This window comes from Pseudophryne corroboree, chromosome 4 (genome assembly GCF_028390025.1).
Source record: "Pseudophryne corroboree isolate aPseCor3 chromosome 4, aPseCor3.hap2, whole genome shotgun sequence".
Taxonomy (NCBI): domain Eukaryota; kingdom Metazoa; phylum Chordata; class Amphibia; order Anura; family Myobatrachidae; genus Pseudophryne; species Pseudophryne corroboree.
In genome coordinates, this window is record NC_086447.1 from 708,853,739 (window position 1) to 708,975,009 (window position 121,271).

Sequence of the window (121,271 nt, forward strand, 5' to 3'; positions counted from 1 at the left end):
TGGTAAGTAAATCTTCACCTTCACAAGCTACACATGATGATTCATCGGATGATGAAAGCTCTATTTACTCTACTTCAGTATACGAAGAGGAGGAAAAAGGTCTCAGCTCAGTAGGTATAGCTGAATTAATTAGAGCGATGAAGGTCATTCTATCCTTAGAAGATTCAGCAGAGCCTGTGTTAAAAACCAAGACACCTGTGTTTAAACGTACCTAGACAGTTAAGACTGAGTTTCCAGGGTCAGACCAGCTGACGGAAATTATGGAAGAGACAAACACACAAAAAAATATAGAATTCCCTAAAAATGGGACTCTAATTATACTTTTCCAGCCGGGGACTGTTTAAAAAGGGAGGTAGCTGCTAAGGTAGATAAGTTAAGGGGTCAGCTTGCTGGGGGTAGCTTGCGTGGAATTGAATAAGTGTGGAATTAAGAAGTGTGTTATCCGAACAGTTAAAAAAACTGTTATTTTTCTTGGGACTGGAATAATCATCTTTTTTTGTCATCTCTCAGGTATGTGAAATCATTGCTATTAAGCTACCAGGCTCAGATTGACACACATGCTGCTTGCAATCCACATCATATGTTTGAATGTATGTGAAATCTTTGCTATTACGCTACCAGGCTCAGATTGACACACATGCTGCTTGCAATCCACATCATATGTTTGAATGTATGTGAAGTTTTTCTTGTCATTTCCTATGTATGTGATTAAATTTATTGTGGATAGAGTAGTTTTTGTCTGTTTACCCTAGAGATGTGCACTTGAAATTTTTCGGGTTTTGTGTTTTGGTTTTGGGTTCGGTTCCGCGGCTGTGTTTTGGGTTCGACCGCGTTTTGGCAAAACCTCACCGAATTTTTTTTGTCGGATTCGGGTGTGTTTTGGATTCGGGTGTTTTTTTCAAAAAACACTAAAAAACAGCTTAAATCATAGAATTTGGGGGTCATTTTGATCCCAAAGTATTATTAACCTCAAAAACCATAATTTATACTCATTTTCAGTCTATTCTGAATACCTCACACCTCACAATATTATTTTTAGTCCTAAAATTTGCACCGAGGTCGCTGGATGACTAAGCTAAGCGACCCTAGTGGCCGACACAAACACCTGGCCCATCTAGGAGTGGCACTGCAGTGTCACGCAGGATGTCCCTTCCAAAAAACCCTCCCCAAACAGCACATGACGCAAAGAAAAAAAGAGGCGCAATGAGGTAGCTGTGTGAGTAAGATAAGCGACCCTAGTGGCCGACACAAACACCTGGCCCATCTAGGAGTGGCACTGCAGTGTCACGCAGGATGGCCCTTCCAAAAAACCCTCCCCAAACAGCACATGACGCAAAGAAAAAAAGAGGCGCAATGAGGTAGCTGTGTGAGTAAGATAAGCGACCCTAGTGGCCGACACAAACACCGGGCCCATCTAGGAGTGGCACTGCAGTGTCACGCAGGATGTCCCTTCCAAAAAACCCTCCCCAAACAGCACATGACACAAAGAAAAAAAGAGGCGCAATGAGGTAGCTGTGTGAGTAAGATAAGCGACCCTAGTGGCCGACACAAACACCGGGCCCATCTAGGAGTGGCACTGCAGTGTCTCACGCAGGATGTCCCTTCCAAAAAACCCTCCCCAAACAGCACATGACACAAAGAAAAAAAGAGGCGCAATGAGGTAGCTGTGTGAGTAAGATAAGCGACCCTAGTGGCCGACACAAACACCGGGCCCATCTAGGAGTGGCACTGCAGTGTCACGCAGGATGTCCCTTCCAAAAAACCCTCCCCAAACAGCACATGACGCAAAGAAAAAAAGAGGCGCAATGAGGTAGCTGTGTGAGTAAGATAAGCGACCCTAGTGGCCGACACAAACACCGGGCCCATCTAGGAGTGGCACTGCAGTGTCACGCAGGATGTCCCTTCCAAAAAACCCTCCCCAAACCGCACATGACGCAAAGAAAAAAAGAGGCGCAATGAGGTAGCTGTGTGAGTAAGATAAGCGACCCTAGTGGCCGACACAAACACCGGGCCCATCTAGGAGTGGCACTGCAGTGTCACGCAGGATGTCCCTTCCAAAAAACCCTCCCCAAACAGCACATGATGCAAAGAAAAAAAGAGGCGCAATGAGGTAGCTGTGTGAGTAAGATAAGCGACCCTAGTGGCCGACACAAACACCTGGCCCATCTAGGAGTGGCACTGCAGTGTCACGCAGGATGGCCCTTCCAAAAAACCCTCCCCAAACAGCACATGACGCAAAGAAAAAAAGAGGCGCAATGAGGTAGCTGTGTGAGTAAGATAAGCGACCCTAGTGGCCGACACAAACACCGGGCCCATCTAGCAGTGGCACTGCAGTGTCACGCAGGATGTCCCTTCCAAAAAACCCTCCCCAAACAGCACATGACGCAGAGAAAAAAAGAGGCGCAATGAGGTAGCTGTGTGAGTAAGATAAGCGACCCTAGTGGCCGACACAAACACCGGGCCCATCTAGGAGTGGCACTGCAGTGTCACGCAGGATGTCCCTTCCAAAAAACCCTCCCCAAACCGCACATGACGCAAAGAAAAAAAGAGGCGCAATGAGGTAGCTGTGTGAGTAAGATAAGTGACCCTAGTGGCCGACACAAACACCGGGCCCATCTAGGAGTGGCACTGCAGTGTCACGCAGGATGTCCCTTCCAAAAAACCCTCCGCAAACAGCACATGACGCAAAGAAAAAAAGAGGCGCAATGAGGTAGCTGTGTGAGTAAGATAAGCGACCCTAGTGGCCGACACAAACACCTGGCCCATCTAGGAGTGGCACTGCAGTGTCACGCAGGATGGCCCTTCCAAAAAACCCTCCCCAAACAGCACATGACGCAAAGAAAAAAAGAGGCGCAATGAGGTAGCTGTGTGAGTAAGATAAGCGACCCTAGTGGCCGACACAAACACCGGGCCCATCTAGGAGTGGCACTGCAGTGTCACGCAGGATGTCCCTTCCAAAAAATCCTCCCCAAACAGCACATGACGCAAAGAAAAAAAGAGGCGCAATGAGGTAGCTGTGTGAGTAAGATAAGCGACCCTAGTGGCCGACACAAACACCGGGCCCATCTAGGAGTGGCACTGCAGTGTCTCACGCAGGATGTCCCTTCCAAAAAACCCTCCCCAAACAGCACATGACACAAAGAAAAAAAGAGGCGCAATGAGGTAGCTGTGTGAGTAAGATAAGCGACCCTAGTGGCCGACACAAACACCGGGCCCATCTAGGAGTGGCACTGCAGTGTCACGCAGGATGTCCCTTCCAAAAAACCCTCCCCAAACAGCACATGACGCAAAGAAAAAAAGAGGCGCAATGAGGTAGCTGTGTGAGTAAGATAAGCGACCCTAGTGGCCGACACAAACACCGGGCCCATCTAGGAGTGGCACTGCAGTGTCACGCAGGATGTCCCTTCCAAAAAACCCTCCCCAAACCGCACATGACGCAAAGAAAAAAAGAGGCGCAATGAGGTAGCTGTGTGAGTAAGATAAGCGACCCTAGTGGCCGACACAAACACCGGGCCCATCTAGGAGTGGCACTGCAGTGTCTCACGCAGGATGTCCCTTCCAAAAAACCCTCCCCAAACAGCACATGACGCAAAGAAAAAAAGAGGCGCAATGAGGTAGCTGTGTGACTAAGCTTAGCGACCCTAGTGGCCGACACAAACACCGGGCCCATCTAGGAGTGGCACTGCAGTGTCACGCAGGATGGCCCTTCCAAAAAACACTCCCCAAACAGCACATGACGCAAAGAAGAAAAAAAGAGGCGCAATGAGGTAGCTGTGTGAGTAAGCTAAGCGACCCTAGTGGCCGACACAAACACCTGGCCCATCTAGGAGTGGCACTGCAGTGTCACGCAGGATGTCCCTTCCAAAAAACCCTCCCCAAACAGCACATGACGCAAAGAAAAAAAGAGGCGCAATGAGGTAGCTGTGTGAGTAAGATAAGCGACCCTAGTGGCCGACACAAACACCGGGCCCATCTAGGAGTGGCACTGCAGTGTCTCACGCAGGATGTCCCTTCCAAAAAACCCTCCCCAAACAGCACATGACGCAAAGAAAAAAAGAGGCGCAATGAGGTACTGTAGCTGTGTGACTAAGCTTAGCGACCCTAGTGGCCGACACAAACACCGGGCCCATCTAGGAGTGGCACTGCAGTGTCACGCAGGATGGCCCTTCCAAAAAACACTCCCCAAACAGCACATGACGCAAAGAAGAAAAAAAGAGGCGCAATGAGGTAGCTGTGTGAGAAAGCTAAGCGACCCTAGTGGCCGACACAAACACCTGGCCCATCTAGGAGTGGCACTGCAGTGTCACGCAGGATGTCCCTTCCAAAAAACCCTCCCCAAACAGCACATGACGCAAAGAAAAAAAGAGGCGCAATGAGGTAGCTGTGTGAGTAAGATAAGCGACCCTAGTGGCCGACACAAACACCGGGCCCATCTAGGAGTGGCACTGCAGTGTCTCACGCAGGATGTCCCTTCCAAAAAACCCTCCCCAAACAGCACATGACGCAAAGAAAAAAAGAGGCGCAATGAGGTAGCTGTGTGACTAAGCTTAGCGACCCTAGTGGCCGACACAAACACCGGGCCCATCTAGGAGTGGCACTGCAGTGTCACGCAGGATGGCCCTTCCAAAAAACACTCCCCAAACAGCACATGACGCAAAGAAGAAAAAAAGAGGCGCAATGAGGTAGCTGTGTGAGTAAGCTAAGCGACCCTAGTGGCCGACACAAACACCTGGCCCATCTAGGAGTGGCACTGCAGTGTCACGCAGGATGTCCCTTCCAAAAAACCCTCCCCAATCAGCACATGATGCAAAGAAAAAGAAAAGAAAAAAGAGGTGCAAGATGGAATTGTCCTTGGGCCCTCCCACCCACCCTTATGTTGTATAAACAGGACATGCACACTTTAACCAACCCATCATTTCAGTGACAGGGTCTGCCACACGACTGTGACTGAAATGACGGGTTGGTTTGGACCCCCACCTAAAAAGAAGCAATTAATCTCTCCTTGCACAAACTGGCTCTACAGAGGCAAGATGTCCACCTCATCTTCATCCTCCGATATATCACCGTGTACATCCCCCTCCTCACAGATTATCAATTCGTCCCCACTGGAATCCACCATCTCAGCTCCCTGTGTACTTTGTGGAGGCAATTGCTGCTGGTCAATGTCTCCACGGAGGAATTGATTATAATTCATTTTAATGAACATCATCTTCTCCACATTTTCTGGATGTAACCTCGTACGCCGATTGCTGACAAGGTGAGCGGCGGCACTAAACACTCTTTCGGAGTACACACTTGTGGGGGGGCAACTTAGGTAGAATAAAGCCAGTTTGTGCAAGGGCCTCCAAATTGCCTCTTTTTCCTGCCAGTATAAGTACGGACTGTGTGACGTGCCTACTTGGATGCGGTCACTCATATAATCCTCCACCATTCTTTCAATGGTGAGAGAATCATATGCAGTGACAGTAGACGACATGTCCGTAATCGTCGTCAGGTCCTTCAGTCCGGACCAGATGTCAGCATCAGCAGTCGCTCCAGACTGCCCTGCATCACCGCCAGCGGGTGGGCTCGGAATTCTGAGTTGCGGGAGAATGTGAAGGAGGAGATGTTGACAGGTCGCGTTCCGCTTGACTTGACAATTTTCTCACCAGCAGGTCTTTGAACCCCAGCAGACTTGTGTCTGCCAGAAAGAGAGATCCAAGGTAGGCATTAAATCTAGGATCGAGCATGGTGGCCAAAATGTAGTGCTCTGATTTCAACAGATTGACCACCCGTGAATCCTTGTTAAGCGAATTAAGGGCTCCATCCACAAGTCCCACATGCCTAGCGGAATCGCTCTGTGTTAGCTCCTCCTTCAATGTCTCCAGCTTCTTCTGCAAAAGCCTGATGAGGGGAATGACCTGACTCAGGCTGGCAGTGTCTGAACTGACTTCACGTGTGGCAAGTTCAAAGGGCATCAGAACCTTGCACAATGTTGAAATCATTCTCCACTGCGCTTGAGACAGGTGCATTCCACCTCCTATATCGTGCTGAATTGTATAGGCTTGAATGGCCTTTTGCTGCTCCTCCAACCTCTGAAGCATATAGAGGGTTGAATTCCACCTCGTTACCACTTCTTGCTTCAGATGATGGCAGGGCAGGTTCAGGCGTTTTTGGTGGTGCTCCAGTCTTCTGTACGTGGTGCCTGTACGCCGAAAGTGTCCCGCAATTCTTCTGGCCACCGACAGCATCTCTTGCACACCCCTGTCGTTTTTTAAAAAATTCTGCACCACCAAATTCAAGGTATGTGCAAAACATGGGACGTGCTGGAATTTGCCCATATTTAATGCACACACAATATTGCTGGCGTTGTCCGATGCCACAAATCCACAGGAGAGTCCAATTGGGGTAAGCCATTCCGCGATGATCTTCCTCAGTTGCCGTAAGAGGTTTTCAGCTGTGTGCGTATTCTGGAAAGCGGTGATACAAAGCGTAGCCTGCCTAGGAAAGAGTTGGCGTTTGCGAGATGCTGCTACTGGTGCCGCCGCTGCTGTTCTTGCGGCGGGAGTCCATACATCTACCCAGTGGGCTGTCACAGTCATATAGTCCTGACCCTGCCCTGCTCCACTTGTCCACATGTCCGTGGTTAAGTGGACATTGGGTACAACTGCATTTTTTAGGACACTGGTGAGTCTTTTTCTGATGTCCGTGTACATTCTCGGTATCGCCTGCCTAGAGAAGTGGAACCTAGATGGTATTTGGTAACGGGGGCACACTGCCTCAATAAATTGTCTAGTTCCCTGTGAACTAACGGCGGATACCGGACGCACGTCTAACACCAACATAGTTGTCAAGGCCTCAGTTATCCGCTTTGCAGCAGGATGACTGCTGTGATATTTCATCTTCCTCGCAAAGGACTGTTGGACAGTCAATTGCTTACTGGAAGTAGTACAAGTGGGCTTACGACTTCCCCTCTGGGATGACCATCGACTCCCAGCAGCAACAACAGCAGCGCCAGCAGCAGTAGGCATTACACTCAAGGATGCATCAGAGGAATCCCAGGCAGGAGAGGACTCGTCAGAATTGCCAGTGACATGGCCTGCAGGACTATTGGCATTCCTGGGTAAGGAGGAAATTGACACTGAGGGAGTTGGTGGGGTGGTTTGCGTGAGCTTGGTTACAAGAGGAAGGGATTTACTGGTCAGTGGACTGCTTCCGCTGTCACCCAAAGTTTTTGAACTTGTCACTGACTTATTATGAATGCGCTGCAGGTGACGTATAAGGGAGGATGTTCCGAGGTGGTTAACGTCCTTACCCCTACTTATAACAGCTTGACAAAGGCAACACACGGCTTGACACCTGTTGTCCGCATTTCTATTGAAATACTTCCACACCGAAGAGCTGATTTTTTTGGTATTTTCACCAGGCATGTCAATGGCCATATTCCTCCCATGGACAACAGGTGTCTCCCCGGGTGCCTGACTTAAACAAACCACCTCACCATCAGAATCCTCCTGGTCAATTTCCTCCCCAGCGCCAGCAACACCCATATCCTCCTCATCCTGGTGTACTTCAACACTGACATCTTCAATCTGACTATCAGGAACTGGACTGCGGGTGCTCCTTCCAGCACTTGCAGGGGGCGTGCAAATGGTGGAAGGCGCATGCTCTTCACGTCCAGTGTTGGTAAGGTCAGGCATCGCAACCGACACAATTGGACTCTCCTTGTGGATTTGGGATTTCGAAGAACGCACAGTTCTTTGCGGTGCTTTTGCCAGCTTGAGTCTTTTCATTTTTCTAGCGAGAGGCTGAGTGCTTCCATCCTCATGTGAAGCTGAACCACTAGCCATGAACATAGGCCAGGGCCTCAGCCGTTCCTTGCCACTCCGTGTGGTAAATGGCATATTGGCAAGTTTACGCTTCTCCTCCGACAATTTTATTTTAGGTTTTGGAGTCCTTTTTTTACTGATATTTGGTGTTTTGGATTTTACATGCTCTGTACTATGACATTGGGCATCGGCCTTGGCAGACGACGTTGCTGGCATTTCATCGTCTCGGCCATGACTAGTGGCAGCAGCTTCAGCACGAGGTGGAAGTGGATCTTGATCTTTCCCTAATTTTGGAACCTCAACATTTTTGTTCTCCATATTTTAATAGGGACAACTAAAAGGCACCTCAGGTAAACAATGGAGATGGATGGATACTAGTATACTTATGGATGGACTGCCGAGTGCCGACACAGAGTAGCTACAGCCGTGGACTACCGTACTGTGTCTGCTGCTAATATAGACTGGATGATAATGAGATGAAATCAATATATATGTATATATAATATCACTAGTACTGCAGCCGGACAGGTATATATTATATATTTATTATGTAATGACTGATGACGGACCTGCTGGACACTGTCAGCTCAGCAGCACCGCAGACTGCTACAGTAAGCTACTATAGTAGTATGTATAAAGAAGAAAGAAAAAAAAAACACGGGTAGGTGCTAGGTGGTATACAATATTATATATATATTATATACAATTATATATATATATATATAATATATATTAAACTCATTAACTGGTGGTGATTTATTAAACTGGTGGTCAGGTCACTGGTCACACTATCAGCAACTTGCAAGTAGTACTCCTGAGTCCTAAGCAGACAATCACAATATATATTATACTGGTGGTCAGTGTGGTCACAAACAATGGCAGTGTGGCTGGCACTCTGGCAGCAAAAGTGTGCACTGTACGTTATATGTACTCCTGAGTCCTGAGTCCTGCTCTCAGACTCTAACTGCTCCCCACTGTCAGTGTCTCCCCCACAAGTCAGATAATACAGTCACACTATCTCTCTCTATCACTTCAGCAAGTACTAGTAGTAGTAGTACTCCTCCCAATGCTCCCCAAATTACTACTGTCTCTCTCTGTCTCACTCTCTTCTCGAATCTCTATAAACGGAGAGGACGCCAGACACGTCCTCTCCCTATGAATCTCAATGCACGTGTGAAAAATGGCGGCGACGCGCGGCTCCTTATATAGAATCCGAGTCTCGCGATAGAATCCGAGCCTCGCGAGAATCCGACAGCGTGATGATGACGTTCGGGCGCGCTCGGGTTAACCGAGCAAGACGGGAAGATCCGAGTCGCTCGGACCCGTGTAAAAAAACATGAGGTTCGGGCGGGTTCGGATTCCGAGGAAACGAACCCGCTCATCTCTAGTTTACCCACCCTGTGCAATTTGTTCTTTCATCAATTAGCATTTCAACCAGGTCACCAAATGTTCAGAGGTAGGCCTCTTCTTAATCAGAGAAAGTATTTCTTTAGATTCAGTTAAGGGGTCAGCTTGCTGGGGGTAGCTTGCGTGGAATTGAATAAGTGTGGAATTAAGAAGTGTGTTATCCGAACAGTTAAAAAAAAGTTGAACAAACATTGAAAAACATCAAGGAAAGGTAACTTACTTTAACAACTTACTCCTACTCCACTTAACCCAAAAAAACACAAACAACCACAGCATGTTCATCAAACTGCTGTTTCCTATTTCAATTCATGGAATTCTCACCAAATTTAACACATTCTACACTCACCCTGAAACTCACCCCTCTGTACACATTACAGCTTCTATTCTCCACTCCCCTCTTCTAAACACTCATTAGCTTTATACACTGCTCAAAAAAATAAAGGGAACACTAAAATAACACATCCTAGATCTGAATGAATGAAATATTCTTATTAAATACTTTGTTCTTTACATAGTTGAATGTGCTGACAACAAAACCACACAAAAATATCAATGTAAATCAAATTTATTAACCCATGGAGGTCTGGATTTGGAGTCACACTCAAAATTAAAGTGGAAAAACACACTACAGGCTGATCCAACTTTGATGTAATGTCCTTTAAAACAAGTCAAAATGATGCTCAGTAGTGTGTGTGGCCTCCGCGTGCCTGTATGACCTCCCTACAATGCTGCCTGGGCATGCTCCTGATGAGGTGGCGGATGGTCTCCTGAGGGATCTCCTCCCAGACCTGGACTAAAGCATCCGCCAACTCCTGGACAGTCTGTGGTGCAACGTCTGTTGGTGGATGGAGCGAGACATGATGTCCCAGATGGCTCAATTGGATTCAGGTCTGGGGAACGGGTGGGCCAGTCCATAGCATCAATGCCTTCATCTTGCAGGAACTGCTGACACACTCCAGCCACATGAGGTCTAGCATTGTCTTGCATTAGGAGGAACCCAGGGCCAACCGCACCAGCATATGGTCTCACAAGGGGTCTGAGGATCTCATCTCGGTACCTAATGGCAGTCAGGCTACCTCTGGCGAGCACATGGAGGGCTGTGCGGCCCCCCAAAGAAATGCCACCCCACATCATTACTGACCCACTGCCAAACCGGTCATGCTGGAGGATGTTGCAGGCAGCAGAATGTTCTCCTTGGTGTCTCCAGACTGTCACGTCTGTCACATGTGCTCAGTGCGAACCTGCTTTCATCTGTGAAGCGCACAGGGCGCCAGTGGCGAATTTGCCAATCTTGGTGTTATCTGGCAAATGCCAAACGTCCTACACGGTGTTGGGCTGTAAGCACAACCCCCACCTGTGTACGTCGGGCTCTCATGTCACCCTCATGGAGTCTGTTTCTGATCGTTTGAGTAGACACATGCACATTTGTGGCTTGCTGTAGGTCATTTTGCAGGGCTCTGGCAGTGCTCCTCCTGTTCCTCCTTGCACAAAGGCGAAGGTAGCGGTGCTGCCGCTGGGTTGTTGCCCTCCTAAGGCCTCCTCCACGTCTCCTGATGTACTGGCCTGTCTTCTGGTAGCACCTCCATGCTCTGGACACTACGTTGACAGACACAGCAAACCTTCTTGCCACAGCTCGCATTGATGTGCCATCCTGGATGAGCTGCACTACCTGAGAAACTTGTGTGGGTTGTAGACTCTGTCTCATGCTACCGCTAGAGTGAAAGCACCGACAGCTTTCAAAAGTGACCAAAACATCAGCCAGAAAGCATAGGAGCTGAGAAGTGGTCTGTGGTCACCACCTGCAGAACAACTCTTTTATTGGGGGTGTCTTGTTAATTGCCTATAATTTCCACCTGTTGTCTATTCCATTTGCAAAACAGCATGTGAAATTGATTGTCAATCAGTGTTGCTTCCTAAGTGGACAGTTTGATTTCACAGAAATGTGATTGACTTGGAGTTACATTGTGTTTAAGTGTTCCCTTTATTTCTTTGAGCAGTGTACTTACTTCTCTGCAAGTACTTTGACAACCACAATTGGTCACCAGAATAAACACTCGCAAACATCAACCAATATTTATCTCACTCTTCTGCTTTTATTAGCTGGTGACATATCACCAAATCCAGGCCCCAACCACCTTTCCCTCTCACACTCAGCTGTCTCAAAACAACATAGAAATCCATCTAACCTCATAAATATCACGTGTCTCCACCCCCTCCAAGTGACTAAAATGTGCCTTATTGAATGCACGCTCTGTTTGTAACAAATTAACATCCATCCATGACCTCTTCATATCTCACAACTTTAATCTGCTGGCTATAACAGAAACATGGCTTACACAATCAGACATGGCCTCCCCTGCAGCACTGTCACATGGTGGTTTCCACTTCACACACACATCTAGGCCTAATAATAGTAAAGGTGGTGGGGTTGGAATCTTACGGTCACAGTTTTTCACATACACTGTTCTACCTCAGGTTCCATCACTTCCCTGCCAGGGGAAGTTCACTCTATCAGGATTTTCACCCCCTTCTCTCTGCGTGTTGCAGCTATCTATCGCAACCTAAACAACAGTTTCTAGAAGATTTTTCTGCCTGGCTCCCACACTTCTTATCCTCTGACATCTCCACCATCATTATGGGCGATTTCAATATAGCTCTTGACAGTCCACATTCTGTTCATGCATCCAAACTCCTCTCTCTAACCTCCTCTCTTGGCCTAACCCAATGGTCCGACTCCTCTACTAACCAGGAGGGCCACTGCCTTGATCTTGTGTTCACCAGGCTCTGCTCAGTTTCTGAATTCATTAACACTCCTTTCCCTCTCTCTGATCACAACCTGATCACCTTCACAATCTCTTCTATTACTTTAAATTCTAGGACACAAAAACCAAGCAAGCCTCCTCTAACCCGCATAAATACTAACAATATAAATTTTCAACAACTTTCCACTTCTCTGCAACAACTTCTCTCACCAATCTCTACATTCACCACACCTGACACTGCTGTATCCCACCTGCACCAAACCCTACAGAGTGCCCTTGATGAAGTGGCTCCAGCAACCCATCACACTCCACGTAGGCTTAGATGCCAACCATGGCACTCTAAATCAACAAGACACCTACAAAAACTGTCACGTAAAGTAGAACGTCAGTGGCGGAAATCTCAGAATCCAAGTGACATTCTCACATATAAGACTACCTAGCACTCCTATTGTCAGGCCCTGGACACTGCCAAACAAACATATTTTCAAACTCTCATCTCTTATCATGCCACTAACCCCAAGTGACTTTTTAATACATTTAAATCACTTCTTTAACCTCCCTCACCTCCCCCACTAGCTACTATCAGTGCACAAGAACTTGCTTCCTACTTCAAGGATAAGATTGATAATATCCGAGATGAAATGGTATGCTCTAACTCAGCCAGTGACCTGCTCAATTCCCTATATGAACCCTCTGGTACTTTCTCTTCATTTGATCCCACAAGTGAAGATGAAGTATCAACACTCTTTTCATCCTCCTACTCCTCTACCTCTCCTCTTGATCCTTTACCCTCAAAAGTCAGTAAAACTTTGTCTCCTGTGCTTATCCCAACCTTAACTAAAATCTGTAATCTCTCTCTCTCTCTCTCTCCCTCTCTCCCTCTCTGTTTAAACATGCAGTGATTACGCCCATTCTAAAAAAACACACAACTCTGACCCAAACACACTCTCTAACTACCGTCCCATTTCTCAGCTACCCAGTCCCTCCAAGCTACTTGAGAGACTTGCCTACATTCGCCTTACACACTTTCTCAACTCCCACAACTTATTGGACCCACTTCAGTCAGGCTTTCGTGCCCAACACTCCACAGAGATGGCACTGACCAAAGTAGTGAATGATCTAGTCGCTGCTAGGTCAAAAGGCCATTACACACTACTTATTCTTCTAGATCTCTCTGCTGCTTTTGACACTGTTGACCACTCTCTTCTCATACAAACACTACAATCCCTAGGTTTTCAGGACACAGCCCTTACTTGGTTCTCATCCTACCTATGTAATCGCTCTTTCAGTGTTCACGTCTCTGATTCTACCTCCTCTTCTCTACCTCTATCAGTTGGAGTACCGCAAGGCTCAGTCTTAGGTCCTCTGCTTTTCTCAATCTGTACTTCCTCTCTTGGTAAACTAATCAGCTCCTTCGGATTTCAGTATCATTTGTACGCTGATGATACTCAAATCTACCTATCCTCCCCAGATTTATCACCATCTGTATTGGCTCGTGTCACTGGATGCCTGTCTGCCATTTAATCTTGGATGTCATCTCGCCACCTCAAACTCAACATTTCCAAAACAGAATTAGTTATTTTCCCACCAGCTAAGAGTAGTTACCAACCTGATATCTCCATAACTGTTCACAATGCAACTATCCACCCTACCCCACAAGCTCGCTACCTAGGTGTCATCCTTGACTCTGAACTGTCCTTTGTTCCACACATTCAATCTGTCTCTAATTCATGTTACATGCACCTTAAAAACATATCCAAAATACGCCCTTATCTTACACAAGACACTGCAAAAACTCTAATCCATGCACTCATCATCTCCCGCAGTGATTATTGTAATAGTCTCCTTACTGGTCTTCCCAAACATAGGCTCTCACGACTTCAATCCATTTTAAATGCAGCTGCAAGGCTAATCTTCCTCGCCAGATGTTCTTCATCTGCTGATCCGCTCTGTCAGTACCGGTATTCTACAGTGTCAAATATAAAATACTTTTACTTACATACAAGGCTATTAACCAAACTGTACCATCATACATCTCCTCACTCATCTCAAAATATCTCCCTACCAGATTTTCCGCTCTGCACAAGATCTGCGACTCTCATCCACATGTATTACCTGTTCCCACTCAAAATTACAGGACTTTACCCGGGCATCACCCACTCTGTGGAATGCCCTCCCATGCACAATAAGACTCTCCTCTAGTCTCAAAACCTTTAAACATTCCCTGAAATCTCATCTCTTCAGACAAGCCTACCAAATTCCTGACCCACACACATAACCTTCAGTGCTTCCCTATCTAGTTACATACCCTCTTTACAGTCCATAACCTCACATTTTGTCTTCCAACATTGCTGGGTAATCATATCATACAATCCACTAAGAACCTAGCAATCTGGGGAACCATTATGTAACGGGTAGCATCTATCCTTGTGTATCAATGCCTATTTCCCTATAGATTGTAAGCTTGCGAGCAGGGCCTTCCTACCTCTGTCTGTTTTTGCCCAGTTTTGTTCTATAACTGTTGTCCTAATTGTAAAGTGCAACAGAATATGCTGTGCTATATAAGAAACTGCTAATAAATAAATAAGTAGATATGCACGTGATTCGATTAGTGTGAAAATCTATATTGCCTTTGCCATCAACATCTTTAAATGATGTCACAGATAGGAGAGTGGATGGTTTTCTAAAAAACATATTTTCCCTATCTGGAGAAGTCATATGGCCAGCTTGGCTTCAGCTTGGATAGCAAAAGCAGTGGCAGCCTGGGCTGATGCATTGGAAAGTGATTTTTCATCAGCTTCTAGAAAGCAAAAAACTTATATAGGCCATATTAAACAAGCAGCAGTATTCTTGAAAGAAGCTGCATTAGATATGGGTACTATTGCTTCTAGGGCATCAGCCTCAACAATAGCTGCTCGCACAGCAGTTTGGTTACGTACATGGAAAGTTGATTCAGAATCCAAGAAAGTTTTGGAATCTTTGCCTTTTTTTGGGAAATATTCTGTTTGGTAAAGAATTGACAGATATTCTGGAGTCAGAAGCAGACTCCAAGAAGGTCAAGTTTCCTTCCACATATAACCCCAAACCTAGGGGTCTGATTTTCCAGCCCTTTCTGGCTCAAGGAAAACGAAAGGGAAAAAGTAATTGTAAACAGCCCCAATACAATAAGTTTGGTAAGTCTAAAAAGCATTGGGCTACCAGAGGGCCAGCTTCCAAACCAGATGATAAGCCATCAGCCTGATTGTACTGGCCTCCATCTGGGACATCCCAGGGTGGGGGGGCCGACTTCTTCAGTTTGCACACATCTGGCGACAATCTACAACAGATGCCTGGGTGCAAGAAGTGGTATCTCCAGGTTATGTTTTTCCCTTCAAGAATCATCCTCCTCAAAGGTTCTTCTGCACCAGCCCTTCTCGGGTAGAGACAAAGGCCAGGGCTTTGCAATAAGTAGTTCAGAAATTACTTCAGTCAGGAGTAGTCATTCCAGTACCCCCGGCACAACAGGACAGGGTTTTTATTCCAACCTATTTTTGGTCCAGATGCCAAATGGGTCTCTTCGGCCCATTCTCAATCTCAAAATGCTAAACAAGTATATTTGGGTGCCGAAGTTCCACATTGAGACATTATGCTCCATAGTTTTGGCCATGGAGCCAGGGATTATATAGTATCCCTGGATATTCAGGATGTTTACCTACATGTTCCTATAGCACTGTCCCATCAGTGTTTATCTCAGGTTCGCTATCCTCCAGCAGCATTTTACGTTCCAGGCCCTACCCTTTGGGTTAGCCACAGCCCCCAGAGTATTTACCAAGATTATGGTGATTATGGCAGCTTATCTCTGCAAGCAGGGGATAAGAATTTTTCCATACCTCGACGACCTTATAATCCTGGCACAAGCACAGGAATTGCTCCTGTACCATCTCCAACTGACAATGACATGTCTGCAGAGGCACAAGTGGCTCATAAATTGGGCAAAATCATCTTTGGTGCCGTCACAATGGATGACTCACTTGGGGGCTGTACTGGATTCAGGTCTGCAGAAAGTATTTTTACCTCGGAACAAGATATCCAAGGTACAGTCAGGAATTCAGGACTTGTTATACAGTCAGAGGGTATCCATTCATGCAGCCATGTGAGTGATGGGGTTGATGGTGTCAATATTCGACATGATGGAGTATGCACAATTCCACTCGAGACCTCTGCAGCGTCTGATTCTGGTCAGATGGAATGGAGTACATCAGACAAAGAAACAGACGATGGTACTTCCAGTAAAGGTAAGAAAGTCATTAGCCTGGTGGCTACAGACATCCCATCTGGACAAGGGTAGGCCCTTTTGGATATCAGATTGGGAGATCCTGACCACAGATGCCAGTCTACAGGGCTGGGGAGCAGTGTCCGGAAAATGATGGTTCCAGGGACAATGGACAAGAGAAGAAAGTTACCTGCCAATAAACTTATTAGAATTTTGGGCCATATACATGGCTCTCATTCAGGCAAAGGACATTCTTCAGGGAAAACCAGTCCAGATCTGCTCGGTCAATGCAACGGCAGTAGCGTACCTCAACCATCAGAGAGGAACTCACAGCCAAAAAGCAATGAAGGATGTATGTCACATACTAAAGTGGGCAGAACTCCATCTTCCAGCCTTGTCCGCAGTATTCAATCCTAAACTGGGAAGCGGACTTTCTCAGTCGATGCACCATTCAAGCAAGCGAATGGGCTCTACACCCGGAGATATTTCAGACTCTAGTAGACAAATGGGGGTTGCCAGAGATAGATCTCATGGCATCCCATCTGAACAACAAAGTGCCCGCATACGGGTCAAGAACAAAGGATCCCGGAGCAATCTTTGTGGATGCCTTGTCGATGAAATGGGACTTTCATCAGGCTTATCTGTTTCCTCCGATCACCCTGTTACCCAGGGTGGTGAGGAAAATAAAGCAAGCAAAGGGTGGCGTGCTTCTAATAGCTCCAGTTTGGCCCCGAAGGCATTGGTACACAGATATGCAGATAATGTTGATGGATGCTCCATTCCTGCTCCCTCAACATCCAGATCTACTGATGCAGGGTCCCTGTTATCACAGACATCTGGATCGACGGTCTTTGACAGCGTGGCTCTTGAAACTGCTATCCTAAAGTCAAGAGGATTCTCTAAACAGGTAATTCAAACAATGCTCAGAGCAAGGAAACCTTCCTCAGCTTGTATTTATCACCGAATATGGCAGGCCTATATTCATTGGTGCAGTGAAGGAGGTATGGACCCGAAATATTTTAGTTTCCAGAGTCCTAGCATTCCTTCAGGCAGGAATGGATAAAGGTTTGAAGGTAGCTTCCTTGAGAGAGCAGGTATCAGCACTGACTGTCTGGTTCCAAAAGAAAATTGCCAATTTACAGGCTGTGCATACTTTTTTCCAAAGAATGCTGCGCATTCAACCTCCCTTTGTTTTACCTACAGCACCATGGGACTTAGGTTTAATCCTGAAAGCTCTTCAATTTGTCCCATTTGAACCACTTAACAAGGTGGATCTTAAATGGTTGACATCAAAAGTACTCTTTCTACTCGCTATGGCATCAGCTAGAAGAGTATCAGATTTAGGAGCGCTGTCATGTCATTCCCCTTTTCTAACTTTTTATCCAGATAATGCAGTTCTCAGAACTAGGTCGGGGTATCTTCCGAAGGTGGTGTCTAAATTCCACCTTAATAAAGAAATTGTAGTCCCAGCTTTTCAGGTATCGGGACTTTCTGTGGGAGATGCATTGCTGGATGTAGTCCGGGCATTAAGGATCTACATGGATCATACCAGTGCCATCAGAAAGACAGGTTCTCTCTTCATTCTGTACGGATTTTATAAGAGAAGATGGCCTGCTACTAAACAGATGCTGGCAAGATGGCTTCAAATTATGATTTCAGAAGCATACTCTCAAGCTGATCTCCCTGTTCCAGCTAATGTCTGGCTCACTCTACTCGTAAGGTAGGTCCTTCATGGGCAGCACAACATGGTGCTTCAGCAGAACAGATATGTAAGGCAGCCACATGGACTTTCATTAACACATTCATTAGACATTATGCTTTGGATACTTTTGGCTCTTATGACACTGAGTTCGGCCGTAAGGTTCTCCTGTCCAATCAGGAGCGTCCCAACCACTAAATTGCTTTGGGAAATCCCATTGCTATCCTGTGGATAACCTGTGAACCCTGCCAGAGAAATATACATTATGGTAAGAACTTACTGTGGATAACGGTATTTCTCCTAAGTCCACAGGTTCCACAGGGATCCCACCCTGATGCACCTGATTTGAGAATCCTTCTACTCACTAACCTCTTATTTCTTGTATGGAAGGGTGTGCATGTGTGTTCTTCTCGCATGATTAGGGCTCTACATGATGCTCCTGCCTTGTGCTTTGGAATACAACTGATTTGCCTGAGCCAGTGGGTGGGATATATCCTGAGCCAGTGGGTGGGATATATGGACGGGCCCGTTGCATCCTGGGAGGCCAGAAAGCTTTGATCATTTGGTGCCAATCCGCTGTCGCTCCATCATATCCCATTGTTATCCTGTGGAACCTGTGCATTTAGGAGAAATACCATTATCCACAGTAAGTTCTTACCATAACATATATATATATATATATATATATATATATATATACCTGCTACAGAGTTGTGCCTTTTTCTTCTTGCAGTTGATATTAGATTCTAGGATTAATTTGCTCTTGTATTGCTATAATCCAGTGACCAAGAAAATATAACTATTTTTTTTTCTGGACAGCAATTAAATCCTGTAATTTAACACCTTAAAGAACAGACGTAACAAGAGTAGTGATGATTGCAATACATATCACAACATTTCTAGTTGATGATTTTATGAGGTATACCTTTCTAAGAGTGACAGAAGCCATTTTTTATGCCTGGATGGAAATGAAACCCCAATGTTGGATCATTTCGCACTGGAAAATAGGGTTTAAGAGATTATTAGTGAGGTCTATTGGGTGGTTCCCTGAGTTACATGATGTTAGTCAAGGAACTTTGTGGGTGAGTTGTTTCTTTTTACTGGACAGGAAGTCTCTGTAAACTTCTGGTTGTCTTCTTCATTTGGCATTCCTGCCTTCCCCTTCTTGGTTGTGTGTCAACTTGACAGTGGGTGCAAAGAAAGTTAACAATGGCTGTCTTGTTCTGGCAATGCCCCTGCTCCCCACCAATACACAAGTTAAACTGATTTCTAATCTACTCGGTCAGCGGCACCACTCTCCCAGTGGGATCTAGTAAGGATCCCGGCGTTCGGGATCCTGGCAGTTGAAATAAAGTGGCCGGAATCCTGACACTGCTCAGAATGCCAGCACCGGGATCTCAAAATGGATTGCAATACCGGTGCTGGCATCCCGAACACTGGGATCCTGAACAAATGTTTCGTTATTTTATTTATGATAAGTAGGAGTGTGCATAGCTGTTTTGTTGGAAATTATATCAGCCATTACAGGATTTACTAATTTATGTACTTAAGTTATACAATTTGCTTTTTTAGAACAGCCACAACCTTCATTTCATAGCATATCTAAACATGTCATTCTTTATTTAATTTGGAATAAATATGGGAAAAATGAACTACAGTAAAGAGTAAAAATTAATTTGGCCATGGAGCTGCTCTTTAAACATGAAGTGCAAGTCCACACATTTACCACTAAATGTACTTTAATATAATATATTAAATTATATCTAACTCAGGTTGCAAAACATTAATTCAAGCAGTAACATTTTTGCATAAAATTTAAAATGGTTCTTTGCTGTGTGCTGGAACTTGTTAAAGTGTTTCTACAGTATGGAAAATGCAGAGATCATTGAATCTACAGCCTGCAGAATCAGTCCGATGCTTCTTTATTTTGCCATCCCAGAGGGGTTAAACTGCAATTGCATTACATGCAGGATACAATTATCTGTAAAATAAGTAGAAATATCAACTTTAAGAATAGTTTTTTTTTTTTTTTTTGCTTCTACGGTGAACAGAAAATGTGCCTTAACAGTTTAAGAGTTAATTTATGAGCTAGATGAAAAACTCCAGAACTTTCTTAACAGTTATATTGTCATATTTTTCAGGTCTTCTTTGAATAAAGCTATTGAACTGAAAAGTCCCAGTAGAGTTATAAATAAACTCTAAATCAAAGCAATGAGACACACAATATCTGAAATCTTAGTTCTGAGATATTCATGCAGTTCAACCTCTTATCTCATAGACATTCAATTTCAACTGTTATCTCCACACAATGCTGCTATAATTACAGGACGGCAAATCTTGAAATACAGATCAAAATGCAATTAAATTTCTTTGTTAAGTTGCTGTTATAGTTTCTGATATGTCATAAGGTATCACATTGATCTTGCCACTGGGGTCTTGTTTAAGTTTTATGTAATGTATTGCTGCTCTAAGCAGCATATTACACTGGGAGCAATTATTGTGATTTTAGATAAGCCATTTATAGATAATTTTTGTATTTCAATACAATACTTTTTTCCACCAACAAACATAAATCCAATTTATGAGAATAAGATACAACAATATGTAAATATTCTATAGTGTATAATTTAGAACCTAAAGCAGAATAAAAGAAAAATAGCTTGCACATGTATTGAATTAGCATGAAAGCTATTATACTTTAAAAGCACAATATAAACATCTGCATACATACTAATAGCAACCTCCATTTCAGTGTCAACATTGTTGACTAACGGTCCTAAGCACTTGAAAACAGATGAAAACTGACAATCAGGCAAATTGGTTAAATCAGTGGTTCCCAAACATGGACCTCAAGGTACCCCAACAGTACAGGTTTTAGGGATATCCCTGCTTGTCCACAGATGGTATAATAATACTGCCTGAGGTACTTATTAAGTCACCTGTGCCTAAGAATACATTTAGGTTAAAATGTGGAATGTTGGGGTGCCTTGAGGACTACGTTTGGGAACAACTGATGGTTAACTCCATTTAATTTTTCAGCCATTTTTATATATTTTGACAGCAAATGATTAATTATCATTTGCCTACAAACATGAACAGATTTCCAATATAACAGGACAAATAGTTGAATGGGTGAAAAATAGTTGAATGGTTGGAAAGATATTCCCAACCTCTGTCTTCAAGCCACACTAATAGTAGAGATGAGCGCCTGAAATTTTTCGGGTTTTGTGTTTTGGTTTCGGGTTCGGTTCCGCGGCCGTGTTTTGGGTTCGACCGCGTTTTGGCAAAACCTCACCGAATTTTTTTTGTCGGATTCGGGTGTGTTTTGGATTCGGGTGTTTTTTTCAAAAAACACTAAAAAACAGCTTAAATCATAGAATTTGGGGGTCATTTTGATCCCAAAGTATTATTAACCTCAAAAACCATAATTTACACTCATTTTCAGTCTATTCTGAATACCTCACACCTCACAATATTATTTTTAGTCCTAAAATTTGCACCGAGGTCGCTGTGTGAGTAAGATAAGCGACCCTAGTGGCCGACACAAACACCGGGCCCATCTAGGAGTGGCACTGCAGTGTCACGCAGGATGTCCCTTCCAAAAAACCCTCCCCAAACAGCACATGATGCAAAGAAAAAAAGAGGCGCAATGAGGTAGCTGTGTGAGTAAGATTAGCGACCCTAGTGGCCGACACAAACACCGGGCCCATCTAGGAGTGGCACTGCAGTGTCACGCAGGATGGCCCTTCCAAAAAACCCTCCCCAAACAGCACATGACGCAAAGAAAAAAAGAGGCGCAATGAGGTAGCTGTGTGAGTAAGATTAGCGACCCTAGTGGCCGACACAAACACCGGGCCCATCTAGGAGTGGCACTGCAGTGTCACGCAGGATGGCCCTTCCAAAAAAACCTCCCCAAACAGCACATGACGCAAAGAAAAAAAGAGGCGCAATGAGGTAGCTGTGTGAGTAAGATTAGCGACCCTAGTGGCCGACACAAACACCGGGCCCATCTAGGAGTGGCACTGCAGTGTCACGCAGGAAGTCCCTTCCAAAAAACCCTCCCCAAACAGCACATGACGCAAAGAAAAAAAGAGGCGCAATGAGGTAGCTGTGTGAGTAAGATTAGCGACCCTAGTGGCCGACACAAACACCGGGCCCATCTAGGAGTGGCACTGCAGTGTCACGCAGGATGTCCCTTCCAAAAAACCCTCCCCAAACAGCACATGACGCAAAGAAAAAAAGAGGCGCAATGAGGTAGCTGACTGTGTGAGTAAGATTAGCGACCCTAGTGGCCGACACAAACACCGGGCCCATCTAGGAGTGGCACTGCAGTGTCACGCAGGATGTCCCTTCCAAAAAACCCTCCCCAAACAGCACATGACGCAAAGAAAAAAAGAGGCGCAATGAGGTAGCTGACTGTGTGAGTAAGATTAGCGACCCTAGTGGCCGACACAAACACCGGGCCCATCTAGGAGTGGCACTGCAGTGTCACGCAGGATGTCCCTTCCAAAAAACCCTCCCCAATCAGCACATGATGCAAAGAAAAAGAAAAGAAAAAAGAGGTGCAAGATGGAATTGTCCTTGGGCCCTCCCACCCACCCTTATGTTGTGTAAACAAAACAGGACATGCACACTTTAACCAACCCATCATTTCAGTGACAGGGTCTGCCACACGACTGTGACTGATATGACGGGTTGGTTTGGACCCCCCCCAAAAAAGAAGCAATTAATCTCTCCTTGCACAAACTGGCTCTACAGAGGCAAGATGTCCACCTCATCTTCACCCTCCGATATATCACCGTGTACATCCCCCTCCTCACAGATTATCAATTCGTCCCCACTGGAATCCACCATCTCAGCTCCCTGTGTACTTTGTGGAGGCAATTGCTGCTGGTCAATGTCTCCGCGGAGGAATTGATTATAATTCATTTTAATGAACATCATCTTCTCCACATTTTCTGGATGTAACCTCGTACGCCGATTGCTGACAAGGTGAGCGGCGGCACTAAACACTCTTTCGGAGTACACACTTGTGGGAGGGCAACTTAGGTAGAATAAAGCCAGTTTGTGCAAGGGCCTCCAAATTGCCTCTTTTTCCTGCCAGTATAAGTACGGACTGTGTGACGTGCCTACTTGGATGCGGTCACTCATATAATCCTCCACCATTCTATCAATGTTGAGAGAATCATATGCAGTGACAGTAGACGACATGTCCGTAATCGTTGTCAGGTCCTTCAGTCCGGACCAGATGTCAGCATCAGCAGTCGCTCCAGACTGCCCTGCATCACCGCCAGCGGGTGGGCTCGGAATTCTGAGCCTTTTCCTCGCACCCCCAGTTGCGGGAGAATGTGAAGGAGGAGATGTTGACAGGTCGCGTTCCGCTTGACTTGACAATTTTGTAACCAGCAGGTCTTTCAACCCCAGCAGACCTGTGTCTGCCGGAAAGAGAGATCCAAGGTAGGCTTTAAATCTAGGATCGAGCACGGTGGCCAAAATGTAGTGCTCTGATTTCAACAGATTGACCACCCGTGAATCCTTGTTAAGCGAATTAAGGGCTGCATCCACAAGTCCCACATGCCTAGCGGAATCGCTCCCTTTTAGCTCCTTCTTCAATGCCTCCAGCTTCTTCTGCAAAAGCCTGATGAGGGGAATGACCTGACTCAGGCTGGCAGTGTCTGAACTGACTTCACGTGTGGCAAGTTCAAAGGGCATCAGAACCTTGCACAACGTTGAAATCATTCTCCACTGCACTTGAGACAGGTGCATTCCACCTACTATATCGTGCTCAATTGTATAGGCTTGAATGGCCTTTTGCTGCTCCTCCAACCTCTGAAGCATATAGAGGGTTGAATTCCACCTCGTTACCACTTCTTGCTTCAGATGATGGCAGGGCAGGTTCAGTAGTTTTTGGTGGTGCTCCAGTCTTCTGTACGTGGTGCCTGTACGCCGAAAGTGTCCCGCAATTCTTCTGGCCACCGACAGCATCTCTTGCACGCCCCTGTCGTTTTTTAAAAAATTCTGCACCACCAAATTCAAGGTATGTGCAAAACATGGGACGTGCTGGAATTTGCCCATATTTAATGCACACACAATATTGCTGGCGTTGTCCGATGCCACAAATCCACAGGAGAGTCCAATTGGGGTAAGCCATTCCGCGATGATCTTCCTCAGTTGCCGTAAGAGGTTTTCAGCTGTGTGCGTATTCTGGAAAGCGGTGATACAAAGCGTAGCCTGCCTAGGAAAGAGTTGGCGTTTGCGAGATGCTGCTACTGGTGCCGCCGCTGCTGTTCTTGCGGCGGGAGTCCATACATCTACCCAGTGGGCTGTCACAGTCATATAGTCCTGACCCTGCCCTGCTCCACTTGTCCACATGTCCGTGGTTAAGTGGACATTGGGTACAACTGCATTTTTTAGGACACTGGTGAGTCTTTTTCTGACGTCCGTGTACATTCTCGGTATCGCCTGCCTAGAGAAGTGGAACCTAGATGGTATTTGGTAACGGGGGCACACTGCCTCAATAAATTGTCTAGTTCCCTGTGAACTAACGGCGGATACCGGACGCACGTCTAACACCAACATAGTTGTCAAGGACTCAGTTATCCGCTTTGCAGTAGGATGACTGCTGTGATATTTCATCTTCCTCGCAAAGGACTGTTGAACAGTCAATTGCTTACTGGAAGTAGTACAAGTGGGCTTACGACTTCCCCTCTGGGATGACCATCGACTCCCAGCGGCAACAACAGCAGCGCCAGCAGCAGTAGGCGTTACACGCAAGGATGCATCGGAGGAATCCCAGGCAGGAGAGGACTCATCAGAATTGCCAGTGACATGGCCTGCAGGACTATTGGCATTCCTGGGGAAGGAGGAAATTGACACTGAGGGAGTTGGTGGGGTGGTTTGCGTGAGCTTGGTTACAAGAGGAAGGGATTTACTGGTCAGTGGACTGCTTCCGCTGTCACCCAAAGTTTTTGAACTTGTCACTGACTTATTATGAATGCGCTGCAGGTGACGTATAAGGGAGGATGTTCCGAGGTGGTTAACGTCCTTACCCCTACTTATTACAGCTTGACAAAGGGAACACACGGCTTGACACCTGTTGTCCGCATTTCTGGTGAAATACCTCCACACCGAAGAGCTGATTTTTTTGGTATTTTCACCTGGCATGTCAACGGCCATATTCCTCCCACGGACAACAGGTGTCTCCCCGGGTGCCTGACTTAAACAAACCACCTCACCATCAGAATCCTCCTGGTCAATTTCCTCCCCAGCGCCAGCAACACCCATATCCTCCTCATCCTGGTGTACTTCAACACTGACATCTTCAATCTGACTATCAGGAACTGGACTGCGGGTGCTCCTTCCAGCACTTGCAGGGGGCGTGCAAATGGTGGAAGGCGCATGCTCTTCACGTCCAGTGTTGGGAAGGTCAGGCATCGCAACCGACACAATTGGACTCTCCTTGTGGATTTGGGATTTCAAAGAACGCACAGTTCTTTGCGGTGCTTTTGCCAGCTTGAGTCTTTTCAGTTTTCTAGCGAGAGGCTGAGTGCTTCCATCCTCATGTGAAGCTGAACCACTAGCCATGAACATAGGCCAGGGCCTCAGCCGTTCCTTGCCACTCCGTGTGGTAAATGGCATATTGGCAAGTTTACGCTTCTCCTCCGACAATTTTATTTTAGGTTTTGGAGTCCTTTTTTTACTGATATTTGGTGTTTTGGTTTTGACATGCTCTGTACTATGCCATTGGGCATCGGCCTTGGCAGACGACGTTGCTGGCATTTCATCGTCTCGGCCATGACTAGTGGCAGCAGCTTCAGCACGAGGTGGAAGTGGATCTTGATCTTTCCCTAATTTTGGAACCTCAACATTTTTGTTCTCCATATTTTAATAGGCACAACTAAAAGGCACCTCAGGTAAACAATGGAGATGGATGGATTGGATACTAGTATACAATTATGGACGGGCTGCCGAGTGCCGACACAGAGGTAGCCACAGCCGTGAACTACCGCACTGTACTGTGTCTGCTGCTAATATATAGACTGGTTGATAAAGAGATAGTATACTCGTAACTAGTATGTATGTATAAAGAAAGAAAAAAAAACCACGGTTAGGTGGTATATACAATTATGGATGGGCTGCCGAGTGCCGACACAGAGGTAGCCACAGCCGTGAACTACCGCACTGTACTGTGTCTGCTGCTAATATAGACTGGTTGATAAAGAGATAGTATACTCGTAACTAGTATGTATGTATAAAGAAAGAAAAAAAAACCACGGTTAGGTGGTATATACAATTATGGACGGGCTGCCGAGTGCCGACACAGAGGTAGCCACAGCCGTGAACTACCGCACTGTACTGTGTCTGCTGCTAATATATAGACTGGTTGATAAAGAGATAGTATACTCGTAACTAGTATGTATGTATAAAGAAAGAAAAAAAAACCACGGTTAGGTGGTATATACAATTATGGACGGGCTGCCGAGTGCCGACACAGAGGTAGCCACAGCCGTGAACTACCGCACTGTACTGTGTCTGCTGCTAATATATAGACTGGTTGATAAAGAGATAGTATACTCGTAACTAGTATGTATGTATAAAGAAAGAAAAAAAAACCACGGTTAGGTGGTATATACAATTATGGACGGGCTGCCGAGTGCCGACACAGAGGTAGCCACAGCCGTGAACTACCGCACTGTACTGTGTCTGCTGCTAATATAGACTGGTTGATAAAGAGATAGTATACTCGTAACTAGTATGTATGTATAAAGAAAGAAAAAAAAACCACGGTTAGGTGGTATATACAATTATGGACGGGCTGCCGAGTGCCGACACAGAGGTAGCCACAGCCGTGAACTACCGCACTGTACTGTGTCTGCTGCTAATATATAGACTGGTTGATAAAGAGATAGTATACTCGTAACTAGTATGTATGTATAAAGAAAGAAAAAAAAACCACGGTTAGGTGGTATATACAATTATGGACGGGCTGCCGAGTGCCGACACAGAGGTAGCCACAGCCGTGAACTACCGCACTGTACTGTGTCTGCTGCTAATATATAGACTGGTTGATAAAGAGATAGTATACTCGTAACTAGTATGTATGTATAAAGAAAGAAAAAAAAACCACGGTTAGGTGGTATATACAATTATGGACGGGCTGCCGAGTGCCGACACAGAGGTAGCCACAGCCGTGAACTACCGCACTGTACTGTGTCTGCTGCTAATATATAGACTGGTTGATAAAGAGATAGTATACTCGTAACTAGTATGTATGTATAAAGAAAGAAAAAAAAACCACGGTTAGGTGGTATATACAATTATGGACGGGCTGCCGAGTGCCGACACAGAGGTAGCCACAGCCGTGAACTACCGCACTGTACTGTGTCTGCTGCTAATATATAGACTGGTTGATAAAGAGATAGTATACTCGTAACTAGTATGTATGTATAAAGAAAGAAAAAAAAACCACGGTTAGGTGGTATATACAATTATGGACGGGCTGCCGAGTGCCGACACAGAGGTAGCCACAGCCGTGAACTACCGCACTGTACTGTGTCTGCTGCTAATATAGACTGGTTGATAAAGAGATAGTATACTACTAATATTATATATACTGGTGGTCAGGTCACTGGTCACTAGTCACACTGGCAGTGGCACTCCTGCAGCAAAAGTGTGCACTGTTTAATTTTAATATAATATTATGTACTCCTGGCTCCTGCTATAACCTATAACTGGCACTGCAGTAGTGCTCCCCAGTCTCCCCCACAATTATAAGCTGTGTGAGCTGAGCAGTCAGACAGATATATAATATATATAGATGATGCAGCACACTGGCCTGAGCCTGAGCAGTGCACACAGATATGGTATGTGACTGACTGAGTCACTGTGTGTATCGCTTTTTTCAGGCAGAGAACGGATATATTAAATAAACTGCACTGTGTGTCTGGTGGTCACTCACTATATAATATATTATGTACTCCTGGCTCCTGCTATAACCTATAACTGGCACTGCAGTAGTGCTCCCCAGTCTCCCCCACAATTATAAGCTGTGTGAGCTGAGCAGTCAGACAGATATATATAATATTATATATAGATAATAGATGATGCAGCACACTGGCCTGAGCCTGAGCAGTGCACACAGATATGGTATGTGACTGAGTCACTGTGTGCTGTGTATCGCTTTTTTCAGGCAGAGAACGGATTATAAATAAAACTGGTGGTCACTGGTCACTATCAGCAAAACTCTGCACTGTACACTACTGAGTACTCCTAATGCTCCCCAAAATTAGTAAATCAAGTGTCTCTCTAATCTATTCTAAACGGAGAGGACGCCAGCCACGTCCTCTCCCTATCAATCTCAATGCACGTGTGAAAATGGCGGCGACGCGCGGCTCCTTATATAGAATCCGAGTCTCGCGATAGAATCCGAGCCTCGCGAGAATCCGACAGCGTCATGATGACGTTCGGGCGCGCTCGGGTTAACCGAGCAAGGCGGGAAGATCCGAGTCGCTCGGACCCGTGAAAAAAAACATGAAGTTCTGGCGGGTTCGGATTCAGAGAAACCGAACCCGCTCATCTCTAACTAATAGTCCATGTTTTTGTGATATACATACTTGAGCACAGAAGGTTAAATCAAAATAACTGAGCTATTTATTAAGGTACCTGTGCTTAAGTATGGCTATTATTGAAAACTGTACTGTTAGTGCTTTAAGTACTGTGGATGGAAAAGCACTGCTTTAGGTGACTGAGTGCCATTATTTAGAAAAGCTTGGGGGTAAGCTCATCTGCATAGAAAGTGCCATTGTATTTAGTGTGGGCACTTGCTTTTTCTACTTTGTGTGGCACTACAAGTATCAGCATTGTAGCATTTTTTCTTATGTTTTGAATTAAGGTCCCCCTCCTATATATTTTATATTATGTACATGTGTGTACACTTGAAGATGGAAAGTCCTTTAACTTGGACTAACACCCCATCACCTGCCCTATGTTGTTTATAATAAGTATAGGGTCCAAGCATTATCAGAATACATATTAAAACAGGTACTATTAATGGTAAGTCCTAGACATTTTTTTTATAATATGTCAGTATAAGGCACATGCAATTAGCATGGTCAAGAAAATTCTGTTTGAAAATAAACAGACATTTACTGTCATTGCTATGCAAATGAGCTTACATTAAAGCTAGTAAGAAAGCACACTTGTTCTGTTTTTTAACTGATAAAAGCAACACCATTAAGCTGGGGCATACAAATATTGAAAAAACACTAAGATTAGCTCTACTCCAAAGAAATCTTTAGTAAAAAAATAATAATTACTTCATTCTGAAGTCAAACCAGAGCATGACCAAAATTCCACCTGTCACATGAGTGCAATTCTGGCAGTCCTCATTCAGCTCAATGTGAGCACCCAATTTAAAAGACAGAACAAATATCTCAACAGGCTTCCCCTTGCTATAAGCATGGTTTGCATCCTTTTTGCATATGCTCCCAAATCTTTTAAGCAATTAGCATGGTCAAGAAAGTTCTGTTTGAAAAGAAACAGGCATTTACTGTCATTGCTATGCAAATAAGCTTACATTAAAGCTACGAAGAAAGCACATTAGTTCTGTTTTTGTGCCAATAAAAGAAACCCCAATAAGATGGGGCATGCAAAAATTGAGATAAAACTCAGTTTTACTCCTCTCCACGGAAATCTTTAGTAAAAGGCGAAAGATTTGTTCATTCTGAAGAGAAACCAGAGCATGACCAAGATTCCACCTGTCGCCTGAGTGCCGTGCTGGCAGTCCTCATTCAGCTCAAAGTGAGAAACCAATTTGAAAGAAAGAAAGCAGATATCTCACCAAGCATGGTTTGTACTCTTTTCCATGTGCTCCCAGATCTTACAAGCAATTAGCATGGTCAAGAAAGTTCTGTTTGAAAAGAAACAGACATTTACTGTCATTGCTATGCAAATGATCTTGGGGGTAAGCTCATCTGCATAGAAAGTGCCATTGTATTTAGTATTTAGAGTGGGCACTTGCTATTTCTACTTTGTGTGGCACTAAAAGAATCAGCATGGTAGCATTTTTTCTTATGTTTTGAATTATGGTCCCCCTCCTATATATTTTATATTATGTACATGTGTGTACACTTGAAGATGGAAAGTCCTTTAACTTGGACTAACACCCCATCACCTGCCCTATGTTGTTTATAATAAGTATAGGGTCAAAGCATTTCCAGAATACATATTAAAACAGGTACTATTAATGGTAAGTCCTGGACATTTTTTTTAATAATATGTTAGTATAAGGCACATGCAATTAGCATGGTCAAGAAAATTCTGTTTGAAAATAAACAGACATTTACTGTCATTGCTATGCAAATGAGCTTACATTAAAGCTAGTAAGAAAGCACACTTGTTGAAAATAAACAGACATTTACTGTCATTGCTATGCAAATGAGCTTACGTTAAAGCTACCAATAAAGCACACTTGTTCTGTCTTTAAACTGATAAAAGAAAGCCCAATAAGATGGGGCATGCAGAAATTCATATAAAACTCAGTTTTGCTCCTCTCCACAGAAATCTTTAATAAAAGGCGAAAGATTTGTTCATTCTGAAGAAAAACCAAAGCATGACGAAGATTCCACCTGTTGCCTGAGTGCAGTGCCGGCAGTCCTCATCCAGCTCAAAGTGAGCACCCAATTTGAAAGAAAGAAAGCAGATTTCTCACCAGGCTTCACCTTGCTATAAGCATGGTTTGTACTCTTTTCCATGTGCTCCCAGATCTTTCAAGCAATTAGCATGGTCAAGAAAGTTCTGTTTGAAAAGAAACAGACATTTACTGTCATTGTTATGCAAATTAACTTACATTAAAGCTACCAAGAAAGCACACTCGTTCTGTCTTTAAACCGAAAAAAGAAACCCCAATAAGATAGGACATGCAAAAATAGAGATAAAACTCAGTTTTGCTCCTCTCCACGGAAATCTTTAGTAAAAGGCAAAATATTTTTTTTTTCTGAAGACAAACCACAGCATGGCCAAAATTCTACATGTTGCCTGAGGGCCGTGCTGGCAGTCCTCATTCAGCTCAAAGTGAGAAACCAATTTAAAAGAAAGAAAGCAGACATCTCACCAAGCATGGTTTGTACTCTTTTCCATGTGCTCCCAGATCTTTCAAGCAATTAGCAAGGTAAAGAAAGCTCTGTTTGAAAAGAAACAGACATTTACTGTCATTGCTATGCAACTGAGCTTACATTAAAGCTACCAAGAATGCACACTCGTTCTGTCTTTAAACCAATAAAAGAAACCCCAATAAGATGGTGCATTCAGAAATTCAAATAAAACTCAGTTATGCTCCTCTCCACGGAAATCTTTAGTAAAAGGCGAAAGATTTGCTTGTTCTGAAGAGAAACCAGAGCATGACCAAGATTCCATCTGTCGCCTGAGTGCCGTGCCAGCAGTCCTCATTCAGCTCAAAGTGAGCACCCAATTTGCAAGAAAGAAAGAAAGAACGAACGCAGATTTCTCACCAGGCTTCACCTTGCTATAAGCATGGTATGTACACTATTCCATGTGCTCCCAAATCTTTCAAGCAATTAGCATGGTCAAGAAAGTTCTGTTTGAAAAGAAACAGACATTTACTGTCATTGCTATGCAAATGAGCTTACATTAAAGCACACTCATTCTGTCTTTAAACTGATAAAAGAAAGCCCAATAAGATGGGGCATGCAGAAATTCATATAAAACTCAGTTTTGCTCCTCTCCACAGAAATCTTTAATAAAAGGCGAAAGATTTGTTCATTCTGAAGAAAAACCAAAGCATGACGAAGATTCCACCTGTTGCCTGAGTGCAGTGCCGGCAGTCCTCATCCAGCTCAAAGTGAGCACCCAATTTGAAAGAAAGAAAGCAGATTTCTCACCAGGCTTCACCTTGCTATAAGCATGGTTTGTACTCTTTTCCATGTGCTCCCAGATCTTTCAAGCAATTAGCATGGTCAAGAAAGTTCTGTTTGAAAAGAAACAGACATTTACTGTCATTGTTATGCAAATTAACTTACATTAAAGCTACCAAGAAAGCACACTCGTTCTGTCTTTAAACCGAAAAAAGAAACCCCAATAAGATAGGACATGCAAAAATAGAGATAAAACTCAGTTTTGCTCCTCTCCACGGAAATCTTTAGTAAAAGGCAAAATATTTTTTTTTTCTGAAGACAAACCACAGCATGGCCAAAATTCTACATGTTGCCTGAGGGCCGTGCTGGCAGTCCTCATTCAGCTCAAAGTGAGAAACCAATTTAAAAGAAAGAAAGCAGACATCTCACCAAGCATGGTTTGTACTCTTTTCCATGTGCTCCCAGATCTTTCAAGCAATTAGCAAGGTAAAGAAAGCTCTGTTTGAAAAGAAACAGACATTTACTGTCATTGCTATGCAACTGAGCTTACATTAAAGCTACCAAGAATGCACACTCGTTCTGTCTTTAAACCAATAAAAGAAACCCCAATAAGAGGGGGCATTCAGAAATTCAAATAAAACTCAGTTATGCTCCTCTCCACGGAAATCTTTAGTAAAAGGCGAAAGATTTGCTTGTTCTGAAGAGAAACCAGAGCATGACCAAGATTCCATCTGTCGCCTGAGTGCCGTGCCAGCAGTCCTCATTCAGCTCAAAGTGAGCACCCAATTTGCAAGAAAGAAAGAAAGAACGAACGCAGATTTCTCACCAGGCTTCACCTTGCTATAAGCATGGTATGTACACTATTCCATGTGCTCCCAAATCTTTCAAGCAATTAGCATGGTCAAGAAAGTTCTGTTTGAAAAGAAACAGACATTTACTGTCATTGCTATGCAAATGAGCTAACATTAAAGCACAATCGTTCTATCATTAAACCGATAAAAGAAACCCCAATAAGATGGAGCATGCAAAAATTGAGATAAAACTCAGTTTTGCTCCTTTCTACTGAAATCTTTAGTAAAAGGCAAAAGATTTGTTCGTTCTGAAGAGAAACCAGAGCATGACCAAGATTTCACCTGTCACCTGAGTGCATGCCAGAAGTCCTCATTCAGCTCAAAGTGAGCACCCAATTTGAAAGAAAGAAAGCAGATTTCTCACCAAGCTTCCCCTTGCTATAAGCATGGTTTGTACTCTTTTCCATGTGCTCCCAGATCTTTCAAGCAATTAGCATGGACAAGAAAGTTCTGTTTGAAAAGAAACAGACATTTACTGTCAATGCTATGCAAATGAGCTTACATTAAAGCACACTCGTTCTATCTTTAAACCGATAAAAGAAACCCCAATAAGATAGGGCATGCAAAAATTGAGATAAAACTCAGTTTTGCTCCTCTCCACGGAAATCTTTAGTAAAAGGCGAAAGATTTGTTCATTCTGAAGAGAAACCAGAGCATGACAAAGATTCCACCTGTCGCCTGAGTGCCGTGCCAGCAGTCCTCATTCAGCTCAAAGTGAGCACCCATTTTGAAAGAAAGAAAGAAAGCAGGTTTCTCACCAGGCTTCCCCTTGCTATAAGCATGGCTTGTACTCTTTTCCATGTGCTCCCAGATTTTCAAGCAATTAGCAAGGTCAAGAAAGTTCTGTTTGAAAAAAAACAGACATTTACTGTCATTGTTATGCAAATGAGCTTACATTAAAGCACACTCGTTCTATCTTTAAACCGGTAAAAGAAACCCCAATAAGATGGGGCATGCAACAATTGAGATAAAACTCAGTTTTGCTTCTCTCCACGGAAGTCTTTAATAAAAGGCGAAAGATTTGTTCGTTCTGAAGAGAAACCAGAGCATGACCAAGATTCCACCTGTCGCCTGAGTGCCGTGCCAGCAGTCCTCATTCAGCTCAAAGTGTGGCCCAATTTGAAAGAAAGCAGATTTCTCACCAGGCTTCCCCTTGCTATAAGCATGGTTTGTACTCTTTTCCATGTACTCCCAGATCTTTCAAGCAATTATTATGGTCAAGAAAGTTCTGTTTGAAAAGAAACAGACATTTACTGTCATTGCTATGCAAATGAGCTTATATTAATGCACACTCGTTCTATCTTTAAACCAATAAAAGAAAACCCAATAAGATGGGGCATGCAACAATTGAGATAAAACTCAGTTTTGCTCCTTTCCACTGAAATCTTTAGTAAAAGGTGAAAGATTTGTTCGTTCTGAAGAGAAACTAGAGCATGACCAAGATTCCAACTGTCGCCTGAGTGTGTGCCAGAAGTCCTCATTCAGCTCAAAGTGAGCACCCAATATGAAAGAAAGAAAGCAGATTTCTCACGAGGCTTCCCCTTGCTATAAGCATGGTTTGTACTCTTTTCCATGTGCTCCCAGATCTTTCAAGCAATTAGTATGGTCAAGAAAGTTCTGTTTGAAAAGAAACAGACATTTACTGTCATTGTTATGCAAATAAACTTACATTAAAGCTACCAAGAAAGCACACTTGTTCTGTCTTTAAACTTATAAAAGAAACCCCAATAAAAATGGGGCATGCAAAAATTGAGATAAAACTCAGTTTTGCTCCTCTCCACGAAAATCTGTAGTAAAAGGGAAAAGATTTGTTCGTTCTGAAGAGAAACCAGAGCATGACCAAGATTCCACCTGTCGCCTGAGTGCCGTGCCAGCAGTCCTCATTCAGCTCAAAGTGAGCGCCCAATTTGAAAGAAAGAAAGCAGAATTCTCACCAGGCTTCCCCTTGCTATAAGCATGGTTTGTACTCTTTTCCATGTGCTCCCAGATATTTCAAGCAATTAGCATGGACAAGAAAATTCTGTTTGAAAAGTAACAGACATTTACTGTTATTGCTATGCAAATGAGCTTACATTAAAGCACACTCGTTCTATCTTTAAACCGATAAAAGAAACCCCAATAAGATGGGGCATGCAACAATTGAGATAAAACTCAGTTTTGCTCCTCTCCATGGAAATCTTTAGTAAAAGGCGAAAGATTTGCTCATTCTGAAAAGAAACCAGAGCATGACAAAGATTCCACCTGTCGCCTGAGTGCCGTGCCAGCAGTCCTCATTCAGCTCAAAGTGAGCGCCCAATTTGAAAGAAAGCACATTTCTCACCATGCTTCCCCTTGCTATAAGCATGGTTTGTACTCTTTTCCATGTGCTCCCAGATTTTTCAAGCAATTAGCATGGACAAGAAAGTTCTGTTTGAAAAGAAACAGACATTTACTGTCATTGCTATGCAAATGAGCTTACATTAAAGCACACTCATTCTATCTTTAAACCGATAAAAGAAAACCCAATAAGATGGAGCATGCAACAATTGAGATAAAACTCAGTTTTGCTCCTCTCCATGGAAATCTTTAGTAAAAAGCAAAAGATTTGTTCATTCTGAAGAGAAACCAGAGCATGACAAAGATTCCACCTGTCGCCTGAGTGCCGTGCCAGCAGTCCTCATTCAGCTCAAAGTGAGCGCCCAATTTGAAAGAAAGCACATTTCTCACCATGCTTCCCCTTGCTATAAGCATGGTTTGTACTCTTTTCCATGTGCTCCCAGATTTTTCAAGCAATTAGCATGGACAAGAAAGTTCTGTTTGAAAAGAAACAGACATTTACTGTCATTGCTATGCAAATGAGCTTACATTAAAGCACACTCATTCTGTCTTTAAACTGATAAAAGAAACCCCAATAAGATGGGGCATGCAAAAATTGAGATAAAACTCAGTTTTGCTCCTCTCCACGGAAATCTTTAGTAAAAGGCAAAAGATTTGTTCATTCTGAAGAGAAACCAGAGCATGACAAAGATTCCACCTGTCGCCTGAGTGCCGTGCCAGCAGTCCTCATTCAGCTCAAAGTGAGCGCCCAATTTGAAAGAAAGCACATTTCTCACCATGCTTCCCCTTGCTATAAGCATGGTTTGTACTCTTTTCCATGTGCTCCCAGATTTTTCAAGCAATTAGCATGGACAAGAAAGTTCTGTTTGAAAAGAAACAGACATTTACTGTCATTGCTATGCAAATGAACTTACATTAAAGCACACTCATTCTGTCTTTAAACTGATAAAAGAAACCCCAATAAGATGGGGCATGCAAAAAATTGAGATAAAACTCAGTTTTGCTCCTCTCCACGGTAATCTTTAGTAAAAGGCGAAAGATTTGTTCATTTTGAAGAGAAACCAGAGCATGACCAAGATTCCACCTGTCGCCTGAGTGCATGCCAGAAGTCCTCATTCAGCTCAAAGTGAGCACCCAATATGAAAGAAAGCAGATTTCTCACCAGACTTCCCCTTGCTATAAGCATGGTTTGTACTGTTTTCCATGTGCACCCAGATCTTTCAAGCAATTATTATGGTCAAGAAAGTTCTGTTTGAAAAGAAACAGACATTTACTGTCATTGCTATGCAAATGAGCTTATATTAATTCACACTCGTTCTATCTTTAAACCAATAAAAGAAAACCCAATAATATGGGGCATGCAAAAATTGAGATAAAACTCAGTTTTGCTCCTTTCCACTGAAATCTTTAGTAAAAGGCAAAAGATTTGTTCGTTCTGAAGAGAAACCAGAGCATGACCAAGATTTCACCTGTCACCTGAGTGCATGCCAGAAGTCCTCATTCAGCTCAAAGTGAGCACCCAATTTGAAAGAAAGAAAGCAGATTTCTCACCAAGCTTCCCCTTGCTATAAGCATGGTTTGTACTCTTTTCCATGTGCTCCCAGATCTTTCAAGCAATTAGCATGGACAAGAAAGTTCTGTTTGAAAAGAAACAGACATTTACTGTCAATGCTATGCAAATGAGCTTACATAAAAGCACACTTGTTCTATCTTTAAACCGACAAAAGAAACCCCAATAAGATAGGGCATGCAAAAATTGAGATAAAACTCAGTTTTGCTCCTCTCCACGGAAATCTTTAGTAAAAGGCAAAATATTTTTTTTTTCTGAAGACAAACCACAGCATGGCCAAAATTCTACATGTTGCCTGAGGGCCGTGCTGGCAGTCCTCATTCAGCTCAAAGTGAGAAACCAATTTAAAAGAAAGAAAGCAGACATCTCACCAAGCATGGTTTGTACTCTTTTCCATGTGCTCCCAGATCTTTCAAGCAATTAGCAAGGTAAAGAAAGCTCTGTTTGAAAAGAAACAGACATTTACTGTCATTGCTATGCAACTGAGCTTACATTAAAGCTACCAAGAATGCACACTCGTTCTGTCTTTAAACCAATAAAAGAAACCCCAATAAGAGGGGGCATTCAGAAATTCAAATAAAACTCAGTTATGCTCCTCTCCACGGAAATCTTTAGTAAAAGGCGAAAGATTTGCTTGTTCTGAAGAGAAACCAGAGCATGACCAAGATTCCATCTGTCGCCTGAGTGCCGTGCCAGCAGTCCTCATTCAGCTCAAAGTGAGCACCCAATTTGCAAGAAAGAAAGAAAGAACGAACGCAGATTTCTCACCAGGCTTCACCTTGCTATAAGCATGGTATGTACACTATTCCATGTGCTCCCAAATCTTTCAAGCAATTAGCATGGTCAAGAAAGTTCTGTTTGAAAAGAAACAGACATTTACTGTCATTGCTATGCAAATGAGCAAACATTAAAGCACAATCGTTCTATCATTAAACCGATAAAAGAAACCCCAATAAGATGGAGCATGCAAAAATTGAGATAAAACTTAGTTTTGCTCCTTTCCACTGAAATCTTTCGTAAAAGGCAAAAGATTTGTTCGTTCTGAAGAGAAACCAGAGCATGACCAAGATTTCACCTGTCACCTGAGTGCATGCCAGAAGTCCTCATTCAGCTCAAAGTGAGCACCCAATTTGAAAGAAAGAAAGCAGATTTCTCACCAGGCTTCCCCTTGCTATAAGCATGGTTTGTACACTTTTCCATGTGCTCCCAGATCTTTCAAGCAATTAGCATGGACAAGAAAGTTCTGTTTGAAAAGAAACAGACATTTACTGTCAATGCTATGCAAATGAGCTTACATTAAAGCACACTCGTTCTATCTTTAAACCGATAAAAGAAACCCCAATAAGATAGGGCATGCAAAAATTGAGATAAAACTCAGTTTTGCTCCTCTCCACGGAAATCTTTAGTAAAAGGCGAAAAATTTGTTCATTCTGAAGAGAAACCAGAGCATGACAAAGATTCTACCTGTCGCCTGAGTGCCGTGCCAGCAGTCCTCATTCAGCTCAAAGTGAGCACCCATTTTGAAAGAAAGAAAGAAAGCAGGTTTCTCACCAGGCTTCCCCTTGCTATAAGCATGGCTTGTACTCTTTTCCATGTGCTCCCAGATTTTCAAGCAATTAGCATGGTCAAGAAAGTTCTGTTTGAAAAAAAACAGACATTTACTGTCATTGTTATGCAAATGAGCTTACATTAAAGCACACTCGTTCTATCTTTAAACCGGTAAAAGAAACCCCAATAAGATGGGGCATGCAACAATTGAGATAAAACTCAGTTTTGCTCCTCTCCACAGAAGTCTTTAATAAAAGGCGAAAGATTTGTTCGTTCTGAAGAGAAACCAGAGCATGACCAAGATTCCACCTGTCGCCTGAGTGCCGTGCCAGCAGTCCTCATTCAGCTCAAAGTGTGGCCCAATTTGAAAGAAAGCAGATTTCTCACCAGGCTTCCCCTTGCTATAAGCATGGTTTGTACTCTTTTCCATGTGCTCCCAGATCTTTCAAGCAATTATTATGGTCAAGAAAGTTCTGTTTGAAAAGAAACAGACATTTACTGTCATTGCTATGCAAATGAGCTTATATTAATGCACACTCGTTCTATCTTTAAACCAATAAAAGAAAACCCAATAAGATGGGGCATGCAACAATTGAGATAAAACTCAGTTTTGCTCCTTTCCACTGAAATCTTTAGTAAAAGGTGAAAGATTTGTTCGTTCTGAAGAGAAACTAGAGCATGACCAAGATTCCAACTGTCGCCTGAGTGCGTGCCAGAAGTCCTCATTCAGCTCAAAGTGAGCACCCAATATGAAAGAAAGAAAGCAGATTTCTCACGAGGCTTCCCCTTGCTATAAGCATGGTTTGTACTCTTTTCCATGTGCTCCCAGATCTTTCAAGCAATTAGTATGGTCAAGAAAGTTCTGTTTGAAAAGAAACAGACATTTACTGTCATTGTTATGCAAATAAACTTACATTAAAGCTACCAAGAAAGCACACTTGTTCTGTCTTTAAACTTATAAAAGAAACCCCAATAAAAATGGGGCATGCAAAAATTGAGATAAAACTCAGTTTTGCTCCTCTCCACGAAAATCTGTAGTAAAAGGGAAAAGATTTGTTCGTTCTGAAGAGAAACCAGAGCATGACCAAGATTCCACCTGTCGCCTGAGTGCCGTGCCAGCAGTCCTCATTCAGCTCAAAGTGAGCGCCCAATTTGAAAGAAAGAAAGCAGAATTCTCACCAGGCTTCCCCTTGCTATAAACATGGTTTGTACTCTTTTCCATGTGCTCCCAGATATTTCAAGCAATTAGCATGGACAAGAAAATTCTGTTTGAAAAGTAACAGACATTTACTGTTATTGCTATGCAAATAAGTTTACATTAAAGCACACTTGTGCTATCTTTAAACCGATAAAAGAAACCCCAATAAGATGGGGCATGCAACAATTGAGATAAAACTCAGTTTTGCTCCTCTCCATGGAAATCTTTAGTAAAAGGCGAAAGATTTGCTCATTCTGAAAAGAAACCAGAGCATGACAAAGATTCCACCTGTCACCTGAGTGCCGTGCCAGCAGTCCTCATTCAGCTCAAAGTGAGCGCCCAATTTGAAAGAAAGCACATTTCTCACCATGCTTCCCCTTGCTATAAGCATGGTTTGTACTCTTTTCCATGTGCTCCCAGATTTTTCAAGCAATTAGCATGGACAAGAAAGTTCTGTTTGAAAAGAAACAGACATTTACTGTCATTGCTATGCAAATGAGCTTACATTAAAGCACACTCATTCTGTCTTTAAACTGATAAAAGAAACCCCAATAAGATGGGGCATGCAAAAATTGAGATAAAACTCAGTTTTGCTCCTCTCCACGGAAATCTTTAGTAAAAGGCGAAAGATTTGTTCGTTCTGAAGAGAAACCAGAGCATGACCAAGATTCCACCTGTTGCCTGAGTGCAGTGCCAGCAGTCCTCATTCAGCTCAAAATGAGCGCCAAATTTGAAAGAAAGCACATTTCTCACCATGCTTCCCCTTGCTATAAGCATGGTTTGTACTCTTTTCCATGTGCTCCCAGATATTTCAAGCAATTAGCATGGACAAGAAAATTCTGTTTGAAAAGTAACAGACATTTACTGTTATTGCTATGCAAATGAGCTTACATTAAAGCACACTCGTTCTATCTTTAAACCGATAAAAGAAAACCCAATAAGATGGAGCATGCAACAATTGAGATAAAACTCAGTTTTGCTCCTCTCCATGGAAATCTTTAGTAAAAAGCAAAAGATTTGTTCATTCTGAAGAGAAACCAGAGCATGACAAAGATTCCACCTGTCGCCTGAGTGCCGTGCCAGCAGTCCTCATTCAGCTCAAAGTGAGCGCCCAATTTGAAAGAAAGCACATTTCTCACCATGCTTCCCCTTGCTATAAGCATGGTTTGTACTCTTTTCCATGTGCTCCCAGATTTTTCAAGCAATTAGCATGGACAAGAAAGTTCTGTTTGAAAAGAAACAGACATTTACTGTCATTGCTATGCAAATGAACTTACATTAAAGCACACTCATTCTGTCTTTAAACTGATAAAAGAAACCCCAATAAGATGGGGCATGCAAAAATTGAGATAAAACTCAGTTTTGCTCCTCTCCACGGAAATCTTTAGTAAAAGGCGAAAGATTTGTTTGTTTTGAAGAGAAACCAGAGCATGACCAAGATTCCACCTGTCGCCTGAGTGCATGCCAGAAGTCCTCATTCAGCTCAAAGTGAGCACCCAATATGAAAGAAAGCAGATTTCTCACCAGACTTCCACTTGCTATAAGCATGGTTTGTACTGTTTTCCATGTGCACCCAGATCTTTCAAGCAATTATTATGGTCAAGAAAGTTCTGTTTGAAAAGAAACAGACATTTACTGTCATTGCTATGCAAATGAGCTTATATTAATTCACACTCGTTCTATCTTTAAACCAATAAAAGAAAACCCAATAATATGGGGCATGCAAAAATTGAGATAAAACTCAGTTTTGCTCCTCTCCACGGAGATCTTTAGTAAAAGGCGAAAGATTTGTTCGTTCTGAAGAGAGTCCAGAGCATGACCAAGATTCCACCTGTTGCCTGAGTGCCGTGCCAGCAGTCCTCATTCAGCTCAAAATGAGCGCCAAATTTGAAAGAAAGCACATTTCTCACCATGCTTCCCCTTGCTATAAGCATGGTTTGTACTCTTTTCCATGTGCTCCCAGATATTTCAAGCAATTAGCATGGACAAGAAAATTCTGTTTGAAAAGTAACAGACATTTACTGTTATTGCTATGCAAATGAGCTTACATTAAAGCACACTCGTTCTATCTTTAAACCGATAAAAGAAAACCCAATAAGATGGAGCATGCAACAATTGAGATAAAACTCAGTTTTGCTCCTCTCCATGGAAATCTTTAGTAAAAAGCAAAAGATTTGTTCATTCTGAAGAGAAACCAGAGCATGACAAAGATTCCACCTGTCGCCTGAGTGCCGTGCCAGCAGTCCTCATTCAGCTCAAAGTGAGCGCCCAATTTGAAAGAAAGCACATTTCTCACCATGCTTCCCCTTGCTATAAGCATGGTTTGTACTCTTTTCCATGTGCTCCCAGATTTTTCAAGCAATTAGCATGGACAAGAAAGTTCTGTTTGAAAAGAAACAGACATTTACTGTCATTGCTATGCAAATGAACTTACATTAAAGCACACTCATTCTGTCTTTAAACTGATAAAAGAAACCTCAATAAGATGGGGCATGCAAAAATTGAGATAAAACTCAGTTTTGCTCCTCTCCACGGAAATCTTTAGTAAAAGGCGAAAGATTTGTTCGTTCTGAAGAGAAACCAGAGCATGACCAAGATTCCACCTGTCGCCTGAGTGCATGCCAGAAGTCCTCATTCAGCTCAAAGTGAGCACCCAATATGAAAGAAAGCAGATTTCTCACCAGACTTCCCCTTGCTATAAGCATGGTTTGTACTCTTTTCCATGTGCTCCCAGATCTTTCAAGCAATTAGTATGGTCAAGAAAGTTATGTTTGAAAAGAAACAGACATTTACTGTCATTGTTATGCAAATAAACTTACATTAAAGCTACCAAGAAAGCACACTTGTTCTGTCTTTAAACTTATAAAAGAAACCCCAATAAAAATGGGGCATGCAAAAATTGAGATAAAACTCAGTTTTGCTCCTCTCCACGAAAATCTTTAGTAAAAGGGAAAAGATTTGTTCGTTCTGAAGAGAAACCAGAGCATGACCAAGATTCCACCTGTCGCCTGAGTGCCGTGCCAGCAGTCCTCATTCAGCTCAAAGTGAGCGCCCAATTTGAAAGAAAGAAAGCAGAATTCTCACCAGGCTTCCCCTTGCTATAAGCATGGTTTGTACTCTTTTCCATGTGCTCCCAGATCTTTCAAGCAATTATTATGGTCAAGAAAGTTCTGTTTGAAAAGAAACAGACATTTACTGTCATTGCTATGCAAATGAGCTTATATTAATGCACACTCGTTCTATCTTTAAACCAATAAAAGAAAACCCAATAAGATGGGGCATGCAACAATTGAGATAAAACTCAGTTTTGCTCCTTTCCACTGAAATCTTTAGTAAAAGGCGAAAGATTTGTTCGTTCTGAAGAGAAACTAGAGCATGACCAAGATTCCAACTGTCGCCTGAGTGTGTGCCAGAAGTCCTCATTCAGCTCAAAGTGAGCACCCAATATGAAAGAAAGAAAGCAGATTTCTCACGAGGCTTCCCCTTGCTATAAGCATGGTTTGTACTCTTTTCCATGTGCTCCCAGATCTTTCAAGCAATTAGTATGGTCAAGAAAGTTCTGTTTGAAAAGAAACAGACATTTACTGTCATTGTTATGCAAATAAACTTACATTAAAGCTACCAAGAAAGCACACTTGTTCTGTCTGAAAACTTATAAAAGAAACCCCAATAAAAATGGGGCATGCAAAAATTGAGATAAAACTCAGTTTTGCTCCTCTCCACGAAAATCTGTAGTAAAAGGGAAAAGATTTGTTAGTTCTGAAGAGAAACCAGAGCATGACCAAGATTCCACCTGTCGCCTGAGTGCCGTGCCAGCAGTCCTCATTCAGCTCAAAGTGAGCGCCCAATTTGAAAGAAAGAAAGCAGAATTCTCACCAGGCTTCCCCTTGCTATAAGCATGGTTTGTACTCTTTTCCATGTGCTCCAAGATATTTCAAGCAATTAGCATGGACAAGAAAATTCTGTTTGAAAAGTAACAGACATTTACTGTTATTGCTATGCAAATGAGCTTACATTAAAGCACACTCGTTCTATCTTTAAACCAATAAAAGAAACCCCAATAAGATAGAGCATGCAAAAATTGAGATAAAACTCAGTTTTGCTCCTCTTCACGGAAATCTTTAGTAAATGGCGAAAGATTTGTTCATTCTGAAGAGAAACCAGAGCATGACAAAGATTCCACCTGTCGCCTGAGTGCCGTGCCAGCAGTCCTCATTCAGCTCAAAGTGAGCACCCATTTTGAAAGAAAGAAAGCAGGTTTCTCACCAGGCTTCCCCTTGCTATAAGCATGGCTTGTACTCTTTTCCATGTGCTCCCAGATTTTCAAGCAATTAGCATGGTCAAGAAAGTTCTGTTTGAAAAAAAACAGACATTTACTGTCATTGTTATGCAAATGAGCTTACATTAAAGCACACTCGTTCTATCTTTAAACCGGTAAAAGAAACCCCAATAAGATGGGGCATGCAACAATTGAGATAAAACTCAGTTTTGCTCCTCTCCACGGAAATCTTTAATAAAAGGCGAAAGATTTGTTCGTTCTGAAGAGAAACCAGAGCATGACCAAGATTCCACCTGTCGCCTGAGTGCCGTGCCAGCAGTCCTCATTCAGCTCAAAGTGTGGCCCAATTTGAAAGAAAGAAAGCAGAATTCTCACCAGGCTTCCCCTTGCTATAAGCATGGTTTGTACTCTTTTCCATGTGCTCCCAGATATTTCAAGCAATTAGCATGGACAAGAAAATTCTGTTTGAAAAGTAACAGACATTTACTGTTATTGCTATGCAAATGAGCTTACATTAAAGCACACTCGTTCTATCTTTAAACCGATAAAAGAAAACCCAATAAGATGGAGCATGCAACAATTGAGATAAAACTCAGTTTTGCTCCTCTCCATGGAAATCATTAATAAAAAACAAAAGATTTGTTCATTCTGAAGAGAAACCAGAGCATGACAAAGATTCCACCTGTCGCCTGAGTGCCGTGCCAGCAGTCCTCATTCAGCTCAAAGTGAGCGCCCAATTTGAAAGAAAGCACATTTCTCACCATGCTTCCCCTTGCTATAAGCATGGTTTGTACTCTTTTCCATGTGCTCCCAGATTTTTCAAGCAATTAGCATGGACAAGAAAGTTCTGTTTGAAAAGAAACAGACATTTACTGTCATTGCTATGCAAATGAGCTTACATTAAAGCACACTCATTCTGTCTTTAAACTGATAAAAGAAACCCCAATAAGATGGGGCATGCAAAAATTGAGATAAAACTCAGTTTTGCTCCTCTCCACGGAAATCTTTAGTAAAAGGCGAAAGATTTGTTCGTTCTGAAGAGAAACCAGAGCATGACCAAGATTCCACCTGTCGCCTGAGTGCCGTGCCAGCAGTCCTCATTCAGCTCAAAATGAGCGCCCAATTTGAAAGAAAGCACATTACTCACCATGCTTCCCCTTGCTATAAGCATGGTTTGTACTCTTTTCCATGTGCTCCCAGATATTTCAAGCAATTAGCATGGACAAGAAAGTTCTGTTTGAAAAGAAACAGACATTTACTGTCATTGCTATGCAAATAAGCTTACATTAAAGCACACTCATTCTGTCTTTAAACTGATAAGAGAAACCCCAATAAGATGGGGCATGCAACAATTGAGATAAAACTCAGTTTTGCTCCTCTCCACGGAAATCTTTAGTAAAAGGCGAATGATTTGTTCGTTCTGAAGAGAAACCAGAGCAGAACCAAGATTCCACCTGTCGCCTGAGTGCCGTGCCAGCAGTCCTCATTCAGCTCAAAGTGTGCGCCCAATTTGAAAGAAAGCAGATTTCTCACCATGCTTCCCCTTGCTATAAGCATGGTTTGTACTGTTTTCCATGTGCACCCAGATCTTTCAAGCAATTAGCATGGTCAAGAAAGTTCTGTTTGAAAAGAAACAGACATTTACTGTCATTGCTATGCAAATGAGCTTATATTAATTCACACTCGTTCTATCTTTAAACCAATAAAAGAAAACCCAATAATATGGGGCATGCAAAAATTGAGATAAAACTCAGTTTTGCTCCTCTCCACGGAAATCTTTAGTAAAAGGCAAAAGATTTGTTCATTCTGAAGAGAAACCAGAGCATGACAAAGATTCCACCTGTCGCCTGAGTAAAGTGCCAGCAGTCCTCATTCAGCTCAAAGTGAGCACCCAATATGAAAGAAAGCAGATTTCTCACCAGACTTCCCATTGCTATAAGTATGGTTTGTACTCTTTTCCATGTGCTCCCAGATCTTTCAAGCAATTATTATGGTCAAGAAAGTTCTGTTTGAAAAGAAACAGACATTTACTGTCATTGCTATGCAAATGAGCTTATATTAAAGCACACTCGTTCTATCTTTAAACCAATAAAAGAAAACCCAATAAGATGGGGCATGCAACAATTGAGATAAAACTCAGTTTTGCTCCTTTCCACTGAAATCTTTAGTAAAAGGCGAAAGATTTGTTCGTTCTGAAGAGAAACTAGAGCATGACCAAGATTCCAACTGTCGCCTGAGTGCGTGCCAGAAGTCCTCATTCAGCTCAAAGTGAGCACCCAATATGAAAGAAAGAAAGCAGATTTCTCACGAGGCTTCCCTTTGCTATAAGCATGGTTTGTACTCTTTTCCATGTGCTCCCAGATCTTTCAAGCAATTAGTATGGTCAAGAAAGTTCTGTTTGAAAAGAAACAGACATTTACTGTCATTGTTATGCAAATAAACTTACATTAAAGCTACCAAGAAAGCACACTTGTTCTGTCTTTAAACTTATAAAAGAAACCCCAATAAAAATGGGGCATGCAAAAATTGAGATAAAACTCAGTTTTGCTCCTCTCCACGAAAATCTGTAGTAAAAGGGAAAAGATTTGTTCGTTCTGAAGAGAAACCAGAGCATGACCAAGATTCCACCTGTCGCCTGAGTGCCGTGCCAGCAGTCCTCATTCAGCTCAAAGTGAGCGCCCAATTTGAAAGAAAGAAAGCAGAATTCTCACCAGGCTTCCCCTTGCTATAAGCATGGTTTGTACTCTTTTCCATGTGCTCCCAGATATTTCAAGCAATTAGCATGGACAAGAAAATTCTGTTTGAAAAGTAACAGACATTTACTGTTATTGCTATGAAAATGAGCTTACATTAAAGCACACTCGTTCTATCTTTAAACCGATAAAAGAAACCCCAATAAGATGGGGCATGCAACAATTGAGATAAAACTCAGTTTTGCTCCTCTCCATGGAAATCTTTAGTAAAAGGCGAAAGATTTGCTCATTCTGAAAAGAAACCAGAGCATGACAAAGATTCCACCTGTCGCCTGAGTGCCGTGCCAGCAGTCCTCATTCAGCTCAAAGTGAGCGCCCAATTTGAAAGAAAGCACATATCTCACCATGCTTCCCCTTGCTATAAGCATGGTTTGTACTCTTTTCCATGTGCTCCCAGATATTTCAAGCAATTAGCATGGACAAGAAAATTCTGTTTGAAAAGTAACAGACATTTACTGTTATTGCTATGCAAATGAGCTTACATTAAAGCACACTCGTTCTATCTTTAAACCGATAAAAGAAACCCCAATAAGATAGAGCATGCAAAAATTGAGATAAAACTCAGTTTTGCTCCTCTCCACGGAAATCTTTAGTAAATGGCGAAAGATTTGTTCATTCTGAAGAGAAACCAGAGCATGACAAAGATTCCACCTGTCGCCTGAGTGCCGTGCCAGCAGTCCTCATTCAGCTCAAAGTGAGCACCCATTTTGAAAGAAAGAAAGAAAGCAGGTTTCTCACCAGGCTTCCCCTTGCTATAAGCATGGCTTGTACTCTTTTCCATGTGCTCCCAGATTTTCAAGCAATTAGCATGGTCAAGAAAGTTCTGTTTGAAAAAAAACAGACATTTACTGTCATTGTTATGCAAATGAGCTTACATTAAAGCACACTCGTTCTATCTTTAAACCGGTAAAAGAAACCCCAATAAGATGGGGCATGCAACAATTGAGATAAAACTCAGTTTTGCTCCTCTCCACGGAAATCTTTAATAAAAGGCGAAAGATTTGTTCGTTCTGAAGAGAAACCAGAGCATGACCAAGATTCCACCTGTCGCCTGAGTGCCGTGCCAGCAGTCCTCATTCAGCTCAAAGTGTGGCCCAATTTGAAAGAAAGAAAGCAGAATTCTCACCAGGCTTCCCCTTGCTATAAGCATGGTTTGTACTCTTTTCCATGTGCTCCCAGATATTTCAAGCAATTAGCATGGACAAGAAAATTCTGTTTGAAAAGTAACAGACATTTACTGTTATTGCTATGCAAATGAGCTTACATTAAAGCACACTCGTTCTATCTTTAAACCGGTAAAAGAAACCCCAATAAGATGTGGCATACAACAATTGAGATAAAACTCAGTTTTGCTCCTCTCCACGGAAATCTTTAGTAAAAGGCGAAAGATTTGTTCGTTCTGAAGAGAAACCAGAGCATGACCAAGATTCCACCTGTCGCCTGAGTGCCGTGCCAGCAGTCCTCATTCAGCTCAAAGTGAGCGCCCAATTTGAAAGAAAGAAAGCAGAATTCTCACCAGGCTTCCCCTTGCTATAAGCATGGTTTGTTCTCTTTTCCATGTGCTCCCAGATATTTCAAGCAATTAGCATGGACAAGAAAATTCTGTTTGAAAAGTAACAGACATTTACTGTTATTGCTATGAAAATGAGCTTACATTAAAGCACACTCGTTCTATCTTTAAACCGATAAAAGAAACCCCAATAAGATGGGGCATGCAACAATTGAGATAAAACTCAGTTTTGCTCCTCTCCATGGAAATCTTTAGTAAAAGGCGAAAGATTTGCTCATTCTGAAAAGAAACCAGAGCATGACAAAGATTCCACCTGTCGCCTGAGTGCCGTGCCAGCAGTCCTCATTCAGCTCAAAGTGAGCGCCCAATTTGAAAGAAAGCACATTTCTCACCATGCTTCCCCTTGCTATAAGCATGGTTTGTACTCTTTTCCATGTGCTCCAAGATATTTCAAGCAATTAGCATGGACAAGAAAATTCTGTTTGAAAAGTAACAGACATTTACTGTTATTGCTATGCAAATGAGCTTACATTAAAGCACACTCGTTCTATCTTTAAACCGATAAAAGAAAACCCAATAAGATGGAGCATGCAACAATTGAGATAAAACTCAGTTTTACTCCTCTCCATGGAAATCATTAATAAAAAACAAAATATTTGTTCATTCTGAAAAGAAACCAGAGCATGACAAAGATTCCACCTGTCGCCTGAGTGCCGTGCCAGCAGTCCTCATTCAGCTCAAAGTGAGCGCCCAATTTGAAAGAAAGCACATTTCTCACCATGCTTCCCCTTGCTATAAGCATGGTTTGTACTCTTTTCCATGTGCTCCCAGATTTTTCAAGCAATTAGCATGGACAAGAAAGTTCTGTTTGAAAAGAAACAGACATTTACTGTCATTGCTATGCAAATGAGCTTACATTAAAGCACACTCATTCTGTCTTTAAACTGATAAAAGAAACCCCAATAAGATGGGGCATGCAAAAATTGAGATAAAACTCAGTTTTGCTCCTCTCCACGGAAATCTTTAGTAAAAGGCGAAAGATTTGTTCGTTCTGAAGAGAAACCAGAGCATGACCAAGATTCCACCTGTCGCCTGAGTGCCGTGCCAGCAGTCCTCATTCAGCTCAAAATGAGCGCCCAATTTGAAAGAAAGCACATTACTCACCATGCTTCCCCTTGCTATAAGCATGGTTTGTACTCTTTTCCATGTGCTCCCAGATATTTCAAGCAATTAGCATGGACAAGAAAGTTCTGTTTGAAAAGAAACAGACATTTACTGTCATTGCTATGCAAATAAGCTTACATTAAAGCACACTCATTCTGTCTTTAAACTGATAAGAGAAACCCCAATAAGATGGGGCATGCAACAATTGAGATAAAACTCAGTTTTGCTCCTCTCCACGGAAATCTTTAGTAAAAGGCGAATGATTTGTTCGTTCTGAAGAGAAACCAGAGCAGGACCAAGATTCCACCTGTCGCCTGAGTGCCGTGCCAGCAGTCCTCATTCAGCTCAAAGTGTGCGCCCAATTTGAAAGAAAGCAGATTTCTCACCATGCTTCCCCTTGCTATAAGCATGGTTTGTACTCTTTTCCATGTGCACCCAGATCTTTCAAGCAATTAGCATGGTCAAGAAAGTTCTGTTTGAAAAGAAACAGACATTTACTGTCATTGCTATGCAAATGAGCTTATATTAATTCACACTCGTTCTATCTTTAAACCAATAAAAGAAAACCCAATAATATGGGGCATGCAAAAATTGAGATAAAACTCAGTTTTGCTCCTCTCCACGGAAATCTTTAGTAAAAGGCAAAAGATTTGTTCATTCTGAAGAGAAACCAGAGCATGACAAAGATTCCACCTGTCGCCTGAGTGAAGTGCCAGCAGTCCTCATTCAGCTCAAAGTGAGCGTCCAATTTGAAAGAAAGCACATTTCTCACCATGCTTCCCCTTGCTATAAGCATGGTTTGTACTCTTTTCCATGTGCTCCCAGATTTTTCAAGCAATAAGCATGGACAAGAAAGTTCTGTTTGAAAAGAAACAGACATTTACTGTCATTGCTATGCAAATGAACTTACATTAAAGCACACTCATTCTGTCTTTAAACTGATAAAAGAAACCCCAATAAGATGGGGCATGCAAAAATTGAGATAAAACTCAGTTTTGCTCCTCTCCACGGAAATCTTTCGTAAAAGGCGAAAGATTTGTTTGTTCTGAAGAGAAACCAGAGCATGACCAAGATTCCACCTGTCGCCTGAGTGCATGCCAGAAGTCCTCATTCAGCTCAAAGTGAGCACCCAATATGAAAGAAAGCAGATTTCTCACCAGACTTCCCATTGCTATAAGTATGGTTTGTACTCTTTTCCATGTGCTCCCAGATCTTTCAAGCAATTAGTATGGTCAAGAAAGTTCTGTTTGAAAAGAAACAGACATTTACTGTCATTGTTATGCAAATAAACTTACATTAAAGCTACCAAGAAAGCACACTTGTTCTGTCTTTAAACTTATAAAAGAAACCCCAATAAAAATGGGGCATGCAAAAATTGAGATAAAACTCAGTTTTGCTCCTCTCCACGAAAATCTTTAGTAAAAGGGAAAAGATTTGTTCGTTCTGAAGAGAAACCAGAGCATGACCAAGATTCCACCTGTCGCCTGAGTGCCGTGCCAGCAGTCCTCATTCAGCTCAAAGTGAGCGCCCAATTTGAAAGAAAGAAAGCAGAATTCTCACCAGGCTTCCCCTTGCTATAAGCATGGTTTGTACTCTTTTCCATGTGCTCCCAGATATTTCAAGCAATTAGCATGGACAAGAAAATTCTGTTTGAAAAGTAACAGACATTTACTGTTATTGCTATGAAAATGAGCTTACATTAAAGCACACTCGTTCTATCTTTAAACCGATAAAAGAAACCCCAATAAGATGGGGCATGCAACAATTGAGATAAAACTCAGTTTTGCTCCTCTCCATGGAAATCTTTAGTAAAAGGCGAAAGATTTGCTCATTCTGAAAAGAAACCAGAGCATGACAAAGATTCCACCTGTCGCCTGAGTGCCGTGCCAGCAGTCCTCATTCAGCTCAAAGTGAGCGCCCAATTTGAAAGAAAGCACATTTCTCACCATGCTTCCCCTTGCTATAAGCATGGTTTGTACTCTTTTCCATGTGCTCCCAGATATTTCAAGCAATTAGCATGGACAAGAAAATTCTGTTTGAAAAGTAACAGACATTTACTGTTATTGCTATGCAAATGAGCTTACATTAAAGCACACTCGTTCTATCTTTAAACCGATAAAAGAAACCCCAATAAGATAGAGCATGCAAAAATTGAGATAAAACTCAGTTTTGCTCCTCTCCACGGAAATCTTTAGTAAATGGCGAAATATTTGTTCATTCTGAAGAGAAACCAGAGCATGACAAAGATTCCACCTGTCGCCTGAGTGCCGTGCCAGCAGTCCTCATTCAGCTCAAAGTGAGCACCCATTTTGAAAGAAAGAAAGAAAGAAAGCAGGTTTCTCACCAGGCTTCCCCTTGCTATAAGCATGGCTTGTACTCTTTTCCATGTGCTCCCAGATTTTCAAGCACTTAGCATGGTCAAGAAAGTTCTGTTTGAAAAAAAACAGACATTTACTGTCATTGTTATGCAAATGAGCTTACATTAAAGCACACTCGTTCTATCTTTAAACCGGTAAAAGAAACCCCAATAAGATGGGGCATGCAACAATTGAGATAAAACTCAGTTTTGCTCCTCTCCACGGAAATCTTTAATAAAAGGCGAAAGATTTGTTCGTTCTGAAGAGAAACCAGAGCATGACCAAGATTCCACCTGTCGCCTGAGTGGCGTGCCAGCAGTCCTCATTCAGCTCAAAGTGTGGCCCAATTTGAAAGAAAGAAAGCAGAATTCTCACCAGGCTTCCCCTTGCTATAAGCATGGTTTGTACTCTTTTCCATGTGCTCCCAGATATTTCAAGCAATTAGCATGGACAAGAAAATTCTGTTTGAAAAGTAACAGACATTTACTGTTATTGCTATGCAAATGAGCTTACATTAAAGCACACTCGTTCTATCTTTAAACCGGTAAAAGAAACCCCAATAAGATGGGGCATACAACAATTGAGATAAAACTCAGTTTTGCTCCTCTCCATGGAAATCTTTAGTAAAAGGCGAAAGATTTGCTCATTCTGAAAAGAAACCAGAGCATGACAAAGATTCCACCTGTCGCCTGAGTGCCGTGCCAGCAGTCCTCATTCAGCTCAAAGTGAGCGCCCAATTTGAAAGAAAGCACATTTCTCACCATGCTTCCCCTTGCTATAAGCATGGTTTGTACTCTTTTCCATGTGCTCCCAGATTTTTCAAGCAATTAGCATGGACAAGAAAGTTCTGTTTGAAAAGAAACAGACATTTACTGTCATTGCTATGCAAATGAGCTTACATTAAAGCACACTCATTCTGTCTTTAAACTGATAAAAGAAACCCCAATAAGATGGGGCATGCAAAAATTGAGATAAAACTCAGTTTTGCTCCTCTCCACGGAAATCTTTAGTAAAAGGCGAAAGATTTGTTCGTTCTGAAGAGAAACCAGAGCATGACCAAGATTCCACCTGTCGCCTGAGTGCCGTGCCAGCAGTCCTCATTCAGCTCAAAGTGAGTGCCCAATTTGAAAGAAAGAAAGCAGAATTCTCACCAGGCTTCCCCTTGCTATAAGCATGGTTTGTACTCTTTTCCATGTGCTCCCAGATATTTCAAGCAATTAGCATGGACAAGAAAATTCTGTTTGAAAAGTAACAGACATTTACTGTTATTGCTATGAAAATGAGCTTACATTAAAGCACACTCGTTCTATCTTTAAACCGATAAAAGAAACCCCAATAAGATGGGGCATGCAACAATTGAGATAAAACTCAGTTTTGCTCCTCTCCATGGAAATCTTTAGTAAAAGGCGAAAGATTTGCTCATTCTGAAAAGAAACCAGAGCATGACAAAGATTCCACCTGTCGCCTGAGTGCCGTGCCAGCAGTCCTCATTCAGCTCAAAGTGAGCGCCCAATTTGAAAGAAAGCACATTTCTCACCATGCTTCCCCTTGCTATAAGCATGGTTTGTACTCTTTTCCATGTGCTCCAAGATATTTCAAGCAATTAGCATGGACAAGAAAATTCTGTTTGAAAAGTAACAGACATTTACTGTTATTGCTATGCAAATGAGCTTACATTAAAGCACACTCGTTCTATCTTTAAACCGATAAAAGAAAACCCAATAAGATGGAGCATGCAACAATTGAGATAAAACTCAGTTTTACTCCTCTCCATGGAAATCATTAATAAAAAACAAAAGATTTGTTCATTCTGAAGAGAAACCAGAGCATGACAAAGATTCCACCTGTCGCCTGAGTGCCGTGCCAGCAGTCCTCATTCAGCTCAAAGTGAGCGCCCAATTTGAAAGAAAGCACATTTCTCACCATGCTTCCCCTTGCTATAAGCATGGTTTGTACTCTTTTCCATGTGCTCCCAGATTTTTCAAGCAATTAGCATGGACAAGAAAGTTCTGTTTGAAAAGAAACAGACATTTACTGTCATTGCTATGCAACTGAGCTTACATTAAAGCACACTCATTCTGTCTTTAAACTGATAAAAGAAACCCCAATAAGATGGGGCATGCAAAAATTGAGATAAAACTCAGTTTTGCTCCTCTCCACGGAAATCTTTAGTAAAAGGCGAAAGATTTGTTCGTTCTGAAGAGAAACCAGAGCATGACCAAGATTCCACCTGTCGCCTGAGTGCCGTGCCAGCAGTCCTCATTCAGCTCAAAGTGAGCGCCCAATTTGAAAGAAAGAAAGCAGAATTCTCACCAGGCTTCCCCTTGCTATAAGCATGGTTTGTACTCTTTTCCATGTGCTCCCAGATATTTCAAGCAATTAGCATGGACAAGAAAATTCTGTTTGAAAAGTAACAGACATTTACTGTTATTGCTATGAAAATGAGCTTACATTAAAGCACACTCGTTCTATCTTTAAACCGATAAAAGAAACCCCAATAAGATGGGGCATGCAACAATTGAGATAAAACTCAGTTTTGCTCCTCTCCATGGAAATCTTTAGTAAAAGGCGAAAGATTTGCTCATTCTGAAAAGAAACCAGAGCATGACAAAGATTCCACCTGTCGCCTGAGTGCCGTGCCAGCAGTCCTCATTCAGCTCAAAGTGAGCGCCCAATTTGAAAGAAAGCACATTTCTCACCATGCTTCCCCTTGCTATAAGCATGGTTTGTACTCTTTTCCATGTGCTCCAAGATATTTCAAGCAATTAGCATGGACAAGAAAATTCTGTTTGAAAAGTAACAGACATTTACTGTTATTGCTATGCAAATGAGCTTACATTAAAGCACACTCGTTCTATCTTTAAACCGATAAAAGAAAACCCAATAAGATGGAGCATGCAACAATTGAGATAAAACTCAGTTTTACTCCTCTCCATGGAAATCATTAATAAAAAACAAAAGATTTGTTCATTCTGAAGAGAAACCAGAGCATGACAAAGATTCCACCTGTCGCCTGAGTGCCGTGCCAGCAGTCCTCATTCAGCTCAAAGTGAGCGCCCAATTTGAAAGAAAGCACATTTCTCACCATGCTTCCCCTTGCTATAAGCATGGTTTGTACTCTTTTCCATGTGCTCCCAGATTTTTCAAGCAATTAGCATGGACAAGAAAGTTCTGTTTGAAAAGAAACAGACATTTACTGTCATTGCTATGCAAATGAGCTTACATTAAAGCACACTCATTCTGTCTTTAAACTGATAAAAGAAACCCCAATAAGATGGGGCATGCAAAAATTGAGATAAAACTCAGTTTTGCTCCTCTCCACGGAAATCTTTAGTAAAAGGCGAAAGATTTGTTCGTTCTGAAGAGAAACCAGAGCATGACCAAGATTCCACCTGTCACCTGAGTGCCGTGCCAGCAGTCCTCATTCAGCTCAAAATGAGCGCCCAATTTGAAAGAAAGCACATTACTCACCATGCTTCCCCTTGCTATAAGCATGGTTTGTACTCTTTTCCATGTGCTCCCAGATATTTCAAGCAATTAGCATGGACAAGAAAGTTCTGTTTGAAAAGAAACAGACATTTACTGTCATTGCTATGCAAATAAGCTTACATTAAAGCACACTCATTCTGTCTTTAAACTGATAAGAGAAACCCCAATAAGATGGGGCATGCAACAATTGAGATAAAACTCAGTTTTGCTCCTCTCCACGGAAATCTTTAGTAAAAGGCGAATGATTTGTTCGTTCTGAAGAGAAACCAGAGCAGGACCAAGATTCCACCTGTCGCCTGAGTGCCGTGCCAGCAGTCCTCATTCAGCTCAAAGTGTGCGCCCAATTTGAAAGAAAGCAGATTTCTCACCATGCTTCCCCTTGCTATAAGCATGGTTTGTACTGTTTTCCATGTGCACCCAGATCTTTCAAGCAATTAGCATGGACAAGAAAGTTCTGTTTGAAAAGAAACAGACATTTACTGTCATTGCTATGCAAATGAGCTTATATTAATTCACACTCGTTCTATCTTTAAACCAATAAAAGAAAACCCAATAATATGGGGCATGCAAAAATTGAGATAAAACTCAGTTTTGCTCCTCTCCACGGAAATCTTTAGTAAAAGGCAAAAGATTTGTTCATTCTGAAGAGAAACCAGAGCATGACAAAGATTCCACCTGTCGCCTGAGTGAAGTGCCAGCAGTCCTCATTCAGCTCAAAGTGAGCGTCCAATTTGAAAGAAAGCACATTTCTCACCATGCTTCCCCTTGCTATAAGCATGGTTTGTACTCTTTTCCATGTGCTCCCAGATTTTTCAAGCAATAAGCATGGACAAGAAAGTTCTGTTTGAAAAGAAACAGACATTTACTGTCATTGCTATGCAAATGAACTTACATTAAAGCACACTCATTCTGTCTTTAAACTGATAAAAGAAACCCCAATAAGATGGGGCATGCAAAAATTGAGATAAAACTCAGTTTTGCTCCTCTCCACGGAAATCTTTAGTAAAAGGCGAAAGATTTGTTTGTTCTGAAGAGAAACCAGAGCATGACCAAGATTCCACCTGTCGCCTGAGTGCATGCCAGAAGTCCTCATTCAGCTCAAAGTGAGCACCCAATATGAAAGAAAGCAGATTTCTCACCAGACTTCCCATTGCTATAAGTATGGTTTGTACTCTTTTCCATGTGCTCCCAGATCTTTCAAGCAATTAGTATGGTCAAGAAAGTTCTGTTTGAAAAGAAACAGACATTTACTGTCATTGTTATGCAAATAAACTTACATTAAAGCTACCAAGAAAGCACACTTGTTCTGTCTTTAAACTTATAAAAGAAACCCCAATAAAAATGGGGCATGCAAAAATTGAGATAAAACTCAGTTTTGCTCCTCTCCACGAAAATCTTTAGTAAAAGGGAAAAGATTTGTTCGTTCTGAAGAGAAACCAGAGCATGACCAAGATTCCACCTGTCGCCTGAGTGCCGTGCCAGCAGTCCTCATTCAGCTCAAAGTGAGCGCCCAATTTGAAAGAAAGAAAGCAGAATTCTCACCAGGCTTCCCCTTGCTATAAGCATGGTTTGTACTCTTTTCCATGTGCTCCCAGATCTTTCAAGCAATTATTATGGTCAAGAAAGTTCTGTTTGAAAAGAAACAGACATTTACTGTCATTGCTATGCAAATGAGCTTATATTAAAGCACACTCGTTCTATCTTTAAACCAATAAAAGAAAACCCAATAAGATGGGGCATGCAACAATTGAGATAAAACTCAGTTTTGCTCTTTTCCACTGAAATCTTTAGTAAAAGGCGAAAGATTTGTTCGTTCTGAAGAGAAACTAGAGCATGACCAAGATTCCAACTGTCGCCTGAGTGCGTGCCAGAAGTCCTCATTCAGCTCAAAGTGAGCACCCAATATGAAAGAAAGAAAGCAGATTTCTCACGAGGCTTCCCTTTGCTATAAGCATGGTTTGTACTCTTTTCCATGTGCTCCCAGATCTTTCAAGCAATTAGTATGGTCAAGAAAGTTCTGTTTGAAAAGAAACAGACATTTACTGTCATTGTTATGCAAATAAACTTACATTAAAGCTACCAAGAAAGCACACTTGTTCTGTCTTTAAACTTATAAAAGAAACCCCAATAAAAATGGGGCATGCAAAAATTGAGATAAAACTCAGTTTTGCTCCTCTCCACGAAAATCTGTAGTAAAAGGGAAAAGATTTGTTCGTTCTGAAGAGAAACCAGAGCATGACCAAGATTCCACCTGTCGCCTGAGTGCCGTGCCAGCAGTCCTCATTCAGCTCAAAGTGAGCGCCCAATTTGAAAGAAAGAAAGCAGATTTCTCACCAGGCTTCCCCTTGCTATAAGCATGGTTTGTACTCTTTTCCATGTGCTCCCAGATATTTCAAGCAATTAGCATGGACAAGAAAATTCTGTTTGAAAAGTAACAGACATTTACTGTTATTGCTATGAAAATGAGCTTACATTAAAGCACACTCGTTCTATCTTTAAACCGATAAAAGAAACCCCAATAAGATGGGGCATGCAACAATTGAGATAAAACTCAGTTTTGCTCCTCTCCATGGAAATCTTTAATAAAAGGCGAAAGATTTGCTCATTCTGAAAAGAAACCAGAGCATGACACAGATTCCACCTGTCGCCTGAGTGCCGTGCCAGCAGTCCTCATTCAGCTCAAAGTGAGCGCCCAATTTGAAAGAAAGCACATATCTCACCATGCTTCCCCTTGCTATAAGCATGGTTTGTACTCTTTTCCATGTGCTCCCAGATTTTTCAAGCAATTAGCATGGACAAGAAAATTCTGTTTGAAAAGTAACAGACATTTACTGTTATTGCTATGAAAATGAGCTTACATTAAAGCACACTCGTTCTATCTTTAAACCGATAAAAGAAACCCCAATAAGATGGGGCATGCAACAATTGAGATAAAACTCAGTTTTGCTCCTCTCCATGGAAATCTTTAGTAAAAGGCGAAAGATTTGCTCATTCTGAAAAGAAACCAGAGCATGACAAAGATTCCACCTGTCGCCTGAGTGCCGTGCCAGCAGTCCTCATTCAGCTCAAAGTGAGCGCCCAATTTGAAAGAAAGCACATTTCTCACCATGCTTCCCCTTGCTATAAGCATGGTTTGTACTCTTTTCCATGTGCTCCAAGATATTTCAAGCAATTAGCATGGACAAGAAAATTCTGTTTGAAAAGTAACAGACATTTACTGTTATTGCTATGCAAATGAGCTTACATTAAAGCACACTCGTTCTATCTTTAAACCGATAAAAGAAAACCCAATAAGATGGAGCATGCAACAATTGAGATAAAACTCAGTTTTACTCCTCTCCATGGAAATCATTAATAAAAAACAAAATATTTGTTCATTCTGAAAAGAAACCAGAGCATGACAAAGATTCCACCTGTCGCCTGAGTGCCGTGCCAGCAGTCCTCATTCAGCTCAAAGTGAGCGCCCAATTTGAAAGAAAGCACATTTCTCACCATGCTTCCCCTTGCTATAAGCATGGTTTGTACTCTTTTCCATGTGCTCCCAGATTTTTCAAGCAATTAGCATGGACAAGAAAGTTCTGTTTGAAAAGAAACAGACATTTACTGTCATTGCTATGCAAATGAGCTTACATTAAAGCACACTCATTCTGTCTTTAAACTGATAAAAGAAACCCCAATAAGATGGGGCATGCAAAAATTGAGATAAAACTCAGTTTTGCTCCTCTCCACGGAAATCTTTAGTAAAAGGCGAAAGATTTGTTCGTTCTGAAGAGAAACCAGAGCATGACCAAGATTCCACCTGTCGCCTGAGTGCCGTGCCAGCAGTCCTCATTCAGCTCAAAATGAGCGCCCAATTTGAAAGAAAGCACATTACTCACCATGCTTCCCCTTGCTATAAGCATGGTTTGTACTCTTTTCCATGTGCTCCCAGATATTTCAAGCAATTAGCATGGACAAGAAAGTTCTGTTTGAAAAGAAACAGACATTTACTGTCATTGCTATGCAAATAAGCTTACATTAAAGCACACTCATTCTGTCTTTAAACTGATAAGAGAAACCCCAATAAGATGGGGCATGCAACAATTGAGATAAAACTCAGTTTTGCTCCTCTCCACGGAAATCTTTAGTAAAAGGCGAATGATTTGTTCGTTCTGAAGAGAAACCAGAGCAGGACCAAGATTCCACCTGTCGCCTGAGTGCCGTGCCAGCAGTCCTCATTCAGCTCAAAGTGTGCGCCCAATTTGAAAGAAAGCAGATTTCTCACCATGCTTCCCCTTGCTATAAGCATGGTTTGTACTCTTTTCCATGTGCACCCAGATCTTTCAAGCAATTAGCATGGTCAAGAAAGTTCTGTTTGAAAAGAAACAGACATTTACTGTCATTGCTATGCAAATGAGCTTATATTAATTCACACTCGTTCTATCTTTAAACCAATAAAAGAAAACCCAATAATATGGGGCATGCAAAAATTGAGATAAAACTCAGTTTTGCTCCTCTCCACGGAAATCTTTAGTAAAAGGCAAAAGATTTGTTCATTCTGAAGAGAAACCAGAGCATGACAAAGATTCCACCTGTCGCCTGAGTGAAGTGCCAGCAGTCCTCATTCAGCTCAAAGTGAGCGTCCAATTTGAAAGAAAGCACATTTCTCACCATGCTTCCCCTTGCTATAAGCATGGTTTGTACTCTTTTCCATGTGCTCCCAGATTTTTCAAGCAATAAGCATGGACAAGAAAGTTCTGTTTGAAAAGAAACAGACATTTACTGTCATTGCTATGCAAATGAACTTACATTAAAGCACACTCATTCTGTCTTTAAACTGATAAGAGAAACCCCAATAAGATGGGGCATGCAACAATTGAGATAAAACTCAGTTTTGCTCCTCTCCATGGAAATCTTTAGTAAAAGGCGAAAGATTTGCTCATTCTGAAAAGAAACCAGAGCATGACAAAGATTCCACCTGTCGCCTGAGTGCCGTGCCAGCAGTCCTCATTCAGCTCAAAGTGAGCGCCCAATTTGAAAGAAAGCACATATCTCACCATGCTTCCCCTTGCTATAAGCATGGTTTGTACTCTTTTCCATGTGCTCCCAGATATTTCAAGCAATTAGCATGGACAAGAAAATTCTGTTTGAAAAGTAACAGACATTTACTGTTATTGCTATGCAAATGAGCTTACATTAAAGCACACTCGTTCTATCTTTAAACCGATAAAAGAAACCCCAATAAGATAGAGCATGCAAAAATTGAGATAAAACTCAGTTTTGCTCCTCTCCACGGAAATCTTTAGTAAATGGCGAAATATTTGTTCATTCTGAAGAGAAACCAGAGCATGACAAAGATTCCACCTGTCGCCTGAGTGCCGTGCCAGCAGTCCTCATTCAGCTCAAAGTGAGCACCCATTTTGAAAGAAAGAAAGAAAGAAAGCAGGTTTCTCACCAGGCTTCCCCTTGCTATAAGCATGGCTTGTACTCTTTTCCATGTGCTCCCAGATTTTCAAGCACTTAGCATGGTCAAGAAAGTTCTGTTTGAAAAAAAACAGACATTTACTGTCATTGTTATGCAAATGAGCTTACATTAAAGCACACTCGTTCTATCTTTAAACCGGTAAAAGAAACCCCAATAAGATGGGGCATGCAACAATTGAGATAAAACTCAGTTTTGCTCCTCTCCACGGAAATCTTTAATAAAAGGCGAAAGATTTGTTCGTTCTGAAGAGAAACCAGAGCATGACCAAGATTCCACCTGTCGCCTGAGTGGCGTGCCAGCAGTCCTCATTCAGCTCAAAGTGTGGCCCAATTTGAAAGAAAGAAAGCAGAATTCTCACCAGGCTTCCCCTTGCTATAAGCATGGTTTGTACTCTTTTCCATGTGCTCCCAGATATTTCAAGCAATTAGCATGGACAAGAAAATTCTGTTTGAAAAGTAACAGACATTTACTGTTATTGCTATGCAAATGAGCTTACATTAAAGCACACTCGTTCTATCTTTAAACCGGTAAAAGAAACCCCAATAAGATGGGGCATACAACAATTGAGATAAAACTCAGTTTTGCTCCTCTCCATGGAAATCTTTAGTAAAAGGCGAAAGATTTGCTCATTCTGAAAAGAAACCAGAGCATGACAAAGATTCCACCTGTCGCCTGAGTGCCGTGCCAGCAGTCCTCATTCAGCTCAAAGTGAGCGCCCAATTTGAAAGAAAGCACATTTCTCACCATGCTTCCCCTTGCTATAAGCATGGTTTGTACTCTTTTCCATGTGCTCCCAGATTTTTCAAGCAATTAGCATGGACAAGAAAGTTCTGTTTGAAAAGAAACAGACATTTACTGTCATTGCTATGCAAATGAGCTTACATTAAAGCACACTCATTCTGTCTTTAAACTGATAAAAGAAACCCCAATAAGATGGGGCATGCAAAAATTGAGATAAAACTCAGTTTTGCTCCTCTCCACGGAAATCTTTAGTAAAAGGCGAAAGATTTGTTCGTTCTGAAGAGAAACCAGAGCATGACCAAGATTCCACCTGTCGCCTGAGTGCCGTGCCAGCAGTCCTCATTCAGCTCAAAGTGAGCGCCCAATTTGAAAGAAAGAAAGCAGAATTCTCACCAGGCTTCCCCTTGCTATAAGCATGGTTTGTACTCTTTTCCATGTGCTCCCAGATATTTCAAGCAATTAGCATGGACAAGAAAATTCTGTTTGAAAAGTAACAGACATTTACTGTTATTGCTATGAAAATGAGCTTACATTAAAGCACACTCGTTCTATCTTTAAACCGATAAAAGAAACCCCAATAAGATGGGGCATGCAACAATTGAGATAAAACTCAGTTTTGCTCCTCTCCATGGAAATCTTTAGTAAAAGGCGAAAGATTTGCTCATTCTGAAAAGAAACCAGAGCATGACAAAGATTCCACCTGTCGCCTGAGTGCCGTGCCAGCAGTCCTCATTCAGCTCAAAGTGAGCGCCCAATTTGAAAGAAAGCACATTTCTCACCATGCTTCCCCTTGCTATAAGCATGGTTTGTACTCTTTTCCATGTGCTCCAAGATATTTCAAGCAATTAGCATGGACAAGAAAATTCTGTTTGAAAAGTAACAGACATTTACTGTTATTGCTATGCAAATGAGCTTACATTAAAGCACACTCGTTCTATCTTTAAACCGATAAAAGAAAACCCAATAAGATGGAGCATGCAACAATTGAGATAAAACTCAGTTTTACTCCTCTCCATGGAAATCATTAATAAAAAACAAAAGATTTGTTCATTCTGAAGAGAAACCAGAGCATGACAAAGATTCCACCTGTCGCCTGAGTGCCGTGCCAGCAGTCCTCATTCAGCTCAAAGTGAGCGCCCAATTTGAAAGAAAGCACATTTCTCACCATGCTTCCCCTTGCTATAAGCATGGTTTGTACTCTTTTCCATGTGCTCCCAGATTTTTCAAGCAATTAGCATGGACAAGAAAGTTCTGTTTGAAAAGAAACAGACATTTACTGTCATTGCTATGCAACTGAGCTTACATTAAAGCACACTCATTCTGTCTTTAAACTGATAAAAGAAACCCCAATAAGATGGGGCATGCAAAAATTGAGATAAAACTCAGTTTTGCTCCTCTCCACGGAAATCTTTAGTAAAAGGCGAAAGATTTGTTCGTTCTGAAGAGAAACCAGAGCATGACCAAGATTCCACCTGTCGCCTGAGTGCCGTGCCAGCAGTCCTCATTCAGCTCAAAGTGAGCGCCCAATTTGAAAGAAAGAAAGCAGAATTCTCACCAGGCTTCCCCTTGCTATAAGCATGGTTTGTACTCTTTTCCATGTGCTCCCAGATATTTCAAGCAATTAGCATGGACAAGAAAATTCTGTTTGAAAAGTAACAGACATTTACTGTTATTGCTATGAAAATGAGCTTACATTAAAGCACACTCGTTCTATCTTTAAACCGATAAAAGAAACCCCAATAAGATGGGGCATGCAACAATTGAGATAAAACTCAGTTTTGCTCCTCTCCATGGAAATCTTTAGTAAAAGGCGAAAGATTTGCTCATTCTGAAAAGAAACCAGAGCATGACAAAGATTCCACCTGTCGCCTGAGTGCCGTGCCAGCAGTCCTCATTCAGCTCAAAGTGAGCGCCCAATTTGAAAGAAAGCACATTTCTCACCATGCTTCCCCTTGCTATAAGCATGGTTTGTACTCTTTTCCATGTGCTCCAAGATATTTCAAGCAATTAGCATGGACAAGAAAATTCTGTTTGAAAAGTAACAGACATTTACTGTTATTGCTATGCAAATGAGCTTACATTAAAGCACACTCGTTCTATCTTTAAACCGATAAAAGAAAACCCAATAAGATGGAGCATGCAACAATTGAGATAAAACTCAGTTTTACTCCTCTCCATGGAAATCATTAATAAAAAACAAAAGATTTGTTCATTCTGAAGAGAAACCAGAGCATGACAAAGATTCCACCTGTCGCCTGAGTGCCGTGCCAGCAGTCCTCATTCAGCTCAAAGTGAGCGCCCAATTTGAAAGAAAGCACATTTCTCACCATGCTTCCCCTTGCTATAAGCATGGTTTGTACTCTTTTCCATGTGCTCCCAGATTTTTCAAGCAATTAGCATGGACAAGAAAGTTCTGTTTGAAAAGAAACAGACATTTACTGTCATTGCTATGCAAATGAGCTTACATTAAAGCACACTCATTCTGTCTTTAAACTGATAAAAGAACCCCCAATAAGATGGGGCATGCAAAAATTGAGATAAAACTCAGTTTTGCTCCTCTCCACGGAAATCTTTAGTAAAAGGCGAAAGATTTGTTCGTTCTGAAGAGAAACCAGAGCATGACCAAGATTCCACCTGTCGCCTGAGTGCCGTGCCAGCAGTCCTCATTCAGCTCAAAATGAGCGCCCAATTTGAAAGAAAGCACATTACTCACCATGCTTCCCCTTGCTATAAGCATGGTTTGTACTCTTTTCCATGTGCTCCCAGATATTTCAAGCAATTAGCATGGACAAGAAAGTTCTGTTTGAAAAGAAACAGACATTTACTGTCATTGCTATGCAAATAAGCTTACATTAAAGCACACTCATTCTGTCTTTAAACTGATAAGAGAAACCCCAATAAGATGGGGCATGCAACAATTGAGATAAAACTCAGTTTTGCTCCTCTCCACGGAAATCTTTAGTAAAAGGCGAATGATTTGTTCGTTCTGAAGAGAAACCAGAGCAGGACCAAGATTCCACCTGTCGCCTGAGTGCCGTGCCAGCAGTCCTCATTCAGCTCAAAGTGTGCGCCCAATTTGAAAGAAAGCAGATTTCTCACCATGCTTCCCCTTGCTATAAGCATGGTTTGTACTGTTTTCCATGTGCACCCAGATCTTTCAAGCAATTAGCATGGACAAGAAAGTTCTGTTTGAAAAGAAACAGACATTTACTGTCATTGCTATGCAAATGAGCTTATATTAATTCACACTCGTTCTATCTTTAAACCAATAAAAGAAAACCCAATAATATGGGGCATGCAAAAATTGAGATAAAACTCAGTTTTGCTCCTCTCCACGGAAATCTTTAGTAAAAGGCAAAAGATTTGTTCATTCTGAAGAGAAACCAGAGCATGACAAAGATTCCACCTGTCGCCTGAGTGAAGTGCCAGCAGTCCTCATTCAGCTCAAAGTGAGCGTCCAATTTGAAAGAAAGCACATTTCTCACCATGCTTCCCCTTGCTATAAGCATGGTTTGTACTCTTTTCCATGTGCTCCCAGATTTTTCAAGCAATAAGCATGGACAAGAAAGTTCTGTTTGAAAAGAAACAGACATTTACTGTCATTGCTATGCAAATGAACTTACATTAAAGCACACTCATTCTGTCTTTAAACTGATAAAAGAAACCCCAATAAGATGGGGCATGCAAAAATTGAGATAAAACTCAGTTTTGCTCCTCTCCACGGAAATCTTTAGTAAAAGGCGAAAGATTTGTTTGTTCTGAAGAGAAACCAGAGCATGACCAAGATTCCACCTGTCGCCTGAGTGCATGCCAGAAGTCCTCATTCAGCTCAAAGTGAGCACCCAATATGAAAGAAAGCAGATTTCTCACCAGACTTCCCATTGCTATAAGTATGGTTTGTACTCTTTTCCATGTGCTCCCAGATCTTTCAAGCAATTAGTATGGTCAAGAAAGTTCTGTTTGAAAAGAAACAGACATTTACTGTCATTGTTATGCAAATAAACTTACATTAAAGCTACCAAGAAAGCACACTTGTTCTGTCTTTAAACTTATAAAAGAAACCCCAATAAAAATGGGGCATGCAAAAATTGAGATAAAACTCAGTTTTGCTCCTCTCCACGAAAATCTTTAGTAAAAGGGAAAAGATTTGTTCGTTCTGAAGAGAAACCAGAGCATGACCAAGATTCCACCTGTCGCCTGAGTGCCGTGCCAGCAGTCCTCATTCAGCTCAAAGTGAGCGCCCAATTTGAAAGAAAGAAAGCAGAATTCTCACCAGGCTTCCCCTTGCTATAAGCATGGTTTGTACTCTTTTCCATGTGCTCCCAGATCTTTCAAGCAATTATTATGGTCAAGAAAGTTCTGTTTGAAAAGAAACAGACATTTACTGTCATTGCTATGCAAATGAGCTTATATTAAAGCACACTCGTTCTATCTTTAAACCAATAAAAGAAAACCCAATAAGATGGGGCATGCAACAATTGAGATAAAACTCAGTTTTGCTCTTTTCCACTGAAATCTTTAGTAAAAGGCGAAAGATTTGTTCGTTCTGAAGAGAAACTAGAGCATGACCAAGATTCCAACTGTCGCCTGAGTGCGTGCCAGAAGTCCTCATTCAGCTCAAAGTGAGCACCCAATATGAAAGAAAGAAAGCAGATTTCTCACGAGGCTTCCCTTTGCTATAAGCATGGTTTGTACTCTTTTCCATGTGCTCCCAGATCTTTCAAGCAATTAGTATGGTCAAGAAAGTTCTGTTTGAAAAGAAACAGACATTTACTGTCATTGTTATGCAAATAAACTTACATTAAAGCTACCAAGAAAGCACACTTGTTCTGTCTTTAAACTTATAAAAGAAACCCCAATAAAAATGGGGCATGCAAAAATTGAGATAAAACTCAGTTTTGCTCCTCTCCACGAAAATCTGTAGTAAAAGGGAAAAGATTTGTTCGTTCTGAAGAGAAACCAGAGCATGACCAAGATTCCACCTGTCGCCTGAGTGCCGTGCCAGCAGTCCTCATTCAGCTCAAAGTGAGCGCCCAATTTGAAAGAAAGAAAGCAGATTTCTCACCAGGCTTCCCCTTGCTATAAGCATGGTTTGTACTCTTTTCCATGTGCTCCCAGATATTTCAAGCAATTAGCATGGACAAGAAAATTCTGTTTGAAAAGTAACAGACATTTACTGTTATTGCTATGAAAATGAGCTTACATTAAAGCACACTCGTTCTATCTTTAAACCGATAAAAGAAACCCCAATAAGATGGGGCATGCAACAATTGAGATAAAACTCAGTTTTGCTCCTCTCCATGGAAATCTTTAATAAAAGGCGAAAGATTTGCTCATTCTGAAAAGAAACCAGAGCATGACACAGATTCCACCTGTCGCCTGAGTGCCGTGCCAGCAGTCCTCATTCAGCTCAAAGTGAGCGCCCAATTTGAAAGAAAGCACATATCTCACCATGCTTCCCCTTGCTATAAGCATGGTTTGTACTCTTTTCCATGTGCTCCCAGATTTTTCAAGCAATTAGCATGGACAAGAAAGTTCTGTTTAAAAAGAAACAGACATTTACTGTCATTGCTATGCAAATGAGCTTACATTAAAGCACACTCATTCTGTCTTTAAACTGATAAAAGAAACCCCAATAAGATGGGGCATGCAAAAATTGAGATAAAACTCAGTTTTGCTCCTCTCCACGGAAATCTTTAGTAAAAGGCGAAAGATTTGTTCGTTCTGAAGAGAAACCAGAGCATGACCAAGATTCCACCTGTCGCCTGAGTGCCGTGCCAGCAGTCCTCATTCAGCTCAAAATGAGCGCCAAATTTGAAAGAAAGCACATTTCTCACCATGCTTCCCCTTGCTATAAGCATGGTTTGTACTCTTTTCCATGTGCTCCCAGATTTTTCAAGCAATTAGCATGGACAAGAAAGTTCTGTTTGAAAAGAAACAGACATTTACTGTCATTGCTATGCAAATGAGCTTACATTAAAGCACACTCATTCTGTCTTTAAACTGATAAAAGAAACCCCAATAAGATGGGGCATGCAACAATTGAGATAAAACTCAGTTTTGCTCCTCTCCACGGAAATCTTTAGTAAAAGGCGAAAGATTTATCCGTTCTGAAGAGAAACCAGAGCATGACCAAGATTCCACCTGTCGCCTGAGTGCCGTGCCAGCAGTCCTCATTCAGCTCCAAGTGTGCGCCCAATTTGAAAGAAAGCAGATTTCTCACCATGCTTCCCCTTGCTATAAGCATGGTTTGTACTGTTTTCCATGTGCACCCAGATCTTTCAAGCAATTATTATGGTCAAGAAAGTTCTGTTTGAAAAGAAACAGACATTTACTGTCATTGCTATGCAAATGAGCTTATATTAATTGACACTCGTTCTATCTTTAAACCAATAAAAGAAAACCCAATAATATGGGGCATGCAAAAATTGAGATAAAACTCAGTTTTGCTCCTCTCCACGGAAATCTTTAGTAAAAGGCAAAAGATTTGTTCATTCTGAAGAGAAACCAGAGCATGACAAAGATTCCACCTGTCGCCTGAGTGCCGTGCCAGCAGTCCTCATTCAGCTCAAAGTGAGCGCCCAATTTGAAAGAAAGCACATTTCTCACCATGCTTCCCCTTGCTATAAGCATGGTTTGTACTCTTTTCCATGTGCTCCCAGATTTTTCAAGCAATTAGCATGGACAAGAAAGTTCTGTTTGAAAAGAAACAGACATTTACTGTCATTGCTATGCAAATGAGCTTACATTAAAGCACACTCATTCTGTCTTTAAACTGATAAAAGAAACCCCAATAAGATGGGGCATGCAAAAATTAACATAAAACTCAGTTTTGCTCCTCTCCACGGAAATCTTTAGTAAAAGGCGAAAGATTTGTTCATTCTGAAGAGAAACCAGAGCATGACCAAGATTCCACCTGTCGCCTGAGTGCATGCCAGAAGTCCTCATTCAGCTCATAGTGAGCACCCATTATGAAAGAAAGCAGATTTCTCACCAGACTTCCCCTTGCTATAAGCATGGTTTGTACTCTTTTCCATGTGCTCCCAGATTTTTCAAGCAATTAGCATGGACAAGAAAGTTCTGTTTGAAAAGAAACAGACATTTACTGTCATTGCTATGCAAATGAGCTTATATTAATGCACACTCGTTCTATCTTTAAACCAATAAAAGAAAACCCAATAATATGGGGCATGCAAAAATTGAGATAAAACTCAGTTTTGCTCCTCTCCACGGAAATCTTTAGTAAAAGGCGAAAAATTTGTTCGTTCTGAAGAGAAACCAGAGCATGACCAAGATTCCACCTGTCACCTGAATGCCATGCCAGCAGTCCTCATTCAGCTCAAAGTGAGCACCCATTTTGAAAGAAAGCAGATTTCTCACCAGGCTTCCCCTTGCTATAAGCATGGTTTGTACTCTTTTCCATGTGCTCCCAGATCTTTCAAGCAATTATTATGGTCAAGAAAGTTCTGTTTGAAAAGAAACAGACATTTACTGTCATTGCTATGCAAATGAGCTTATATTAAAGCACACTTGTTCTATCTTTAAACCGATAAAAGAAACCCCAATAAGATGGGGCATGCAAAAATTGAGATAAAACTCAGTTTTGCTCATCTCCACGGAAATCTTTAGTAAAAAGCGAAAGATTTGTTCATTCTGAAGAAAAACCAGAGCATGACAAAGATTCCACCTGTCGCCTGAGTGCCGTGCCAGCAGTCCTCATTCAGCTCAAAGTGAGCACCCATTTTGAAAGAAAGAAAGAAAGCAGGTTTCTCACCAGGCTTCCCCTTGCTATAAGCATGGCTTGTACACTTTTCCATGTGCTCCCAGATTTTTCAAGCAATTAGCATGGTCAAGAAAGTTCTGTTTGAAAAAAAAACAGACATTTACTGTCATTGTAATGCAAATGAGCTTACATTTAAGGACACTCGTTCTAGCTTTAAACCGGTAAAAGAAACCCCAATAAGATGGGGCATGCAAAAATTGAGATAAAACTCAGTTTTGCTCCTCTCCACGGAAATCTTTAGTAAAAGGCGAAAGATTTGTTCGTTCTGAAGAGAAACCAGAGCATGACCAAGATTCCACCTGTCGCCTGAGTGCCGTGCCAGCAGTCCTCATTCAGCTCAAAGTGTGCGCCCAATTTGAAAGAAAGCAGATTTCTCACCATGCTTCCCCTTGCTATAAGCATGGTTTGTACTGTTTTCCATGTGCTCCCAGATCTTTCAAGCAATTATTATGGTCAAGAAAGTTCTGTTTGAAAAGAAACAGACATTTACTGTCATTGCTATGCAAATGAGCTTATATTAATGCACACTCGTTCTATCCTTAAACCAATAAAAGAAAACCCAATAATACGGTGCATGTAAAAATTGAGATAAAACTCAGTTTTGCTCCTCTCTACGGAAATCTTTAGTAAAAGGCCGAAAGATTTGTTCATTCTGAAGAAAAACCAGAGCATGACCAAGATTCCACCTGTCGCCTGAGTGCCGTGCCAGCAGTCCTCATTCAGCTCAAAGTGAGCGCCCAATTTGAAAGAAAGCACATTTCTCACCATGCTTCCCCTTGCTATAAGTATGGTTTGTACTCTTTTCCATGTGCTCCCTGATTTTTCAAGCAATTAGCATGGACAAGAAAGTTCTGTTTGAAAAGAAACAGACATTTACTGTCATTGCTATGCAAATGAGCTTACATTAAAGCACACTCATTCTGTCTTTAAACTGATAAAAGAAACCCCAATAAGATGGGGCATGCAAAAATTGAGATAAAACTCAGTTTTGCTCCTCTCCACGGAAATCTTTAGTAAAAGGCGAAAGATTTGTTCGTTCTGAAGAGAAACCAGAGCATGACCAAGATTCCACCTGTCGCCTGAGTGCCGTGCCAGCAGTCCTCATTCAGCTCAAAATGAGCGCCCAATTTGAAAGAAAGCACATTTCTCACCATGCTTCCCCTTGCTATAAGCATGGTTTGTACTCTTTTTCATGTGCTCCCAGATATTTCAAGCAATTAGCATGGACAAGAAAGTTCTGTTTGAAAACAAACAGACATTTACTGTCATTGCTATGCAAATGAGCTTACATTAAAGCACACTCATTGTGTCTTTAAACTGATAAAAGAAACCCCAATAAGATGGGGCATGCAACAATTGAGATAAAACTCAGTTTTGCTCCTCTCCACGGAAATCTTTAGTAAAAGGCGAAAGATTTGTTCGCTCTGAAGAGAAAGCAGAGCCTGACCAAGATTCCACCTGTCGCCTGAGTGCCATGCCAGCAGTCCTCATTCAGCTCAAAGTGAGCACCCATTTTGAAAGAAAGAAAGAAAGCAGATTTCTCACCAGGCTTTCCCTTGCTATAAGCATGGTTTGTACTCTTTTCCATGTGCTCCCAGATCTTTCAAGCAATTATTATGGTCAAGAAAGTTCTGTTTGAAAAGAAACAGACATTTACTGTCATTGCTATGCAAATGAGCTTATATTAAAGCACACTCGTTCTATCTTTAAAGCAATAAAAGAAAACCCAATAATATGGGGCATGCAAAAATTGAGATAAAACTCAGTTTTGCTCCTCTCCACGGAAATCTTTAGTAAAAGGCGAAAGATTTGTTCGTTCTGAAGAGAAACCAGAGCATAACCAAGATTCCACCTGTCGCCTGAATGCCATGCCAGCAGTCCTCATTCAGCTCAAAGTGAGCACCCATTTTGAAAGAAAGAAAGAAAGAAAGCAGATTTCTCACCAGGCTTCCCCTTGCTATAAGTATGGTTTGTACTCTTTTCCATGTGCTCCCAGATCTTTCAAGCAATTATTATGGTCAAGAAAGTTCTGTTTGAAAAGAAACAGACATTTACTGTCATTGCTATGCAAATGAGCTTATATTAAAGCACACTTGTTCTATCTTTAAACCGATAAAAGAAACCCCAATAAAATGGGGCATGCAAAAATTGAGATAAAACTCAGTTTTGCTCCTCTCCACGGAAATCTTTAGTAAAAAGCGAAAGATTTGTTCATTCTGAAGAGAAACCAGAGCATGACAAAGATTCCACCTGTCGCCTGAGTGCCGTGCCAGCAGTCCTCATTCAGCTCAAAGTGAGCACCCATTTTGAAAGAAAGAAAGCACATTTCTCACCAGGCTTCCCCTTGCTATAAGCATGGTTTGAACTCTTTTCCATGTGCTACCAGATCTTTCAAGCAATTAGTATGGTCATGAAAGTTCTGTTTGAAAAGAAACAGACATTTACTGTCATTGCTATGCAAATGAGCTTATATTAAAGCACACTTGTTCTATCTTTAAACCGATAAAAGAAACCCCAATAAAATGGGGCATGCAAAAATTGAGATAAAACTCAGTTTTGCTCCTCTCCACGGAAATCTTTAGTAAAAAGCGAAAGATTTGTTCATTCTGAAGAGAAACCAGAGCATGACAAAGATTCCACCTGTCGCCTGAGTGCCGTGCCAGCAGTCCTCATTCAGCTCAAAGTGAGCACCCATTTTGAAAGAAAGAAAGAAAGCAGGTTTCTCACCAGGCTTCCCCTTGCTATAAGCATGGCTTGTACTCTTTTCCATGTGCTCCCAGATTTTTCAAGCAAATAGCATGGTCAAGAAAGTTCTGTTTGGAAAAAAAAAATTTTTTTACTGTCATTGTAATGCAAATGAGCTTACATTTAAGCACACTCGTTCAAGCTTTAAACCGGTAAAAGAAACCCCAATAAGATGGGGCATGCAAAAATTGAGATAAAACTCAGTTTTGCTCCTCTCCACGGAAATCTTTAGTAAAAGGCGAAAGATTTGTTTGTTCTGAAGAGAAACCAGAGCATGACCAAGATTCCACCTGTCGCCTGAGTGCCGTGCCAGCAGTCCTCATTCAGCTCAAAATGAGCACCCAATTTGAAAGAAAGCACATTTCTCACCATGCTTCCCCTTGCTATAAGCATGGTTTGTACTGTTTTCCATGTGCTCCCAGATCTTTCAACCAATTATTATGGTCAAGAAAGTTCTGTTTGAAAAGAAACAGACATTTACTTTCATTGTTATGCAAATAAACTTATATTAAAGCTATCAAGAAAGCACACTTGTTCTGTCTTTAAACTGATAAAAGAAACGCCAATAATATGGGGCATGCAAAAATTGAGATAAAACTCAGTTTTGCTCCACTCCACGGAAATCTTTAGTAAAAGGCGAAAGATTTGTTCTTTCCGAAGAGAAACCAGAGCATGACCAAAATTCCACCTGTCGCCTGAGTGCCGTGCCAGCAGTCCTCATTCAGCTCAAAGTGTGCGCCCAATTTGAAAGAAAGCAGATTTCTCACCAGGCTTCCCCTTGCTATAAGCATGGTTTATACTGTTTTCCATGTGCTCCCAGATCTTTCAAGCAATTATTATGGTCAAGAAAGTTCTGTTTGAAAAGAAACAGACATTTACTGTCATTGCTATGCAAATGAGCTTATATTAATGCACACTCGTTCTATCTTTTAACCAATAAAAGAAAACCCAATAATATGGGGCATACAAAAATTGAGATAAAACTCAGTTTTGCTCCTCTCCACGGAAATCTTTAGTAAAAGGCGAAAGATTTTTTTGTTCTGAAGAGAAACCAGAGCATGACCAAGATTCCACCTGTTGCCTGAGTGCCGTGCCAGCAGTCCTCATTCAGCTCAAAGTGAGCACCCATTTTGAAAGAAAGAAAGCACATTTCTCACCAGGCTTCCCCTTGCTATAAGCATGGTTTGAACTCTTTTCCATGTGCTACCAGATCTTTCAAGCAATTAGTGTGGTCATGAAAGTTCTGTTTGAAAAGAAACAGACATTTACTGTCATTGCTATGCAAATGAGCTTATATTAATGCACACTCGTTCTATCTTTAAACCAATAAAAGAAAACCCAATAATATGGGGCATACAAAAATTGAGATAAAACTCAGTTTTGCTCCTCTCCACGGAAATCTTTAGTAAAAGGCGAAAGATTTGTTTGTTCTGAAGAGAAAACAGAGCATGACCAAGATTCCACCTGTCGCCTGAGTGCCGTGCCAGCAGTCCTCATTCAGCTCAAAGTGAGCACCCATTTTGAAAGAAAGAAAGCACATTTCTCACCAGGCTTCCCCTTGCTATAAGCATGGTTTGAACTCTTTTCCATGTGCTACCAGATCTTTCAAGCAATTAGTATGGTCATGAAAGTTCTGTTTGAAAAGAAACAGACATTTACTGTCATTGCTATGCAAATGAGCTTATATTAATGCACACTCGTTCTATCTTTAAACCAATAAAAGAAACCCCAATAATATGGGGCATACAACAATTGAGATAAAACTCAGTTTTGCTCCTCTCCACGGAAATCTTTAGTAAAAGGCAAAAGATTTGTTCGTTCTGAAGAGAAACCAGAGCATGACCAAGATTCCACCTGTCGCCTGAGTGCCGTGCCAGCAGTCCTCATTCAGCTCAAAGTGAGCGCCCAATTTGAAAGAAAGCACATTTCTCACCAGGCTTCCCCTTGCTATAAGCATGGTTTGTACTATTTTCCATGTGCTCCCAGATCTTTCAAGCAATTAGCATGGACAAGAAAGTTCTATTTGAAATGAAACAGACATTTACTGTCATTGCTATGCAAATGAGCTTACATTAAAGCACACTCATTCTGTTTTTAAACTGATAAAAATAAACCCCAATAAGATGGGGCATGCAACAATTGAGATAAAACTCAGTTTTGCTCCTCTCCACCGAAATCTTTAGTAAAAGGCGAAAGATTTGTTCGTTCTGAAGAGAAACCAGAGCATGACAAAGATTCCACCTGTCGCCTGAGTGCCGTGTCAGCAGTCCTCATTTAGCTCAAAGTGAGCACCCAATTTGAAAGAAAGCACATTTCTCACCATGCTTCCCCTTGCTGTAAGCATGGTTTGTACTCTTTTTCCATGTGCTCCCAGATTTTTCAAGCAATTAGCATGGACAAGAAAGTTCTGTTTGAAAAGAAACAGACATTTACTGTCATTGCTATGCAAATGAGCTTACATTAAAGCACACTCATTCTGTCTTTCAACTGATAAAAGAAACCCCAATAAGATGGGGCATGCAAAAATTGAGATAAAACTCAGTTTTGCTCCTCTCCACGGAAATCTTTAGTAAAAGGCGAAAGATTTGTTTGTTCTGAAGAGAAACCAGAGCATGACCAAGATTCCACCTGTCGCCTGAGTGCCGTGCCAGCAGTCCTCATTCAGCTCAAAATGAGCACCCAATTTGAAAGAAAGCACATTTCTCACCATGCTTCCCCTTGCTATAAGCATGGTTTGTACTGTTTTCCATGTGCTCCCAGATCTTTCAACCAATTATTATGGTCAAGAAAGTTCTGTTTGAAAAGAAACAGACATTTACTTTCATTGTTATGCAAATAAACTTATATTAAAGCTATCAAGAAAGCACACTCGTTCTGTCTTTAAACTGATAAAAGAAACGCCAATAATATGGGGCATGCAAAAATTGAGATAAAACTCAGTTTTGCTCCTCTCCACGGAAATCTTTAGTAAAAGGCGAAAGATTTGTTCTTTCCGAAGAGAAACCAGAGCATGACCAAGATTCCACCTGTCGCCTGAGTGCCGTGCCAGCAGTCCTCATTCAGCTCAAAGTGTGCGCCCAATTTGAAAGAAAGCAGATTTCTCACCAGGCTTCCCCTTGCTATAAGCATGGTTTATACTGTTTTCCATGTGCTCCCAGATCTTTCAAGCAATTATTATGGTCAAGAAAGTTCTGTTTGAAAAGAAACAGACATTTACTGTCATTGCTATGCAAATGAGCTTATATTAATGCACACTCGTTCTATCTTTTAACCAATAAAAGAAAACCCAATAATATGGGGCATACAAAAATTGAGATAAAACTCAGTTTTGCTCCTCTCCACGGAAATCTTTAGTAAAAGGCGAAAGATTTTTTTGTTCTGAAGAGAAACCAGAGCATGACCAAGATTCCACCTGTTGCCTGAGTGCCGTGCCAGCAGTCCTCATTCAGCTCAAAGTGAGCACCCATTTTGAAAGAAAGAAAGCACATTTCTCACCAGGCTTCCCCTTGCTATAAGCATGGTTTGAACTCTTTTCCATGTGCTACCAGATCTTTCAAGCAATTAGTGTGGTCATGAAAGTTCTGTTTGAAAAGAAACAGACATTTACTGTCATTGCTATGCAAATGAGCTTATATTAATGCACACTCGTTCTATCTTTAAACCAATAAAAGAAAACCCAATAATATGGGGCATACAAAAATTGAGATAAAACTCAGTTTTGCTCCTCTCCACGGAAATCTTTAGTAAAAGGCGAAAGATTTGTTTGTTCTGAAGAGAAAACAGAGCATGACCAAGATTCCACCTGTCGCCTGAGTGCCGTGCCAGCAGTCCTCATTCAGCTCAAAGTGAGCACCCATTTTGAAAGAAAGAAAGCACATTTCTCACCAGGCTTCCCCTTGCTATAAGCATGGTTTGAACTCTTTTCCATGTGCTACCAGATCTTTCAAGCAATTAGTATGGTCATGAAAGTTCTGTTGAAAAGAAACAGACATTTACTGTCATTGCTATGCAAATGAGCTTATATTAATGCACACTCGTTCTATCTTTAAACCAATAAAAGAAACCCCAATAATATGGGGCATACAACAATTGAGATAAAACTCAGTTTTGCTCCTCTCCACGGAAATCTTTAGTAAAAGGCAAAAGATTTGTTCGTTCTGAAGAGAAACCAGAGCATGACCAAGATTCCACCTGTCGCCTGAGTGCCGTGCCAGCAGTCCTCATTCAGCTCAAAGTGAGCGCCCAATTTGAAAGAAAGCACATTTCTCACCAGGCTTCCCCTTGCTATAAGCATGGTTTGTACTATTTTCCATGTGCTCCCAGATCTTTCAAGCAATTAGCATGGACAAGAAAGTTCTATTTGAAATGAAACAGACATTTACTGTCATTGCTATGCAAATGAGCTTACATTAAAGCACACTCATTCTGTTTTTAAACTGATAAAAATAAACCCCAATAAGATGGGGCATGCAACAATTGAGATAAAACTCAGTTTTGCTCCTCTCCACCGAAATCTTTAGTAAAAGGCGAAAGATTTGTTCGTTCTGAAGAGAAACCAGAGCATGACAAAGATTCCACCTGTCGCCTGAGTGCCGTGTCAGCAGTCCTCATTTAGCTCAAAGTGAGCACCCAATTTGAAAGAAAGCACATTTCTCACCATGCTTCCCCTTGCTGTAAGCATGGTTTGTACTCTTTTTCCATGTGCTCCCAGATTTTTCAAGCAATTAGCATGGACAAGAAAGTTCTGTTTGAAAAGAAACAGACATTTACTGTCATTGCTATGCAAATGAGCTTACATTAAAGCACACTCATTCTGTCTTTCAACTGATAAAAGAAACCCCAATAAGATGGGGCATGCAAAAATTGAGATAAAACTCAGTTTTGCTCCTCTCCACGGAAATCTTTAGTAAAAGGCGAAAGATTTGTTTGTTCTGAAGAGAAACCAGAGCATGACCAAGATTCCACCTGTCGCCTGAGTGCCGTGCCAGCAGTCCTCATTCAGCTCAAAATGAGCACCCAATTTGAAAGAAAGCACATTTCTCACCATGCTTCCCCTTGCTATAAGCATGGTTTGTACTGTTTTCCATGTGCTCCCAGATCTTTCAACCAATTATTATGGTCAAGAAAGTTCTGTTTGAAAAGAAACAGACATTTACTTTCATTGTTATGCAAATAAACTTATATTAAAGCTATCAAGAAAGCACACTCGTTCTGTCTTTAAACTGATAAAAGAAACGCCAATAATATGGGGCATGCAAAAATTGAGATAAAACTCAGTTTTGCTCCTCTCCACGGAAATCTTTAGTAAAAGGCGAAAGATTTGTTCTTTCCGAAGAGAAACCAGAGCATGACCAAGATTCCACCTGTCGCCTGAGTGCCGTGCCAGCAGTCCTCATTCAGCTCAAAGTGTGCGCCCAATTTGAAAGAAAGCAGATTTCTCACCAGGCTTCCCCTTGCTATAAGCATGGTTTATACTGTTTTCCATGTGCTCCCAGATCTTTCAAGCAATTATTATGGTCAAGAAAGTTCTGTTTGAAAAGAAACAGACATTTACTGTCATTGCTATGCAAATGAGCTTATATTAATGCACACTCGTTCTATCTTTAAACCAATAAAAGAAAACCCAATAATATGGGGCATACAAAAATTGAGATAAAACTCAGTTTTGCTCCTCTCCACGGAAATCTTTAGTAAAAGGCGAAAGATTTGTTTGTTCTGAAGAGAAAACAGAGCATGACCAAGATTCCACCTGTCGCCTGAGTGCCGTGCCAGCAGTCCTCATTCAGCTCAAAGTGAGCACCCATTTTGAAAGAAAGAAAGCACATTTCTCACCAGGCTTCCCCTTGCTATAAGCATGGTTTGAACTCTTTTCCATGTGCTACCAGATCTTTCAAGCAATTAGTATGGTCATGAAAGTTCTGTTGAAAAGAAACAGACATTTACTGTCATTGCTATGCAAATGAGCTTATATTAATGCACACTCGTTCTATCTTTAAACCAATAAAAGAAACCCCAATAATATGGGGCATACAACAATTGAGATAAAACTCAGTTTTGCTCCTCTCCACGGAAATCTTTAGTAAAAGGCAAAAGATTTGTTCGTTCTGAAGAGAAACCAGAGCATGACCAAGATTCCACCTGTCGCCTGAGTGCCGTGCCAGCAGTCCTCATTCAGCTCAAAGTGAGCGCCCAATTTGAAAGAAAGCACATTTCTCACCAGGCTTCCCCTTGCTATAAGCATGGTTTGTACTATTTTCCATGTGCTCCCAGATCTTTCAAGCAATTAGCATGGACAAGAAAGTTCTATTTGAAATGAAACAGACATTTACTGTCATTGCTATGCAAATGAGCTTACATTAAAGCACACTCATTCTGTTTTTAAACTGATAAAAATAAACCCCAATAAGATGGGGCATGCAACAATTGAGATAAAACTCAGTTTTGCTCCTCTCCACCGAAATCTTTAGTAAAAGGCGAAAGATTTGTTCGTTCTGAAGAGAAACCAGAGCATGACAAAGATTCCACCTGTCGCCTGAGTGCCGTGTCAGCAGTCCTCATTTAGCTCAAAGTGAGCACCCAATTTGAAAGAAAGCACATTTCTCACCATGCTTCCCCTTGCTGTAAGCATGGTTTGTACTCTTTTTCCATGTGCTCCCAGATTTTTCAAGCAATTAGCATGGACAAGAAAGTTCTGTTTGAAAAGAAACAGACATTTACTGTCATTGCTATGCAAATGAGCTTACATTAAAGCACACTCATTCTGTCTTTCAACTGATAAAAGAAACCCCAATAAGATGGGGCATGCAAAAATTGAGATAAAACTCAGTTTTGCTCCTCTCCACGGAAATATTTAATAAAAGGCGAAAGATTTGTTCGTTCTGAAGAGAAACCAGAGCATGACCAAGATTCCACCTGTCGCCTGAGTGCCGTGCCAGCAGACCTCATTCAGCTCATAGTGAGCACCCATTTTGAAAGAAAGACAGCAGATTTCTCACCAGGTTTCCCCTTGCTATAAGCATGGTTTGTACTCTTTTCCATGTGCTCCCAGATATTTCAAGCAATTAGTATGAACAAGAAAGTTCTGTTTGAAAAGAAACAGACATTTACCATTATTGCTATGCAAATGAGCTTACATTAAAGCACACTCGTTCTATCTTTAAACCGATAAAAGAAACCCCAATAAGATGGGGCATGCAAAAATTGAGATAAAACTCAGTTTTGCTCCTCTCCACGGAAATCTTTAGTAAAAGGCGAAAGATTAGTTCGTTCTGAAGAGAAACCAGAACATGACCAAGATTCCACCTGTCGCCTGAGTGCCATGTCAGCAGTCCTCATTCAGCTCAAAGTGAGCACCCATTTTGAAAGAAAGAAAGAAAGCAGATTTCTCACCAGGCTTCCCCTTGCTATAAGCATGGTTTGTACTCTTTTCCATGTGCTCCCAGATACTTCAAGCAATTAGCATGGACAAGAAAGTTCTGTTTGAAAAGAAACAGACATTTACTGTCATTGCTATGCAAATGAGCTTATATTAAAGCACACTCATTCTATCTTTAAACCAATAAAAGAAAACCCAATAATATGGGGAATGCAACAATTGAGAAAAAACTCAGTTTTGCTCCTCTCCACGGAAATCTTTAGTAAAAGGCGAAAGATTTATTCGTTCTGAAGAGAAACCAGAGCATGACCAAGATTCCACCTGTCGCCTGAGTGCCGTGCCAGCAGTCCTCATTCAGCTCCAAGTGTGCGCCCAATTTGAAAGAAAGCAGATTTCTCACCATGCTTCCCCTTGCTATAAGCATGGTTTGTACTGTTTTCCATGTGCTCCCAGATCTTTCAACCAATTATTATGGTCAAGAAAGTTCTGTTTGAAAAGAAACAGACATTTACTTTCATTGTTATGCAAATAAACTTATATTAAAGCTATCAAGAAAGCACACTCGTTTTGTCTTTAAACTGATAAAAGAAACGCCAATAATATGGGGCATGCAAAAATTGAGATAAAACTCAGTTTTGCTCCTCTCCACGGAAATCTTTAGTAAAAGGCGAAAGATTTGTTCTTTCCGAAAAGAAACCAGAGCATGACCAAGATTCCACCTGTCGCCAGAGTGCCGTGCCAGCAGTCCTCATTCAGCTCAAAGTGTGCGCCCAATTTGAAAGAAAGCAGATTTCTCACCAGGCTTCCCCTTGCTATAAGCATGGTTTATACTGTTTTCCATGTGCTCCCAGATCTTTCAAGCAATTATTATGGTCAAGAAAGTTCTGTTTGAAAAGAAACAGACATTTACTGTCATTGCTATGCAAATGAGCTTATATTAATGCACACTCGTTCTATCTTTTAACCAATAAAAGAAAACCCAATAATATGGGGCATACAAAAATTGAGATAAAACTCAGTTTTGCTCCTCTCCACGGAAATCTTTAGTAAAAGGCGAAAGATTTTTTTGTTCTGAAGAGAAACCAGAGCATGACCAAGATTCCACCTGTTGCCTGAGTGCCGTGCCAGCAGTCCTCATTCAGCTCAAAGTGAGCACCCATTTTGAAAGAAAGAAAGCACATTTCTCACCAGGCTTCCCCTTGCTATAAGCATGGTTTGAACTCTTTTCCATGTGCTACCAGATCTTTCAAGCAATTAGTGTGGTCATGAAAGTTCTGTTTGAAAAGAAACAGACATTTACTGTCATTGCTATGCAAATGAGCTTACATTAAAGCACACTCATTCTGTCTTTCAACTGATAAAAAAAACCTCCTCTCCACGGAAATATTTAATAAAAGGCGAAAGATTTGTTCGTTCTGAAGAGAAACCAGAGCATGACCAAGATTCCACCTGTCGCCTGAGTGCCGTGCCAGCAGACCTCATTCAGCTCATAGTGAGCACCCATTTTGAAAGAAAGACAGCAGATTTCTCACCAGGTTTCCCCTTGCTATAAGCATGGTTTGTACTCTTTTCCATGTGCTCCCAGATATTTCAAGCAATTAGTATGGTCATGAAAGTTCTGTTTGAAAAGAAACAGACATTTACTGTCATTGCTATGCAAATGAGCTTATATTAATGCACACTCGTTCTATCTTTAAACCAATAAAAGAAACCCCAATAATATGGGGCATACAACAATTGAGATAAAACTCAGTTTTGCTCCTCTCCACGCAAATCTTTAGTAAAAGGCAAAAGATTTGTTCGTTCTGAAGAGAAACCAGAGCATGACCAAGATTCCACCTGTCGCCTGAGTGCCGTGCCAGCAGTCCTCATTCAGCTCAAAGTGAGCGCCCAATTTGAAAGAAAGCACATTTCTCACCAGGCTTCCCCTTGCTATAAGCATGGTTTGTACTATTTTCCATGTGCTCCCAGATCTTTCAAGCAATTAGCATGGACAAGAAAGTTCTATTTGAAATGAAACAGACATTTACTGTCATTGCTATGCAAATGAGCTTACATTAAAGCACACTCATTCTGTTTTTAAACTGATAAAAATAAACCCCAATAAGATGGGGCATGCAACAATTGAGATAAAACTCAGTTTTGCTCCTCTCCACCGAAATCTTTAGTAAAAGGCGAAAGATTTGTTCGTTCTGAAGAGAAACCAGAGCATGACAAAGATTCCACCTGTCGCCTGAGTGCCGTGTCAGCAGTCCTCATTTAGCTCAAAGTGAGCACCCAATTTGAAAGAAAGCACATTTCTCACCATGCTTCCCCTTGCTGTAAGCATGGTTTGTACTCTTTTTCCATGTGCTCCCAGATTTTTCAAGCAATTAGCATGGACAAGAAAGTTCTGTTTGAAAAGAAACAGACATTTACTGTCATTGCTATGCAAATGAGCTTACATTAAAGCACACTCATTCTGTCTTTCAACTGATAAAAGAAACCCCAATAAGATGGGGCATGCAAAAATTGAGATAAAACTCAGTTTTGCTCCTCTCCACGGAAATATTTAATAAAAGGCGAAAGATTTGTTCGTTCTGAAGAGAAACCAGAGCATGACCAAGATTCCACCTGTCGCCAGTGTTGCCAACTCTGAAATGAAAAACAAGCAACCGATGACTGAAAAATAAGCCCAAAACAAGCCCAAACCAATCCTAAAAAGCCCAAAAAAAGCCCAACTCAAGTTTTATTTTTCTATATAAAAACAAACATTATTGTTTGTCTTATTAAAATACATATAATTTTTTATATAATCTGCCTTTAAGGTCTTTACAATGATATTTATCAGCACAAAACTGGCTTTTAAAGAATACTGGAATTTTTATAAATACTATAGTTAGAGTTGTGAATTTAAGATACTATACTTTCATGTTTCCTCTAAAGAAAAATCTCAAGTGAAAATTGCCAACTGTATATACTGTATCTGTGGTCATTTGTATTCACTGTGAAATATTTATTCGATGGAAAGATAAAACAAATAATCTTACAACATTCAACTTTGTACTTCTATTAAATAAATAGAGGCCAAATCAAGGTAACAAAACAAAAGATTATTAAGACAATTCAAAATAATAAATGCATATATAAATATTAAATAGTAACTCAATTCAATAAATAACAAAGGAATTACTGAGAGGTAAAGTGCATTGCAGATGGCAAACTGTGAGGTAAAGTGCATGGCACACTGTGTGAAGTAAAGTGCATTGCAGATGGCATACTATGTGAGGTAAAGTGCATGGCACACTATGTGAAGTATAGTGCATTGCAGATAGCACAATGGGGGTCATTCCGAGTTGTTCGCTCGTTGCCGATTTTCGCAATGGAGCAATTAAGGCAAAAATGCGTATGCGCATGGTACGCAGTGCGCATGCGCTAAGTAATTTAGCACAAAACTTAGTAGATTTACTCACGCCCGAACGAAGAATTTTCATCGTTGAAGTGATTGGAGTGTGATTGACAGGAAGTGGGTGTTTCTGGGCGGAAATTTACAGTTTTCTGGGAGTGTGCGGAAAAACGCAGGCGTGCCAGGATAAAACGCAGGAGTGTCTGGAGAAACGGGGGAGTGGCTGGCCGAACGCAGGGCGTGTTTGTGACGTCAAACCAGGAATGAAACGGGCTGAGCTGATCACAGTGTAGGAGTAAGTCTCGAGCTACTCAGAAACTGCTAAGAATTATTAATTCGCAATTCTGCTAATCTTTCGTTCGCAATTCTGCTAAGCTAAGATACACTTCCAGAGGGCGGCGGCCTAGCGTGTGCAATGCTGCTAAAATCTGCTAGCGAGCGAACAACTCTGAATGACCCCCACTGTGTGAGGTAAAGTGCATGGCACACTGTGTGAAGTAAAGTGCATTGCAGATGGCATACTGTGAGGTAAAGTACATAGCGCACTGAATTACAAAGGTTTTATGTAAAATGGATATAAGCAAATTCATCTGAGCTGTCTCCATCGTCTATAGAAGCTTCCATGCTATACATTCCTGAGTTGAAGTGCTGAAGCATATTGGTAGTTGGTTTAAAATGCTTGCAACAAATACCCAAGCGTCTTAAACCATATCTGACATAATACCACATAAAGTGGTCCTAAATTGCTTCACTGTTGTGTGTCTGGTCAGTGTCTTTGTTGTTGTCATCGTTAAAAACAAATTAGCCCTACTGAATACACACAACCGGCAGTCGGCAGCAATAGACATAATGAATGACTCCCCATCATTTCTTTAAGACGGTATTAATCCACAACGTCTCACCTACAGTATGTCTGTGTGAGGATCTGTGTTATATGGATGAAAGACTAATTATCTCTGAAAGTTGGTGTCAGTGATACCTAAAAACAAAAGAAGCCCAAAAACAAGCAGCAAAAAAAATTACAAGCCCAAAAACAAGCAACAAGCAACCACCCAAAAAAATAAGCAACCAGAAGAAAAAACAAGCCCAATTCCGCTTGTTATAAGCTGAATTGGCAACTATGCCTGTCGCCTGAGTGCCGTGCCAGCAGACCTCATTCAGCTCATAGTGAGCACCCATTTTGAAAGAAAGACAGCAGATTTCTCACCAGGTTTCCCCTTGCTATAAGCATGGTTTGTACTCTTTTCCATGTGCTCCCAGATATTTCAAGCAATTAGTATGAACAAGAAAGTTCTGTTTGAAAAGAAACAGACATTTACCATTATTGCTATGCAAATGAGCTTACATTAAAGCACACTCGTTCTATCTTTAAACCGATAAAAGAAACCCCAATAAGATGGGGCATGCAAAAATTGAGATAAAACTCAGTTTTGCTCCTCTCCACGGAAATCTTTAGTAAAAGGCGAAAGATTAGTTCGTTCTGAAGAGAAACTAGAGCATGACCAAGATTCCACCTGTCGCCTGAGTGCCATGTCAGCAGTCCTCATTCAGCTCAAAGTGAGCACCCATTTTGAAAGAAAGAAAGAAAGCAGATTTCTCACCAGGCTTCCCCTTGCTATAAGCATGGTTTGTACTCTTTTCCATGTGCTCCCAGATACTTCAAGCAATTAGCATGGACAAGAAAGTTCTGTTTGAAAAGAAACAGACATTTACTGTCATTGCTATGCAAATGAGCTTATATTAAAGCACACTCATTCTATCTTTAAACCAATAAAAGAAAACCCAATAATATGGGGAATGCAACAATTGAGAAAAAACTCAGTTTTGCTCCTCTCCACGGAAATCTTTAGTAAAAGGCGAAAGATTTATTCGTTCTGAAGAGAAACCAGAGCATGACCAAGATTCCACCTGTCGCCTGAGTGCCGTGCCAGCAGTCCTCATTCAGCTCCAAGTGTGCGCCCAATTTGAAAGAAAGCAGATTTCTCACCATGCTTCCCCTTGCTATAAGCATGGTTTGTACTGTTTTCCATGTGCTCCCAGATCTTTCAACCAATTATTATGGTCAAGAAAGTTCTGTTTGAAAAGAAACAGACATTTACTTTCATTGTTATGCAAATAAACTTATATTAAAGCTATCAAGAAAGCACACTCGTTTTGTCTTTAAACTGATAAAAGAAACGCCAATAATATGGGACATGCAAAAATTGAGATAAAACTCAGTTTTGCTCCTCTCCACGGAAATCTTTAGTAAAAGGCGAAAGATTTGTTCTTTCCGAAGAGAAACCAGAGCATGACCAAGATTCCACCTGTCGCCTGAGTGCCGTGCCAGCAGTCCTCATTCAGCTCAAAGTGTGCGCCCAATTTGAAAGAAAGCAGATTTCTCACCAGGCTTCCCCTTGCTATAAGCATGGTTTATACTGTTTTCCATGTGCTCCCAGATCTTTCAAGCAATTATTATGGTCAAGAAAGTTCTGTTTGAAAAGAAACAGACATTTACTGTCATTGCTATGCAAATGAGCTTATATTAATGCACACTCGTTCTATCTTTTAACCAATAAAAGAAAACCCAATAATATGGGGCATACAAAAATTGAGATAAAACTCAGTTTTGCTCCTCTCCACGGAAATCTTTAGTAAAAGGCGAAAGATTTTTTTGTTCTGAAGAGAAACCAGAGCATGACCAAGATTCCACCTGTTGCCTGAGTGCCGTGCCAGCAGTCCTCATTCAGCTCAAAGTGAGCACCCATTTTGAAAGAAAGAAAGCACATTTCTCACCAGGCTTCCCCTTGCTATAAGCATGGTTTGAACTCTTTTCCATGTGCTACCAGATCTTTCAAGCAATTAGTGTGGTCATGAAAGTTCTGTTTGAAAAGAAACAGACATTTACTGTCATTGCTATGCAAATGAGCTTATATTAATGCACACTCGTTCTATCTTTAAACCAATAAAAGAAAACCCAATAATATGGGGCATACAAAAATTGAGATAAAACTCAGTTTTGCTCCTCTCCACGGAAATCTTTAGTAAAAGGCGAAAGATTTGTTTGTTCTGAAGAGAAAACAGAGCATGACCAAGATTCCACCTGTCGCCTGAGTGCCGTGCCAGCAGTCCTCATTCAGCTCAAAGTGAGCACCCATTTTGAAAGAAAGAAAGCACATTTCTCACCAGGCTTCCCCTTGCTATAAGCATGGTTTGAACTCTTTTCCATGTGCTACCAGATCTTTCAAGCAATTAGTATGGTCATGAAAGTTCTGTTGAAAAGAAACAGACATTTACTGTCATTGCTATGCAAATGAGCTTATATTAATGCACACTCGTTCTATCTTTAAACCAATAAAAGAAACCCCAATAATATGGGGCATACAACAATTGAGATAAAACTCAGTTTTGCTCCTCTCCACGGAAATCTTTAGTAAAAGGCAAAAGATTTGTTCGTTCTGAAGAGAAACCAGAGCATGACCAAGATTCCACCTGTCGCCTGAGTGCCGTGCCAGCAGTCCTCATTCAGCTCAAAGTGAGCGCCCAATTTGAAAGAAAGCACATTTCTCACCAGGCTTCCCCTTGCTATAAGCATGGTTTGTACTATTTTCCATGTGCTCCCAGATCTTTCAAGCAATTAGCATGGACAAGAAAGTTCTATTTGAAATGAAACAGACATTTACTGTCATTGCTATGCAAATGAGCTTACATTAAAGCACACTCATTCTGTTTTTAAACTGATAAAAATAAACCCCAATAAGATGGGGCATGCAACAATTGAGATAAAACTCAGTTTTGCTCCTCTCCACCGAAATCTTTAGTAAAAGGCGAAAGATTTGTTCGTTCTGAAGAGAAACCAGAGCATGACAAAGATTCCACCTGTCGCCTGAGTGCCGTGTCAGCAGTCCTCATTTAGCTCAAAGTGAGCACCCAATTTGAAAGAAAGCACATTTCTCACCATGCTTCCCCTTGCTGTAAGCATGGTTTGTACTATTTTCCATGTGCTCCCAGATTTTTCAAGCAATTAGCATGGACAAGAAAGTTCTGTTTGAAAAGAAACAGACATTTACTGTCATTGCTATGCAAATGAGCTTACATTAAAGCACACTCATTCTGTCTTTCAACTGATAAAAGAAACCCCAATAAGATGGGGCATGCAAAAATTGAGATAAAACTCAGTTTTGCTCCTCTCCACGGAAATATTTAATAAAAGGCGAAAGATTTGTTCGTTCTGAAGAGAAACCAGAGCATGACCAAGATTCCACCTGTCGCCTGAGTGCCGTGCCAGCAGACCTCATTCAGCTCATAGTGAGCACCCATTTTGAAAGAAAGACAGCAGATTTCTCACCAGGTTTCCCCTTGCTATAAGCATGGTTTGTACTCTTTTCCATGTGCTCCCAGATATTTCAAGCAATTAGTATGAACAAGAAAGTTCTGTTTGAAAAGAAACAGACATTTACCATTATTGCTATGCAAATGAGCTTACATTAAAGCACACTCGTTCTATCTTTAAACCGATAAAAGAAACCCCAATAAGATGGGGCATGCAAAAATTGAGATAAAACTCAGTTTTGCTCCTCTCCACGGAAATCTTTAGTAAAAGGCGAAAGATTAGTTCGTTCTGAAGAGAAACCAGAACATGACCAAGATTCCACCTGTCGCCTGAGTGCCATGTCAGCAGTCCTCATTCAGCTCAAAGTGAGCACCCATTTTGAAAGAAAGAAAGAAAGCAGATTTCTCACCAGGCTTCCCCTTGCTATAAGCATGGTTTGTACTCTTTTCCATGTGCTCCCAGATACTTCAAGCAATTAGCATGGACAAGAAAGTTCTGTTTGAAAAGAAACAGACATTTACTGTCATTGCTATGCAAATGAGCTTATATTAAAGCACACTCATTCTATCTTTAAACCAATAAAAGAAAACCCAATAATATGGGGAATGCAACAATTGAGAAAAAACTCAGTTTTGCTCCTCTCCACGGAAATCTTTAGTAAAAGGCGAAAGATTTATTCGTTCTGAAGAGAAACCAGAGCATGACCAAGATTCCACCTGTCGCCTGAGTGCCGTGCCAGCAGTCCTCATTCAGCTCCAAGTGTGCGCCCAATTTGAAAGAAAGCAGATTTCTCACCATGCTTCCCCTTGCTATAAGCATGGTTTGTACTGTTTTCCATGTGCTCCCAGATCTTTCAACCAATTATTATGGTCAAGAAAGTTCTGTTTGAAAAGAAACAGACATTTACTTTCATTGTTATGCAAATAAACTTATATTAAAGCTATCAAGAAAGCACACTCGTTTTGTCTTTAAACTGATAAAAGAAACGCCAATAATATGGGGCATGCAAAAATTGAGATAAAACTCAGTTTTGCTCCTCTCCACGGAAATCTTTAGTAAAAGGCGAAAGATTTGTTCTTTCCGAAAAGAAACCAGAGCATGACCAAGATTCCACCTGTCGCCAGAGTGCCGTGCCAGCAGTCCTCATTCAGCTCAAAGTGTGCGCCCAATTTGAAAGAAAGCAGATTTCTCACCAGGCTTCCCCTTGCTATAAGCATGGTTTATACTGTTTTCCATGTGCTCCCAGATCTTTCAAGCAATTATTATGGTCAAGAAAGTTCTGTTTGAAAAGAAACAGACATTTACTGTCATTGCTATGCAAATGAGCTTATATTAATGCACACTCGTTCTATCTTTTAACCAATAAAAGAAAACCCAATAATATGGGGCATACAAAAATTGAGATAAAACTCAGTTTTGCTCCTCTCCACGGAAATCTTTAGTAAAAGGCGAAAGATTTTTTTGTTCTGAAGAGAAACCAGAGCATGACCAAGATTCCACCTGTTGCCTGAGTGCCGTGCCAGCAGTCCTCATTCAGCTCAAAGTGAGCACCCATTTTGAAAGAAAGAAAGCACATTTCTCACCAGGCTTCCCCTTGCTATAAGCATGGTTTGAACTCTTTTCCATGTGCTACCAGATCTTTCAAGCAATTAGTGTGGTCATGAAAGTTCTGTTTGAAAAGAAACAGACATTTACTGTCATTGCTATGCAAATGAGCTTACATTAAAGAACACTCATTCTGTCTTTCAACTGATAAAAAAAACCTCCTCTCCACGGAAATATTTAATAAAAGGCGAAAGATTTGTTCGTTCTGAAGAGAAACCAGAGCATGACCAAGATTCCACCTGTCGCCTGAGTGCCGTGCCAGCAGACCTCATTCAGCTCATAGTGAGCACCCATTTTGAAAGAAAGACAGCAGATTTCTCACCAGGTTTCCCCTTGCTATAAGCATGGTTTGTACTCTTTTCCATGTGCTCCCAGATATTTCAAGCAATTAGTATGGTCATGAAAGTTCTGTTTGAAAAGAAACAGACATTTACTGTCATTGCTATGCAAATGAGCTTATATTAATGCACACTCGTTCTATCTTTAAACCAATAAAAGAAACCCCAATAATATGGGGCATACAACAATTGAGATAAAACTCAGTTTTGCTCCTCTCCACGGAAATCTTTAGTAAAAGGCAAAAGATTTGTTCGTTCTGAAGAGAAACCAGAGCATGACCAAGATTCCACCTGTCGCCTGAGTGCCGTGCCAGCAGTCCTCATTCAGCTCAAAGTGAGCGCCCAATTTGAAAGAAAGCACATTTCTCACCAGGCTTCCCCTTGCTATAAGCATGGTTTGTACTATTTTCCATGTGCTCCCAGATCTTTCAAGCAATTAGCATGGACAAGAAAGTTCTATTTGAAATGAAACAGACATTTACTGTCATTGCTATGCAAATGAGCTTACATTAAAGCACACTCATTCTGTTTTTAAACTGATAAAAATAAACCCCAATAAGATGGGGCATGCAACAATTGAGATAAAACTCAGTTTTGCTCCTCTCCACCGAAATCTTTAGTAAAAGGCGAAAGATTTGTTCGTTCTGAAGAGAAACCAGAGCATGACAAAGATTCCACCTGTCGCCTGAGTGCCGTGTCAGCAGTCCTCATTTAGCTCAAAGTGAGCACCCAATTTGAAAGAAAGCACATTTCTCACCATGCTTCCCCTTGCTGTAAGCATGGTTTGTACTCTTTTTCCATGTGCTCCCAGATTTTTCAAGCAATTAGCATGGACAAGAAAGTTCTGTTTGAAAAGAAACAGACATTTACTGTCATTGCTATGCAAATGAGCTTACATTAAAGCACACTCATTCTGTCTTTCAACTGATAAAAGAAACCCCAATAAGATGGGGCATGCAAAAATTGAGATAAAACTCAGTTTTGCTCCTCTCCACGGAAATATTTAATAAAAGGCGAAAGATTTGTTCGTTCTGAAGAGAAACCAGAGCATGACCAAGATTCCACCTGTCGCCTGAGTGCCGTGCCAGCAGACCTCATTCAGCTCATAGTGAGCACCCATTTTGAAAGAAAGACAGCAGATTTCTCACCAGGTTTCCCCTTGCTATAAGCATGGTTTGTACTCTTTTCCATGTGCTCCCAGATATTTCAAGCAATTAGTATGAACAAGAAAGTTCTGTTTGAAAAGAAACAGACATTTACCATTATTGCTATGCAAATGAGCTTACATTAAAGCACACTCGTTCTATCTTTAAACCGATAAAAGAAACCCCAATAAGATGGGGCATGCAAAAATTGAGATAAAACTCAGTTTTGCTCCTCTCCACGGAAATCTTTAGTAAAAGGCGAAAGATTAGTTCGTTCTGAAGAGAAACTAGAGCATGACCAAGATTCCACCTGTCGCCTGAGTGCCATGTCAGCAGTCCTCATTCAGCTCAAAGTGAGCACCCATTTTGAAAGAAAGAAAGAAAGCAGATTTCTCACCAGGCTTCCCCTTGCTATAAGCATGGTTTGTACTATTTTCCATGTGCTCCCAGATCTTTCAAGCAATTAGCATGGACAAGAAAGTTCTGTTTGAAAAGAAACAGACATTTACTGTCATTGCTATGCAAATGAGCTTATATTAAAGCACACTCATTCTATCTTTAAACCAATAAAAGAAAACCCAATAATATGGGGAATGCAACAATTGAGAAAAAACTCAGTTTTGCTCCTCTCCACGGAAATCTTTAGTAAAAGGCGAAAGATTTATTCGTTCTGAAGAGAAACCAGAGCATGACCAAGATTCCACCTGTCGCCTGAGTGCCGTGCCAGCAGTCCTCATTCAGCTCCAAGTGTGCGCCCAATTTGAAAGAAAGCAGATTTCTCACCATGCTTCCCCTTGCTATAAGCATGGTTTGTACTGTTTTCCATGTGCTCCCAGATCTTTCAACCAATTATTATGGTCAAGAAAGTTCTGTTTGAAAAGAAACAGACATTTACTTTCATTGTTATGCAAATAAACTTATATTAAAGCTATCAAGAAAGCACACTCGTTTTGTCTTTAAACTGATAAAAGAAACGCCAATAATATGGGGCATGCAAAAATTGAGATAAAACTCAGTTTTGCTCCTCTCCACGGAAATCTTTAGTAAAAGGCGAAAGATTTGTTCTTTCCGAAAAGAAACCAGAGCATGACCAAGATTCCACCTGTCGCCTGAGTGCCGTGCCAGCAGTCCTCATTCAGCTCAAAGTGTGCGCCCAATTTGAAAGAAAGCAGATTTCTCACCAGGCTTCCCCTTGCTATAAGCATGGTTTATACTGTTTTCCATGTGCTCCCAGATCTTTCAAGCAATTATTATGGTCAAGAAAGTTCTGTTTGAAAAGAAACAGACATTTACTGTCATTGCTATGCAAATGAGCTTATATTAATGCACACTCGTTCTATCTTTTAACCAATAAAAGAAAACCCAATAATATGGGGCATACAAAAATTGAGATAAAACTCAGTTTTGCTCCTCTCCACGGAAATCTTTAGTAAAAGGCGAAAGATTTTTTTGTTCTGAAGAGAAACCAGAGCATGACCAAGATTCCACCTGTTGCCTGAGTGCCGTGCCAGCAGTCCTCATTCAGCTCAAAGTGAGCACCCATTTTGAAAGAAAGAAAGCACATTTCTCACCAGGCTTCCCCTTGCTATAAGCATGGTTTGAACTCTTTTCCATGTGCTACCAGATCTTTCAAGCAATTAGTGTGGTCATGAAAGTTCTGTTTGAAAAGAAACAGACATTTACTGTCATTGCTATGCAAATGAGCTTATATTAATGCACACTCGTTCTATCTTTAAACCAATAAAAGAAAACCCAATAATATGGGGCATACAAAAATTGAGATAAAACTCAGTTTTGCTCCTCTCCACGGAAATCTTTAGTAAAAGGCGAAAGATTTGTTTGTTCTGAAGAGAAAACAGAGCATGACCAAGATTCCACCTGTCGCCTGAGTGCCGTGCCAGCAGTCCTCATTCAGCTCAAAGTGAGCACCCATTTTGAAAGAAAGAAAGCACATTTCTCACCAGGCTTCCCCTTGCTATAAGCATGGTTTGAACTCTTTTCCATGTGCTACCAGATCTTTCAAGCAATTAGTATGGTCATGAAAGTTCTGTTTGAAAAGAAACAGACATTTACTGTCATTGCTATGCAAATGAGCTTATATTAATGCACACTCGTTCTATCTTTAAACCAATAAAAGAAACCCCAATAATATGGGGCATACAACAATTGAGATAAAACTCAGTTTTGCTCCTCTCCACGGAAATCTTTAGTAAAAAGCAAAAGATTTGTTCGTTCTGAAGAGAAACCAGAGCATGACCAAGATTCCACCTGTCGCCTGAGTGCCGTGCCAGCAGTCCTCATTCAGCTCAAAGTGAGCGCCCAATTTGAAAGAAAGCACATTTCTCACCAGGCTTCCCCTTGCTATAAGCATGGTTTGTACTATTTTCCATATGCTCCCAGATCTTTCAAGCAATTAGCATGGACAAGAAAGTTCTATTTGAAATGAAACAGACATTTACTGTCATTGCTATGCAAATGAGCTTACATTAAAGCACACTCATTCTGTTTTTAAACTGATAAAAATAAACCCCAATAAGATGGGGCATGCAACAATTGAGATAAAACTCAGTTTTGCTCCTCTCCACGGAAATCTTTAGTAAAAGGCGAAAGATTTGTTCGTTCTGAAGAGAAACCAGAGCATGACAAAGATTCCACCTGTCGCCTGAGTGCCGTGTCAGCAGTCCTCATTTAGCTCAAAGTGAGCACCCAATTTGAAAGAAAGCACATTTCTCACCATGCTTCCCCTTGCTGTAAGCATGGTTTGTACTCTTTTTCCATGTGCTCCCAGATTTTTCAAGCAATTAGCATGGACAAGAAAGTTCTGTTTGAAAAGAAACAGACATTTACTGTCATTGCTATGCAAATGAGCTTACATTAAAGCACACTCATTCTGTCTTTCAACTGATAAAAAAAACCTCCTCTCCACGGAAATATTTAATAAAAGGCGAAAGATTTGTTCGTTCTGAAGAGAAACCAGAGCATGACCAAGATTCCACCTGTCGCCTGAGTGCCGTGCCAGCAGACCTCATTCAGCTCATAGTGAGCACCCATTTTGAAAGAAAGACAGCAGATTTCTCACCAGGTTTCCCCTTGCTATAAGCATGGTTTGTACTCTTTTCCATGTGCTCCCAGATATTTCAAGCAATTAGTATGAACAAGAAAGTTCTGTTTGAAAAGAAACAGACATTTACTATTATTGCTATGCAAATGAGCTTACATTAAAGCACACTCGTTCTATCTTTAAACCGATAAAAGAAACCCCAATAAGATGGGGCATGCAAAAATTGAGATAAAACTCAGTTTTGCTCCTCTCCACGGAAATCTTTAGTAAAAGGCGAAAGATTAGTTCGTTCTGAAGAGAAACCAGAGCATGACCAAGATTCCACCTGTCGCCTGAGTGCCATGTCAGCAGTCCTCATTCAGCTCAAAGTGAGCACCCATTTTGAAAGAAAGAAAGAAAGCAGATTTCTCACCAGGCTTCCCCTTGCTATAAGCATGGTTTGTACTCTTTTCCATGTGCTCCCAGATACTTCAAGCAATTAGCATGGACAAGAAAGTTCTGTTTGAAAAGAAACAGACATTTACTGTCATTGCTATGCAAATGAGCTTATATTAAAGCACACTCATTCTATCTTTAAACCAATAAAAGAAAACCCTATAATATGGGGAATGCAAAAATTGAGAAAAAACTCAGTTTTGCTCTTCTCCACGGAAATCTTTAGTAAAAGGCGAAATATTTGTTCGTTCTGTAGAGAAATCATAGTATGACCAAAATTCCACCTGTCGCCTGAGTGCATGCCAGATGTCCTCATTCAGCTCAAAGTGAGCACCCAATTTGAAAGAAAGAAAGCAGATTTCTCACCAGGCTTCCCCTTGCTATAAGCATGGTTTGTACTCTTTTCCATGTGCTCCCAGATATTTCAAGCAATTAGCATGGACAAGAAAGTTCTGTTTGAAAAGAAACAGACATTTACTGTCATTGCTATGCAAATGAGCTTACATTAAAGCACACTCATTCTGTCTTTAAACTGATAAAAGAAACCCCAATAAGATGGGGCACGCAACAATTGAGATAAAACTCAGTTTTGCTCCTCTCCACGGAAATCTTTAGTAAAAGGCGAAAGATTTATTCGTTCTGAAGAGAAACCAGAGCATGACCAAGATTCCACCTGTCGCCTGAGTGCCGTGCCAGCAGTCCTCATTCAGCTCCAAGTGTGCGCCCAATTTGAAAGAATGCAGATTTCTCACCATGCTTCCCCTTGCTATAAGCATGGTTTGTACTGTTTTCCATGTGCTCCCAGATCTTTCAAGCAATTATTATGGTCAAGAAAGTTCTGTTTGAAAAGAAACAGACATTTACTGTCATTGCTATGCAAATGAGCTTATATTAATGCACACTCGTTCTATCTTTAAACCAATAAAAGAAAACCCAATAATATGGGGCATGCAAAAATTGAGATAAAACTCAGTTTTGCTCCTCTCCACGGAAATCTTTAATAAAAGGCGAAAGATTTGTTCATTCTGAAGAGAAACCAGAGCATGACAAAGATTCCACCTGTCGCCTGAGTGCCGTGCCAGCAGTCCTCATTCAGCTCAAAATGAGCGCCCAATTTGAAAGAAAGCACATTTCTCACCATGCTTCCCCTTGCTATAAGCATGGTTTGTACTCTTTTCCATGTGCTCCCAGATATTTCAAGCAATTAGCATGGACAAGAAAGTTCTGTTTGAAAAGAAACAGACATTTACTGTCATTGCTATGCAAATGAGCTTACATTAAAGCACACTCATTCTATCTTTAAACTGATAAAAGAAACCCCAATAAGATGGGGCATGCAACAATTGATATAAAACTCAGTTTTGCTCTTCTCCACGGAAATCTTTAGTAAAAGGCGAAAGATTTGTTCGTTCTGAAGAGAAACCAGAGCATGACCAAGATTCCACCTGTCGCCTGAGTGCCGTGCCAGCAGTCCTCATTCAGCTCAAAGTGTGCGCCCAATTTGAAAGAAAGCAGATTTCTTACCATGCTTCCCCTTGCTATAAGCATGGTTTGTACTGTTTTCCATGTGCTCCCAGATCTTTCAAGCAATTATTATGGTCAAGAAAGTTCTGTTTGAAAAGAAACAGACATTTACTGTCATTGCTATGCAAATGAGTTTATATTAATGCACACTTGTTCTATCTTTAAACCAATAAAAGAAAACCCAATAATATGGGGCATGCAAAAATTGAGATAAGACTCAGTTTTGCTCCTCTCCACAGAAATCTTTAATAAAAGGCGAAAGATTTGTTCATTCTGTAGAAAAACCATAGCATGACAAAGATTCCACCTGTCGCCTGAGTGCATGCCAGAAGTCCTCATTCAGCTCAAAGTGAGCACCCAATTTGAAAGAAAGAAAGCAGATTTCTCACCAGGCTTCCCCTTGCTATAAGCATGGTTTGTACTCTTTTCCATGTGCTCCCAGATATTTCAAGCAATTAGCATGGACAAGAAAGTTCTGTTTGAAAAGAAACAGACATTTACTATTATTGCTATGCAAATGAGCTTACATTAAAGCACACTCGTTCTATCTTTAAACCGATAAAAGAAACCCCAATAATATGGGGCATACAAAAATTGAGATAAAACTCAGTTTTGCTCCTCTCCACGGAAATCTTTAGTAAAAAGCGAAAGATTTGTTTGTTCTGAAGAGAAACCAGAGCATGACCAAGATTCCACCTGTCGCCTGAGTGCCGTGCCAGCAGTCCTCATTCAGCTCAAAGTGAGCACCCAATTTGAAAGAAAGCACATTTCTCACCATGCTTCCCCTTGCTATAAGCATGGTTTGTACTCTTTTCCATGTGCTCCCAGATCTTTCAAGCAATTAGCATGGACAAGAAAGTTCTATTTGAAATGAAACAGACATTTACTGTCATTGCTATGCAAATGAGCTTACATTAAAGCACACTCATTCTGTTTTTAAACTGATAAAAGAAAACCCAATAAGATGGGGCATGCAACAATTGAGATAAAACTCAGTTTTGCTCCTCTCCACGGAAATCTTTAATAAAAGGCGAAAGATTTGTTCATTCTGAAGAGAAACCAGAGCATGACAAAGATTCCACCTGTCGCCTGAGAGACGTGTCAGCAGTCCTCATTTAACTCAAAGTGAGCACCCAATTTGAAAGAAAGCACATTTCTCACCATGCTTCCCCTTGCTGTAAGCATGGTTTGTACTCTTTTTCCATGTGCTCCCAGATTTTTCAAGCAATTAGCATGGACAAGAAAGTTCTGTTTGAAAAGAAACAGACATTTACTGTCATTGCTATGCAAATGAGCTTACATTAAAGCACACTCATTCTGTCTTTAAACTGATAAAAGAAACCCCAATAAGATGGGGCATGCAACAATTGAGATAAAACTCAGTTTTGCTCCTCTCCACGGAAATATTTAATAAAAGGCGAAAGATTTGTTCGTTCTGAAGAGAAACCAGAGCATGACCAAGATTCCACCTGTCGCCTGAGTGCCGTGCCAGCAGACCTCATTCAGCTCATAGTAAGCACCCATTTTGAAAGAAAGACAGCAGATTTCTCACCAGGCTTCCCCTTGCTATAAGCATGGTTTGTACTCTTTTCCATGTGCTCCCAGATATTTCAAGCAATTAGTAAGAACAAGAAAGTTCTGTTTGAAAAGAAACAGACATTTACTATTATTGCTATGCAAATGAGCTTACATTAAAGCACACTCGTTCTATCTTTAAACCGATAAAAGAAACCCCAATAAGATGGGGCATGCAAAAATTGAGATAAAACTCAGTTTTGCTCCTCTCCACGGAAATCTTTAGTAAAAGGCGAAAGATTAGTTCGTTCTGAAGAGAAACCAGAGCATGACCAAGATTCCACCTGTCGCCTGAGTGCCATGCCAGCAGTCCTCATTCAGCTCCAAGTTTGCGCCCAATTTGAAAGAAAGCAGATTTCTCACCATGCTTCCCCTTGCTATAAGCATGGTTTGTACTGTTTTCCATGTGCTCCCAGATCTTTCAAGCAATTATTATGGTCAAGAAAGTTCTGTTTGAAAAGAAACAGACATTTACTGTTATTGCTATGCAAATGAACTTACATTAAAGCACACTCGTTCTATCTTTAAACCGATAAAAGAAACCCCAATAAGATGGGGCATGCAACAATTGATATAAAACTCAGTTTTGCTCCTCTCCACGGAAATCTTTAGTAAAAGGCGAAAGATTTGTTCGTTCTGAAGAGAAACCAGAGCATGACCAAGATTCCACCTGTCGCCTGAGTGCCGTGCCAGCAGTCCTCATTCAGCTCAAAGTGTGCGCCCAATTTGAAAGAAAGCACATTTCTCACCATGCTTCCCCTTGCTTTAAGCATGGTTTGTACTGTTTTCCATGTGCTCCCAGATCTTTCAAGCAATTATTATGGTCAAGAAAGTTCTGTTTGAAAAGAAACAGACATTTACTGTCATTGCTATGCAAATGAGCTTATATTAAAGCACACTCGTTCTATCTTTAAACCAATAAAAGAAAACCCAATAATATGGGGAATGCAAAAATTGAGATAAAACTCAGTTTTGCTCCTCTCCACGGAAATCTTTAATAAAAGGCGAAAGATTTGTTCGTTCTGTAGAGAAATCATAGTATGACCAAAATTCCACCTGTCGCCTGAGTGCATGCCAGAAGTCCGCATTCAGCTCAAAGTGAGCACCCAATTTGAAAGAAAGAAAGCAGATTTCTCACCAGGCTTCCCCTTGCTATAAGCATGGTTTGTACTCTTTTCCATGTGCTCCCAGATATTTCAAGCAATTAGCATGGACAAGAAAGTTCTGTTTGAAAAGAAACAGACATTTACTGTCATTGCTGTGCAAATGAGCTTACATTAAAGCACACTCATTCTGTCTTTAAACTGATAAAAGAAACCCCAATAAGATGGGGCATGCAACAATTGAGATAAAACTCAGTTTTGCTCCTCTCCACGGAAATCTTTAGTAAAAGGCGAAAGATTTATTCGTTCTGAAGAGAAACCAGAGCATGACCAAGATTCCACCTGTCGCCTGAGTGCCGTGCCAGTAGTCCTCATTCAGCTCCAAGTGTGCGCCCAATTTGAAAGAAAGCAGATTTCTCACCATGCTTCCCCTTGCTATAAGCATGGTTTGTACTGTTTTCCATGTGCTCCCAGATCTTTCAAGCAATTATTATGGTCAAGAAAGTTCTGTTTGAAAAGAAACAGACATTTACTGTCATTGCTATGCAAATGAGCTTATATTAATGCACACTCGTTCTATCTTTAAACCAATAAAAGAAAACCAAATAATATGGGGCATGCAAAAATTGAGATAAAACTCAGTTTTGCTCCTCTCCACGGAAATCTTTAGTAAAAGGCGAAAGATTTGTTCATTCTGAAGAGAAACCAGAGCATGACCAAGATTCCACCTGTCGCCTGAGTGCCGTGCCAGCAGTCCTCATTCAGCTCAAAGTGAGCGCCCAATTTGAAAGAAAGCACATTTCTCACCATGCTTCCCCTTGCTATAAGCATGGTTTGTACTCTTTTCCATGTGCTCCCAGATTTTTCAAGCAATTTGCATGGACAAGAAAGTTCTGTTTGAAAAGAAACAGACATTTACTGTCATTGTTATGCAAATAAACTTACATCAAAGCTACCAAGAAAGCACACTCGTTCTGTCTTTTAACTGATAAAAGAAACCCCAATAATATGGGGCATGCAAAAATTAAGATAAAACTCAGTTTTGTTCCTCTCCACGGAAATCTTTAGTAAAAGGCAAAAGATTTGCTCGTTCTGAAGAGAAACCAGAGCATGACTAAGATTCCACCTGTCGCCTGAGTGCCATGCCAGCAGTCCTCATTCAGCTCAAAGTGAGCACCCAAAAGCAGATTTCTCACCAGGCTTCCCCTTGCTATAAGCATGGTTTGTACTCTTTTCCATGTGCTCCCATATCTTTCAAGCAATTAGCATGGTCAAAAAAGTTCTGTTTGAAAAGAAACAGAAATTTACTGTCATTGCTATGCAAATGAGCTTACATTAAAGCTACCAAGAAAGCACACTCGTTCTGTCTTTAAACCGATAAAAGAAACCCCAATAAGATGAGGCATGCAAAAATTTAAATAAAACTCAGTTTTGCTCCTCTCCCCGGTAATCTTTAGTAAAAGGCGAAATATTTGTTCGTTCTGAAGAGAAACCAGATAATGATCAAGATTCCACCTGTCGCCTGAGTGCAGTGCTGCAGTCCTCATTCAGCTCAAAGGGGGTCATTCCGAGTTGTTCGCTCGCAAGCTGCTTTTAGCAGCTTTGCACACGCTAAGCCGCCGCCTACTGGGAGTGAATCTTAGCTTATCAAAATTGCGAACGAAAGATTAGCAGAATTGCGAATAGACACTTCTTAGCAGTTTCTGAGTAGCTCCAGATTTACTCGGCATGTGCAATCAGTTCAGTCAGTTTCGTTCCTGGTTTGACGTCACAAACACACCCAGCGTTCGCCCAGACACTCCCCCGTTTCTCCAGCCACTCCCGCGTTTTTCCCAGAAACGGTAGCGTTTTTTCACACACTCCCATAAAACGGCCTGTTTCCGCCCAGAAACACCCACTTCCTGTCAATCACATTACGATCACCAGAACGAAGAAAAAACCTCGTAATGCCGTGAGTAAAATTCCTAACTGCATAGCAAATTTACTTGGCGCAGTTGCACTGCGGACATTGCGCATGCGCATTAGCGACTATTTGCTCCGTTGCGGTGAAAAAATAACGAGCGAACTACTCGGAATGACCCCCAAAGTGAGCACCCAATTTGAAAGAAAGCAGATTTCTCACCAGGCTTTCCGTTGCTGTAAGCATGGTTTGTACTCTTTTCCATGTGCTCCCTGATCTTTCAACCAATTAGCATGGTCAAGAAAGTTCTGTTTGAAAAGAAACAGACATTTACTGTCATTGCTATGCAAATGAGCTTACATTAAAGCTACCAAGAAAGCACACTCGTCCTATCTTTAATCTGATAAAAGAAACCCCAATAAGATGGGGCATGCAAAAATTGAGATAAAACTCAGTTTTGCTCCTCTCCACGGAAATCTTTAGTAAAAGGCGAAAGATTTGTTCGCTCTGAAGAAAAACCTGAACATGACCAAGATTACACCTGTCGCCTGAGTGCCGTGCTGGCAGTCCTCATTCAGATCAAAGTGAGCACCCAATTTGAAAGAAAGAAAGCAGATTTCTCACCAGGCTTCCCCTTGCTATAAGCATGGTTTGAACTCTTTTCCATGTGCTCCCAGATCTTTCAAGCAATTAACATGGTCAAAAAAGTTCTCTTTGAAAATAAACAAACATTTACTGTCATTGCTATGCAAATGAGCTTACTTTAAAGCTACCAAGAAAGCACACTCATTCTTTCTTTAAACCAATAAAAGAAACCCCAATAAGATGGGGCAAGCAAAAATAGAGATAAAACTCAGTTTTTCTCCTCTCTGTGGAAATCTTTAGTAAAAGGTGAAAGATTTGTTCATTCTGAAGAAAAACCAGAGCATGACCAAGATTACACCTGTCGCCTGAGTGCTGTGCTGCAGTCCTCATTCAGCTCAAAGTTAGCACCCAATTTGAAAGAAAGAATGCAGATTTCTCACCAGGCTTCCCCTTGCTATAAGCATGGTTTGTACTCTTTTCCATGTGCTCCCAGATCTTTCAAGCAATTAACATGGTCAAGAAAGCTCTGTTTTAAAATAGACATTTATTGTCATTGCTAAGCAAATTATCTTTCATTAAAGTTACCAAGAAAGCACATTAATTTTGTCTTTAAACTGATAATAGAATCCCCATTAAGCTGGGGCATGCAAAAACTGAGACAATGGCGGAAATTCCAAGTTGATCGCAGCAGGAATTTTGTTAGCAATTGGGCAAAACCATGTGCACTGCAGGGGAGGCAGATATAACGTGCAGAAAGAGTTAGATTTGGGTGTGTTATTTTGTTTCTTTGCAGTATAAATACTGGCTGCTTTATTTTTACACTGCAAATCAGATTGCACACACCACACCCAAATCTAACTCTCTCTGCACATGTTAAATCTGTCTCCCCTGCAATGCACATGGTTTTGCCCAACTGCTAACAAAATTCTTGCTGCAATCAACTTGGAATTACCCCCTATATGCAGTTCGGTTTTAACACACAAAAATCTTTAGTAAAAGACAAAAGATTTGCTCATTCTGAAGAGAAACCAGAAAATGACCAAATTTACTTCTGTCGCCTGAGTGCCATGTTGGCAGTCCTCATTCTGCTCAAAGTGAGCACCCAATTTGAAAGTAGGATTACAGTACCACTAAGATTTTTTTTCTACTTTCACCACTGTGTGTAACTTAAACCTAGGATCAAGTATGAGTGCCAAAATATAGTGATCTGATTTCAAGAGATTGACAACCCTTGGATCGTGGTTAAGCAAATAAAGGGATTCATCTACATGTCCAACATACTTAGCAGAATTGCTTCATTTCAGTTCCTCCTTCAGTTTCTCAAGCTGATTTTCCGATAGTCTAATTAGGGGAATTATCTGTCTCAAGATGGCAGTGTCGGAACTAACTTCACATGTGGCAACTTCAAAGAGTTTAAGAACCTAGTATTCTCCACTGCACTTGATTAAGGTGCATTCACCTCCGTTCCCATTGTCAAAGGCCATTAAGTAGCCTTGGTTGTTCTTTTGCTGTTCCTCCATCCGGATCTTTGTGGTGCATATTCAGTCAGTTAGGTACTTGCATGATCAGGTTCTTATCATCATGCAATTCTATCTGGGAGGCATCAAATTGTCTCCATGTTTATTCAGCAGCAGGACAACAACCCCAAACATACAGCCAATGGCATTAAGACCTATCTCCAGTGTAAAGAAGAACTAGGAATCCTGGTAGTGATAATATGGCCCCCTGATCTCAACATCATCAAGTCTTTCTGGGATTACATGAAGAGACAGAAGGATTTGAGCAAGTTTATATCTACAAAAGATCTGTGGTAAGTTCTACAAGATGTTTGGAACAACCTCACTCTCTAGTTCTTTCAAAAACTGTGTGCAATTGTAGCTAGAAGAAATTATGCTGTTTTGAAGGCAGAGGGTGGTCACACCAAATATTGATTTGTTTTAGTTTTCTATCCATTCACTTTGCATTTTGTTAATCGATAATAAACTATTAACACTTTTATTTTTGAAAGTATTCTTACTTTGCAGCATTTTTTACACCTGCCTAAAACTTTTGCACAGTAATATATATATATATATATATATACCGCTATATAACCGCTATTAGGCATCAGTTATGGGTGGGATAATGGCCCGCCCCACCCCGTAAATGTTAGGAGTAGACACAGTGGGTCATACATATAGTGGAGGCCCGCCCCACTCTGGCCGATGTTAGGCTTGCATAACACGGGTCATATATAAGTAGAAGCCCACCGCACTCAGCCGATAGTAGGCTTTTACAATGTGGCGGGTCACGTGTATGTGACGCGTCACAAGATGGGAGTGTTTTGACGCATCACGTGTGTATGATCGGGACCCAGCGAGGGTGAATGACGCGATATGCGTCAGTAGTGTCACATGTCACATGCGTCAGGACAGAGGGGGCACAACCCAATAATAGGAACTTTGTCCCTGATGTGGTTCGCATGTAGGGTGTCAAGGACGCTGCTCTGTGGAGCGGAAGTCTAAACGTCAATAAGACAGCCTCCTCCCTGCTTCTCAACTACCAATAGGACACTGGAACGCACATTGAAACGCATAATCCGGCCAGGTGGGAGATATTTAGCTCTCGTTTAACAATAATTAAAGGCTTTTCAAGCATTCATTATAGATTCCACCATACCCAAAGCTGGGCATTTCTCCTGAAACATTTATAGAGGTTAGGTGTGAATTATACATGAGTCCTAATCTCTTGTTTAATTCCTAAATTAATTATAATTAAAGGAAGTGATGTAATAGTATGAACAGCTTAAATAGCAGCTGTGGCAATCACTGCCTCACTCTGTCACTTCCACACACAGCCAAAATCATCCAGGGTAAGTTTCTAAATTATTCATGTTTGTTTTATTTTTTAGAGGCTCCAATTAATTATTATGTATGTAATCCTTTTGCTCGCTTGATGTTTGGAGGCAGAAGTTAATTACCATCACTGTTGTTGTTATGATAGAACTGCTAGAACTATATCTTTTTTAACCAGTGACAATTTCTTCATCTCCCATAAGATCTACTCTGTGAGATTTATTGAGGAAGTGATACTATTTGCATCTTTGTGATTGCCAAATCAGCTACTTATTTTGTGGTATGTACATCTCCATATGTTTTGATGGTGATCTGTAATGGCTGACACACCTTTCACTAATTAAATTAACTAATTTTTTCAGAGTTACATAGTGTTTATGGATTAACATCCGAATCTGAAATTATCTTGATTACAAGATTTTGATACCATATCCAGGTATGCATCTGGCAGATTCGGTTACTTTAAATAAAAATATGGATATAATAGTTCTTATTATATAGATTTCTATATATATTTGAATTTTTCCTTTTTGCTAGGTAGTTTACCAAATCATCGGCACATGGTTGTCAACATCCCAAAGGGAACCTTAATTAAGTAATAGCCCTCACAAGGGACCCTATTAAGGATTAATTATTACTTTTAAGGTATGTTTTCTTTTGACATCTAGTTTATCTAATTTCATATATGTTTGCTTGTAAACCTGTGAATTATTGGTTCACATTAGATCCCCTTTCTTCTCTCCAATAGGCAGTTTGTATAAGCATCAATATACTGCCATTATTCCTAAAAGGAACCTTTAAAGCCCCCATTAGGAGCTCGATAAAGTGATCTAATTGTTCTTACATTTAAGGTATGTCTGGCTACAGTAGATTAAAATCATCTGAGTATTATTAAAATTATTATTAAAATAAGTATTATTAAAATTAAGCTCCCATCAGGAACTCAATAAGAGATCTAATTATCCTTATATGTTTAATGTTCTGTTAATTATTCAAGCAGTATCAAACACATTTATTAATGTGTTCTATTTTGAATTGTAGATTCTGGTTCCCCATACCCGAACCTATTTGATGACAACTAAGCCAGTTTTTCATTTTTTGGTAGGCATTTATCTTAATTATTATTTATTAAACTTTCTCATTCCATTCTCAAAAAAATGTGTTTTTTATTCAGGACATAAGTCCTTTTAAATAACAACAAAAAAAATCATTTTTTTATTCCCAAACAAGTTACCCCTGATGAAGTCGATAAGACGAAAATGCGTTGGGTTTGTCAGTCAGAAGTTTTCAACTTATTTTGTGAAGATACTCCCTCTCAAGCTTGCACCTTATAAGAGGTGAGGGAGTATCTAAAATCAACATTTACAACAAACGCATTTTACTGCATTTTTAAGATTCTTGTAAATGATTACATGATGAACTATATGTAAAATTTCATTTGTTCTATTGTATACTATTAAAATATTTTTTTATTACTTGGCCTTGGGCCTCTTGTTTGGGTGATTATCTGGTGAGGGGTGTCTGTTTCAGGTCCCCAGTTACAAACATTCTCCAGTATACGACTCATGCTTATGAAAACAATGCTGGAAGATCCTGTGTAAACACATTTTACTTAGCATACTTGGAAAATTGTTTTATTATATATGTATATATATATATATATATATATATATATTTACATAGTTTGTTTATGCTTTTATACATTAAAATTGTCATTACTTTTAACCTAGAGACTTGTCCTCTAATTTGAGACAGAACATAATCTTTTTTTTTCTGTTTTGCTTTAAAAGGAACTACACAAACTGTACCTCCTATCGAAGGAAGCAGCAATTTGTTAGTATATCTAGTGTCACATGTGACATAGATCTATTTTTTCTTTCATCTTTGCTAAGTGAGCATAGAGGTGTGTGGGTCTGGATGCTGCTGGTGTGTTGATGGTAAAGGCATCATCTCTGCATAGGCTGTAGATACCAAACTCTTATTCATTTGCATTGTGACTTATACTATTTTGAAGATCTGAATTTGGGAAAACATCTTTCCATTTGGCCAACTCCCTGAAATTGCATTCAAATCTATTGTGGGATAAACAAATGTGTATATATAAAAGGAGTAAAAGGTTTCATAGGCCGGAGGTGAAGTACACCATCTATACCACACTGCTTATCTCTCTTGGTCAGCGATCACAAGGTTTTGTGTAAATAACTCATCACCTGCAAATAAGGGATGGGCAGGAAAGTCAAATTTGAAAACCTGCTTTGCAGCTGACTGAGTGTATAAGGCTTTAACGTTCTGACATCCACTAGCTGATATAAATATTTCAACTCTTGGAGAGACCAAACATACTAAGGGAAAAAATGTAGTGTCATGGGGATATTTTTAAAAGTGCTGCCTCCAAGCACCATAAGTTGTGGTCAAGAATACATTGTCTTTGCTCCCCTTGGGAAGGGTGGTGGAATATGAGTGTAATAATGTAGCCAGGTGTGTCTTATGGCAAAAGGCTTGTTCTACAGTATATGTACTTGTGTAGTTATTGGCTTCACTAATCCAGTACATTGCAAACCAATATTTAGTGGACTGAGAATAACTTCTTATGCAGGGGAGAATGCCACCACCCAGGTCAGGGGGATGTTGTAACTTACAAAGTAAAATCTTAGGGAAATATTGGACCAACAGAATTTCTGTATCTTTCCATTGAGCATTTGGAGATTCTACTTGGAGAAAAAAATAGGTAACATCTGGACTGCATAGATAATATGGGCCTATATAAGATAGTGGCAGAGTGCTCCATTTTTTTAAAATCAGCTATTGTGTGTGCAAGTTGGCAAGTAGGGCACACAAAATTGAGAGATATGAAAGGGGATCATGACACCCAAGTACTTTAGTGTGGAGAATGACCATTTAAAAGGAAAGCTACTGCCCCAACCTAGTCAGGCCTCGGAATAAAAAGCCAAGGCTTCTGTCTTCATGCTGTTAACCTGGAAGCCTGCTATAGATGCAAAATCACATGATTTGTCAAGTAATTAAGGTATGGCTTCATTGAAATTGTGGAAATACAGTAAGAGATAGTCCACAAAGAAAGAGACCTTGAGCTTGTGATTTGCTATGGAGATATCCTTCAATTCGGACTTTTGTTTAAAATGTCTAAGTGGCAGCCCTATAGCCAGATTAAAGAACAGCAGTGAGAGTGGGCATCCTTGTCGAGCCCCCTTATGGAGAGTGACATTTCTGGTGTTAAATGCATTAATTGTCAAAAAAGCAAAGACTAATAAAGTGTCTGAAAAATGTGAATTAAGCCAGGATCAATGCATTTCATATGTGACCAATACACCCAATTGAATACCTTGTCTGCAACACAGATTACTACTATATTCTGGGTTTCATAAGCCTGGTTTGTGTGAGTCATAGCTGCCACTAGGGTACCTGAGAATAATAACAACAGAATGTCTCCCCTTTATAGACCCTGTTTGCACTGGGTGAATCAGTCTAGCTAATATGGTCTGTAGCTGCTGGCCTAGTAACTTAGAGAATATTATTATATCTTGATTTAGGAGTGAAATAGGGTAGTATGATGTGAATAAAGTGGGATCTCTCTTGGACTTAGAAATCACTATTATGCAGGCCATATTAAAATTGTGAAGGGCATCATGTACCAATATAAGAGAGTTGGAAAGGGTAGTTAAATAGGTAGTGACAAGTGGAAGTTATAATTTGTAGCAGCCTGCCCCAAAACCATCTGAGCCGAGTGTTTTACTCTTGTGTAAAGATGTGATAACTGCCTGATCCTAACTTCCATGACTGGAGCAATGAGTAGGGTTCAGTCCTCTTCCATAAGTTTTTATAACCCGGCCTTATGAAGGAAATCCATGATCGTCTATAGGGGTGACATTTACATTTACATAATAACTGAGAAATTCCTCAGCTTTGCTGTCTGGAATTAGGGTAGACCTATGGCTGGGGTAGTGAAGTTTAGTAATATGTTAATATGTTTGGGGCTGTTTTCTGTTTAATTAATGAGGCAAGTAATTTCCCAAACGTATTGACCCATTTAAAGTATTTATGTTTCTGAAAAGTCAGATCCAAATGGCCTCTTCTGAACTTAAATTACAGTATAAGGTTTTTGCCATGTGTTTATTAACTTTGAATTCCTCTGAGAGATTAGTAAAAATTCAGAGTTTGCGTTGGTTACAGTTTGCTCAGTACCTTGAAACGGTTTAACAGAACCTTGCATTTATGGGAGACATACACTATAACACGACCCCACATAACGGACTTGTTGGAGTTTGGTGCCTCCCCCCTATAAAAAGGTGAAACAAATATGGTGTGTGTGGATAGATAGATAGATAGAGAGAGAGAGAGATGGTTACGCAGGAACTCATCTGCTCTTGTCACATAACTTTGTCATGGATAGACATAACCTTTTGTCACTTTGACACATCATTATTGATCAGGTCCCTGATGATGGGTGAGTTGGTGACTGAGGCAAAAAATTCCTACAACTCGAAACTTCATGGATCTTTAGACTTGCTATGGACCACATCCATGGGCTAAATGATCGAATTAACTTTAATGTGTTTCTGTAATTGCATCTCTGTCTCTTGGACTTGCACTATTCTTATTTTTTTCACTTTTTAGCTCCTGTTGTCTATAAATTTGCCTTTTTTGATATTATTAATTTAATGCCTCTTAACATCTATAGTACCATTTTCATTGATGATATTTCTTCTCTAGTTTTCTTTCAGATTGACCTTTATTAGCCATATGTTTGATCTGTATGATATCTCAACATATTTATTCACCTATATGCATTTGAATTATTTTACAGTCATTGGCACCTTGTGAACTTGTAACTTCAACATGGTATTAGATTGTATGTAATTTGTGTACTATACACTGCTTTCACTGTACTTATTGCTTGTATCCACAGCAGTTGTCAGGGTAACCATTGCTGTGGTTACCCCAAGTCCTTCTGGGTATCGCACCCACCAGTGATATGACCAGAAGTGATGTCATAGGGGAAACCATGGACCCGGAAGTGGTGGGGCACACGGCCCAGGTCCCATCGGCGGTGCATGGAATCCTTTCTTTAGGGATCTTATTTAGGTAAGTAATGTCTGTTCACTCTGTATGTTGTGTTCTGGTTGCTAACGGATTAAACTCTGAAACATCACAATCACGCTGGTATCTTCAGTTGTTATATGACAAGACCAGAAGAGTGCTTGCTTACCAGCCCAATCACAGATTGAAGCCCAGCGGCAGGTGTCTCCATTGCCTCTGGGAGTTCCGCTCCAGGCTTGGAAGCAGCCCAGAAAAGGTTAATATCCTTAGAGCGTTGTAAATTGTAATTGACATAATTTAAGAAGTTCTGTTCCAAGAGCCATTTAATGTCTTCTGAAGTATTTAAGTAAGAAGCGGATCTCCAGTTAACAAAGCTACAAATATGGATGTCCAATTGAAGAATAAACCATATGAGGGCATGTTCTGAGATAATTGTATTGTAAATGCATGAGTCTAATACTCTCTGAATCAATTGTGGGGACATTAGCCAAAGTTCAATTCTGGTGAAGGTGTTATGGGAATGTGAGTAAAATGAATATTCCCTGGCTGTCAAATATTGAAATCTCCATGGTTCAATCAACTGCAAAGAGTCAGTCATGAGAGAAAAGGAAAAAGGGACACCGCCTCGCGACCTACAGTACCTTAACATTCAGACCTGTCCAAGGTTGGGGATACTCTAGTATTGAAATTGCCTCCTAAGGTAAGTTGGTCTTCTATCCACCTTTGCAACTTGGCATAAAAATCTGAAAATTGAGGTGTCCCGGTGGAGATATCCCTGCAACAAGTTGGAGAAGGCACATCAGGCATAAGATTAGGGGTGCCAATTGCTGGGGGCTACACATAAGGCTGACCCCCAAACCACCACACCACCTGCCGCAGCATCTGAGAAACTGACTAGTCAGAGAAGAGAGGGATAGTGATTTTTGTGCAGGGGTGGATCTACACAGATAAATCAGGGCTGCTGGAAGAGAGAGTCTCTCTTTGCCAGAAGCCCTGATTGGTCTATGTAGCTCCACCCCCCTGCAAACAAGTAAGAGCTGCTGCAGATCCCAGGCCATCCAGAGTGACAGAACTACTCTGTTGCTTGTGAGGTGTGTGCAGTGTATGTGTGTGCAGTGTGGAGTGTGTGTATGTGCAGTGTGTGTGTGTGTGTGTGTGTGTGTGTGTATGTGTGTGTGTGTGTGTGTGTAAATTGTAGTGTGTGTGCAGTGTGTAATATGTGTGTGCAGTGTGAGAAGTAGGGGCAGTGAGATGTGATGAGAGCAATGTGAGCAGTAGGGGGGCAGTGAGGGTTAGGGAAGCACTTATGTGGGAAATTAAGTCTGATGGGAGAGTGAGCTGGGGACAAGTGAGTAGAGCAGTGTGAGCTGTGGAAGGGGTGATGGAAGGGGATATGGAGGAAACTGAAGAGAGCTAAAAGATGGAGGGAGGTAACAGGAAGAGATCTTTTTATTAAAAGGGTGGGGACAATATTATTGTGCTAGGGGTGGTCTGAGTCCTAAATCCACCTCTGCCTGTGTAGGTACTTCCTGCTAATCCAGGAGGTGCATGCAGTGCACTGCTGAGACAGAGCCACTGGGTAGGCCTGTTATCCAGCATGGAGAACAATGGGTTCAGGAGGCAGTTATTAAGCCTTCAGGGGGCCCAGGGCACCCAAGTCAGGATGTCCTCCCTGCCCAGCCGCTGACCACCAGCACCTACTGGCTGCACGTGCTGCCCCCCTCCCCCTCCAAATGAGGCCGGACACCGGCAATGGGAGCCGTGCTGCAGCAGGGAAAGAAGATTCTAGGCTGCCATGGCAAGAGGGATCCACGGTGCCGGGGAGGAGTGTGGCTGTGCATACGGCTTCCTCCCCCTCCTTTTGGGAAGCACGTCGTGGTTTTACTCAAGCAATCTTCTGTCGCCACCGCCAGCAGCATCTCTCCTGGCAACAGTGGAGGCTGGAGAGTGTTGACAGAGTGGTGCAGAGCTCCAGTCAGGGGGCCCTTTAAGACAGGTGGGCCTGGGGAATGGACCCCCTGGCCGCCTTCTCCCCCTAAGTTCAGCTCTGGCCATGGGTGTGAAGCTTTTCCTCTAGGATGGAGCATGGACCGGGGGTAGTAGCTACTGGGTGGGTGCTGCAGCTGTTGCATTTGTGGGGATCACATTCAAGTGGGGACAGAGGATGGCAGCCATCACTCCTGGATAGAACTGGTATCTCTGGATTCCAGAGCTATGGTGACCACGGGGAGCCGGAGAGTGGTCTGCCATTTACCTGCACTTATACTCTAGGTCCCGGTTTCAGTGGGACAGCTCCACACCAAATGTGTAAGGCCCAACTGTGTGGGATTCATGGAGCCATGGAAGAGCCCATGCTGACATGCTCTCTTACTGTACCTTATTTTGTGTCATTGATTACAAGCTATATGGTTTGCTGTTATATATGGAGAACTGAGAATATACTTTTTTTTCTGAAACACTGGTACATTTGAAGCACATTTTATCTCTGTCCTTATTTGCTTCTGGTGTGATTTTTCCATAAAAGTTTTACTAAACATTTGCTAAATAATGATTGCTTTATTCTTAATACAAGAAATCAGCCAGCAAATTCATGGTACACGTTAAAATAGTTTTCCAATGTTCTTGGGACCTTCAATCAATATTGCCGAGTTTAAAAATAACAAATTTATTGATTGCAATGAAGAAAAAGCAGATGCTTGTCCCAACCATGCATACAGTATCTCACGTGTAGCTCTGTTTTACAGTCCTCTTTTGTGAACACAACAAAGCTGAACACAGCAGCATAGATTCCTTTCAGCTGCATTAGACTGCAAATGTACATAGAAAAAAATAATAATGTTACTCTAGATATGAAAGTCATGTTTTGGTAGGTCTGTTTTTATATTATGAAAAACTATTTATTGTGCTATGGACTTTTTGTGGTTTGCCATTAAAGTAATAGAGGAGAAAAAAAAATCAATGCCCGGTATAAGAAATTAATAATACAATGCAGTTCTATCCCCATTTAAAAAGATAAGATGTACAAAGAGTAAGGTCAATACATATTGTTCACAATTCTTAGAAGATAGCAAAAATCAACAGTGGATTTAGAGCATGAAAGCTATCTGGTAATTTGTTTACAGGTATGAGCTCATTTCATTAATGTCTATGTTATTCACTGAAAGGAACCATATTTATACTCACAAATCATTTAGGAGCACTTATTTGTGATATGCGATAACTTAAAAAATGTAATCATGTTATTATTTTGCAGTATACGGTAATAGAACAGAAAAGACAAGGAAAGTTATAGGATAAGTGAAAAAAATAAATATATCTTGTAACTATCTAATATCTAACATCATCTATTTATTTATTTATTTATTTATTGACAGTAATTCATATAGCACACATATATTCCACAGCGTTTATTTTTCTTTTATTGAGTTCTTGTCTAATTTTTATTTTTTTACTATTTAGAATCAACACGATGGTCAAAACCAGTCAAGAAAAGAGTTGTATCTTTATAAATATACATTTTTGTTGATGCAGTTATGACTTGCATAAATAATTATTTTACTTACAGTACATTGATAGTGTTTGTGATGACAGTAACTGGTACATAGCAGGTAACAATCTTATGTCTTCCCAGCTCAAACAGGAGTTATTACTTTAATTATGATTTTTTTTATTGAATGGCTTTATTTAATGATACCTTATAGGACCCAAGAACATGAAAATACACTAAAAATGGTACAAAAATGAAGAGTGTATATAATATAAAGCAAAGTGAACATGATTTTAAATAAACATCCATTAAGTATATTTTACTTGTAAAAAACATTTTTTTTCTACAGGACACAGTTAGGCACTTACATTATCTTTTTGGTGGAACAACACATATCTCTATTTAATTTAAAAAAGACAGATTTTTTAGAGGAATTAATACTTGTGTAGGTAGAACATTCATAATCCAGATCCATTCACCAGATGAATCCATTGAAATAGAAGACACTTCACTTATCATCCATGAATTGCTAGCTACAATCAAAAGATGAAAAACATATATATATATATATATATATATATAAACTATGCATACAGCAAGCAGACCAATCTTTTGAGATAGAATAGCTATAGACATTCCTGTTATCATAACATCTTCAATCAATTTCCAAAACATTTAATCTCATCTAAAACACTAAAAAGTGTCATCTCTATTGACAAATAGTTTTTCCGCCAGGTTTTAGAAGTTTTATTGGAGAAAAGTTAACTCCATTTAGGATATACAAGTGGATTTGTTGAAAATGAACATGTTGTTGCCAAATCAGTATCATCCTATAATAAATTACCACTCCCCATCTGTCCCTTGTGTAATATAATTTTTCCATAAAAATTTCAAAGGATCAAATATGCAATTTTTTATACTGCTAAAATAATGTAGCATAGACTGTAGAAAATGCTGTGTGTGAGTCTAGTTCGCTAAGAAATTAATTTTAGAGGAGGCTCTAAAATTTCATAGCCGACGTTATCAAACTGAGAAAATGGGAATGGCAAAATTGTAAAATAACTGTTGACCATTTTTTATGCAAATAAACAAAAAAACTTGACAGGCAATTGCCCAAATTTACCAGTCTCAGTACAAATTTTATTTCTTATTAACTTTTATTAATGTTTATACTTCCTATGATATTCTTTACACAAAAGATTGATGTCACGCCCCCTCAGTTTAGGTGCCAGTTTTCAAATTATAATAGGTATCAAACACTTGTAAACAACTAAACTGAATAAGGTACTGAGTTTAACCCTTACTTTCACCCCAACTGCCCCCCCCCCCCCCCCCCCACACACACACACACTACACTGAAAATATAATTGTTCATTTTTTTGAACAGTAGACTAGGAATATATTTTGTTGATGTATATAAAATGTAAACTCATTTTGGCAAAACAAACATTTTAAATATATTAAATCTTGTCATGGTATGATGAAGTGGTTCAACATAATTAGAAATATTATTAGTAACTGATATTCAAAGGTATTTAAATATTTTGGTCCAATTGAATTTAATAAATGTTGGAAAAAGTCTACCTGTTGGTAATATCATTGTCTTGGGTAAAAAAAAAATATTTTTCCAGTTCAGTCTTACACTTGAAAAGAAACCAAAGACATCAACCGAGGTAAATAGTGATTTTAAAGAAATCTTTGCATTAACTATAAAACTATGTATGTTTTCTGGATATAGAGGGTTATTCAGAGTTGGTTGAAGATAATGCTATTTTAGTATAATATGTGACCACTAAATTCACATGCAAGGGGCAAATGAATTGTGATCACATTACAAACACCTCAAAAAGACATTGACCCCTGACTACGCAGCACAGCTGCGTAGACAAGGGCACTGCCACCATGTTTATGATCACAGGAAATGCAGGTGACATCATTGGCTAGCCCCAAAAATGTCCATGACATGTAGGCATTTCCTGCTCTCCTAATACCAACATCAAATTGCTGCTCCCGGATGCCTACCACCTGTCAATCACTGTGTGATCACATCCTTCTTGGATGCAATTGCATAGTGAAAGGTCACACACATGCACATCATCCCAAAAATCCCCTGTTTCTGATTTTTGGGACACTGTGACACTGTGTCCATCTCTGAATAGCCCCCTCAGTGTGATAAAGCTAAAATTCTAGATAATGGTTTTGTTCAAATATATGCTGGCATTTAGAAATGAGGATTTGTCTTTAAGGTTAATATGCTCAGATATTTTCTCAGAAATTGTTTAGTTTTGATTTCCACAAACTTCTCTGCAAAGTTTCAGTATGTCCCTTGTTCCAGTTATACAAATGTTGTAATATACTCATTACAAGATTAGCACCTGCATACTCATGAAAAACAATCAAAGACTTTTTATTACTTTCTAAATTCTTTGAAAAGACTAGAAATTATAATTATTTGCTTATTAATAATTTAGCCAATATTGCCCTCTGCTGTCAATATAAAATTAAGCTTAAAGTGTATATGTGAAATTCATATCAAGACTGAAAAAATTGCACATTCTCAGTATAAGAGATGATGCCTACTCAGAAAAGCTTTGTAAAGCCTAGTGATACTAATAAATGTCCGAGTACTGCTGTAACACCAACATTGCGTGTGTGTTTCCTTACTCTCTTCCTGTGAAGATTAACTCTGTTTTACAGATAGCTTGGCTGATTGACAATCACAAAATCATGAGGTGAGTAGACTTATTGTCTGTTTTGAACAAAGTTTTTCTGTTCTCCTGTGTCCAGGTAGTCAGTCTGTTTCTGTGCAAGACTCTGAGATTCGCAGGTCTCAAAAGCCAGGTTTCTATATGTGCTTCTGTGTCATATGAATAAGTGAGTGGTTGATTTATGCCGCACACAGGATAATGATCTGAATTGATCAGTTTGTCTCTTTGAAACCTTGGAGTGCAGAATAACCCTGTCCATAGACTGGCTTATCCATTAAGTTCTTCAGTTCCCCCTGACTTCTTGGTTATTCTGGAAAGGATTTCCTGCAGTTTCCTGCTTGTTTAGATATTAAGTCACATAGATTAGAATATTTTAGTTGGAGGGGGTGTTAGTGATTACAGATGTTTGTACTTACATTTTGGATAATGAACACCAGATCTAAATTTATTTGTATGCACTAGATTGTGTCATAAGATACCCCATGAGTTATAGTTAGTGTGTCTGTACTGTAATTCTGACTCAGTTACAGGATGGCCAATCATCCTTCATAGCATAGAACCAAAATTAAATCCAAGGAATCCTTACATAAAAGGACCAACTATGTACATTCCCCTCTGTTGCAATTTTGTGCCACTGACCAGTGACATAGGGAAACATTGGTAAATAATTCAACTGGATAACCACACAGTATAGTGTCTTCTGACCCATTAGACCCCAGAATCTGAGATAGTCTATAGACTAGGGGGTGCAAATCCCGGATTCTCAGACAGTCAATTGACTGGGGGGGTAAACCTCATATTCTGTGATAGTTTTATGACTATGGGGAATGAAATCAGGGCAAACTCAGGTGGCCACAGAGTCAGTAACCAGAAAAAGGAAAAGGAGTCCATCTAATCTTTATTACTCTGATTGGAGATGTTTAGATTGTGGATTCTGAAATATATCAGGTGATACAATTTTCTAAAATTGTGGTGCACCTTGGTCTGTATCCTGTCCATCATCTAAGATAAATGGCCATTTTAAGAGAAATATAACTGCATATTTAGAAAGACTAAAAGGGATTCAACTTGTTAAGAGAACATGGAGATGCAGATGTAGAACAGGATTACACCATTGGTCTAACAAAAGTTGTGCACAATGCAGATTTGTGCTGCCAGGAGTAACTCCAAGGCCTGTAGTTGGCCCCTCAGCCCCCCCCCCCTCCCCCCGCCATCATACAGAGACACTTCAAAACCTATGGGAATTTAACTCCTGATATTTCAGCATACACTTGGAGGACAGAACCAAGTGCAGGACACCACAAAATTTAAACTATGGACCAATACGGAACATCTAACAATAGATAAGGATGTCCCTGATATAGGAAACAACCCCATGGCAGCTTTCTGCTATTTGTAAAGATTAAACCTGATTCAGTGAGGATTGCATTTGCAAAGCTGCTCACAGCAGCTCTGCAAATGCAATACTTAGCAATGCAAATGCAGGAGGAGGTGCATATTGGAAGTAGAGATGAGCGCCTGAAATTTTTCGGGTTTTGTGTTTTGGTTTTGGGTTCGGTTCCGCGGCCGTGTTTTGGGTTCGAACGCGTTTTGGCAAAACCTCACCGAATTTTTTTTGTCGGATTCGGGTGTGTTTTGGATTCGGGTGTTTTTTTCAAAAAACACTAAAAAACAGCTTAAATCATAGAATTTGGGGGTCATTTTGATCCCAAAGTATTATTAACCTCAAAAACCATAATTTACACTCATTTTCAGTCTATTCTGAATACCTCACACCTCACAATATTATTTTTAGTCCTAAAATTTGCACCGAGGTCGCTGTGTGAGTAAGATAAGCGACCCTAGTGGCCGACACAAACACCGGGCCCATCTAGGAGTGGCACTGCAGTGTCACGCAGGATGTCCCTTCCAAAAAACCCTCCCCAAACAGCACATGACGCAAAGAAAAAAAGAGGCGCAATGAGGTAGCTGTGTGAGTAAGATTAGCGACCCTAGTGGCCGACACAAACACCGGGCCCATCTAGGAGTGGCACTGCAGTGTCACGCAGGATGGCCCTTCCAAAAAACCCTCCCCAAACAGCACATGACGCAAAGAAAAAAAGAGGCGCAATGAGGTAGCTGACTGTGTGAGTAAGATTAGCGACCCTAGTGGCCGACACAAACACCGGGCACATCTAGGAGTGGCACTGCAGTGTCACGCAGGATGTCCCTTCCAAAAAACCCTCCCCAAACAGCACATGACGCAAAGAAAAAAAGAGGCGCAATGAGGTAGCTGTGTGAGTAAGATTAGCGACCCTAGTGGCCGACACAAACACCGGGCCCATCTAGGAGTGGCACTGCAGTGTCACGCAGGGTGTCCCTTCCAAAAAACCCACCCCAATCAGCACATGATGCAAAGAAAAAGAAAAGAAAAAAGAGGTGCAAGATGGAATTATCCTTGGGCCCTCCCACCCACCCTTATGTTGTATAAACAAAACAGGACATGCACACTTTAACCAACCCATCATTTCAGTGACAGGGTCTGCCACACGACTGTGACTGATATGACGGGTTGGTTTGGACCCCCCCCAAAAAAGAAGCAATTAATCTCTCCTTGCACAAACTGGCTCTACAGAGGCAAGATGTCCACCTCATCTTCACCCTCCGATATATCACCGTGTACATCCCCCTCCTCACAGATTATCAATTCGTCCCCACTGGAATCCACCATCTCAGCTCCCTGTGTACTTTGTGGAGGCAATTGCTGCTGGTCAATGTCTCCGCGGAGGAATTGATTATAATTCATTTTAATGAACATCATCTTCTCCACATTTTCTGGATGTAACCTCGTACGCCGATTGCTGACAAGGTGAGCGGCGGCACTAAACACTCTTTCGGAGTACACACTTGTGGGAGGGCAACTTAGGTAGAATAAAGCCAGTTTGTGCAAGGGCCTCCAAATTGCCTCTTTTTCCTGCCAGTATAAGTACGGACTGTGTGACGTGCCTACTTGGATGCGGTCACTCATATAATCCTCCACCATTCTATCAATGTTGAGAGAATCATATGCAGTGACAGTAGACGACATGTCCGTAATCGTTGTCAGGTCCTTCAGTCCGGACCAGATGTCAGCATCAGCAGTCGCTCCAGACTGCCCTGCATCACCGCCAGCGGGTGGGCTCGGAATTCTGAGCCTTTTCCTCGCACCCCCAGTTGCGGGAGAATGTGAAGGAGGAGATGTTGACAGGTCGCGTTCCGCTTGACTTGACAATTTTGTCACCAGCAGGTCTTTCAACCCCAGCAGACCTGTGTCTGCCGGAAAGAGAGATCCAAGGTAGGCTTTAAATCTAGGATCGAGCACGGTGGCCAAAATGTAGTGCTCTGATTTCAACAGATTGACCACCCGTGAATCCTTGTTAAGCGAATTAAGGGCTGCATCCACAAGTCCCACATGCCTAGCGGAATCGCTCCGTGTTAGCTCCTCCTTCAATGCCTCCAGCTTCTTCTGCAAAAGCCTGATGAGGGGAATGACCTGACTCAGGCTGGCAGTGTCTGAACTGACTTCACGTGTGGCAAGTTCAAAGGGCATCAGAACCTTGCACAACGTTGAAATCATTCTCCACTGCACTTGAGACAGGTGCATTCCACCTACTATATCGTGCTCAATTGTATAGGCTTGAATGGCCTTTTGCTGCTCCTCCAACCTCTGAAGCATATAGAGGGTTGAATTCCACCTCGTTACCACTTCTTGCTTCAGATGATGGCAGGGCAGGTTCAGTAGTTTTTGGTGGTGCTCCAGTTTTCTGTACGTGGTGCCTGTACGCCGAAAGTGTCCCGCAATTCTTCTGGCCACCGACAGCATCTCTTGCACGGCCCTGTCGTTTTTTAAAAAATTCTGCACCACCAAATTCAAGGTATGTGCAAAACATGGGACGTGCTGGAATTGGCCCAGATTTAATGCACACACAATATTGCTGGCGTTGTCCGATGCCACAAATCCACAGGAGAGTCCAATTGGGGTAAGCCATTCCGCGATGATCTTCCTCAGTTGCCGTAAGAGGTTTTCAGCTGTGTGCGTATTCTGGAAAGCGGTGATACAAAGCGTAGCCTGCCTAGGAAAGAGTTGGCGTTTGCGAGATGCTGCTACTGGTGCCGCCGCTGCTGTTCTTGCGGCGGGAGTCCATACATCTACCCAGTGGGCTGTCACAGTCATATAGTCCTGACCCTGCCCTGCTCCACTTGTCCACATGTCCGTGGTTAAGTGGACATTGGGTACAGCTGCATTTTTTAGGACACTGGTGACTCTTTTTCTGAGGTCTGTGTACATTTTCGGTATCGCCTGCCTAGAGAAATGGAACCTAGATGGTATTTGGTACCGGGGACACAGTACCTCCAACAAGTCTCTAGTTGGCTCTGCAGTAATGATGGATACCGGAACCACGTTTCTCACCACCCAGGATGCCAAGGCCTCAGTTATCCGCTTTGCAGTAGGATGACTGCTGTGATATTTCATCTTCCTCGCAAAGGACTGTTGAACAGTCAATTGCTTACTGGAAGTAGTACAAGTGGGCTTACGACTTCCCCTCTGGGATGACCATCGACTCCCAGCGGCAACAACAGCAGCGCCAGCAGCAGTAGGCGTTACACGCAAGGATGCATCGGAGGAATCCCAGGCAGGAGAGGACTCGTCAGACTTGCCAGTGACATGGCCTGCAGGACTATTGGCATTCCTGGGGAAGGAGGAAATTGACACTGAGGGAGTTGGTGGGGTGGTTTGCGTGAGCTTGGTTACAAGAGGAAGGGATTTACTGGTCAGTGGACTGCTTCCGCTGTCACCCAAAGTTTTTGAACTTGTCACTGACTTATTATGAATGCGCTGCAGGTGACGTATAAGGGAGGATGTTCCGAGGTGGTTAACGTCCTTACCCCTACTTATTACAGCTTGACAAAGGGAACACACGGCTTGACACCTGTTGTCCGCATTTGTGGTGAAATACCTCCACACCGAAGAGCTGATTTTTTTGGTATTTTCACCTGGCATGTCAACGGCCATATTCCTCCCACGGACAACAGGTGTCTCCCCGGGTGCCTGACTTAAACAAACCACCTCACCATCAGAATCCTCCTGGTCAATTTCCTCCCCAGCGCCAGCAACACCCATATCCTCCTCATCCTGGTGTACTTCAACACTGACATCTTCAATCTGACTATCAGGAACTGGACTGCGGGTGCTCCTTCCAGCACTTGCAGGGGGCATGCAAATAGTGGAAGGCGCATGCTCTTCACGTCCAGTGTTGGGAAGGTCAGGCATCGCAAACGACACAATTGGACTCTCCTTGTGGATTTGGGATTTCAAAGAACGCACAGTTCTTTGCGGTGCTTTTGCCAGCTTGAGTCTTTTCAGTTTTCTAGCGAGAGGCTGAGTGCTTCCATCCTCATGTGAAGCTGAACCACTAGCCATGAACATAGGCCAGGGCCTCAGCCGTTCCTTGCCACTCCGTGTGGTAAATGGCATATTGGCAAGTTTACGCTTCTCCTCCGACAATTTTATTTTAGGTTTTGGAGTCCTTTTTTTTCTGATATTTGGTGTTTTGGATTTGACATGCTCTGTACTATGACATTGGGCATCGGCCTTGGCAGACGACGTTGCTGGCATTTCATCGTCTCGGCCATGACTAGTGGCAGCAGCTTCAGCACGAGGTGGAAGTGGATCTTGATCTTTCCCTAATTTTGGAACCTCAACTTTTTTGTTCTCCATATTTTATAGGCAGAACTAAAAGGCACCTCAGGTAAACAATGGAGATGGATGGATTGGATACTAGTATACAATTATGGACGGACTGCCACGGTTAGGTGGTATAAAAAAACCACGGTTAGGTGGTATATATTATAATAATAATACAATTATGGATGGACGGACTGCCTGCCGACTGCCGACACAGAGGTAGCCACAGCCGTGAACTACCGCACTGTACACTGGTTGATAAAGAGATAGTAGTATACTCGTAACAATTAGGATGACACTATGACGGTATAAAGAATGAAAAAAAAACCACGGTTAGGTGGTAGGTATATAATAATAAATAATACAATTCTGGTCGGACGGACTGCCTGCCGTGTGCCGACACAGAGGTAGCCACAGCCGTGAACTACCGCACTGTACACTGGTTGATAAAGAGATAGTAGTATACTCGTAACAATTAGGATGACACTATGACGGTATAAAGAATGAAAAAAAAAACCACGGTTAGGTGGTAGGTATATAATAATAAATAATACAATTCTGGTCGGACGGACTGCCTGCCGTGTGCCGACACAGAGGTAGCCACAGCCGTGAACTACCGCACTGTACACTGGTTGATAAAGAGATAGTAGTATACTCGTAACAATTAGGATGACACTATGACGGTATAAAGAATGAAAAAAAAACCACGGTTAGGTGGTAGGTATATAATAATAAATAATACAATTCTGGTCGGACGGACTGCCTGCCGTGTGCCGACACAGAGATAGCCACAGCCGTGAACTACCGCACTGTACACTGGTTGATAAAGAGATAGTAGTATACTCGTAACAATTAGGATGACACTATGACGGTATAAAGAATGAAAAAAAAACCACGGTTAGGTGGTAGGTATATAATAATAAATAATACAATTCTGGTCGGACGGACTGCCTGCCGTGTGCCGACACAGAGGTAGCCACAGCCGTGAACTACCGCACTGTACACTGGTTGATAAAGAGATAGTAGTATACTCGTAACAATTAGGATGACACTATGACGGTATAAAGAATGAAAAAAAAAACACGGTTAGGTGGTAGGTATATAATAATAAATAATACAATTCTGGTCGGACGGACTGCCTGCCGTGTGCCGACACAGAGGTAGCCACAGCCGTGAACTACCGCACTGTACACTGGTTGATAAAGAGATAGTAGTATACTCGTAACAATTAGGATGACACTATGACGGTATAAAGAATGAAAAAAAAAACCACGGTTAGGTGGTAGGTATATAATAATAAATAATACAATTCTGGTCGGACGGACTGCCTGCCGTGTGCCGACACAGAGGTAGCCACAGCCGTGAACTACCGCACTGTACACTGGTTGATAAAGAGATAGTAGTATACTCGTAACAATTAGGATGACACTATGACGGTATAAAGAATGAAAAAAAAAACCACGGTTAGGTGGTAGGTATATAATAATAAATAATACAATTCTGGTCGGACGGACTGCCTGCCGTGTGCCGACACAGAGGTAGCCACAGCCGTGAACTACCGCACTGTACACTG

At 41.1% G+C, this 121,271-nt stretch overlaps 1 long non-coding RNA gene, 174 other non-coding genes and 1 pseudogene across 175 annotated transcripts; 1 reads left to right on the forward strand and 175 right to left on the reverse strand.

Moving 5' to 3' along the window:
- Positions 1-29,554: 29,554 nt before the first annotated feature.
- Positions 29,555-29,670, reverse strand: LOC134913308 (U5 spliceosomal RNA). The gene has a single exon (XR_010177085.1). It is a non-coding gene; the product is annotated as a U5 spliceosomal RNA (small nuclear RNA).
- Positions 29,671-30,424: 754 nt separating this feature from the next.
- On the reverse strand, positions 30,425-30,540 carry LOC134913475 (U5 spliceosomal RNA). Its single transcript, XR_010177231.1, has one exon. It is a non-coding gene; the product is annotated as a U5 spliceosomal RNA (small nuclear RNA).
- Positions 30,541-30,826: 286 nt separating this feature from the next.
- Positions 30,827-30,942, reverse strand: LOC134913507 (U5 spliceosomal RNA). Its single transcript, XR_010177255.1, has one exon. It is a non-coding gene; the product is annotated as a U5 spliceosomal RNA (small nuclear RNA).
- A 269-nt stretch (positions 30,943-31,211) lies between these two features.
- On the reverse strand, positions 31,212-31,327 carry LOC134913413 (U5 spliceosomal RNA). Its single transcript, XR_010177177.1, has one exon. It is a non-coding gene; the product is annotated as a U5 spliceosomal RNA (small nuclear RNA).
- A 286-nt stretch (positions 31,328-31,613) lies between these two features.
- LOC134913476 (U5 spliceosomal RNA) lies at positions 31,614-31,729 on the reverse strand. Its single transcript, XR_010177232.1, has one exon. It is a non-coding gene; the product is annotated as a U5 spliceosomal RNA (small nuclear RNA).
- Positions 31,730-32,015: 286 nt separating this feature from the next.
- On the reverse strand, positions 32,016-32,131 carry LOC134913508 (U5 spliceosomal RNA). Its single transcript, XR_010177256.1, has one exon. It is a non-coding gene; the product is annotated as a U5 spliceosomal RNA (small nuclear RNA).
- Positions 32,132-32,400: 269 nt separating this feature from the next.
- LOC134913404 (U5 spliceosomal RNA) lies at positions 32,401-32,516 on the reverse strand. Its single transcript, XR_010177169.1, has one exon. It is a non-coding gene; the product is annotated as a U5 spliceosomal RNA (small nuclear RNA).
- A 286-nt stretch (positions 32,517-32,802) lies between these two features.
- LOC134913412 (U5 spliceosomal RNA) lies at positions 32,803-32,918 on the reverse strand. Its single transcript, XR_010177176.1, has one exon. It is a non-coding gene; the product is annotated as a U5 spliceosomal RNA (small nuclear RNA).
- A 273-nt stretch (positions 32,919-33,191) lies between these two features.
- LOC134913297 (U5 spliceosomal RNA) lies at positions 33,192-33,307 on the reverse strand. The gene has a single exon (XR_010177075.1). It is a non-coding gene; the product is annotated as a U5 spliceosomal RNA (small nuclear RNA).
- Positions 33,308-33,584: 277 nt separating this feature from the next.
- On the reverse strand, positions 33,585-33,700 carry LOC134913406 (U5 spliceosomal RNA). The gene has a single exon (XR_010177171.1). It is a non-coding gene; the product is annotated as a U5 spliceosomal RNA (small nuclear RNA).
- Positions 33,701-33,969: 269 nt separating this feature from the next.
- On the reverse strand, positions 33,970-34,085 carry LOC134913473 (U5 spliceosomal RNA). Its single transcript, XR_010177229.1, has one exon. It is a non-coding gene; the product is annotated as a U5 spliceosomal RNA (small nuclear RNA).
- Positions 34,086-34,370: 285 nt separating this feature from the next.
- On the reverse strand, positions 34,371-34,487 carry LOC134913442 (U5 spliceosomal RNA). The gene has a single exon (XR_010177203.1). It is a non-coding gene; the product is annotated as a U5 spliceosomal RNA (small nuclear RNA).
- Positions 34,488-34,761: 274 nt separating this feature from the next.
- LOC134913426 (U5 spliceosomal RNA) lies at positions 34,762-34,877 on the reverse strand. The gene has a single exon (XR_010177189.1). It is a non-coding gene; the product is annotated as a U5 spliceosomal RNA (small nuclear RNA).
- A 270-nt stretch (positions 34,878-35,147) lies between these two features.
- On the reverse strand, positions 35,148-35,263 carry LOC134913465 (U5 spliceosomal RNA). Its single transcript, XR_010177222.1, has one exon. It is a non-coding gene; the product is annotated as a U5 spliceosomal RNA (small nuclear RNA).
- Positions 35,264-35,533: 270 nt separating this feature from the next.
- On the reverse strand, positions 35,534-35,649 carry LOC134913284 (U5 spliceosomal RNA). Its single transcript, XR_010177064.1, has one exon. It is a non-coding gene; the product is annotated as a U5 spliceosomal RNA (small nuclear RNA).
- Positions 35,650-35,919: 270 nt separating this feature from the next.
- Positions 35,920-36,036, reverse strand: LOC134913383 (U5 spliceosomal RNA). The gene has a single exon (XR_010177150.1). It is a non-coding gene; the product is annotated as a U5 spliceosomal RNA (small nuclear RNA).
- A 269-nt stretch (positions 36,037-36,305) lies between these two features.
- LOC134913390 (U5 spliceosomal RNA) lies at positions 36,306-36,421 on the reverse strand. The gene has a single exon (XR_010177156.1). It is a non-coding gene; the product is annotated as a U5 spliceosomal RNA (small nuclear RNA).
- A 273-nt stretch (positions 36,422-36,694) lies between these two features.
- On the reverse strand, positions 36,695-36,810 carry LOC134913491 (U5 spliceosomal RNA). The gene has a single exon (XR_010177245.1). It is a non-coding gene; the product is annotated as a U5 spliceosomal RNA (small nuclear RNA).
- Positions 36,811-37,079: 269 nt separating this feature from the next.
- Positions 37,080-37,195, reverse strand: LOC134913405 (U5 spliceosomal RNA). The gene has a single exon (XR_010177170.1). It is a non-coding gene; the product is annotated as a U5 spliceosomal RNA (small nuclear RNA).
- A 286-nt stretch (positions 37,196-37,481) lies between these two features.
- LOC134913441 (U5 spliceosomal RNA) lies at positions 37,482-37,597 on the reverse strand. The gene has a single exon (XR_010177202.1). It is a non-coding gene; the product is annotated as a U5 spliceosomal RNA (small nuclear RNA).
- A 273-nt stretch (positions 37,598-37,870) lies between these two features.
- LOC134913311 (U5 spliceosomal RNA) lies at positions 37,871-37,986 on the reverse strand. Its single transcript, XR_010177087.1, has one exon. It is a non-coding gene; the product is annotated as a U5 spliceosomal RNA (small nuclear RNA).
- Positions 37,987-38,263: 277 nt separating this feature from the next.
- LOC134913454 (U5 spliceosomal RNA) lies at positions 38,264-38,379 on the reverse strand. The gene has a single exon (XR_010177212.1). It is a non-coding gene; the product is annotated as a U5 spliceosomal RNA (small nuclear RNA).
- Positions 38,380-38,648: 269 nt separating this feature from the next.
- On the reverse strand, positions 38,649-38,764 carry LOC134913474 (U5 spliceosomal RNA). The gene has a single exon (XR_010177230.1). It is a non-coding gene; the product is annotated as a U5 spliceosomal RNA (small nuclear RNA).
- Positions 38,765-39,049: 285 nt separating this feature from the next.
- LOC134913443 (U5 spliceosomal RNA) lies at positions 39,050-39,166 on the reverse strand. The gene has a single exon (XR_010177204.1). It is a non-coding gene; the product is annotated as a U5 spliceosomal RNA (small nuclear RNA).
- A 274-nt stretch (positions 39,167-39,440) lies between these two features.
- Positions 39,441-39,556, reverse strand: LOC134913427 (U5 spliceosomal RNA). The gene has a single exon (XR_010177190.1). It is a non-coding gene; the product is annotated as a U5 spliceosomal RNA (small nuclear RNA).
- Positions 39,557-39,826: 270 nt separating this feature from the next.
- Positions 39,827-39,942, reverse strand: LOC134913267 (U5 spliceosomal RNA). Its single transcript, XR_010177047.1, has one exon. It is a non-coding gene; the product is annotated as a U5 spliceosomal RNA (small nuclear RNA).
- A 270-nt stretch (positions 39,943-40,212) lies between these two features.
- Positions 40,213-40,328, reverse strand: LOC134913466 (U5 spliceosomal RNA). Its single transcript, XR_010177223.1, has one exon. It is a non-coding gene; the product is annotated as a U5 spliceosomal RNA (small nuclear RNA).
- A 270-nt stretch (positions 40,329-40,598) lies between these two features.
- On the reverse strand, positions 40,599-40,714 carry LOC134913285 (U5 spliceosomal RNA). The gene has a single exon (XR_010177065.1). It is a non-coding gene; the product is annotated as a U5 spliceosomal RNA (small nuclear RNA).
- A 269-nt stretch (positions 40,715-40,983) lies between these two features.
- On the reverse strand, positions 40,984-41,099 carry LOC134913409 (U5 spliceosomal RNA). The gene has a single exon (XR_010177174.1). It is a non-coding gene; the product is annotated as a U5 spliceosomal RNA (small nuclear RNA).
- A 270-nt stretch (positions 41,100-41,369) lies between these two features.
- On the reverse strand, positions 41,370-41,485 carry LOC134913467 (U5 spliceosomal RNA). The gene has a single exon (XR_010177224.1). It is a non-coding gene; the product is annotated as a U5 spliceosomal RNA (small nuclear RNA).
- A 270-nt stretch (positions 41,486-41,755) lies between these two features.
- Positions 41,756-41,871, reverse strand: LOC134913295 (U5 spliceosomal RNA). The gene has a single exon (XR_010177073.1). It is a non-coding gene; the product is annotated as a U5 spliceosomal RNA (small nuclear RNA).
- Positions 41,872-42,152: 281 nt separating this feature from the next.
- On the reverse strand, positions 42,153-42,269 carry LOC134913367 (U5 spliceosomal RNA). The gene has a single exon (XR_010177136.1). It is a non-coding gene; the product is annotated as a U5 spliceosomal RNA (small nuclear RNA).
- Positions 42,270-42,543: 274 nt separating this feature from the next.
- Positions 42,544-42,659, reverse strand: LOC134913449 (U5 spliceosomal RNA). Its single transcript, XR_010177208.1, has one exon. It is a non-coding gene; the product is annotated as a U5 spliceosomal RNA (small nuclear RNA).
- A 285-nt stretch (positions 42,660-42,944) lies between these two features.
- On the reverse strand, positions 42,945-43,061 carry LOC134913471 (U5 spliceosomal RNA). Its single transcript, XR_010177227.1, has one exon. It is a non-coding gene; the product is annotated as a U5 spliceosomal RNA (small nuclear RNA).
- Positions 43,062-43,335: 274 nt separating this feature from the next.
- Positions 43,336-43,451, reverse strand: LOC134913382 (U5 spliceosomal RNA). The gene has a single exon (XR_010177149.1). It is a non-coding gene; the product is annotated as a U5 spliceosomal RNA (small nuclear RNA).
- Positions 43,452-43,724: 273 nt separating this feature from the next.
- On the reverse strand, positions 43,725-43,840 carry LOC134913350 (U5 spliceosomal RNA). Its single transcript, XR_010177121.1, has one exon. It is a non-coding gene; the product is annotated as a U5 spliceosomal RNA (small nuclear RNA).
- Positions 43,841-44,113: 273 nt separating this feature from the next.
- On the reverse strand, positions 44,114-44,229 carry LOC134913529 (U5 spliceosomal RNA). The gene has a single exon (XR_010177273.1). It is a non-coding gene; the product is annotated as a U5 spliceosomal RNA (small nuclear RNA).
- Positions 44,230-44,499: 270 nt separating this feature from the next.
- LOC134913268 (U5 spliceosomal RNA) lies at positions 44,500-44,615 on the reverse strand. Its single transcript, XR_010177048.1, has one exon. It is a non-coding gene; the product is annotated as a U5 spliceosomal RNA (small nuclear RNA).
- A 270-nt stretch (positions 44,616-44,885) lies between these two features.
- On the reverse strand, positions 44,886-45,001 carry LOC134913418 (U5 spliceosomal RNA). The gene has a single exon (XR_010177182.1). It is a non-coding gene; the product is annotated as a U5 spliceosomal RNA (small nuclear RNA).
- A 270-nt stretch (positions 45,002-45,271) lies between these two features.
- On the reverse strand, positions 45,272-45,387 carry LOC134913312 (U5 spliceosomal RNA). Its single transcript, XR_010177088.1, has one exon. It is a non-coding gene; the product is annotated as a U5 spliceosomal RNA (small nuclear RNA).
- Positions 45,388-45,657: 270 nt separating this feature from the next.
- On the reverse strand, positions 45,658-45,773 carry LOC134913450 (U5 spliceosomal RNA). Its single transcript, XR_010177209.1, has one exon. It is a non-coding gene; the product is annotated as a U5 spliceosomal RNA (small nuclear RNA).
- A 285-nt stretch (positions 45,774-46,058) lies between these two features.
- Positions 46,059-46,175, reverse strand: LOC134913444 (U5 spliceosomal RNA). Its single transcript, XR_010177205.1, has one exon. It is a non-coding gene; the product is annotated as a U5 spliceosomal RNA (small nuclear RNA).
- Positions 46,176-46,449: 274 nt separating this feature from the next.
- On the reverse strand, positions 46,450-46,565 carry LOC134913428 (U5 spliceosomal RNA). The gene has a single exon (XR_010177191.1). It is a non-coding gene; the product is annotated as a U5 spliceosomal RNA (small nuclear RNA).
- Positions 46,566-46,835: 270 nt separating this feature from the next.
- On the reverse strand, positions 46,836-46,951 carry LOC134913386 (U5 spliceosomal RNA). The gene has a single exon (XR_010177153.1). It is a non-coding gene; the product is annotated as a U5 spliceosomal RNA (small nuclear RNA).
- A 277-nt stretch (positions 46,952-47,228) lies between these two features.
- Positions 47,229-47,344, reverse strand: LOC134913351 (U5 spliceosomal RNA). The gene has a single exon (XR_010177122.1). It is a non-coding gene; the product is annotated as a U5 spliceosomal RNA (small nuclear RNA).
- Positions 47,345-47,617: 273 nt separating this feature from the next.
- LOC134913330 (U5 spliceosomal RNA) lies at positions 47,618-47,733 on the reverse strand. The gene has a single exon (XR_010177104.1). It is a non-coding gene; the product is annotated as a U5 spliceosomal RNA (small nuclear RNA).
- Positions 47,734-48,007: 274 nt separating this feature from the next.
- On the reverse strand, positions 48,008-48,123 carry LOC134913430 (U5 spliceosomal RNA). The gene has a single exon (XR_010177192.1). It is a non-coding gene; the product is annotated as a U5 spliceosomal RNA (small nuclear RNA).
- A 270-nt stretch (positions 48,124-48,393) lies between these two features.
- Positions 48,394-48,509, reverse strand: LOC134913554 (U5 spliceosomal RNA). Its single transcript, XR_010177288.1, has one exon. It is a non-coding gene; the product is annotated as a U5 spliceosomal RNA (small nuclear RNA).
- Positions 48,510-48,779: 270 nt separating this feature from the next.
- LOC134913269 (U5 spliceosomal RNA) lies at positions 48,780-48,895 on the reverse strand. Its single transcript, XR_010177049.1, has one exon. It is a non-coding gene; the product is annotated as a U5 spliceosomal RNA (small nuclear RNA).
- A 270-nt stretch (positions 48,896-49,165) lies between these two features.
- On the reverse strand, positions 49,166-49,281 carry LOC134913419 (U5 spliceosomal RNA). Its single transcript, XR_010177183.1, has one exon. It is a non-coding gene; the product is annotated as a U5 spliceosomal RNA (small nuclear RNA).
- Positions 49,282-49,551: 270 nt separating this feature from the next.
- Positions 49,552-49,667, reverse strand: LOC134913313 (U5 spliceosomal RNA). The gene has a single exon (XR_010177089.1). It is a non-coding gene; the product is annotated as a U5 spliceosomal RNA (small nuclear RNA).
- Positions 49,668-49,937: 270 nt separating this feature from the next.
- Positions 49,938-50,053, reverse strand: LOC134913324 (U5 spliceosomal RNA). Its single transcript, XR_010177098.1, has one exon. It is a non-coding gene; the product is annotated as a U5 spliceosomal RNA (small nuclear RNA).
- Positions 50,054-50,334: 281 nt separating this feature from the next.
- Positions 50,335-50,451, reverse strand: LOC134913368 (U5 spliceosomal RNA). The gene has a single exon (XR_010177137.1). It is a non-coding gene; the product is annotated as a U5 spliceosomal RNA (small nuclear RNA).
- Positions 50,452-50,725: 274 nt separating this feature from the next.
- Positions 50,726-50,841, reverse strand: LOC134913431 (U5 spliceosomal RNA). Its single transcript, XR_010177193.1, has one exon. It is a non-coding gene; the product is annotated as a U5 spliceosomal RNA (small nuclear RNA).
- A 270-nt stretch (positions 50,842-51,111) lies between these two features.
- LOC134913439 (U5 spliceosomal RNA) lies at positions 51,112-51,227 on the reverse strand. Its single transcript, XR_010177200.1, has one exon. It is a non-coding gene; the product is annotated as a U5 spliceosomal RNA (small nuclear RNA).
- Positions 51,228-51,508: 281 nt separating this feature from the next.
- LOC134913352 (U5 spliceosomal RNA) lies at positions 51,509-51,624 on the reverse strand. The gene has a single exon (XR_010177123.1). It is a non-coding gene; the product is annotated as a U5 spliceosomal RNA (small nuclear RNA).
- A 273-nt stretch (positions 51,625-51,897) lies between these two features.
- On the reverse strand, positions 51,898-52,013 carry LOC134913424 (U5 spliceosomal RNA). Its single transcript, XR_010177187.1, has one exon. It is a non-coding gene; the product is annotated as a U5 spliceosomal RNA (small nuclear RNA).
- A 270-nt stretch (positions 52,014-52,283) lies between these two features.
- Positions 52,284-52,399, reverse strand: LOC134913270 (U5 spliceosomal RNA). The gene has a single exon (XR_010177051.1). It is a non-coding gene; the product is annotated as a U5 spliceosomal RNA (small nuclear RNA).
- A 274-nt stretch (positions 52,400-52,673) lies between these two features.
- LOC134913432 (U5 spliceosomal RNA) lies at positions 52,674-52,789 on the reverse strand. The gene has a single exon (XR_010177194.1). It is a non-coding gene; the product is annotated as a U5 spliceosomal RNA (small nuclear RNA).
- Positions 52,790-53,059: 270 nt separating this feature from the next.
- LOC134913532 (U5 spliceosomal RNA) lies at positions 53,060-53,175 on the reverse strand. The gene has a single exon (XR_010177275.1). It is a non-coding gene; the product is annotated as a U5 spliceosomal RNA (small nuclear RNA).
- Positions 53,176-53,445: 270 nt separating this feature from the next.
- On the reverse strand, positions 53,446-53,561 carry LOC134913271 (U5 spliceosomal RNA). Its single transcript, XR_010177052.1, has one exon. It is a non-coding gene; the product is annotated as a U5 spliceosomal RNA (small nuclear RNA).
- Positions 53,562-53,835: 274 nt separating this feature from the next.
- Positions 53,836-53,951, reverse strand: LOC134913433 (U5 spliceosomal RNA). The gene has a single exon (XR_010177195.1). It is a non-coding gene; the product is annotated as a U5 spliceosomal RNA (small nuclear RNA).
- A 270-nt stretch (positions 53,952-54,221) lies between these two features.
- Positions 54,222-54,337, reverse strand: LOC134913533 (U5 spliceosomal RNA). Its single transcript, XR_010177276.1, has one exon. It is a non-coding gene; the product is annotated as a U5 spliceosomal RNA (small nuclear RNA).
- A 270-nt stretch (positions 54,338-54,607) lies between these two features.
- Positions 54,608-54,723, reverse strand: LOC134913272 (U5 spliceosomal RNA). Its single transcript, XR_010177053.1, has one exon. It is a non-coding gene; the product is annotated as a U5 spliceosomal RNA (small nuclear RNA).
- A 270-nt stretch (positions 54,724-54,993) lies between these two features.
- LOC134913420 (U5 spliceosomal RNA) lies at positions 54,994-55,109 on the reverse strand. Its single transcript, XR_010177184.1, has one exon. It is a non-coding gene; the product is annotated as a U5 spliceosomal RNA (small nuclear RNA).
- Positions 55,110-55,379: 270 nt separating this feature from the next.
- LOC134913314 (U5 spliceosomal RNA) lies at positions 55,380-55,495 on the reverse strand. The gene has a single exon (XR_010177090.1). It is a non-coding gene; the product is annotated as a U5 spliceosomal RNA (small nuclear RNA).
- A 270-nt stretch (positions 55,496-55,765) lies between these two features.
- Positions 55,766-55,881, reverse strand: LOC134913289 (U5 spliceosomal RNA). The gene has a single exon (XR_010177067.1). It is a non-coding gene; the product is annotated as a U5 spliceosomal RNA (small nuclear RNA).
- A 281-nt stretch (positions 55,882-56,162) lies between these two features.
- On the reverse strand, positions 56,163-56,279 carry LOC134913369 (U5 spliceosomal RNA). The gene has a single exon (XR_010177138.1). It is a non-coding gene; the product is annotated as a U5 spliceosomal RNA (small nuclear RNA).
- A 274-nt stretch (positions 56,280-56,553) lies between these two features.
- Positions 56,554-56,669, reverse strand: LOC134913477 (U5 spliceosomal RNA). Its single transcript, XR_010177233.1, has one exon. It is a non-coding gene; the product is annotated as a U5 spliceosomal RNA (small nuclear RNA).
- A 285-nt stretch (positions 56,670-56,954) lies between these two features.
- On the reverse strand, positions 56,955-57,071 carry LOC134913447 (U5 spliceosomal RNA). The gene has a single exon (XR_010177206.1). It is a non-coding gene; the product is annotated as a U5 spliceosomal RNA (small nuclear RNA).
- A 274-nt stretch (positions 57,072-57,345) lies between these two features.
- Positions 57,346-57,461, reverse strand: LOC134913468 (U5 spliceosomal RNA). Its single transcript, XR_010177225.1, has one exon. It is a non-coding gene; the product is annotated as a U5 spliceosomal RNA (small nuclear RNA).
- Positions 57,462-57,731: 270 nt separating this feature from the next.
- On the reverse strand, positions 57,732-57,847 carry LOC134913435 (U5 spliceosomal RNA). Its single transcript, XR_010177196.1, has one exon. It is a non-coding gene; the product is annotated as a U5 spliceosomal RNA (small nuclear RNA).
- A 270-nt stretch (positions 57,848-58,117) lies between these two features.
- On the reverse strand, positions 58,118-58,233 carry LOC134913555 (U5 spliceosomal RNA). The gene has a single exon (XR_010177289.1). It is a non-coding gene; the product is annotated as a U5 spliceosomal RNA (small nuclear RNA).
- Positions 58,234-58,503: 270 nt separating this feature from the next.
- LOC134913273 (U5 spliceosomal RNA) lies at positions 58,504-58,619 on the reverse strand. Its single transcript, XR_010177054.1, has one exon. It is a non-coding gene; the product is annotated as a U5 spliceosomal RNA (small nuclear RNA).
- A 270-nt stretch (positions 58,620-58,889) lies between these two features.
- On the reverse strand, positions 58,890-59,005 carry LOC134913421 (U5 spliceosomal RNA). The gene has a single exon (XR_010177185.1). It is a non-coding gene; the product is annotated as a U5 spliceosomal RNA (small nuclear RNA).
- Positions 59,006-59,275: 270 nt separating this feature from the next.
- Positions 59,276-59,391, reverse strand: LOC134913315 (U5 spliceosomal RNA). Its single transcript, XR_010177091.1, has one exon. It is a non-coding gene; the product is annotated as a U5 spliceosomal RNA (small nuclear RNA).
- Positions 59,392-59,661: 270 nt separating this feature from the next.
- LOC134913436 (U5 spliceosomal RNA) lies at positions 59,662-59,777 on the reverse strand. The gene has a single exon (XR_010177197.1). It is a non-coding gene; the product is annotated as a U5 spliceosomal RNA (small nuclear RNA).
- A 270-nt stretch (positions 59,778-60,047) lies between these two features.
- On the reverse strand, positions 60,048-60,163 carry LOC134913440 (U5 spliceosomal RNA). Its single transcript, XR_010177201.1, has one exon. It is a non-coding gene; the product is annotated as a U5 spliceosomal RNA (small nuclear RNA).
- A 281-nt stretch (positions 60,164-60,444) lies between these two features.
- LOC134913353 (U5 spliceosomal RNA) lies at positions 60,445-60,560 on the reverse strand. Its single transcript, XR_010177124.1, has one exon. It is a non-coding gene; the product is annotated as a U5 spliceosomal RNA (small nuclear RNA).
- Positions 60,561-60,833: 273 nt separating this feature from the next.
- LOC134913425 (U5 spliceosomal RNA) lies at positions 60,834-60,949 on the reverse strand. Its single transcript, XR_010177188.1, has one exon. It is a non-coding gene; the product is annotated as a U5 spliceosomal RNA (small nuclear RNA).
- Positions 60,950-61,219: 270 nt separating this feature from the next.
- On the reverse strand, positions 61,220-61,335 carry LOC134913276 (U5 spliceosomal RNA). The gene has a single exon (XR_010177055.1). It is a non-coding gene; the product is annotated as a U5 spliceosomal RNA (small nuclear RNA).
- A 274-nt stretch (positions 61,336-61,609) lies between these two features.
- On the reverse strand, positions 61,610-61,725 carry LOC134913437 (U5 spliceosomal RNA). Its single transcript, XR_010177198.1, has one exon. It is a non-coding gene; the product is annotated as a U5 spliceosomal RNA (small nuclear RNA).
- Positions 61,726-61,995: 270 nt separating this feature from the next.
- On the reverse strand, positions 61,996-62,111 carry LOC134913534 (U5 spliceosomal RNA). Its single transcript, XR_010177277.1, has one exon. It is a non-coding gene; the product is annotated as a U5 spliceosomal RNA (small nuclear RNA).
- Positions 62,112-62,381: 270 nt separating this feature from the next.
- Positions 62,382-62,497, reverse strand: LOC134913277 (U5 spliceosomal RNA). Its single transcript, XR_010177056.1, has one exon. It is a non-coding gene; the product is annotated as a U5 spliceosomal RNA (small nuclear RNA).
- Positions 62,498-62,771: 274 nt separating this feature from the next.
- LOC134913438 (U5 spliceosomal RNA) lies at positions 62,772-62,887 on the reverse strand. Its single transcript, XR_010177199.1, has one exon. It is a non-coding gene; the product is annotated as a U5 spliceosomal RNA (small nuclear RNA).
- Positions 62,888-63,157: 270 nt separating this feature from the next.
- On the reverse strand, positions 63,158-63,273 carry LOC134913535 (U5 spliceosomal RNA). The gene has a single exon (XR_010177278.1). It is a non-coding gene; the product is annotated as a U5 spliceosomal RNA (small nuclear RNA).
- A 270-nt stretch (positions 63,274-63,543) lies between these two features.
- On the reverse strand, positions 63,544-63,659 carry LOC134913282 (U5 spliceosomal RNA). The gene has a single exon (XR_010177062.1). It is a non-coding gene; the product is annotated as a U5 spliceosomal RNA (small nuclear RNA).
- A 270-nt stretch (positions 63,660-63,929) lies between these two features.
- On the reverse strand, positions 63,930-64,045 carry LOC134913423 (U5 spliceosomal RNA). The gene has a single exon (XR_010177186.1). It is a non-coding gene; the product is annotated as a U5 spliceosomal RNA (small nuclear RNA).
- Positions 64,046-64,315: 270 nt separating this feature from the next.
- Positions 64,316-64,431, reverse strand: LOC134913316 (U5 spliceosomal RNA). Its single transcript, XR_010177092.1, has one exon. It is a non-coding gene; the product is annotated as a U5 spliceosomal RNA (small nuclear RNA).
- A 270-nt stretch (positions 64,432-64,701) lies between these two features.
- LOC134913290 (U5 spliceosomal RNA) lies at positions 64,702-64,817 on the reverse strand. Its single transcript, XR_010177068.1, has one exon. It is a non-coding gene; the product is annotated as a U5 spliceosomal RNA (small nuclear RNA).
- Positions 64,818-65,098: 281 nt separating this feature from the next.
- Positions 65,099-65,215, reverse strand: LOC134913370 (U5 spliceosomal RNA). Its single transcript, XR_010177139.1, has one exon. It is a non-coding gene; the product is annotated as a U5 spliceosomal RNA (small nuclear RNA).
- Positions 65,216-65,489: 274 nt separating this feature from the next.
- LOC134913478 (U5 spliceosomal RNA) lies at positions 65,490-65,605 on the reverse strand. The gene has a single exon (XR_010177234.1). It is a non-coding gene; the product is annotated as a U5 spliceosomal RNA (small nuclear RNA).
- Positions 65,606-65,890: 285 nt separating this feature from the next.
- Positions 65,891-66,007, reverse strand: LOC134913448 (U5 spliceosomal RNA). Its single transcript, XR_010177207.1, has one exon. It is a non-coding gene; the product is annotated as a U5 spliceosomal RNA (small nuclear RNA).
- A 274-nt stretch (positions 66,008-66,281) lies between these two features.
- Positions 66,282-66,397, reverse strand: LOC134913470 (U5 spliceosomal RNA). Its single transcript, XR_010177226.1, has one exon. It is a non-coding gene; the product is annotated as a U5 spliceosomal RNA (small nuclear RNA).
- Positions 66,398-66,667: 270 nt separating this feature from the next.
- On the reverse strand, positions 66,668-66,783 carry LOC134913278 (U5 spliceosomal RNA). Its single transcript, XR_010177057.1, has one exon. It is a non-coding gene; the product is annotated as a U5 spliceosomal RNA (small nuclear RNA).
- Positions 66,784-67,053: 270 nt separating this feature from the next.
- Positions 67,054-67,169, reverse strand: LOC134913325 (U5 spliceosomal RNA). Its single transcript, XR_010177099.1, has one exon. It is a non-coding gene; the product is annotated as a U5 spliceosomal RNA (small nuclear RNA).
- A 270-nt stretch (positions 67,170-67,439) lies between these two features.
- LOC134913317 (U5 spliceosomal RNA) lies at positions 67,440-67,555 on the reverse strand. Its single transcript, XR_010177093.1, has one exon. It is a non-coding gene; the product is annotated as a U5 spliceosomal RNA (small nuclear RNA).
- Positions 67,556-67,825: 270 nt separating this feature from the next.
- On the reverse strand, positions 67,826-67,941 carry LOC134913283 (U5 spliceosomal RNA). The gene has a single exon (XR_010177063.1). It is a non-coding gene; the product is annotated as a U5 spliceosomal RNA (small nuclear RNA).
- Positions 67,942-68,210: 269 nt separating this feature from the next.
- Positions 68,211-68,326, reverse strand: LOC134913310 (U5 spliceosomal RNA). Its single transcript, XR_010177086.1, has one exon. It is a non-coding gene; the product is annotated as a U5 spliceosomal RNA (small nuclear RNA).
- Positions 68,327-68,596: 270 nt separating this feature from the next.
- Positions 68,597-68,712, reverse strand: LOC134913392 (U5 spliceosomal RNA). Its single transcript, XR_010177158.1, has one exon. It is a non-coding gene; the product is annotated as a U5 spliceosomal RNA (small nuclear RNA).
- Positions 68,713-68,991: 279 nt separating this feature from the next.
- Positions 68,992-69,107, reverse strand: LOC134913279 (U5 spliceosomal RNA). Its single transcript, XR_010177058.1, has one exon. It is a non-coding gene; the product is annotated as a U5 spliceosomal RNA (small nuclear RNA).
- Positions 69,108-69,376: 269 nt separating this feature from the next.
- On the reverse strand, positions 69,377-69,494 carry LOC134913506 (U5 spliceosomal RNA). The gene has a single exon (XR_010177254.1). It is a non-coding gene; the product is annotated as a U5 spliceosomal RNA (small nuclear RNA).
- A 270-nt stretch (positions 69,495-69,764) lies between these two features.
- LOC134913280 (U5 spliceosomal RNA) lies at positions 69,765-69,880 on the reverse strand. The gene has a single exon (XR_010177059.1). It is a non-coding gene; the product is annotated as a U5 spliceosomal RNA (small nuclear RNA).
- Positions 69,881-70,150: 270 nt separating this feature from the next.
- Positions 70,151-70,266, reverse strand: LOC134913342 (U5 spliceosomal RNA). The gene has a single exon (XR_010177114.1). It is a non-coding gene; the product is annotated as a U5 spliceosomal RNA (small nuclear RNA).
- A 278-nt stretch (positions 70,267-70,544) lies between these two features.
- LOC134913296 (U5 spliceosomal RNA) lies at positions 70,545-70,660 on the reverse strand. Its single transcript, XR_010177074.1, has one exon. It is a non-coding gene; the product is annotated as a U5 spliceosomal RNA (small nuclear RNA).
- A 282-nt stretch (positions 70,661-70,942) lies between these two features.
- Positions 70,943-71,058, reverse strand: LOC134913321 (U5 spliceosomal RNA). The gene has a single exon (XR_010177096.1). It is a non-coding gene; the product is annotated as a U5 spliceosomal RNA (small nuclear RNA).
- A 274-nt stretch (positions 71,059-71,332) lies between these two features.
- Positions 71,333-71,448, reverse strand: LOC134913323 (U5 spliceosomal RNA). The gene has a single exon (XR_010177097.1). It is a non-coding gene; the product is annotated as a U5 spliceosomal RNA (small nuclear RNA).
- A 279-nt stretch (positions 71,449-71,727) lies between these two features.
- On the reverse strand, positions 71,728-71,843 carry LOC134913291 (U5 spliceosomal RNA). Its single transcript, XR_010177069.1, has one exon. It is a non-coding gene; the product is annotated as a U5 spliceosomal RNA (small nuclear RNA).
- A 282-nt stretch (positions 71,844-72,125) lies between these two features.
- Positions 72,126-72,241, reverse strand: LOC134913402 (U5 spliceosomal RNA). Its single transcript, XR_010177167.1, has one exon. It is a non-coding gene; the product is annotated as a U5 spliceosomal RNA (small nuclear RNA).
- Positions 72,242-72,511: 270 nt separating this feature from the next.
- LOC134913335 (U5 spliceosomal RNA) lies at positions 72,512-72,627 on the reverse strand. The gene has a single exon (XR_010177108.1). It is a non-coding gene; the product is annotated as a U5 spliceosomal RNA (small nuclear RNA).
- Positions 72,628-72,901: 274 nt separating this feature from the next.
- LOC134913371 (U5 spliceosomal RNA) lies at positions 72,902-73,017 on the reverse strand. Its single transcript, XR_010177140.1, has one exon. It is a non-coding gene; the product is annotated as a U5 spliceosomal RNA (small nuclear RNA).
- Positions 73,018-73,291: 274 nt separating this feature from the next.
- Positions 73,292-73,407, reverse strand: LOC134913299 (U5 spliceosomal RNA). Its single transcript, XR_010177076.1, has one exon. It is a non-coding gene; the product is annotated as a U5 spliceosomal RNA (small nuclear RNA).
- A 271-nt stretch (positions 73,408-73,678) lies between these two features.
- Positions 73,679-73,794, reverse strand: LOC134913360 (U5 spliceosomal RNA). Its single transcript, XR_010177130.1, has one exon. It is a non-coding gene; the product is annotated as a U5 spliceosomal RNA (small nuclear RNA).
- Positions 73,795-74,065: 271 nt separating this feature from the next.
- LOC134913292 (U5 spliceosomal RNA) lies at positions 74,066-74,181 on the reverse strand. Its single transcript, XR_010177070.1, has one exon. It is a non-coding gene; the product is annotated as a U5 spliceosomal RNA (small nuclear RNA).
- Positions 74,182-74,463: 282 nt separating this feature from the next.
- On the reverse strand, positions 74,464-74,579 carry LOC134913380 (U5 spliceosomal RNA). The gene has a single exon (XR_010177147.1). It is a non-coding gene; the product is annotated as a U5 spliceosomal RNA (small nuclear RNA).
- A 270-nt stretch (positions 74,580-74,849) lies between these two features.
- Positions 74,850-74,965, reverse strand: LOC134913336 (U5 spliceosomal RNA). Its single transcript, XR_010177109.1, has one exon. It is a non-coding gene; the product is annotated as a U5 spliceosomal RNA (small nuclear RNA).
- A 274-nt stretch (positions 74,966-75,239) lies between these two features.
- LOC134913373 (U5 spliceosomal RNA) lies at positions 75,240-75,355 on the reverse strand. The gene has a single exon (XR_010177141.1). It is a non-coding gene; the product is annotated as a U5 spliceosomal RNA (small nuclear RNA).
- Positions 75,356-75,628: 273 nt separating this feature from the next.
- Positions 75,629-75,744, reverse strand: LOC134913300 (U5 spliceosomal RNA). Its single transcript, XR_010177077.1, has one exon. It is a non-coding gene; the product is annotated as a U5 spliceosomal RNA (small nuclear RNA).
- A 271-nt stretch (positions 75,745-76,015) lies between these two features.
- LOC134913361 (U5 spliceosomal RNA) lies at positions 76,016-76,131 on the reverse strand. The gene has a single exon (XR_010177131.1). It is a non-coding gene; the product is annotated as a U5 spliceosomal RNA (small nuclear RNA).
- A 271-nt stretch (positions 76,132-76,402) lies between these two features.
- On the reverse strand, positions 76,403-76,518 carry LOC134913293 (U5 spliceosomal RNA). The gene has a single exon (XR_010177071.1). It is a non-coding gene; the product is annotated as a U5 spliceosomal RNA (small nuclear RNA).
- Positions 76,519-76,800: 282 nt separating this feature from the next.
- Positions 76,801-76,916, reverse strand: LOC134913381 (U5 spliceosomal RNA). Its single transcript, XR_010177148.1, has one exon. It is a non-coding gene; the product is annotated as a U5 spliceosomal RNA (small nuclear RNA).
- Positions 76,917-77,186: 270 nt separating this feature from the next.
- On the reverse strand, positions 77,187-77,302 carry LOC134913374 (U5 spliceosomal RNA). Its single transcript, XR_010177142.1, has one exon. It is a non-coding gene; the product is annotated as a U5 spliceosomal RNA (small nuclear RNA).
- Positions 77,303-77,575: 273 nt separating this feature from the next.
- On the reverse strand, positions 77,576-77,691 carry LOC134913301 (U5 spliceosomal RNA). Its single transcript, XR_010177078.1, has one exon. It is a non-coding gene; the product is annotated as a U5 spliceosomal RNA (small nuclear RNA).
- Positions 77,692-77,962: 271 nt separating this feature from the next.
- On the reverse strand, positions 77,963-78,078 carry LOC134913362 (U5 spliceosomal RNA). The gene has a single exon (XR_010177132.1). It is a non-coding gene; the product is annotated as a U5 spliceosomal RNA (small nuclear RNA).
- A 271-nt stretch (positions 78,079-78,349) lies between these two features.
- On the reverse strand, positions 78,350-78,465 carry LOC134913354 (U5 spliceosomal RNA). Its single transcript, XR_010177125.1, has one exon. It is a non-coding gene; the product is annotated as a U5 spliceosomal RNA (small nuclear RNA).
- Positions 78,466-78,739: 274 nt separating this feature from the next.
- Positions 78,740-78,855, reverse strand: LOC134913328 (U5 spliceosomal RNA). Its single transcript, XR_010177102.1, has one exon. It is a non-coding gene; the product is annotated as a U5 spliceosomal RNA (small nuclear RNA).
- Positions 78,856-79,133: 278 nt separating this feature from the next.
- Positions 79,134-79,249, reverse strand: LOC134913343 (U5 spliceosomal RNA). Its single transcript, XR_010177115.1, has one exon. It is a non-coding gene; the product is annotated as a U5 spliceosomal RNA (small nuclear RNA).
- Positions 79,250-79,531: 282 nt separating this feature from the next.
- On the reverse strand, positions 79,532-79,647 carry LOC134913397 (U5 spliceosomal RNA). The gene has a single exon (XR_010177163.1). It is a non-coding gene; the product is annotated as a U5 spliceosomal RNA (small nuclear RNA).
- Positions 79,648-79,917: 270 nt separating this feature from the next.
- LOC134913337 (U5 spliceosomal RNA) lies at positions 79,918-80,033 on the reverse strand. The gene has a single exon (XR_010177110.1). It is a non-coding gene; the product is annotated as a U5 spliceosomal RNA (small nuclear RNA).
- A 226-nt stretch (positions 80,034-80,259) lies between these two features.
- Positions 80,260-80,377, reverse strand: LOC134913550 (U5 spliceosomal RNA). Its single transcript, XR_010177285.1, has one exon. It is a non-coding gene; the product is annotated as a U5 spliceosomal RNA (small nuclear RNA).
- A 274-nt stretch (positions 80,378-80,651) lies between these two features.
- Positions 80,652-80,767, reverse strand: LOC134913377 (U5 spliceosomal RNA). The gene has a single exon (XR_010177145.1). It is a non-coding gene; the product is annotated as a U5 spliceosomal RNA (small nuclear RNA).
- Positions 80,768-81,038: 271 nt separating this feature from the next.
- LOC134913363 (U5 spliceosomal RNA) lies at positions 81,039-81,154 on the reverse strand. Its single transcript, XR_010177133.1, has one exon. It is a non-coding gene; the product is annotated as a U5 spliceosomal RNA (small nuclear RNA).
- A 271-nt stretch (positions 81,155-81,425) lies between these two features.
- LOC134913356 (U5 spliceosomal RNA) lies at positions 81,426-81,541 on the reverse strand. Its single transcript, XR_010177126.1, has one exon. It is a non-coding gene; the product is annotated as a U5 spliceosomal RNA (small nuclear RNA).
- Positions 81,542-83,711: 2,170 nt separating this feature from the next.
- Positions 83,712-83,827, reverse strand: LOC134913326 (U5 spliceosomal RNA). Its single transcript, XR_010177100.1, has one exon. It is a non-coding gene; the product is annotated as a U5 spliceosomal RNA (small nuclear RNA).
- A 278-nt stretch (positions 83,828-84,105) lies between these two features.
- On the reverse strand, positions 84,106-84,221 carry LOC134913345 (U5 spliceosomal RNA). Its single transcript, XR_010177116.1, has one exon. It is a non-coding gene; the product is annotated as a U5 spliceosomal RNA (small nuclear RNA).
- Positions 84,222-84,503: 282 nt separating this feature from the next.
- LOC134913393 (U5 spliceosomal RNA) lies at positions 84,504-84,619 on the reverse strand. Its single transcript, XR_010177159.1, has one exon. It is a non-coding gene; the product is annotated as a U5 spliceosomal RNA (small nuclear RNA).
- A 270-nt stretch (positions 84,620-84,889) lies between these two features.
- Positions 84,890-85,005, reverse strand: LOC134913339 (U5 spliceosomal RNA). Its single transcript, XR_010177111.1, has one exon. It is a non-coding gene; the product is annotated as a U5 spliceosomal RNA (small nuclear RNA).
- Positions 85,006-85,279: 274 nt separating this feature from the next.
- Positions 85,280-85,395, reverse strand: LOC134913375 (U5 spliceosomal RNA). The gene has a single exon (XR_010177143.1). It is a non-coding gene; the product is annotated as a U5 spliceosomal RNA (small nuclear RNA).
- Positions 85,396-85,668: 273 nt separating this feature from the next.
- Positions 85,669-85,784, reverse strand: LOC134913302 (U5 spliceosomal RNA). The gene has a single exon (XR_010177079.1). It is a non-coding gene; the product is annotated as a U5 spliceosomal RNA (small nuclear RNA).
- A 271-nt stretch (positions 85,785-86,055) lies between these two features.
- On the reverse strand, positions 86,056-86,171 carry LOC134913364 (U5 spliceosomal RNA). The gene has a single exon (XR_010177134.1). It is a non-coding gene; the product is annotated as a U5 spliceosomal RNA (small nuclear RNA).
- A 270-nt stretch (positions 86,172-86,441) lies between these two features.
- Positions 86,442-86,557, reverse strand: LOC134913357 (U5 spliceosomal RNA). Its single transcript, XR_010177127.1, has one exon. It is a non-coding gene; the product is annotated as a U5 spliceosomal RNA (small nuclear RNA).
- A 274-nt stretch (positions 86,558-86,831) lies between these two features.
- LOC134913329 (U5 spliceosomal RNA) lies at positions 86,832-86,947 on the reverse strand. The gene has a single exon (XR_010177103.1). It is a non-coding gene; the product is annotated as a U5 spliceosomal RNA (small nuclear RNA).
- A 278-nt stretch (positions 86,948-87,225) lies between these two features.
- Positions 87,226-87,341, reverse strand: LOC134913346 (U5 spliceosomal RNA). The gene has a single exon (XR_010177117.1). It is a non-coding gene; the product is annotated as a U5 spliceosomal RNA (small nuclear RNA).
- A 282-nt stretch (positions 87,342-87,623) lies between these two features.
- On the reverse strand, positions 87,624-87,739 carry LOC134913398 (U5 spliceosomal RNA). Its single transcript, XR_010177164.1, has one exon. It is a non-coding gene; the product is annotated as a U5 spliceosomal RNA (small nuclear RNA).
- A 270-nt stretch (positions 87,740-88,009) lies between these two features.
- On the reverse strand, positions 88,010-88,125 carry LOC134913340 (U5 spliceosomal RNA). The gene has a single exon (XR_010177112.1). It is a non-coding gene; the product is annotated as a U5 spliceosomal RNA (small nuclear RNA).
- A 218-nt stretch (positions 88,126-88,343) lies between these two features.
- Positions 88,344-88,469, reverse strand: LOC134913545 (U5 spliceosomal RNA; annotated as a pseudogene).
- A 274-nt stretch (positions 88,470-88,743) lies between these two features.
- LOC134913303 (U5 spliceosomal RNA) lies at positions 88,744-88,859 on the reverse strand. The gene has a single exon (XR_010177080.1). It is a non-coding gene; the product is annotated as a U5 spliceosomal RNA (small nuclear RNA).
- Positions 88,860-89,130: 271 nt separating this feature from the next.
- LOC134913365 (U5 spliceosomal RNA) lies at positions 89,131-89,246 on the reverse strand. The gene has a single exon (XR_010177135.1). It is a non-coding gene; the product is annotated as a U5 spliceosomal RNA (small nuclear RNA).
- A 271-nt stretch (positions 89,247-89,517) lies between these two features.
- Positions 89,518-89,633, reverse strand: LOC134913358 (U5 spliceosomal RNA). Its single transcript, XR_010177128.1, has one exon. It is a non-coding gene; the product is annotated as a U5 spliceosomal RNA (small nuclear RNA).
- Positions 89,634-89,907: 274 nt separating this feature from the next.
- Positions 89,908-90,023, reverse strand: LOC134913327 (U5 spliceosomal RNA). Its single transcript, XR_010177101.1, has one exon. It is a non-coding gene; the product is annotated as a U5 spliceosomal RNA (small nuclear RNA).
- A 278-nt stretch (positions 90,024-90,301) lies between these two features.
- On the reverse strand, positions 90,302-90,417 carry LOC134913347 (U5 spliceosomal RNA). Its single transcript, XR_010177118.1, has one exon. It is a non-coding gene; the product is annotated as a U5 spliceosomal RNA (small nuclear RNA).
- Positions 90,418-90,699: 282 nt separating this feature from the next.
- LOC134913399 (U5 spliceosomal RNA) lies at positions 90,700-90,815 on the reverse strand. Its single transcript, XR_010177165.1, has one exon. It is a non-coding gene; the product is annotated as a U5 spliceosomal RNA (small nuclear RNA).
- Positions 90,816-91,085: 270 nt separating this feature from the next.
- Positions 91,086-91,201, reverse strand: LOC134913341 (U5 spliceosomal RNA). The gene has a single exon (XR_010177113.1). It is a non-coding gene; the product is annotated as a U5 spliceosomal RNA (small nuclear RNA).
- A 274-nt stretch (positions 91,202-91,475) lies between these two features.
- Positions 91,476-91,591, reverse strand: LOC134913376 (U5 spliceosomal RNA). The gene has a single exon (XR_010177144.1). It is a non-coding gene; the product is annotated as a U5 spliceosomal RNA (small nuclear RNA).
- Positions 91,592-91,865: 274 nt separating this feature from the next.
- Positions 91,866-91,981, reverse strand: LOC134913348 (U5 spliceosomal RNA). The gene has a single exon (XR_010177119.1). It is a non-coding gene; the product is annotated as a U5 spliceosomal RNA (small nuclear RNA).
- Positions 91,982-92,252: 271 nt separating this feature from the next.
- Positions 92,253-92,368, reverse strand: LOC134913304 (U5 spliceosomal RNA). Its single transcript, XR_010177081.1, has one exon. It is a non-coding gene; the product is annotated as a U5 spliceosomal RNA (small nuclear RNA).
- A 223-nt stretch (positions 92,369-92,591) lies between these two features.
- Positions 92,592-92,709, reverse strand: LOC134913551 (U5 spliceosomal RNA). The gene has a single exon (XR_010177286.1). It is a non-coding gene; the product is annotated as a U5 spliceosomal RNA (small nuclear RNA).
- A 274-nt stretch (positions 92,710-92,983) lies between these two features.
- Positions 92,984-93,099, reverse strand: LOC134913305 (U5 spliceosomal RNA). Its single transcript, XR_010177082.1, has one exon. It is a non-coding gene; the product is annotated as a U5 spliceosomal RNA (small nuclear RNA).
- Positions 93,100-93,377: 278 nt separating this feature from the next.
- On the reverse strand, positions 93,378-93,493 carry LOC134913490 (U5 spliceosomal RNA). The gene has a single exon (XR_010177244.1). It is a non-coding gene; the product is annotated as a U5 spliceosomal RNA (small nuclear RNA).
- Positions 93,494-93,766: 273 nt separating this feature from the next.
- Positions 93,767-93,882, reverse strand: LOC134913318 (U5 spliceosomal RNA). The gene has a single exon (XR_010177094.1). It is a non-coding gene; the product is annotated as a U5 spliceosomal RNA (small nuclear RNA).
- Positions 93,883-94,152: 270 nt separating this feature from the next.
- LOC134913388 (U5 spliceosomal RNA) lies at positions 94,153-94,268 on the reverse strand. Its single transcript, XR_010177155.1, has one exon. It is a non-coding gene; the product is annotated as a U5 spliceosomal RNA (small nuclear RNA).
- A 270-nt stretch (positions 94,269-94,538) lies between these two features.
- LOC134913349 (U5 spliceosomal RNA) lies at positions 94,539-94,654 on the reverse strand. The gene has a single exon (XR_010177120.1). It is a non-coding gene; the product is annotated as a U5 spliceosomal RNA (small nuclear RNA).
- Positions 94,655-94,924: 270 nt separating this feature from the next.
- Positions 94,925-95,040, reverse strand: LOC134913485 (U5 spliceosomal RNA). The gene has a single exon (XR_010177240.1). It is a non-coding gene; the product is annotated as a U5 spliceosomal RNA (small nuclear RNA).
- Positions 95,041-95,313: 273 nt separating this feature from the next.
- LOC134913333 (U5 spliceosomal RNA) lies at positions 95,314-95,429 on the reverse strand. The gene has a single exon (XR_010177106.1). It is a non-coding gene; the product is annotated as a U5 spliceosomal RNA (small nuclear RNA).
- Positions 95,430-95,699: 270 nt separating this feature from the next.
- Positions 95,700-95,815, reverse strand: LOC134913410 (U5 spliceosomal RNA). The gene has a single exon (XR_010177175.1). It is a non-coding gene; the product is annotated as a U5 spliceosomal RNA (small nuclear RNA).
- Positions 95,816-96,086: 271 nt separating this feature from the next.
- On the reverse strand, positions 96,087-96,202 carry LOC134913403 (U5 spliceosomal RNA). The gene has a single exon (XR_010177168.1). It is a non-coding gene; the product is annotated as a U5 spliceosomal RNA (small nuclear RNA).
- A 274-nt stretch (positions 96,203-96,476) lies between these two features.
- On the reverse strand, positions 96,477-96,592 carry LOC134913306 (U5 spliceosomal RNA). The gene has a single exon (XR_010177083.1). It is a non-coding gene; the product is annotated as a U5 spliceosomal RNA (small nuclear RNA).
- Positions 96,593-96,862: 270 nt separating this feature from the next.
- On the reverse strand, positions 96,863-96,978 carry LOC134913294 (U5 spliceosomal RNA). The gene has a single exon (XR_010177072.1). It is a non-coding gene; the product is annotated as a U5 spliceosomal RNA (small nuclear RNA).
- Positions 96,979-97,248: 270 nt separating this feature from the next.
- Positions 97,249-97,364, reverse strand: LOC134913453 (U5 spliceosomal RNA). Its single transcript, XR_010177211.1, has one exon. It is a non-coding gene; the product is annotated as a U5 spliceosomal RNA (small nuclear RNA).
- A 273-nt stretch (positions 97,365-97,637) lies between these two features.
- Positions 97,638-97,753, reverse strand: LOC134913307 (U5 spliceosomal RNA). The gene has a single exon (XR_010177084.1). It is a non-coding gene; the product is annotated as a U5 spliceosomal RNA (small nuclear RNA).
- Positions 97,754-98,023: 270 nt separating this feature from the next.
- On the reverse strand, positions 98,024-98,139 carry LOC134913359 (U5 spliceosomal RNA). Its single transcript, XR_010177129.1, has one exon. It is a non-coding gene; the product is annotated as a U5 spliceosomal RNA (small nuclear RNA).
- Positions 98,140-98,421: 282 nt separating this feature from the next.
- Positions 98,422-98,537, reverse strand: LOC134913281 (U5 spliceosomal RNA). The gene has a single exon (XR_010177061.1). It is a non-coding gene; the product is annotated as a U5 spliceosomal RNA (small nuclear RNA).
- A 273-nt stretch (positions 98,538-98,810) lies between these two features.
- LOC134913472 (U5 spliceosomal RNA) lies at positions 98,811-98,926 on the reverse strand. The gene has a single exon (XR_010177228.1). It is a non-coding gene; the product is annotated as a U5 spliceosomal RNA (small nuclear RNA).
- Positions 98,927-99,736: 810 nt separating this feature from the next.
- On the reverse strand, positions 99,737-99,852 carry LOC134913331 (U5 spliceosomal RNA). Its single transcript, XR_010177105.1, has one exon. It is a non-coding gene; the product is annotated as a U5 spliceosomal RNA (small nuclear RNA).
- A 286-nt stretch (positions 99,853-100,138) lies between these two features.
- LOC134913511 (U5 spliceosomal RNA) lies at positions 100,139-100,254 on the reverse strand. The gene has a single exon (XR_010177258.1). It is a non-coding gene; the product is annotated as a U5 spliceosomal RNA (small nuclear RNA).
- A 2,480-nt stretch (positions 100,255-102,734) lies between these two features.
- Positions 102,735-104,065, forward strand: LOC134911710 (uncharacterized). The gene is made up of 7 exons (XR_010176786.1): positions 102,735-102,761; positions 102,948-103,024; positions 103,107-103,180; positions 103,282-103,389; positions 103,493-103,595; positions 103,786-103,845; positions 103,975-104,065. It is a non-coding gene; the product is annotated as an uncharacterized LOC134911710 (long non-coding RNA).
- Positions 104,066-121,271: the final 17,206 nt, after the last annotated feature.